Raw genomic sequence first — 105,033 nt, 5'->3', positions numbered from 1 at the left:
TTGTGAACGAATAAAGATACTTCTAGAACGATTCATCTGCGTATCTTCGAACGGATAAAATACGTACCAATCGGCACATCTGTCGGTAGATGTAAAAAGGCATATGTCTTCGGAGTTATGTAGCAGTTTCTTTGTTCAATAGGCTATTTCCAAGTACTTACTTTATTTCCATTAAACGAGCTTCCCATAACGCGATGCAATTCATGCAATATCGAGACAACTGACGATTTCAGTATTATTGAGTAGCTAAGCTGACAACCTAGGCTAGATATAAATAACTATTTACAAATTGTCAAAATGTCTTATGACATCGGGTTGTCGTCAAAAATACCGTTTAAAATGGTCAATCATCGATATTTTGTTGCATATGGTCTAATATTGGCAACCTTACCCTTATCGGCATCGTACTGCCGAAGCCGTGAGAAGGGTCTCTAATGTGTAAAATTAACGCCATCTATCGTATAACCGTATCGTATCGTGTTTCCTTATAGCGCCACCTTGTATGCAGTAGCGTAAATAGTAATCATCGTTGTGGTGGTGTAGGTGGTAAGTTTTCGTTATATTTTTACAAAACTAACGCGTTATCGCGTAAGTGAACGCATTATTTTCGCCTGTCATCATGTCATGTCATGAGTTGTCAATCGATGTCAAATACGTGGCCCTGCCGAACGAAAACAAGCTTATGTTCGCGTTTATTTACTAAAAATATATATTTTTAGTGCAATTATTACAATAAATAAAACACAATGGAGTGCTTAAGAAGATACTTATATGTGGCGACAGTTTTAGTAACCCTTTTATTGAGTACAGCCAACTCTTACACTATTACAGTGGATGCACATGAAGAACAGTGCTTTTTTGAAAATGTTGAAGCCGATACAAAAATGGGCAAGTATTTTATTGCTTTATAAATGCATTCGCAACATATTGTGAAATAAAAAACCATTCGAATGCAGTATATTAACTACATAACCTATAAGTGCCTTATTGGTTCTTTCGAAACACTTTCTATTGGCGTTCTGTATGGTCTAATAAGAACAAACGTATATTCATTCAGTGTAATAACCTTACTTATTTCAGGATTAACATTTGAGATAGCTGAAGGGGGTTTTCTAGACATTGATGTGACAATCACTGGTCCCGATGGCGCGGAGATTTACAAGGGTGAACGCGAGTCCTCCGGCATGTACACATTCTCTGCGCCCACGTCTGGCCGCTACACATACTGCTTCAGCAATAAGATGTCCACAATGACACCTAAGGTATGTCTATATGTATAATAATACTGCCAGATAAATCATGTTGGGTACAAATATGTTACACTTATTTATACCCTTTTTTATTCTAATAAGTCTATATCTAATAACTTTTTAGAGATAAGGTTTAATTATTATGTACTCTACTGTGTAACCTATACCTACTTATACCTAAAATAAATAATTTATATTCCATTCTTACTGCCAAGGTATACTTATAGGTAGTATGTTTGGTTGTTGTCCTTTTAACACATTGGACAAAAATAAGAACTTCTACTCTTATGTTGTGAAACCACTACTGTACAGAGCATCATATTGCTAAAAGTCACTACATTTTTTCTTATAACTTTTAGTTAAGAACTACTACTAAAACATACCTACTAACTACTACCTGGTTTTAGAAATTTAGACTTCAAATCATATTGTAAATAGGTAAATTACTTTGTGGTACCTCTCTTAGGTTGTAATGTTCAACTTGGAAGTGGGAGATGCGCCACACAAGCAGACGGGAGAGAAGGAGGAGGCGGTGGACCACAACAAGCTAGAAGACATGATCAAGGAGCTCGCCACCACTCTCAAGACCGTCAAACATGAACAGGAATACATGCAGGTACGGATATGAGCTATGTTTTTATCTAAGAATTACCTCAATATTTGTGTCTATGAGCCCACTATTTGATAAAGACCTCTTTACCTCTATTTTATATTCACATATTATAAAGTTATTCTGCAATAGCATAACTGTTCAATTTAAACATTAGCTTTTGTGAATATCAATTAAATGAAGTTAATTCGATGAAGTTAATATTGTTGTGATAAAGCATTAAAGGTAAAAATTAACCATCATGGTAACACAATCTAAAAATATAAATAATTTGTATAAACATATAAAGAGAGTGTATTATTGTACTAACAATTTGTAAATAATAATGAAGAATAAAGTTTGTGAAAATATATCACTGTTTAAATATCCACATGTAATATATAAAAATATGTTCAAAAGTAATAACTTTATATTCAAATTGTAATTATTGTTGTTTGTTCAGAATAGACTCTCTCATGGCTTTCCCTCAGGTTCGTGATCGCATCCATCGCTCTATCAACGAGAGCACGAACTCCCGCGTGGTCATGTGGTCCATCTTCGAGGCGTCAGTGTTGCTAGTGATGACTGTCGGCCAGGTCTACTACCTCAAGAGGTTCTTCGAGGTGCAACGCGTTGTCTAACCCACCTCGGTGAAGATTTTTATAATGTCGTACTTTAGTCTACTCTTTCGGTCAAACATTCATTCTACATTATTATTTGTTTCCTTTAGAATACCATCAAATTATTATTTATTTTAAATATATGTACTTTTTTGTTGTTGATCGAATATTCTCATGAACTCTCTAAAAGTATGACATTATTAAAATCATCTGTTCCTTTTTTAGTTTTATATTACAACAGGAATGCCTTTCTGAATACCTGCAATGATGTTATTGGACAAACGGAACAACAAATTGATAAATGATATTGTTAGAAATGTATTCAGAAATGATTCCTGTTTCAAGAGTGAAACATGATCTCGCTCCCAGTTGCGCTCGTTTCGGTTGCCTATATATTTGATCATTACTGTCAATTTTTTGTTATATTCACTGTTTGATTTGTAACAACTGTTTAAACATCAAATTCTTCCAGTGATGTAAACCAAATTGATCATTATTTTAAGTGCTATGATGACTTAAACAAAGCATATATCTAGTATTATTAATTTTACACAACCTAATGTATTCATATTGTAATTAGAACTTTTCACGCTTTTCTTATATTATTTTTCAATTTGCAATTTGTCTTAGTTATGGCTAGTAATTCGAATGTTTACCAACATATCCAAGCATTTATGTAAAATGCGCGCAAATAATATGAAGTGAGTTTGAGTGTAATCATCACAATGGGAGCGGGAGCGATCTGACTGCGTGACGTGACGTTGTAAGTATATAGTTATGTTTCCAAGAGTAAATAAATTAATAAAATTGTTTGTACAATATCGCCTTTCACTTTACTTACATAAATGGCGTCCGTTATTCTTATTGGATTAGACAGAGCCCTAAGTCGTCTGCAATGTCTTGTGATCACGTGCAGATGTTTAAACAAATGGTAACTTATAAATAGTTCATTTGAATACAAAAAGCAGAAGTAACAAAGAAAGTACGGTCGAAAGTTTAATCTTGAAGTTTGAAAGTAAAACAAACAGATTGAAATTCAATTTGTTTATTCCTAAAGACAACAATATTTACGTACTTATAAAATTGTTCACAGTAAATAACAACAATTGAGCTTCTAAGGCCTTTTGTGATACAACTTTCGTAGTGCGACGTATAATAACAAAATTACAAACTAAAATGGATTTATTTTTCAACAATTAAGTATCTAGATTGTTTTTAAAAAGTTAAACTTTTCCGTTAAGTTTAATTCTCAGGATAAAAATATACTATGAGACTCGAAAAATGTCTAAGATCACTCGTATAAGTTACTTTAATAAATTACTTCTAACATGGGAAATAGACCAACAATTTCCTCACAGCTTAAATGAAACATTCTACATCAACTCGGTTACATTTAAAAACACAGTCTAAGAAGCGTAGATTCTTAGTTCGTTATAATTTAACTTCCTCATATTTTTGATTCGACGACCGTTAAGTTGTGCTCGAATAGGGTACGCTTCATTAAGTGTGGGCGCCCGCTTGAACCCATATCTCGTTAGAATATCTTGCTATTTATTCCTATTAAACTGCATTCCTAGATAGGCAAATCAGCGCCGGACGTTGCTATGACAACATATATATCAATGAGGATATTAAACTGCTTATTTCTCACGTCAGCCCCCGCGCATATCGCGCACGTGCGATAAATGAACCAATCCTCGCTTGTGCTCTTCTGTGTGGTCCGATAAATATACCAATTCTACTAGCTTAATTTACAGTTTGCGCGGTATGAGGTTGCCATGTTACGGGTTCAGAGGTCGCCACTGTCGAGTGTCCTTTGCAGTATGTTACAAGGTGGTCATCCGGTCGAGACGGCCGGTGATGAGCGCGGAGACGGAGGTGCCGGGCGGCAGCTGCTTCACGATGGCGGAGGCCGCCGGGAGCTCCAGCAGTACCGTGGCGCCGCACGCGCTCAGGAGACGACTGCTGCACTGTAGGGAAAGTGGTTATTCAAAGCAAATATAAGATACACGAAGAGGGAGAAAAAAATGAAGAAGAAAAATGCAAAGTGTGAAGTGAAGTGCGAGAAGTGTGTCAGAATATCTCTGGTTACCCCTGTGAGATGAGAGCAATAGATGTGAGTTTATGTATATTATATAAAACTAACGATGCAAAAAGTCGCTGTTAAAAAGTTACCTGACTGCCAATAAGGGTAGCTTGGAACCCGTCGGGGCCGATGCTGAGCGTGGCGCGCGCGTACTCGGGCCGCGGGTCCAGAGTCACGGCTGCGGTGAGCCGCGCGCTCAGCCGCGGCCACGCAGCCCCGCCCCCGCCGCCGCCGCGCAGCGCTCGTAGTACGAACAGGTGGCAGCACACGTATGCTGACACTGGGTTGCCTGGACACAAAACGATTTGGATAAAAATACATACGAAACAACTAGGCACTATAATATCTCCGCTCCACAACCGCGGCTGAGCTAAGTTTACCTTAGCTCCGCTCAGTCTTACTTTAGACTTCAAACGTTAGGGCTGCGCGCGAACCATTGTTTTTAATTTATAACAGTAGTAAGTTCGAATTGTGAAATTGGACGCAGTTCTTTCGTCCGATTCGAATTTAGTTACTTATCTTTTTGACTGATTGATGACTAAAAGATTCTCGCGTAAGTTGTACTTAGTACCTACCTAATGTTGGTTAAATTAGGCATGTAGGTGGCAGCCCTCAGACGCCACACACAAAGTTGCGCGCGTACGATAACCTCAAAGTGTAGTGTGTGTAAAGCGAGGTTTTTTTGTGTAAAGCCTCTGGGATATGATAATAATTACTCCTAAAAGATAAATCACTCAGTAGAGAAAATTTCGGCGATGTTATCGGCGGCTACGTGCTAAAATGTGCCTAAACAGTCAAGCGTAGAGTTGTTACCGCCTCGCACTGCCCGGCCTCACAGGGCGGCAGACGGTCCGGTGCTGTCCGAATGCTCATAGGTAAAAAATGAGAATAGGTACATGGAGTGACCACCTGACCACGATGTGTATTGTTTGCGATGCTTACCAGGCAGAGCGAAGATAAATTTAGTCTTTCCATCGAATTGGCAGGTGGCGAACGTGGTCGGTTTGCCAGGCTTCATGCGCACGCGCCCGAAGTGGAGTGTCGCGCCGAAATCCTGCAAGAGACAGCCAGTATGTTACAAAATCCTACTACAGTACGTGAGGTCAAGTTATATGAAAATCTGTGTTTTAATATAATAAGTACGTAATGTATACATGTGTGACTAACATGCCCAAAGTGATAAAAAATTGTCACAGTCATTTTATCGATTCTGACGATATAATTATGTCGATTGGTGCTAATAAATTAACCCAAATAAGTCATGTCGTATGTCAAAATACGAACAAAATCACGTGACACGCATGTTAGGGAAAAGATGTAACTTATCGATTTCGACAAAATTGCTTGAATCGATCGAAAATTTTATCACGTTGCGCATGTTAGCCCTGCTGGTTTCTCAGATCTTGTAGCAGTCATGAAGTACTACATTTGTACCTATTCGGGCGGACAAACTTAACCTAATGTTAATAGTTGCCATCCTTTACTTACAATATATGCAAGAAAGAGACGCAATTGGGATATAGTCGTGAGCTTATGTACGGTCACGAGCATTAATATGTATACACTTTGGTACCATGTCACATTAACTTTTTTGATAAATTGAACTGTAAGTCTCACTAAATGTCAAATATGTTAGTGCAACAGAGTCCTAAAGTGGGTACATTATATTGCTCATGACTAATATAGTAGTTTTTTTTTATGTAAATACCTTGGTGAGTACAGGTTTGAGCAGGTCCCGCTCGCCCATGGACACGCCGCCGGTACACACCAGTACGTCGGCCTGCGCCAGCGCACTGCTCAGCGCCGCCACCAGCGCGCCCGGCTCGTCGCGCGCTATGCCGCAGTCTATTGAGTCGTAGCCGTGCTCTCTAAGGAAATACATATATATGTATACGTAACGTAGTACCTAGCTTTAACGATAAATTGATTTTAAATAGATCAATAATTGTTATCTGCACCTGGTGAGCCCCCTGATATAAAAGCTGGATCCGCTCCTGGTTTTCATAGTACCTCGCCCTACTGCTTTTTCGTGCTTATCCACTCTACAAAACTAGAGTGAATAGAATAAGTAGATATATTCACTTACCATCAGGCGAGAATGTACACAAAAACCTATTTTAAATCAAAAATAGTAAAAATAAGAATGAGACTCACTTAAGAAGCACTCTCAACATGGTTCTGTTAGAGTCGCGGATGTGGGCGGGGCGCAGCTTCAGTTCCGATGGCTCCTGCAACTCGTTGCCCGTCGACAGCAGCGCTATCTGTCGATAAACATCAACAGTAGGGCTATCATGCGCAACGTGATAAAATTTTGTCACGGTCGTTTTATCGATTCTGAATCATGTCGTTTTGTCGATTAGTGCTAATTATGTGAACCCAATAAGTCATGTCGTTTTGTCAAAATACGAACAAAATCACGTAAGACGCATGTTAGGGAAAAAAAACACTTTTATCGATTTCGACAAAATTTATTGAATCAATCGATAATTTTATCACGTTGCGAATATTAGCCCTGCTGGTATAATATACACACGGACGGAGATAGTTCAAGTCCGCAATGCCCACCGGTTCAACAGAACACACGCGCTCCCCTGTAGTCCTTAGCGGTTTTTAGGCCATTTACTTACTTATTACACTAAAGTAAGACCCAGAGGGGGTGAGGTAAATCTAGCTCAGAGATCGAGAGGGCGCCGAGAGTTACCTTTGTACGAGCTGTATTATTCTTTATTCTATAACTGAACGCATTCCACGTTTTTACTTTACTCTTTGTCCAGAGGGGTTAAAAAGGCCACATCGAAGCAATATTGCTATTTGACATTTGCGCATATAATAGTAAGTGCGCAATGCAAACAAATGTCAAATAGCAATATTGCTTTTTTATGTGAATTGCTTCGATGTGGCCTTTTTAACCCCGCAGAAGTCTTTATAATTGTAATTCCAGTCTCAGGCTTCACTTCGACAAAAGAAGGGCTATAATGTACGGTCACGAGTACTAATGTATGTGTACACTTTGATACCATGTCACATTCACTTTTTTGACAAATTAAACCTTAAGTCTCATTAAACGTCAAATATGATAGTGCGACAGGGTTCTAAATCTAAAGTGGGTACATGATATTACTCATGTACTATTTCCACGCGACTCGATTGCAGGTAAAGACATCAAGTAAACATTATCAATAAAAGTTAGTTTCTCCCTCGAGTTCTCGAGTTGCTTAACCGTTCTGTAGAGGTCGACAGAAATAGCTTATTGTCAGTGATACACTTTCTCAGAGGTCAGTTGTGTTTTGTTTACTACATACAATGTTCCATGTAGCGCATATAACGAACTTTTTTAAACTCTGTAATTGTGTGTATTGTTGACTTTGTCCTGTGGGTTATTCCCGTACATGTGGAGCAATGAGGTGGTGCAGATAGGACTTTCCCTTCTGAAAGATGGAGGCGTTTTCTAAGCCTTTAAATATACTTTATACATGGTCTTAGTGTTTTTTCCCGTTTAGGCGCAGAATGTCCAATTCGCAAAATGTCCAGTTCGCAAAACGTCCAATTCGCAGAATGTCCAGTTCGCAAATGGTCCAATTCGCAAAATGTCCAGTTCGCAAATTGTCCAATTCGCAGAATGTCCAATATTCATCGTAACGTGATTAATTTACTAATTAAAAAAGTTGGGTTCTAATGCTAAGTCAAGTTATAAGTATATACATATAAGTGGTCCACTGATTGTAATTTTAAACCTACGGGACTCTCTCCTTTAAATCAACAGGACTTTAAAAGAGTCAAACTTTTTAGGGAACTGTTATACAAACGTGACGTCAAATACAAAGAAACCACGAGACAATTGGAAAATAATTAGGCAGTTTGTTTTTGGAAAATTTGAATTGTATTGACATTTAGATATATATTATAACAGTTCCCTAAAAAGTTTGACACTTTTAAAGTCCTGTTGATTTAAAGGAGACAGTCCTGTAGGTTTAAAATTACAATCAGTGGACCACTTATATGTATATACTTATAACTTAGCATTAGAACCCAACTTTTTTAATTAGTAAATTAATCACGTTACGATGAATATTGGACATTCTGCGAATTGGACAATTTGCGAACTGGACATTTTGCGAATTGGACCATTTGCGAACTGGACATTCTGCGAATTGGACGTTTTGCGAACTGGACATTTTGCGAATTGGACATTCTGCGCCTAAACGTTTTTTCCGTCGCAAAAGTATAGAATTGAAAATAATTTAAAAAAGCACTAAAATTTTCATGAATTTTCCGACCGGAAATTGCACTTGATATCAACTCAGAATCATGGTCTAAATCAGTAATCGTTACAATGTCTATTTACGTAGGTATGTAAATAAGATTGAACACGCATAATATGCCATCTATGAGTCTAAATGCGGAAAATAGGCACCATTATCACAAGCACCTTATAATACGTTTTTCCAGTAAATATATTGTGTGTGCAATAGTATTTTATTATTATTTATGTCTATCGTCCTTTCTACCGGGCGTATGTAGTATGATTATTATTACCTTAGGGTTAGCCCGCACCGTGACATTCTGGTACCCAGCCCCGGCCAGTACACCGATCTGTCCAGCGTCCAGCACGTCACCTGCAAACATTTATCGTAGAAGGGACTTTAAACCTAAAAAGCCAGCAACGATACAACGAAAGTCACCTAAAAGAAATTTCTTCCAGAAAACCACGTAATCATCTCCCTAAATTTATACAGGTCACAGAGTCCGCTTACTTACATACATACATAAACTCACGCCTATTTCCCACCGGGGTAAGCAGAGATTATAGAATTCCATTTGCTTCGATCCTGACACACTTCTCTTGCTTCCTCCACATTCATCAATCGCTTCATACACGCACGCCGGTTCAGAGTAGATCGTATTGAACCTTTTCTAAGGACATCTCCAATTTGATCATCGTAAGTCCTTCTCGGTCTTCCTCCGCCAGCCCTACCATCAACTTTCGCTTTATATACCGCTTTTGCAATTCTATTATCCTTCATCCGCTCAACGTGTCCAAACCAACCTAACATTCCCTTCTCAATCCTAGTCACTAGCCGCTTACTTAAGCTGAAGATTTGATAGGTCCGGTTTTTTTACAGAAGCGACTGCCAATCTGATTTTCCAATACAAAGAGAAGGCTAAATCACAGGTTACTGGTTATGTCACATATCTCCGAAAACACATTTCTCATGTGGATTTCCTCACGTTATCTTCCAGCGTAAAGTAATAACACATAACATAAGCTCACGACTATATCCACTAGTAAATAACTAGTTTAAAACAAATAATATTTTCTATGAAAGGGCTAGTGGACATTTACCTTTATCCGCAAGCACAGCGCCCATGGGTATATCGAAGCCGATGGGGCGCACATCCTGGTTGGGTTGCGGCGCCACCATTATCTCTACTTCTAGCTCCGTCTGACCATCCTCTGACGCCGTTATCAGTTTCGTATCCTCCACCTGGAGTAGTACATGTGTTATTTAAAATACAGCTGGAATTGGAGGATGAAGGAGACTCAGCATTTACTAGGCGGAAATAGAAAGTACATTCGTTCGATAACATCTCACTGGGAAAAAGAACATACATAAACTCACGCCCATGTTCCCCGAAGGGGTAGACAGCGCCACAAATAATCAGAAGACTTTTTGCAGCCACTTTTGACACATAGTCCTAAGATGGATAATGATGAACCGTATGGTGATAGGAGATCAGCCTATCGCCCATATAGATTCATCATTTTGGTAGGACGCAGGGAAAAATAAATTCATGAAAATTCCAGTGTTTTTTATAATTATTTTCAATTCCATACTTTTGCGACGGAAAGTTCCACAACTCAGAATCAGGAGCTGAATCATCCCTCTCAGCATTCGGTATGGGGAAAATATAGGGTCTCAAAGAAGTCACGATCTCAATGTGAACATGTTTGACATCAGCTTAAAGAGTACCTAAAATTGTTAATTGCTCATGGTCAATGATTTATCTTTAAATTCGTAGCGTTACATATGCAAATTGCGTGATGTAAATGACGTCAGAATATACATTGTAATTACATGTGTTCATCTCAAAAAACAACAACTGAATTGTTATATGTAGCGTATAAAAGCAAGGCCGGGCTATTTAAAGGTGACAGAATGTTTATTCTCAGAATTTAAAAGCTATATTTATGCTGGACTTTGGACCAAATGACTACTACTTTCACCAGAAACAAAACAACACACTATTTCAGACGTCACGCCGGCGCCGCCCTCGATACTGAGGTTCATCAACCTAAATCAAATTACTTTCTTGTGGGTAACCTTCAATACTGGATTTGGAGCGAACCTAAAACAGAACGCTATCAGCTGCTTATCTTGCCGGAATTTTCCTTGAAATCGACAGAGGGATCAGTCCTTTTTTAACACGTAAATGGGCAGATCACCTCATACCATACGGTTCAGCATATCCATCTTAGGACTTCGGAACGAAAGTGGTTACAGGTTGTCCACAGCGGCGCTGCCCCTACCATCACCCGCTCTTCGCTGCCATTGAGAACATTTCAATTTGCCTTTATTAGATTTGCCGCAGATGGCATTAACTACTTGGCCGCACAAGTGGGGAGCGCTAAGGGCTGTCATCCGATACAAAAATTAAGACAACAGGCCTGAGGGTGCCCAGTTTGGTGCGTACCTCGGCTCAGGGCGTCGCCTAAGAGGGTAAACATTTCAATACAAATCTAAGCATTTGAACGCGCCGCTTCCGCTCCGCCACTTCCATCGTGACAAGAGCTGCTGCGGGTTCGAATCTGGGGTATGCGCCTCCCCTCTTTCACGCCATTCTTTCCGGTCCCGTGCAAGTCTCATCCACTGCTGTCCGGCATACCTAGCAATGTCATCCGACCATCGGACTGGTGGTATGCCTCATATGCATGTATTACCTGCACGACACAGTCGGCGCCGCTGGGCAGGGCGGCGCCGGTGTTGATGCGCGCGCACTCCCCGCGCGACAGCGGCAGCGTGGGCGCGTCGCCCGCCGTCAGCGCCGCCCGCACGCGCCGCACGCCGGCGCCGTCCGAGCTCAGGCAGGCGTACCCTGGACATGCAATAAACAATAATAGGTATTACGTATACACCAGTAACTCTGCGCCTTCACCAATTCAATACAATAACTCTTTATTGCACACAAAAGCAACACATTACATAAATAAATAGATATAAATAATAGGTACAGTCATGAGCAATATAACGTACCCACTTTAGGACTCTGTCGCACTAACATATTTGACATTTAGTGAGACTTACAGTTCAATTTGTTAAAAAAAGTTAATGTGACATGGTACCAAAGTGTGTACATATTAATGTTCGTGATCGTACAAAAGGCGCAATTCGTATCGGCCGCCGAGCTTGATTTACCTCACCCCCTTGGGGTTTTACTTTGAGTAAGGGGGAGGGCGCGCGCTCAGTCTGTCTCGCTCACTCCTATGTGCATGCAGGTGCTCTGCATCCCATTCTTGAGGACAGGACTTCTATTATGAATCGGAGGTGATATGGAGCATACTCCACCACATTTTATAGCGCACGTTGGCAATATGACGCGCTAAAAAGTTTAGCTTCTTTAGAGAGTTTATATTATAGATAGTTTCCCTTGTGTCGCATCTGCATGTTAATAAAGTCACGAGTAGTCACGACATAGTTGTATAAATGGAAGCTAGCGGAACTAAATAGATACCTACTTTCAAACAGCTATAGTAGTAGAGTAGTAGTTATACACATAGAATGTATTGTTTGTGGAATGTTGTTAACAAATTTATATAATATTATACGTTTTTACGTTTACGTTTTTATTTATAAGTTTATTTATAAGTTACGACACATTATTAATACGACGTCGTCAAACCCCGAAAGGGTTACCCACGACACGTACGTTGCATTGTACAGTGTACTATTTACGATACCATTATCTCAAACTTGGTAGGTATGTTTTTATAAACAACATACTAAACTCTTTTAATAGCCTGTCCTTCGTTTGCTAATTAAAAATAGATAATGAAATAAGTTGATTTTTTAGAAGTAATATCCACGGTCTGGTGCCTTAGGTAGGCTTTGGGATCGAACTTGAATTTAAAAAAGAATTATTAAGCTATGTACTCACCGTCTTTAACAGACGCTGCGAAAGGCGGCATGGGTTCCTTCGCCAACAATTTTTGAGCCACCACTCTGCCAACACCTTCCTCAATCGACACAATCTCCATATGTGCAGTCCATTGCTTCATCACCTCATCCACTATCTTAAACGCCTCAGTCATTTCCATCATTGGATAAGGAGATTCTCTAGGCCTAAATGCTACTTTCGACATGTCAACATTGCTCGTAAGCATATGATGTGGACATACATGACTGAATTGCATTGAATTATGAATAGTTCTGACTTCAGTCAATTCGTTCTTAATTAATGAGATTGCATGAGATAGTACTGGTTTTACAACTTCGATCAATTCTGTTACTGCTTTTTTGCTACCAGGGAAATTTATTATTAATGTTGAGTCTCTCACACCAGCTACGGCTCGTGAAAGCATCGCCATGTGCGTTTTCTTCAAGCTTTCTATAGTAAGAGCTATAGGGATGGCTGGTACTTCTCTATGGATAACAGCTTTCGTTGCTTCAGGAGTAACATCTCGTTGGCTCAAACCGGTACCTCCAGTTGTCAACACTAGATCTACATTAGCCTCATCGCAGAAATATTTTAGTTCTTTTTCAATTATTTCCCTCTCATCTGGGATGATTATTGTATGTAGGTTGGCCTCCGGGAACATTTCTTTGACCACATCGGCTAATGTTGGACCCGATGTGTCTTTCGAATGATCTTTGAAGCAGGTGTCACTGATGGTGACGACGGCTACTGCCTTGACCATCTTGGCTGCTCCTTTAAAGTTATGTTTAAATCAAGCAATAAACTTTATCTTTTGTTAAATCCAAAAAGAATAGAAAGTTTTTATGTAGGTATATGATAAAAGAGGTACAATATAAAAAAATATATATATTAATTTGCATTGATATTATTTATTTAAGTATACAAAGAATTTAACCAGTAACCCAATTACTTTATTATTATTCATGCAATAATAGCACTGGTATGATAAATTAATGAACATTTTACATAAAAAAATATGAAGGTATTTTTTAATTTTTTACTTCCTTGGTTAAAAATGTTTATCTTCTATTTACAGTACACACTTATACTGTTTGCTTTCCAGCTGGTATTTATTATACTATCATTGATGGCTTATGGATAACGATTAAAATATAAGATATGTACTTACAATGTCGCTGTGCAGTGGTCAAGATAATATGATAATTTGTTGACAGTAGTAAAACGGTTATGAATGAACTAATGATTGCCTGCGGAGATACTGTTACATCACACGTGTACGCAATAGACGAGCTTGATAAGAGAATAGAAATACCGGCGCGTGATTGCAATGTTATGTATCCGCTGATTAGGGATCTGTAGTTAGTTGTGTCAAAATACTAAACTTGTCATAATTTGAGGGTATTTTTGTTTAGTAGTATTACAACAACTCAAAAGAAATAATTTGCTTGTAGGTACCTATGTGTAAAGCGCATTAAAACAATACTTTAAATTTATTTGTGCTGCGCTATATTATTTATTACGTAAGCTGTTTAAACTATGGATATTAATTCCATATTTAAATATAACTGGTCCTGAACTTGAAGCAATAATCATGTTATATTAACAAAAAATAATCACGAGAAAATAATTTAGTACGGAACCTTTACAAACTTCACACAACCGACACGCGCTTGGCAATTTTCCTTACGTCAAAATGACATTGACAGAAAAGCACGTGTACCAACAAGACGGGTACAATCGATGCGTTCAATTTTGTGTTTTACCTACAAAAATAAAGTTACAAATAGAAAATACTGTATCAATATATTCAGTCAAATACATAATTAAAATTGTACATTCTTCACAACTTAATAAGGCACTTATTAGTACCAAAATTACATAGTCTCATACAAAATCATTCTTATACTTATTAACTACATGATCTATTGCTTGTTTATCCAAAGGCAGTGGTCTGCAGGCTTCTATTAGCCGCTGCATAGGCATGTATCGTCGTAAAGCGTTTGAGTGTCCAACGACTAGCAGTTTGTGCTTTGCCCGAGTTACGCTTACTGCTAAGCGACGTTGGTCGTTGAGAATCTCGCCTTCCTGAAAAGAAAATACAAATTGCAGTATTCTTATTTACGATTTTTCATATATACTTGTTTCCTCATCATTGTAACACTGTCCAACATATATAAGCTCTAATTTTTAATGTAGATACGTACGGCTGGTACAATGCTATAGCCAACCAGCTCAAGAGAAAGCAACGACATTGGGCCTGAAAGACTTTAAAAAGTTGCGAAAAAGAGGTAAGCCTTTGTTCAGAATTCTATAGAAAACGCAACGAAATTAAGATGATCCTTCGGAAGGTTAAGCCGTTGTTGGTATAGGATACTACTTACTGATGTAAGTACGTAGTCGTTACATGAGCCATGTTACAGTGCCTATAGCGGCTCAATAATAACCGTGACACCAGGGTTGCTGAGGTTGGTCATCCACCTCACAACCCACACGATAGAAGAACACTATTGAATGATCACTGACCTTAACTTTTCTGTCATCCTGACCGTCTTTCTTAGTACAAGAGAACACGATGACAGATTTGTCCCTGCCTTGGAACTGATCGACCGTGCTGCACTCTACACCCCGGTTGGACGTCGCCCGGCGGAGTAGCGACACTTGGTCGCGGTAGGGCGCTATGATCCCAATGTCTGATGGCGTTACCCCGCCCTGAAATTATAAATAAATAATAAACTTTATACGTAGCGTTATAAACAAGATAACGATACTTTTTAATCCATATGTCCTCAGCGGTGAAGGAAAACATCGTGAGGAAACCTACATTCCCGAGAAATGCATTTTCGGAGGTATGTGACCTAACCTGTGTTGGGCTGGTTTTTGCTTCGCGGGTTGGAAGGTCAGACAGACAGTCGCTTCTGTAAAAAACCGGACCTGTCAAATCTTAGGTTAGGTAAAAACGGCATAATTCTAGGAAGAAGATGATGATTAAGAGTATATTTTTACAGGTGTTGCTATTATGAATAACTTTGTTACCGCACATATCGCGGCGGCGTAACCGAGTTCTGACTACTAGTATAACTTTCATATTTATTGTTTTTTACTCTAAATGTCCCTTGTCTCTTTCGCACTAAGCGATGTACTATATCTCTGTTCTGCTGTCATACTAATCATGCTACGTTAAATATTATAGGGTACAATAGGTTCACAAATATTCGCACCTGAATTAAAGCGTCTACTAACGCCATAACAACACAGACTTCTTCATTGTTAGTACAAGTTTTATCACTGTCGGGAGATACGTCCATTGAGACCATGTCTATGAACATTGCGGCGTAAACTAGCTCTCGATTACAAGCCAATTGCAGCCACGACGGTTTATCCAATAGTTTCTGCAACAAAATAAGAGATAAGTTGGTGGTGGTGTCGTATTTATAATCGATGCGGAATAACACAATTGACAGCATGACTATTAACTCAGGCCTATTCGGGGCATGGGCGGATCCAGGAGGGGTCATGACCCCTCCCCCTGGCGACAGGGTGGGTCATGCGTGATCACTGCAATTTTATCTAATTCTCTACGGAGATAGGTTGTCTGCGACCTGGTGAACCCACCTGACGTAGAAGCTGGATCCGCTCCTGAATCGGGGCCGATTCTCTCTAAAGTGGTTCCCTCAAGTCTGCTGACGCTGTTTTAACTACTGTTTCTGGCAATCTGGGCGTCATTTATGAGCATAGAATAAGGAATAATACTACTTATACAATGGCAACTCTCTGAGCTAGGTTTAAACCCCCCCGTCTTCGTCTATGTAAAACGAGATAAATCTACAATAAGTCACGAAGATATCTAAATTGTATAGAGTTTTTTTAAAAAAAGCTAAACAGCCCTGTGGATCGTGTGACACATGTCTGAGAAAGTAAGTTTAATATGAAATATTACCGTGAAGTCGACGTCCACCCTCGCCAGCGCGACCGTGTGGCTAGCACACTTGAGTTTACCATTGTAAGCCACTTTGTTGGCGACATCAGTCAGCGCTTGGTTCATGCGGTATTGTAGGTGCATCGTGGTCGTTGCATTCTCGTTCATGAGGCGGTGGAACAAGCTGTCTTCTATGCCCAGACGTCTGGTGTGAAGACAATAACGTAAAGATTAGATAATAAATAACAACAGAATATACTCATCATCTCCAATTATACCCTTTTTCACAGAGTTCGCTTACCAATTCAATACAGTATTGGAATTTCGAAATTTCAAAGTAATTAGCGAATGAAACGATGCCATAGAATAAAGGATTATACTATGTGTAGAACGGTAATCGACCTCACCCCCTCTGGGTCGTAGTTTACTCTTAAATGGCCGTAAGCCGCTGAGGAGTAAGGGGAAGACTATCTATCTCGCTCGCACTTACAAGTTGGGCTGCACACGGTATATTTTTGTATTTTGGAATACTTCACTACAGGTGGAGTACGCACTAGACCGCGGCTGGAAAGAGGAAGCGGAGGCCTTTGCCCAGCAGTAGGATCTTGTGGGCTAGATTGGATTAGACTATGTCCATAGGCGGGGGTGGCCACTTACCAGCAGGTGGCCCGCCTGCCCGTTTTGCCGGTCATGTTTTATAAAAAAAAACTTTACCTAGCAGCGCGACTCCTGACGACGGGCGGCAGCTGGCGAGGGTCCCCCACCAACACGAACTTGTTAGCAGCCAGCAGCGGCCGCAGCACTGTGCTCTGCAGCACCTGCGTCGCCTCGTCCACGATGCACACGTCGAAGCGGCGTCGGGCGAGCATCCCGTGCGCCGCTCCTAGGCAAGTTACTCCTACTACCTCCTGTTTACAAGGAAATAACATAATTATAAGCTCACTACTACACAGTTGTGGTAGTCAGAGGTACGGTCACGAGTACACTAATATGTATACACTTTGGAACCACGTCACATTAAGTTTTTTGACAAATTTACGGTTTAATTTGTCTCACTAAATGTCAAATATGATAGTGCGACCGGGTTCTAAAGTGGGTACATTATATTGTTCATGACTGTACATCCATAGCAAGATGAACTAAGCGGCCACGCCTTCTATATAAGTAAATACATTTAAGAAAAAAAATTAAGAAAAACACGAAAAAAAAAAAAAAAAGACAAAAAAACTTGACACATTGTCGCACTTATTTGCCTTTATTAAATTTCATACAATTATTATCTTTTTTTTATTGGGTGGAAGGGAACTGGGAAACCACTGCCCTATTTGCCCTACAGAAAAAATAAAACTTCTTTTGTGTCACCTTTAAACCTGTATTTTTTTAGTAATCATAATTTATCTTTGACCTACGAAACTACCCAATTCTTACCATAGAGTCGTACAGTTCTTCGAGTTCCTTCGTATTTTGGCACTTGGCAACCAAGTTCTGCTCGCAACGGTGTAACAAACTCGCTGCCACGCGAGACGCGGAACCGAGCCTTATAACTTTAACTGATTCTGGTAACCTGAGAACGAAATTAAGAAAATATATAGAACCTCGTCTCTTTTTGAAGTCAGTTAAAAACATGGGAATTAACATAGCTGGCGAAGAGTAAGTGTATACTAAACACCACTACCCACTCTTTCGGGGATATAGGCGCGATGATATGGGCTAAAACAATACTGCTAAGAAAATGCTTTCCCTTAGCAACCAATAGAGGCATAGTAGAAAAACCATAGACTTAGATTTTATTCTCTTACTTATATCTGAAACCAAGACTCAGCGAGATTTTTCATATTTGATACAAGAAACAATTTTATTACAGATTTATTTTTATTTAACAGACTTGAAAGTAAAGAACAATCAAGATTATCGTGACGGAGTATACTTCATACCCCCTCTGGTTTGAAGGGAGATTTGTGCATAGTAGGACATATTAAGCTGCTTCTGTTATGATGATATATTCTTGAAATACCTGGAGAGGACTGTGTCGACAGCCGAATGTGTGTGCGCAGTAACAAGGACCCGCTGTTTGAGTCCAACACACAACTGTATCAGCAAGCCTATTGTCTGGGTTTTACCTGCAAAATTGAACCTTATTTCAAACGCTACTTTAAATAGTGAAATACTAGTACCTTGTGGTCGACCATGTTGAAACTTTTTCCGACTAAATAGATGATAAAAATAACAATAAATAAATTCATATGCCAATTCTTGGCTGAATGTGCTGAGACTGATGACAACACTGTAATATCTTGTAACACGCAACATTCACGAATAAATATTTTTGTATTTGTATAACTTCTATTCTTCTAGGCCTTTGCCCAGCAGTGGGACACTTTAGGCTAGATAAGATAAGATAACTTCTATGCTAAAATACGTGCACCTGCTTATCTTCCCGGTGATATTTCTAACATGATGAACCACCAAACGGGAGATAGTCTTATCAACGTCACCGTTCGGCACATGAATATCCATCTTAGGACTTCGTGTCAAAAGTGACTGCAAGTCCTATTCTTATTACCTACGGCTCTACCCCATCTCTACTCACGCATATTTTTTTATTCAACGGCGCTTCGAGCTTGAAGCCAAGCACTATGAAAAGCCCGACCTATACTTATTTAAATGGTGTGTATGCCCGCAATGTGCGAGGATCGTTCCCAACAAGATTGGCTATATAAGCCACATGCGAGCACATGAACGTCGGAATTGAAGCAGTCGCCGTAGCCGAAACCGGGTGGATCACATTATCAAGATATTGCGAGGGTCAGTTTACACATACATGAGTGTGTAGATAAGATAACACAAGTCAGAGGTATATCCATCGCAAGATGAACTAAGTACCCACACCTCACTGAGCTTTCTGTTAGGTGATAGGTGGTTAGCCGTATCGCCGTCTATAATGGTCGAGCCAACTGCTAGTGAAGGCTGCACTGTGGACTGTGTAGTCTGTCATCATAGGCCTTTACATCTTGATCAGATGATTTATACAGCGTTCTTGTGGCAACGTCTTGTATGGCTGAAAAGTCCAATATGGGAGCGGCAATAGCATCCGCACGACTGGCATTTCAGCTGAGGGGAAGTACTATCTGTAGATAAGATAAAAATAAGAATAAATCTAGTTACCAGTGCCAGGCAGTCCTTGCAGTAATGCGTAGTCCGGAGCGGAGAGAGCGTCCAGCACAGCTCTCTGTTGGTCTCTGTTCATAGGTTTCAACAGTTCAAGAACCAGTGGACCTATTTCACGAGGCAATTTACGTCGGCATCCTGGCGGTTCCTTGTCTATTATAAATCTGAAAGAGAAATTATATAAATGAAATTGGAAATGAAATAGGGGATAGTTTATGTAGTTAGTATGTTTTTGTGTGTTCTTTGTATGTTGTTGGATGGAATAATGAAGCATTAGCAACTCACTTTCTAAGTCTCGCTGACCGTTCACTGTCTTCCAACAGAACGCCAAGATTTGTCAGATTGGCGACTGTTGTAGCATACGATTCATACGTATCTATGTGGAATGATGTGTCTTTGCTTAGTCTACGACTGAGATCTCTGGGAAATAAATAAAAACAAGGAGATATTTTTGTTTTTATAGCACTTACCCGTGCTTAGGGAAACTCACAAAGAGAAAATTTTAATCGAAAAATAAATCTGATTCGGACGGGACTTGAACTCGCAGCTCTTGTTAAGACGGGACAAATAAATAAATTACAAAACGAAGACTAAAGATAATACCAGGTTTAAAATATAGAGCGTGTCACGAAAGAAGTCTAGCGGCGCTAGTGTCGCTGATTTTGCATAGAAATATAACAACTTGTCAATTAATTCTAGTAAAAGCTGTGGACTTCGTTCGTGTCTTGGACTTAATTTTAAACCTGGTTTTATCTTAGTCTTCGTTTTGTAATGAGGAAATCATGAGATTGTTTGACTGTGTTTTGTGCCCGCCAAAAAAGCTTTGGCACTGGCTTATTCAATATTATTTCTCCAATAAGATCGATTTAAAGCCGTTTGTCCCAGAAGGAGAGTAAAGTGAGTTATTCTATTCTTATGCGTTACTAAACTCTTATAAAGATATTCAATAATCGTCAAAGCATTTATGAATGAAATATTCCCTACAAAATTGTCGTGTCGTAATATATTGATAACTTACCTCTCCAATATTATGCCGATTTCTCTCTCCTTAGCCACAGCTATGACGCCCGCGGCGATCCACGGTCGACTGTCGATACTTACTATAGAAAATTCACCCTCTTGGGGACCACTTATTGCTTTACTATTACTATTTAAAGTTTCTGAAATAAAGTCCAAAATAACAAATTGGTTTTATGATTTCTTCTTTATTTGTACAGATGATTTTATACATGTTTTTTTTTTTCACTTTATTAGGGTCACCAAACAATTACAGAACAGAAAACTTCTTAAGGTAAGGCCTGGAATGACATATTATAGATTTTCTTACCAATTTCTCTGACTTGTCTATTAAATACATGAAGATATCTATCTCCGGATGCTTCTACTGATTTTAGTTTTAAATTCGCTGAGCATGTGCCTCGTTTTGACCTGAAAATATCATTTGTACAGATGTAATAACATCGGACGAAACTTGGAATCCTTTAAATCCAAGTTAAATGTAATTCTATGTTTAGGCTTTTGCAAAATGTATGTGGATTTCAAACTACAACTAGAAGGGTATATTTATAGTGGCGTCAATGGTGCTGATCCCAGCAGACACCTCCTAATATCGGGTTATACGCCAACAACGTTCCTAAACCATAGCCTAAAATTTACATGTGTTCCATACATTTTTAGCCTATCGATTACCCGTTCTTTTTATATTCTGCGGATTAGAAAAAGACAGGTATAATTTTAAATAACGCCAGGAAGATGATAACTTTATCCTCACCTTTTCTCGACACTGTCAGTCCACAGAGCATGTAAAGGCGCGGATTTCATCTGCTCTCGCTCCTCCATACGAAGCAACGCCGTCCAATGCAGAAAGTACTCTATATGTTGAGGTGTAAGGTGTCCTAACGCTTGCTCCCGTAGTTTAACTAGTGGATGAGAGTCTGAGACACTTGGGCCTTCTGTGTGCCTAGAAAAAATAACGAGTTCCTTGTGGTCTTAATATTAGAGCACATGCTAGACTAGGGTATCAGGCTAAGATTCAAGCAGGACTTCAGGTCTACTCCTAGTCACCTCAAAGAGAACGGAGACAATCGTACGATAAGGCACCAAAACACTGTCTGATGGCTTGTTCCAAACGTTCTAGAGATGATAAACAGCACAAGATCGGAAAGGAAAGTCCAATGCACCAATGATTTTTAATGGATGACGCCTAAAAAGGATCTAAAGGAAACAACATAACTCCGTTCCCAATTTTATTACAAACAATTAAAAAAATCACCAAATATAAACCCTATTTCTTAGGAGCGATCAGTCCATTCATCATATCGAATGTGTTGCCATCGGGTGCAACTGTTATTTCGCCTTGAGGAGTCTTCACTAGCAGCCAACCCGCGGAATCCACCCCCGAAATTATTCCTTGCATTGTATCTGACCTTTCTTCGCTTTTGATTCGTATCTCTTCATTACTATGTAACCAATACCTGTAGTAGTTTTCTAAGAAGAATTCTATCCCACTTTCTGACGTTATATAGTCTAGAATCCGTTCTAGTTCCGAGCAATATTTAGCTAAGAAACTTTCTGTAGAAATCTTCTCAAGACTTTTGTTATGTTTACTATTGTACTCTTCAATAATGCTGTTAACACAATTAGTCGGAACTGTATTAGAGATGTTTACTCCCGTACCTATACTAATTATGACATCATCAAGCATACAACTGGCCGTGGTAACAATACCACCGATTTTGACGTCACGACCGTAGTAAATATCGTTGGGCCATTTGATTCTAATATCCAATTCTGAATACTCTCCCTTTCGTATTGCAAGCACTACTGCTAAGGCGGCAATGTGTTGTACTAAAGGTAAAGTAGGAGATAGCTTTTGCCAGATTTGTATTGTAATGGCTGCTTGGCCGAAAGGTGATATCCAGTTGTTGCAACGTCTACCGCAGCCATTTAATTGTTTGCTCGCTACTATAGCTACCCCATGAGCTAAGGATTCCTTACTTAATTCCATTGTTGACGTCAATACATTGGAATATATAAGCATACGACCAATTTTCTTTGACGTTAGTTTTGCGAAGTATTCTTCGTGGTTGAAATCCTCAGGGTTTTTATTAAAGTAAATAGGTAAAAAGGTTTTCGAAGGTGACTTCAAAAACGTATCTCCTTCAAAGCACCATTGTATCATCAAATCATTTGCTTTTTGAATATGTTTCTCGTTTGGACACCAACCTTTTATTAAAGCCAGTTTTTGATTATTGTCTCCCAAGAAATAACCAGGAGTATATTCTATAGTTTCTTGTAGGTTCTTTGTGTGAAGTTTTAGAACGTCTCTGAAAAGTTTGTGGAGAATTTGTAGTTGGATTTCATCTGATTTCTTTTCACTGATTTCAGATTCTAAATATAATTGAGAGAAAAGTGCAATCCCATTGGTTTTTGAATCTGTCACTTGGATTAACCAAGGGGTATTATGTGCTTCTTCTGAAGAAAGAACTTCATCCTTCAGGTTACATCCTTTGAACTTTTGTTCGGTAGATTCATTTAATATTTCATTGTTTTTTAAAACATTAATAATCATTTCAACCGAGTGCCATTTGTCGTAAGTAAAGGGTAATTTTTCTTCTTTACCTTCAAAAATATATTTAGGTAGTAAAGTTTGTATAAAATCTGAGTGCAAAGCAAAAATTGTGCCTCCTTGTTGGAAATATTCCAGCAGTAAAAGTCCATTTTCTCCAATATTGCCTATGATACACAATAAAGCACATTTTCCTTTCCAAACACCGCTCGTTAATATATCTTTAGATATAGGATATATAGTATATCTATCGTAATCTACAACTTTTTTCAGAGTAACTTCAAACTCTCTAGTTGTTTTTTCATCTTCAGAATATATTAAAATATCTGGCGAACTTTTATGGAATGTCTTTGGAGTGTTTAGTTTGTTTTCAGTCATTTTATCTTCATAAATACGTTTGGTGATACACTTTTGTGAAATTAACGCACAAACATTGCACTTTTTCTTGATCTAAAATACAATTTCAAACTTTAATCAAATTGTTTACTATTTGTTGAAAGTTAACCTCTGCTTAATAATGACGTAATTGAATCTTTTAGCTGCTATAGGCAGCGGTTTGCTAGACGATAACGAGCCAAGTAAGCGGCTGGAAGAGTTAAAATCCTTACGCGGTAACTTTGAACGGAAATATTATGCTGTTTACATTGACCCCGTACATGCTGTTAAATATTTTGTTGGTACCTAGAAAAACCTATCTGTATTTATCTATCATAAGATGTAGTAGTCTTACCAAAGATGTAGGGAGCAAATTGTGAGGTATGGACACTTGGAGCAGGCGTTGTGATGATGCACCGGCTCTGGCAACTTCTGTTGAAGGACGCCCACCGCTTCTTCGATGTCCGTTACTTGTTCTGTAAAGAGATACGTACGACGTTTGTGATTGTTTCGATCGATTTACCAAGAATTAACTTATAATATCAAATATACTTCATTGCGTAATAAACATACAAACATAACACTTACACTGTGTTACGTTTTGTGTTAAAACACTTTTTTAACGTGGTTTTTTTGAAGGTTTACCTCAAATGGCATTAACTACTCACGTCACGACTACAAAAAAGTAACTTAATAGTAAAGTTGCAAGAGTAAAGCCAAACAATCTCTTCGACAGCCTTTGATAGAGTGTACATATTGCAGTGTAGCGCAAATAAATAGGAATTTATCTGTGCGCACAGTGAACTCAGTGAAGCGTGGGTACTCATTTCATCTTGCTGTGCATGTAGTACCTCTGACTAGACCGATTGATAATGTAGTCGTGAGCTTACGTGATGTGTTATACTTAAGTAAGAATAATTGTTCAGAAAAGTTGAAGTTAAGTTGTTGCCGACATTAACCAAACGACGACGTTTTCTGATAAAAAGACATGCAAACAAAAGCCATTAATCAAGAATTTAATTAAATTGACATGATAATCACTTAATCGGTATAACTCACCAGGGTCAATATCCTGCGGTCCAACGGCAAGGTGACGCACGAGTTGGTTCCGTAGCATCAGCAGGTCTCGCCTCTCCGGGTAACCGCAGCTCACTTGGCGGAGGTCCACACGCTCCCTGCACGGAACCCATTAGAAAACTAGGTTTAGACAGAGAGAGAGAGAGAGAGAGAGAGAGAGAGAGAGGGAGAGAGGGAGAGTCACCGCTATTGCGTTTCTATGTAGTGAGTAGAAGATTAATAACATTAACATCCTGTATCTGATAGATGGGGATATCCATCATTTAGCCGCTCCAGAAAAGCAGGTTTAGATAGAGACAGAGAGGGGGTGAGAGGGGGGGGGGGAGAGAGAGAGAGAGAGAGAGAGAGAGAGAGAGTTACCACTATTGCGTGTCAATGTAGAAGATTAATAACATTAATCAGGATGTAGTGTTTATACATTAATTATTTCGCCGCTCCATGGCTATGTAAATAACACTTTAACGTAGACACTTTTATGTACTTTCATGATTTACTGTTATTTTTCTTATTGGCTTGGTCAATAAGAGTTTTATATTGTATTGTAAAGAAGGCGAAACAGTTTAGAAAGTATAAGTTTTGTTTTTGTTTGTGGTGAGACAGAAGGATGCTCACTTCAAGTAGAGTAGCAGGCCGCTCTGTGCCGCTGTGGTTGGGTCCTGCCCTCGTTGCAGGCTCAGCATCATATTGTACAGCACCAGCTGCCCGCGGTGCTCCGCCGACACTGACGCGCGGCCGCTCTTGATTTCTAGCGGGACTGTACTGCGTTCGCGACCTGATCACATCATGAAAATTATATGTAGTAAAGTAAAACTACTTTGACAGTAGAAAAATCCAATACAAATCCAACAGAAAAAATTCGTTTTGGCGTTTCATAAAAAGTATCTCATTTGTCCTATTTGAAACTACAGTAACAAAGTTCATACTGTTTCATAATTTTGTAATAATGGCCTTTGAAGAGAAATATTATCTCTACTGAAGTATGAGGATGACCAATTAATAAAAATAAATTAATCTTTTTTTTGTGTTTTCGTTGCAACAAAAAAAATAACAAAAATATACCTTAGTAACAAGACCAATAAATATAATACATACAGGGTGTTAGTGACATCGTAACGAATGCTCAGGGGGATGATTCAGACCATGATTCTGAGTTAATATCAAGTGGAATTTCCTGTCGGAAAATTTTGTGTTTTCAATTTTTTTTAGTTATTTTCAGTTCCATACTTTTGCGACGGGAAATTCCACTTGATATCAACTCAGAATCATGGTCTGAATCATCCCTCGAAGTTTTCGTTACGATGTCACTAACACCCTACCCCCCAACGCAGCCTTCCCTCAATCAACCGTACGGCGTATGAAGTATACTCCTCTACCGTGCTTCGGAAGGCACTGTTACGCCGTTGGTACCAGGCTACTAGCCCAAACACCACCAATGAAAATAATACCGTTCAAAAATACCTTTGCGGTCGTGTATAGTGACTTGTAAAGTAGCATCAATTTTCCCTTTCAGGCCAAGTTGCGGGCAGCAAATATTTTCTTCAATATCTAACACCTTGTCTATATGGCCATTCCACTGATCTTTCTGTGGTTGCTGAAATAAAAAACCGATGTTGAATCGGAGGATGTCCGATTGTATGTCTCTCTCTCTATAATGTACATTATAACTTCGCCATTTCTTTTTTTACCAAATGAGTAATTTTTCAGTCTCTGTACCGTTTCGATTTTCGAAACCTTTTATCTTCCTTTTCCCTTTCATTTCTTGCCCTTCTTTTCAATATTTTATGAAGGTATGAAAAAAACTCAGTTCTCTCTCTTCCTTACCTTACTAAGAGGAGATTTAGCTACATAAGTCTGCATGAAGTCAGCCAATGGTTGGAGGTATATCTGCATAGTAGAGCTCGCTTCTTCTTCACTAAGTCCCGAGTCGTAGAGCATTTGTACGGAATCCTTTATGATACTGTCTGCTTCTGTGCGTAGTTTTGCATAGTCCATGATGTTTTGTGTGAGAGCTTTTTGCACTAACTCGTGAATTAATATTCCTATTGTCATCTAAAAAGAAAATTTTGAGTTGTTACTGAAATATGATATGCCCAGTTAACAGAGACTTCTGCCTATAAAACCTAATATTTGTATGTATGTATGCTTGTTTCTGTAGGTACGTGTAAATGAAGAGAGCGTAGTAATAGACAGAAGCCCACAAGATCAGAGGGGTGGAAAAAGGCCACATCGAAGCAATTCATCTAAAAAAAGCAATATTGCATTTTAACATTTGTTTGCATGGCTCAGTTACTTTTATATGCGCAAATATCAAATTGCAATATTGCTTTTTTAGATGAATTGTTTCGATATGGCCTTTTTAATCCCCCTGTAGCCAGTAGCAAAAAATATACTATAGGCTGTCGTTTTCAAACTAATCCAGAGAATAAGTATTGTTCACAAACATTTAAGATTAGCATATTCTCACGATATTATATTTTTAAATTAAAATCGAAGCAAATGGAATTTCATACTCTCTGCTTGTGCCCGCTATTTCCCATAAGCGTAAACTATGTGTTTCATAATAAAAAGAAAAAGTAACTAAGTAAATGTTTGTACAATAGTATAATCAATTACTCACAGCATTATTCCCGGCGTCTATTCCCCGCCATCGCTCTTGTAAAACCGCCTTCCTCTTACAAAACACCCCGGCGACGACACTGGTGGACGACATCAGGTGGTCGGGTCGTAAGGAGATCAGCCCTGCAGCGTTGCCCACGTAGAACTGACCAGAGGAGTTGCGAGAGGCGATCACACTGATCACTTCGCCGGGAGATATCGGCGTGTCTAGCCTGAGAAGTACTTAATATTATTAAAGATGGTTACCGTCCTTCACTAGGCAAAGGAAATCAAACCAGGGGGGTCTAAAATGGCCACATTCAAGTAATTCAGCTAAGAACCAATATTGCAATTTAAAAGGGCAATATTGCTATTTGACATTTGTTGACATGGCGCACTTACTTTTACATGCGCAAATATTTGCAATATTGCCTTTTTAGATGAATTGTTTCTATGTTGCCTTTTAAACCTCCAGACATTATTAGACCTAACCTGAGAAGCAATAAATGTTATTAAAAAAATGCTTTTCTTAGGTCACCGTAGGGCGCAGTTTTTCCATGGATGTAGCAAAAAGTTGTTGGAGAAACTGCTTTTCTAATTCCTCATCTTTACACATAACATAACAACTTGAAGATACTTATAATTTACTATATACATCAATGCCTAAAACTGTTTATGTTTAAAAACCTGTTTTTTTATGATATGACATAACATTTTTTTTAATTTTCATTAGCTTTAGTGACTCAATAAAACATCCCATTCCACATACCATACTCCTTCAACATAGCAAGTGCCCCTGTTGCTGCTGGCATTCTTCAGTCTGAGTTCCAGTCTGCCCTGATGCTGTGTCACCGACAGTACTTCACACCTCTGCATGATTGACAGGTCCAAGTCTTCAGCACAATCCTGAAGGAGACCATACTTTTTTGTAGACATTAATTATACAGGGTGTTAGTGACATCGTAACGAAAACTTTGAGGGGTGGTTCAGGCCATGATTCTGAGTTGATATCAAGTAGAAATTTCCGTCGCAAAAGTATGGATTGGAAAATAATTAAAAAGAAAAGAAAAATTTTCATGAATTTTTTGACACGAAATTCCACTTGATATCAACTCAGAATCATGGTCTGAACCATCCCCCTCAGTATTCGTTACGGTGTCACTAACACCCATACCTACTTATATGGCTACCGTATGTACTTGTACGGGGTGTAAGTGTCATCGTAACGAATACTGAGAGGGATGATTCGTCTGAATATTCTGAGTTAATATCAAGTGGAATTTTCCATCGCAAAAGTATAGAATTGAAAATAATTTAAAAAAACTAAAAAAAAATCATGAATTTTGCGACGGAAAATTCCACTTGATTTTAACTCAGAATCATGGTCTGAATCATCCCCCTCAGTATTCGTTACGATGTCACTAACACCCAGTATTATATATTTTTAAGCCTATTGAACATTAAAGCAAATGTTCTAGGGGGTTAAAAAAGCAATATTGCTATTTAACATTTCTTGACATTACGCACTTACTTTTATATACACAAATGTCAAATTGCAATATTGATTTTTAGGTATATTAAACCCTGTTAAAAATGCCACATAGAAGCAATAAATTTAAAAAGCAATTTTCTATCATAAATCAATAAAGTTGTGAATTAAAATAACATTTGCTGCTCACTTGTAAGCTTAATTCGTTTATATTTATTGATAGTTTAGATAGAAAACATATGTCATAACAAAAAAAAAGAACTTTTATAAGACTAAATACAAATGTTCTTTTTTAGTTTTGGAATTGCACCAATTACTTTTAAAACATTTTTTATGATTCCTGACCAGCAACTTAGGTTTCTTTATCCTAAAATGGGTAAGCTTATATCTGAAAGTATCAAATTAGTTATATATGATATTGTACTTGCTATATTTATTTGCATGTTGTATGCAGACAAAAGCAGTATAAAGAAAACAGACTATACAGATGGGCTTAATATAAAATCTAAGATCCTACTATTTTATGGTACTATTTCAAATACAATACCTCAGCAACATCATCAAAATCCCACTGGTCACCAAACCCGTCAAGAGTTCCAGGACTGAACTCGAGGGTTTTAACAGTGGAGCCACTCTTAGATGGAGACAGCTCATTGTGACCAACTTTATCAGGAGTTCTTAAAGAAATTATTCTGGCAGTTTGCAGTTCTCCAACTGTAACATAATAAAGTTTTAGATGAAATAATATTTTTTATATCTATTGAAGTTATGCAGTAAATAATTTAAAGATAATATTAGTATAGGACAACTTTTTCCTATTATTATGATACCACATCAGATTTGGATTCAATAAATTCAAACTTTACCATTATAAAATATATTGAAAATAATATTACCTTTTGCAGGGCTTTTCTTTGGGGTTCTATCATTTTTGATATCTTTATCACAGTCATCAAATTGTAAAATCTTTTTAGGAGTAATTTTTTTTTCAACATGATTGTCTTGTTCTATACAGCTTGATTTATGATCACTGGCACTATTACAGCTTATTTGACTATTATTTCCTTCATCTCTATTTGCTGTAATTTTTATAGGAGTCAGTGGCAATCTATCTTTTACTCCCATTTTACTATTTTGAGAATCTTCACTATTTGCATTAAGATCATCATTTTTCTTAGGAGACAGTTGAATCCTGCCGTGATTTTCCTTCATTGGTGACTTTTTAATCAATCCATTCTTTAAAGGAGACTTTTGTGTACTATCAGCATTACATTTAAGCTTTTTTGAAGTGTATACCCTATTATCCTGTCTAGAATTCGTACTTAAATCATTATCGGTGCAATCATCACCAACAAATTCCATGCTATCTAAGATTACTGGCGAAGATGCCTTTCTTTTGATACATGTTTTCTCCACTCCATTTACTTGGGAAGACTGGCTTTTAGCGGGAACATTTTTCGGATTCTGCGAGGCAGTTGCATTGGCCTGCTTGAAAAACTGCGTAATGGGTTTTTGGTTCTTCGGAGGAGCAGCCTGTTGAGACTGAAAACAGGACAACTGGTAAGTGACATTGTTTGTTAAAAATAAATACTGTACACGAAGGAAACTATACCTTTTTTAGACTCAATATTTTAGGCATCTTGTACTGCACTTTGCATGATCAGAAAGAGTTCACGAATTATAATAAAAGCATAAAACTGTAAGGCAAATCACAAGTGGGTAAAAATCCCGCGCTACATAGCTGTCGTATTTTTAAATTTGACCATGGATTTGACATTCTTTTTTTTTATGACACACATATTCACGCCAGCAAGCCCAGGCAAGAAAAGACTGCAAGTTTGTTAATTATAGCAACACAAATGGCAGCCAGTTAACCCAAAATTATTTGTGTCCAAAGCAGTGAAACCATACACAATAAAAAATATTTATAAACGCAATCTTGCCAATTTTCAGAAAATAAATGTCACTGTTTGTTTTGGTTTGAGGTTATAATATCTCGTGTTTAAAAATATTATTTTTTGGCAGGCAGCTAAGAGAAATAAATTGATTTGGAAAAATGTCCAGACGACCAGAGCATCAAGCGCCACCTGAGCTCGTAAGAATTCAATACAATCTTTAAAGTTTTATAAGAATGCTTCTTCCATGGAACCAAAATAACGATGTTTGTTATTTTTCAGTTTTATAATGAAGAGGAAGCCAGAAAATACACACAAAAGTACGTATATTTACTTCATTTATACTGTGCAAGCCTATCTTTTGAGAAATATTATAATTTACATTTGTTTTCAGTTCTCGTATTATAGACATCCAAGCACAGATGACGGAAAGATGTATCGAATTACTGTTACTGCCTGAGGATGAACCCTGTCTGCTGCTGGATATCGGCTGCGGCTCCGGTCTGTCTGGAGCTGTGCTGGAAGAAAATGGCCATATGTGGATTGGCATGGATATTGCTCCCGCTATGCTCGGTATATTTTTAAATTTCCATTGCAGTCTAAAATAATGTTCTTTTGCTTTTACCGAACGGATATTTATGATATTAAAGTTGATAAATTTTTCTTTCTAAAATACCCAATCTTTCTATAAAAAAAAATGTATTTACCATTTAGATGTAGCAAGAGAACGGGAGTCTGAAGGTGATCTGGTTCTGGCAGATATGGGAGAAGGTGTTCCATTCAGAGCTGGTTGTTTTGATGGAGCTGTCTCAGTGTCAGCCATACAGTGGCTCTTTAATGCTGATAAGAAATCACATCATCCTGTGAAGAGGCTGTACAAATTCTTCAGCACATTATATGCCAGTTTGGTAAGCTGCTATAAAAAAAGCTTGAATGTTTTTAAACCATAATTTAATGCAAATAAAATTAAAAAATGTCTTTTACAGTTCTAATCTACAACTCAAACCAAACATAATTTATTGAAAAATGTTGATCTACTCAACACAATCATCTATAACTATAATCAAATATTTGTCATTTCATGTTTATGTGTTCTTAGGTAAACTTTTTAAATATAAACTATTTTTTTTATTTCTTAACTTGTTATTTTTCAGTCTAGGTCAGCAAGAGCTGTGTTCCAGTTTTACCCAGAGAATGAGAGCCAGTTGGAACTCCTCACCCAACAGGCTATGAAGGCAGGTTTTTACGGAGGTGTGGTCATTGATTACCCTAATTCTGCCAAGGCTAAGAAGTTCTTCCTTGTGCTCATGACAGGTGGTTCTGCACCATTGCCAAAAGCTTTAGGTAAGTTTAGAAATAAACTTTTACTTCTAAAGTTGTAATTCCCTTTTATTTTTGAACCTCAGGTTTTTAGTTTTAGCTTAATACACAGGACATTTTGTATTTCTTTGTTCAGGCACAGATGATGCTGAAGACAGTCTTCAGGTGAAATATGCAAAGAGGGAAGCATCAAGAAATGCTAGAGGCAAACCTCTGAAGAACACAAGAGCTTGGCTTCTAGAGAAAAAAGAAAGAAGGAGAAAGCAAGGGAAGGAAACCAAACCAGACACCAAGTACACTGGCAGGAAGAGAAGTGGACGGTTCTGAAGAAAACTTTTATGGTTAAGCTTTTATTGTATATTATTATATTATAAGAATCTAATAGAATATTATTTAAAAATGCTTTGTTCATTATCTATTCACAACATATTTCCACACAGTATCAACACCATGGCCATGAGTTTCCACAGGTACCATATTTGGAAGAGGGAATCTACATGCAACTACCACAGTGCCTGGGTTAGCTTCTTCAAGCAATTTCTTCTCAAACTGTTTCATCATTTGTTCCACTCCAAATATCACTATGTTCTCATAAGGTTTCATGTCAAATTTCCACAAATCCTTTCTATAGAACTTTGAGCCGCGGCATTGATTGTCTAAGAGAGACGCTATTCTTGCGTAATAGACCAACCAACGGTTCAGTTCTACTCCTTCAGCTTTGAATCCGAGTTTAGCAGCTGTAATTACAATTCTTCCATCCCCTGATCCAACATCTAGCAGTCTACCACTTCGCCCTGCTAACGCCTTTGTAACTCCAAGTATTTGATCTGTAGTAGCAGGCACATAAGGCAAACAAATCTTTCTGAAGGCAGGAGACACGAAAGGAATACAAATGATGCTAACTCCGACTGCTAAGCCGCCTGTTGTATATATTAAAGCTTTTCCAATGGGCGATAGTTTATGTGTACTCGTCGGCTCCGTAGTTTGAAGGTATTCAAGTTCCATGATTTTTTAATACATTCATTTCAGTTCGAGGTTATTTATAAATGAGGATACTTTTTGATAGCTAAATTGACAGAAACAGCTGATAGTTTATTTTTAAAATATCATGTATGGTTTGGATAGGTAACAGATGGGCAATCTACCCGGGGTATTTTGGGTAAAATTCAAATTCCCATCCCTACCGGTTTTTGTTGGTGTGGGACGCCTTTATGAGATTTTTATTTAAAATGAATGGCAACACTGACTGCAAACTGTCAAGTTTGTGATGTCTGCTGTCTATCGATCAGACCGGCTGTATATTACATTTTTGTGAAAATCTCGTAGTATTTTTAAGAAAATGACTGCCTTCGAAGAATTTGGAGTGCTTCCCGAATTGGGAAAAGCAATTGAAGAGATGGATTGGACGTTGCCTACCGACGTTCAAGCTGAGGCTATACCCCTGATTCTCGGTGGAGGAGACGTGTTGATGGCAGCTGAAACCGGCAGTGGGAAGACTGGTGCTTTCTGTTTGCCTATTCTGCAGATTGTATGGGAAACTCTGAAAGACATTCAAGAAGGAAAGACTAGTAAAATTATACAACAGACGTCGTCCGAGTGGACGATGTCTTTTTTTGACCGTACGGATGCGTTGGCAGTGACTCCAGATGGGCTGCGATGTCAGTCCAGGGACCAGCAGGCGTGGCACGGCTGCCGCGCCACTAAGGGCGTGCACACTAAAGGCGCCTATTACTATGAGGCGACAGTTACCGATGAAGGGTTATGTCGTGTTGGGTGGTCCACACAGAGCGTAAGTTCTTTTTAAGTCGTCTTACATTATAAGTTAGTAATATAGGTATAGTTTATAAAAACAATCAGAAGGATTCATGTTCTAAATCTAAATAATAAATTATATTTATTGCATTCAATACAATTTTATCAGCAATTTTAGTTCCACAGCTCAACTATATTGCACAATATTACTGTTTTAAAATTTAGCTTCGATCGCCATCGACTCGCAAAGAAGAAGTAGACTGTTTTATACGAGCTTTAGCCGCGACTTCGTATACATGCCACTTCGGTGGCATATATCTTTTGAAATCTTCAATATTTTGTTACCTGAATATGAATTGGAATAAAATTAGACTTTACATATGTGATTGTTAAAAAATTTCAGGCTAAATTAGACTTAGGAACCTGCAGATTTGGCTATGGATTTGGTGGCACAGGCAAAAAGTCCAATGCTAAACAGTTTGATGATTATGGTACTGCTTTTGGTAAAAATGATGTCATTGGTGAGTAAATAAATCTTATAAAACATATTCTAATGATCCCTATAGACTAAAATATTAGACCAAAATAACAATTACACAGAAAATTATAAAGGCTTTCATTTAAAATTAGTAAGTCTACAGGATAACAGTAACAACTTGAAAAATTGTAATATAAGAACAGGTTTTGACTTTTATGCTTTTCATTATAGGGTGTATGTTAAACTTGAACACTGGTGAGATTCGTTATGCTAAAAATGGTGAAGACCTTGGTGTAGCATTCAAATTAGACCACTCCCGGAAATCTGACTGCTACTTCCCAGCTGTGGTTCTGAAGAATGCCGAGATGAGCTTCAATTTCGGTACCACACCTTTTAAGGTAATCCTGCTCTTTTTGGCTTCTACAACCTATATCATAATATGTGCTTTTTCTCTCTTGTTACCTTCTTTTAGAAATATTTTTAGTACTTTTTATTTAAACTTTTCTCATAACAAATCTGCTTATAGTAAAAAAAAGATACTGATTTCAAATATATATAAAAAAAAATGTCTACTTGATTTATTAGGAATTACTTATTACTTATTTGAAAATATATCTGTCTAGATTTGAATTTAAATTATACTACACATTGATTTATACATTTATTTGAAACTTTCTTGAAAACAGCACACACCGCCAAAGGATTATGTTGCCATCTGTCAAGCCCCAAAGGAGTATGTTAAACAGAATGTAGTAACTGCTGGTGCTGCAACAGACTGTAAACCAGTCAACAATGCTCCACAAGCTATTATTATTGAGGTAACTAAAATACATTTGTATTGTTTTAAAGATAATTGTAGTTATGTGTGAAGACTAGAATGAATTTAGTAAATATTTAGCCTCATTTATAACCCAAAAGGCAAGTAGTTATTATCCTCAAAACATTATTTTGTTATGGCAACTTTACATAGACTGTTACAGTTATTGTTACCAACTTCGTTACAAAGTTCATTACACTTTATCCAACATTAGTCCAGACATAATCTGGAAAATCTGTAAACTTTATGACAATAGTTACCTACTTATTTTTTTATAATGTATTTATCTGTAGCCTTCTCGAGAGTTAGCAGAGCAGACCTTCAAACAGATCACCAAGTTCAAGAAGTACCTAGAGAACCCTCAAATCCGCGAACTGTTGGTAGTAGGAGGCATCAATGTGAAGGATCAGATCAACCAGCTTAATGCCGGCATCGACATCGTTGTCGGGACTCCAGGTCGTTTGGAAGATCTTATTCAAGGAGGTAAAGGTTTCCTATTGATATCAATAACTTTTTGATTATCATTTATCAGAATTATGCGTAAAGTTTCTTTCTACTCTATGGCACCAAGTCTTTGGTAAGTCCAGAAATCGTACACATATATACTAGCGTGCGAGAAGATAAGCGGGCTAAGCAACTGATTTCTATGTCCCAAATTATGAATAGATCACAACCTCATACTTAAACATTGCTCATACTTTGTTACGTCTGTAGGTTACCTAGCTCTCACCCACTGCCGTTTCTTCGTGCTGGACGAGGCTGATGGTCTACTGAAGCAGGGCTACGGCGAGATGATCGAGCGCCTGCACCGACAGATCCCGAAGATCACGTCTGACGGACGTCGTTTGCAGATGGTCGTCTGCTCAGCAACGTTGCATGCGTTCGAAGTCAAGAAAATGGCGGTAAGTCGTTATACTGGTTTAAATGTTAGTGGTTAGATTCCATTTTCTTATTTTTTTAAGGAATGGCATAAAAAGGACGAAAGCTACAACAAGTGGAGGAGAGGAGACCTACATTCAAAGATGGATAGATGAAGGGCCACAAAGATGATGTTATTCATATGTATGATCCATGATTTCCAACTATTGGTTTTAAGAGCTACTTGATTCATCAAGCACCTGGGAATGAGAAAGAAATGTTTTAATTTGATTGCCAAAGTAATTGCTATATTTACTTGTAATTCCCAGGAAAAACTAATGCACTTCCCCACGTGGGTGGACCTTAAAGGCGAGGATGCCGTCCCAGAGACAGTACATCACGTAGTGTGCATCGTTGACCCTCAAAAGGACCGCTCTTGGGAGACTTTGCGCAAGTACGTCACTAATAAAGTACTGGTTACTTTGACAAAAAAATACAAAATGATATTTCTGTGGAAACTTCTAAGTCTATGAGATACAAATTGTATAACAGATGATTTTTTAATAGGCACGTACAAACAGACAGTGTACACGCGAAAGACAACATTCGCAGTGGTAATATGACGCCCGAGACGTTATCTGAAGCCGTGAAGATCCTCAAAGGCGAATACGTCATCAGAGCCATCAGGGAACACAAAATGGACAGGTGAGAATGTCTTTATATTAGGTAGATATTGAATGTACAAGCTTTGGTGCTGTATAATTTTTTTTGTCCAAAATTGGAATTTAAAACATTTTCAATCAAAAAAATAATAACTAGACCAAAGTAAATTGTAATTACGAGTATGATGAGGATGACTACTTAACTGTTAAGTTTAATAAAGCATACCCATTCATTTATTTTTACAGGGCAATAATTTTCTGTCGCACAAAGTTGGACTGCGACAACTTGGAGCGGTATCTGGTGTCGTTCGGCAGCGAGTTCAGCTGCGTCTGCCTCCACGGAGACCGCAAGCCCAAGGAGCGACAAGCCAACCTTGAGAAGTTCAAGCAGGGACATGTCAAGTTCCTTATCTGCACTGACGTTGCCGCACGAGGCATTGATATCAACGGACTACCTTTTAGTGAGTATCTGAGGAATATTAGTAGGGTTATGTTTATGTCGCAACGGGATCGTATAAGGGCTTCGTCAATTCTGCTGCGTGCGATCGCTCTCTCTCGCTCTAGCAAATGACGTTTCTTAATAACAGAAAAGGATAGAGGTATAAGAAAGTGCGATGAGGTGCTGACAAATGTGGTTTGACCCTAATCCGCCATATTACATTACGGCTAGTCGTTTTCCAAGAACATGGCCGTTTTGTACATATAACAATGGAACCACTATTTTGTCAAAAGTGCATGATCTTAATCTCTCATCTTTTTTACGAAGTGTAAATCAGCTGATCTGAGTGTGACCCTCTCCCTTTGTCTATCGACTTATCTACTCGGGCAACACTGGGTACAGCGTTATTAATGGCGTCGCGTATGTTATTATTTAATGATTATCGTGGTAGAAAGGGACAAACACAGTGCCAGAAGCGCAAAGTATAATCTAGGAAAATATGCTGCGTTATGTCTGAGCATACCTCTGGCACTCCACACAAAAATCTTATTCTTACCATGTGCCGTCTAAAGGTGAGTATAGACTACAACATTTACTTGTAACAGAACAACGAGCCGCTCTGTGATATGTTCTAGTGTATCATCCTCTTACGAACTAAACGTCGAGCACGCTGGGCTCTTTGTTACAAACCAACGAGCATATTGGTGTAACATTTCGTCGAGCGTATTGGTGTAAAATTTCGTCGAGCCACGAGTGCGGGCGATGCGCGATTTTAAGTCTAACAATAATTGCACACCTCCAAGAGTTTGTCTTCTACGTAGTCGGTCCCAAAGTTCTGTCATATATGAAAATAGTGATAAAATAAAAAGTACCAATAAATTTATAAAAATTTATATATCAATTTAAAGTATATTTATTAAGAAATGAAAATAACTTAAAATTATTCGAAATGACCTCCCTTGTTTTTAATAACTTCCCTCAAACGCCGCGGCCAGTCATCTATCGCAGCACGCACCATATTCATGTCTATTTCAGCGACGGCTTTAATTATGGCTGACTTCAGGCTCGCCAAATTTTTGTGGGGTTTAGCACAGACCTTGTTCTCTAAGACCTGCCAAATTTTATAATCCAGAGGATTAAGGTCCGGACTGGAGGAAGGCCAATCTTCGTGTCTAATAAAGTCAATTTTTTGATGGTCGAACCAGGCTTGAGTAGTTTTGGCTTTGTGTGCAGGCGCAGAATCCTGCTGGAAAACGAAATGATGTCCTGAAAATAGCGTGTTGGGCAGATCTTTGACAAGCCGATTCAAAACCGTCTCTTGGTACACTTTTGCACTGGTTTTGACACCTTTTTCGCAGAAATGAACCTCCGTTGGCCCATAGTAAGAGACACCTAACCAGACCATCACTGAAGATGGATGATGCCCATGTTGAACCCGCGGAACTTTTTTTCCTGCTTCTTCAGAGTTCTCTGCGTACACTCTATCGTTTTGCTTATTGTACTTTTCTTCTATATCAAAAATTTTTTCGTCTGTAAAAAGTATGTCACGGTGTCGGTTTCTCGCGTACCGTTTTAATAACAACCGGGATCTTTTGAGTCTAATTGCTTTCAGGCGGGCATTAAGTAAGTGTCCACTCTTTTTCTTGTATGCTCGCAACTTAAGGTCTTCGTTTAAAACCTTTTTGACTGTTTTTCTACTGACCCCCATCTGCAAAGCCATCAGTTTCTGTTTTCGGACAGGATTTCTTCGTATGCGCGCCTTTATCGCTTTGATCACTGCTGGTGTTCTTGCGGAGCGAGGCCGGCCAGTTCTTTTCTTGTCCTCAACACTTGAGACTTCATTATACCTATTTATGGTACGATACACAAACCTAAGTGTTATTTTCAAATTTTTGAGCAACTTGAAAATGGTACTCGGCGAGTGTCCACAACGATGCAACGCTAAAATTGCGATTCGGTTTTCTTTCAAGGTCCACTCCATCGTAATAAATCACGGCAAATGATCATTTTTTGTTTTAAAATAATTGTCAAACATTCAAAAATGGAACGCCATAAAATTTTTCTAAAAGCATGTTCGAAATTTAAAAATAATGTGCCTGTGACAGAACTTTGGGACCGACTACGTATTGTAAATGTTCATTTGCCACCATCTTCTATTTCTATTTTTCTTTTTTCTTCTAATATAATTCATCAAGATAAACGCAGCACACGCAGCTTGTAGGTCCGACATTTCAAAAAAGAATGAACGCAAGGTACAACGAAATGTTGGTAAATGCACACTCGCTGTGAGCATTTACCCGTAACATAACGCCGAGCATTCGCAGGAACGTTACATTACATGGAAATGCTTTGGAAACTGAGCTTTTGCCTGTATTGTATCATTCGTAAGAACGTTACATTACACAGAAATGCTCCAGAAAATGTTATAGTCTATACTCACCTTAACACGTAAATGCGAGCGAAACACTAAGACTTAAAGTAACCAGAGGGGGTGAGGTCGTCGGCGCCCGAAACGTATTAGTGCGGGGCGAAGAGTTACCGTTCTATACGTAGTATTCTTTATTCTATGGCAAGAATGTTATAAAATTTATTTATTATTTCTCAGTGATTAACGTCACTCTACCAGACGAGAAATCCAACTACGTGCACCGCATCGGCCGTGTGGGTCGTGCTGAGCGCATGGGACTCGCCATCAGTCTCGTATCTTCTGTTCCTGAGAAGGTAGTATAAATCATTTAACTATCCATTTCTTATACTTATGAAAATTCATCTTATTTGATTTCAATCAGCAATTTATGGCGATTTTGTCCTTTTGTTCTATACCCAAAAAGGTTAAAACGGGACCCTACTACTAAGACTTCGCCTGTCTGTCACCAGGCTGTATCTCAAGAACCGCAATTAGCTAGAGTTGAAATTTTCACAAATTATGTTTCTGTTGCCGCTATAACAAAAAAAAAACAAAAAAAAATAAATACTTAAGGGGGCTCCCATACAATAACGCGATATTTTTTGCCCCTTTTTGCTCGATATCAATAATGGCACCCGGATGACTTTATTAATAATCAATTTTAAATAAAATGTACATTTAAGGGGGCTACCATACAAAAAACGATATTTTTGCGATATTAGTGTACCTACTGTTGTTTACCTAGTCAATGGTACGGAACCCTTCGTGCGCGAGACCGACGCGCACTTGGTCGGTTTTATTTTTTATCCCTTATCCTAAACTTCGCTTTCAACAATCTAATCCCCTGTCTACTTTCACCTTATAATAAACAACGGCATTGCAAAGTTTCTGTGTTAAGGTTTGTCCATGTTGTAGAATTTTTCCTGGGGATAGTAAATGACATGTGGTATTCCAGGTGTGGTACCACGGTGAATGGTGCTCTTCCCGAGGCCGCAACTGTTGGAATACGAATCTCATCGACGACAGGCCCAAAGGATGCTGCATGTGGTATAATGAACCGCAGGTAACGCCACAACATTACTCTGACAACTTAGTAAAGACCTTGCGTTTTTGCTTGAAGATCTTGCGTTTCATATCGATTTCGGCTTTTGTTCTTTTCAAACTCAAGTTTTGTCGTGTTAATTTCGCACTGTAATATGTAGTCACTGTGGTCCAAACAGGGAGCGCCGGTTTGAACCCCAGTACCGAACTTGCATCAATGAGTTATTTATTCATTTATTTTTAGCGCTATAACACAGCTCAACTATTAAAAGGAAATACACCTCGCCACTTATCACGTTGGTCTAGCAGCCCGGTGAGGTGTGGGTACTTAGTTCATCTTGCGATGGATGTACCACTGACTCCCCTAACTCATGCCTATTTCCCACCGGGGTAAACAGAGACTATAGAATTCCATTTGCTTCGATCCTGACACGCTTCTCTCATGTAAAGTAGTAAGTAAGTATGTTATGTAAAGTTATAAGACCGAATGCCCTTTTAAAATTCAAACCCTACTGTTTTACTATTGTGCCTGGAAATCTCGAAGTTACGAGGTTAATGCTAAACTTTTGGTCTATTGCAGTATCTAGCAGACATCGAAGATCATCTGAACATAACCATCCAGCAGGTAGAACCCGACCTGAAAGTGCCCTCCAACGAGTTTGACGGGAAGGTAGTGTACGGTCAGAAGAGGAAGCAAACCGGCTCTGGGTACCAGGTATGTGATCTTTATACTGACTTGACTTTTCGCTGGGTAAAGAGATTACTCAAAACATAATTCCTTTTTTGAACCAAATAGAGCAATCTCTCATGATTTCTAGTTGCGAACATAACGTAGTGTCGTATTCACTGATCGTCAAATCAAAGACCATTCTGTTATAGGGAACAGACAAAAAGTTTGACAACTTATACAACTCAACATGATAGTCTCGATACCCCATATTGAGTTATTTTAGGTCCTTTGTCTTTTAGCTATATTGAGAATATAAATTACTGTTTTACTTTGGACATATTATGTATTTTCGTGTGTCTTCTGTTTCAATACGTAATCTGATATGCTGGTTGCAAATTGCGAGCTACGTTAGATTAGCTGTCTGCACACAACTCTGGACAGCCGAGGTCAAACTAGCTTAGCTAAGGTTGCTGCCTGCAACCTGCATTAATTACCTTTTGCTTTCGTTCTCAGGACCACGTGAGTCAAATGGCGCCAGTGGTGCGATCACTACAGGAACTGGAATCACAAGCGCAACTATACTATCTCAAAATGCACCATAATGTCACCATTGCATAAACATACAACACTATGTATTTGATAAGTTTATTTATACCCTCAATAAATATATGCTGGAAACAGACTGATAAAGTTGTTGTGATTATGCCCTTCATGCTTCGTTAGTTGATTATCATATCAGCCAAATTCAATGTGATTAGTCCATGTCCTAAAGTTGTTTACTTAAAGTAGTTCAAAGGAAAAGCAAAAGTCAAAGTTCATTATTTTAATTTCACTCGATTCTCAATCACTACTGATTATTATTAGGGCAGTGCATGGCGGCCCGAGTTACAAAATAAATTATTAAGTCTCATGACACTGCTATGTAGGAAAATAGCCGTAAATACTGTTACAATTATTATGTTTATCCGTTCGACTGCAATTCCCATTCTGTCTAGTGACCAGGAGTTGAAGCAAATACTACATACAATATACTTCACGAAATAATTATTAGTTTATTATTTGAAATTAAAGTAAATTAAATTCCAGCTTCCGCTCCTGGTATTTCTTTTAATAAACAATATCATTTAATATTTCATTCATTACAAAAATATGTTTATGTAAAATTTGTAGTCTGAGTGATGATTGATGTCTAAAACGAAGGAACTCAATATAGTCGGTACAATTTACAACATTTTAGTCCCTCTTCCTGCAGTATAAACTCCCCAGACTTATGTTTTAGGTACTATATTATCTTTAATTATAAATAGTGGCTTATCCTAGGGAATATTTAACAATAATAAGCAATAAACAAACTTATATTGGCCCATTGCAATAAAACATCAGTTAATTAAATTTCAGTAAAATTTCATTAAACAAATGCACAATATATTAATATCTAACATTCTAGCTTATTGCAAGGACGTTTATGAAATAATTCATTAGTATAAGTTCATCATTTAGGGACAGAAATTCATAGGCATGAGCACCGACTTATGTTCGGACAACGGCAGTTTCAAGCTCAATAATTCTTTGGTCACCAATCGAAACATCTTTTATTTTGTAAATATTTCAAGTCTTTCATGAACCCTGCAATATCCTGATCATTTCATTTTGCAAAAAATATCTACGTTTTCCGTAGTTTATTATAAGATCGGTGCTCAGAGTTACGTCTGTTCTATCAGTGACCAATATACTGAAAATAAGCCATTCGAGGAGTAACATCTTTCACTAAAGTCCCGCCTATTCCAGTAACATTCCAGCATTGGATTCAATCGCTGGACTGGAATAATGTGAATTGGGCGAAGGCGTTATAACTTTATTTAATGGAGTAGGAACTACAGTAAGCAATACTATTTATAGCGCCCTGATATTGCTGGGTTCATAGATTTATTAGAGAAAAAACCTAAGAATGTAATACCTATAAAATAATTAGTCTATCTAGTAGAGAAAAGGCAAATATATATATATATATATATATTGAACAGATTGATATAAAATAGTGAAACATATTAGTCATGATACCAAACCAAGCTATAAAACCAGCAACACCAACCTATTTTATATTAAGTAGAAAGTTAAAAACCAAGTGCACGATCGGTACAATAACATCACTACTCAAGGTTTGTCAGTCGTTAATTTTAAAAAGAATATTATTTTCATCTGCACTATTTTATGGCAGTCGTTGGTGAGGTCCATCATTGACCTCACAACCCACACAGGAGAAGATGGCAGTCATTAATCACATTTTTCACTTGTAATATGCATTGGAGGGAACACACGGTGGAAATATTGAGAACTTGAAAAATTATATTGTTTCAATATTTTGTTTCAACGATTGGCAAACCTTTTATTTATTAATAATTATTATAAGTTAACAACGTCAATAATAAATTAATAATTACTTGGTGAACACGGCTACCCCACCAGCTGTTTGTCTTACTTTAAATTATGCTATGATTTATAAGTATAAAATTTTCTTACATATAAAATCGTCTATGCCGATAAATGTCAAGATACGTTCCCAAAGAAATGGAAAACGAAGAGTGGCTCGACATATTAGCTTTTCATAAGAATAGTATAGGGAATATTGTAATGTTATTAGTCTAGTATAAACCCGGGAACGCATACGAGAATTACTTTATCTTCCACATGAATTGACAAATTACCGAAAGCACGTGAGAAAACAGAGTTTGGCCCAATCTCCATTTATTATTTAGTTCGAGTATTTGTTAGCAAAGTCAGCGCATTTTCTGTTAACTTGTCAACTCTTGTACACTAGGGATGCAGTCTATCACACATACGCTTTTAATCACTATTCCAAGTCCATGAGGACTTACAGTTCAAAGTTTGTTTTTCATTTATAATTTTTACTATATTTTGGAGAAATGCCAAATTTTATTAGGCACATTTTCCAACCCTTTGGATATTCATTTATTTTAATCCAAGTATACCCATATTTATAAGCGTAAACTTATGATTTTTATAATTTGTGTATGTAGAAAGTACTAGAAATAATGTAGGGTACTTATAAGAGAGTTTTTAAATAAATGTTATTAATTGCTCAAAGGCTTGTAGAAAAATTGCGCTAAGCTTGACAGCTCTTAGATATTGCAACCTACGGATGCCGCGCATTAACTACTGAACATTTCGCTATGCGATTTGCCCTAGATGATAATGATTGATGGTTGGGATAGGTTTGATGAACGCGTGGATATTTGTCCGAATTTGGATCCGATATCGGTGGGCAATGTTGGTATTACGGCACTATTACACAATAATATGTTACTGAGAGTATAAGTTGAATTTTAGAACTATAAAATTACAAAACCCATGTCATTATTGCACTGAGCAACTTATTACAACCTCGAGTCTTTCTGTGTTCGTTTGTCGTTAAAAATAAAACTAGATATTAGGGTGGTCCTTATGGTGACTTGAATTATTACCGAGGCACTTAATTATATTCGATTACAAATCTCTAAATGATTTAAATCATTTTTGGATAAGATTTAGGATTTTATATTAAACATTTAGGAAACCTGCTGATCTCCATCGTGCTAGGTAGATGATTAGAGCTCTGGATTGCTTTAAAACTTTCCTACTTAAACATCATTTAATATTTGTTATTGAATAAATATCGAAATGTGAAGCTGATTATGTAGTTGTATGCTTTAATGGAGGATATATACTAAAGAACAACAAGAGTATTCTTAAAATTCAACCATAGTTTCTTGTGGTATAAGTATTAATCACATTGAAATTAAAGAATAACATTATTTTTCTTTGAAATAAGGGCCACCCTAATGATAAATCATAAAACTATTCGAGTTAGTGTCGTGAACTTACTTTATTTGTAGCCAAACTTTTGGATGTGTGGAGTCACCACTGTTTGATATCAGCCATTTTACGTTGCCCCACATTTAGTAGCATCTCATAAGTCAGCATAATGCTAATGAATATTTTATTATTACATGTTAGAACCTCTCAACATACAAAGTGGCCACACACTTCCAGGGTCTCTGGCTTATTCGTCTCATACATTAGTCTCAACAAACAGCTTTTAAACAAGCTAATTTGATGTCATTATAAAAGGCATTTTCCCTCACAGCACTTGTACAACATTACCATTTGCCATGTTAAATATGGGAAATACTGATACACAAAGATAATACTAATATCTCGTATCAAAAGCGTCATCTCGCGTATACCATCACTTTAGGAAACATACATCTCACCATTAACCTTTCTGTAACACCGCCACAGATAACTGATGCATGTCAAAACCCTCAATCCGAGAACTACTAAATAATATCATTGTCGTCACTCACGGCGAACACTCTCGTCTTTACTACGAGTGGCATAAGGCAGTTTTTAATGAACATTCCACCCTGTTCACATACCAAAACCAGTATTAGGCCACTTGTCTCACTACTTAACAATACAGTACAATACGTCCAAACTTGAAACGGAACTTTGATAACAAACAAACTTCATACCAACTAAAATAAGCTAAATTAATAAATAATGCTTAGTCCAATTGAGATTTCAGGAGTCATGCCTGTGAACAAAATAGAGCCATTTCAATTTTGTGTCGGTTTAAAATCTACAAATTGATTTAAGATTGTAAGAAACGAAACCGTACGTAATTTTTTATAATAATAAAACTATTATTTTATTTAAGAAAACACAAGTTCCGTGTCAAATCCATCAAAGATGCTCTCACCGTGTCTTAGGATAGGTTCCACTGAAGCGGAGAGGAGACGAGACAGACGAAGATGTGCAAGAATCATCGCGAGGACGAGAGCACCAAAGCGTTTTCTCTCTCTCGCACGCGGCGATTGGTCGTTGTTCCAGACATTGCCTCCTCTCCCCTCCGCTTCGCTGGTTCTCACCCTTTTTTGATGAGCTCTGCATCTTTGAAGATATATATAAGACACATTTGTACAGCCTACTTACCCAAGTCAGAGCGCCAACCAGGGGTGATGCCGCAGCGACTCTTTGGAGCGATCCCCGTAGTCGTACGTCAGCTCTTCGCCGGGCTGGATGTCGTGTGCGGCCAGCAGTACCAGCCGCGGCCCATCTACCCAGAGGGCTTTGGTCAGCAGGTTGCCATTGCGAGAGTGGTTCACCAGACGACCGAGACGACCCGACTCTGCTGTGGCGTCGATACTGTGAACGAAGAAATTAATCATGTTAGTAGTAGTCGTAACTCATAAGCCCTATTGGGGTGCAAAAGGCCACAAGTCTATATGCAATCAGACAATTATATGTAACTCTAACATTTTAAATGTATTTCGAGAACTTCGCTTCAAAGGATATTGAAAAATCTAGCACATGTTGGCATAGTCCTTTTAAATTACCTGTGAAGCAATGCGTGAGGTAAAGATGCGGATTGTAGCATCCTTGTTTGAATTTTTTATCCTAAACATACCTCTGTAACTCTGTAGAAGTATTTAGACAGTAACATAATTAGGTTCAAAAACATTCTTATCTATAATAATAAAGCGTAACTGCGTAAGAATGCTTGTTTAGCAAAATGATAAAGTCCAGTACAAGGCCAAATTATTACGTGACATACTTCAGCTTTCGTATTTCGCATTCCAAAACAATTATGAGATAAACAAACATAAACGCTAACGACTGTTTCCCAATTGGGGTAGTCGGAGTTACATCCATTGCAAGATGAACAAAGTATGAGATTTCTGTTAGACCGACGTGATAAGTGGTGAGCCGTATCGCCGTCTATAATGGTGGAGATAAACAATGAACGTTATATTATTGTGATTGTTTGTTTCAAGCTCTTACATACAGGGTGTTAGTGACATCGTAACGAAAACTTTGAAACTTCTATACTTTTGCGACGGATATTTCCACTTGATATTAACTCAGAATCATGGTCTAAATCATCCCCCTCAGTATTTGTTACGATGTCACGAACACCCTGTATATTCGGAATACTTGGAACATATTTTAACCAACTTCAAAAAAGGAGGTCATCATTTTGACCCTATGATGATTTAATGTCTATATGGGCTGTTTACTTTGCCTCTTCAACTTGGTCAGGCAAGAAAGCAACGATGGAACTTGCGCAGATGTATATATGCTCTTATTTTAAAAGGACTCAGATTTCCACATCAAATCATATGAAGATACGCAGTTACAATTCGATCGTTTACATTTAGTAAAGTTCACAGACTATTGTTATCTTATCGCACATTATAATATGTACAGGTTATTGTGCTTTGGTTTATTGATGTTTGATTCGCATGGTCGCGTCTTTCTTGTTTGAAGTTGATTATTAGTATCAATATTATGTAAAAAAGTTTGTACATATAAGATGAGAATGATTTATTTTGCGATTTGCAAATAAATGGACAATTGTTATATTATATTTTTAGGATTTTTCTAAAAGCCTATTAAATGGAACAGTTTTTTGAAGTACTTTCAGGGTCCATGACAACCTCATGTGTTTATGTTATTCTTCGGCGAAGTTTTTTTCAAATTTTGGTCAAATTCTCATCCAATATCTTTTTTTATCTCTGATTTGGCTGTTTAAATTTTTTAACTAGTACTCCACTTCCTTAGGGATACATGTGAAGTCAAATTAAAGAATTATTAAGGAAGAAATAGCGACAAAAATAATTATATCTGAAGTAAGGTAGAAAATCGTAAATAATCGCTGAACATACATAGAGGTGTTTCTGGTAGCCAATGAATCCCTCTTATCTAATTTTTCATTATTAACGGGGACTTCTAGGCCACTCTGTATATGATTTGAAGTTTAGTATGATTCCTATAGAAATGCTTTCACTCCATCGGCAAGCGCGCCGGTCGTTGCTATGACGACTCGTAGCAATTAATAAATGCAGACACTCCATCCCTAAAGTAACATAGGTACCTACCTATACATCAATGCTTGTCCACTTTGATAGCTTCGATTCCTCTCAATCTAATGGCCAAGTGACCATATTTTTTGTATTTAATCTTTAATCATATTTTCTTTCTTTCTATCATTCTTTAGTAGTATGGTATATCAAAAGTGTCAAACTGTGTCCTCACCAATACTGTTGGTCCTGCAGCCTGAAGTAGTACATGTAGCAGCCGGCGTTGGGGTCCTGTGCGTATTTGTGTTCCCGCTCTCGAGCCTCCGCCACGCCTACCAGCTCCCCTGAGTACTCCACCACGAACTGGCCGCGTCCGAACGGTCGTGTCGCTATGACGCCACGGCCTTTACCGTCGAAATATGCCACCTGGTAAAAAAAATATAGTTAGTATTTTTAAAGGTCTATCATATGCAACATAACCCCTCAGTCTGTTTGATAAGAGGGGATAATGGCATATAGTTGAGTAGGATTTATGTATGAGGTTACACAATATGAGTACAATCAGTCAAATAGGAAGCAACATAATTCCCTAAAAATGATTTATACTAGTTTCTTGACCTTAACGCCAGTCGGTCGGGGTCCTAGCCGACCTTTCGATGACAAGTCTAGAGTGTCAGGTCTGTGAATTATTAAAAGGTGGCATTTGTGTGAAAGCTGCCATATGCTTGAGAAATGTGTACAAGGTGCTGTGAATCCTATGATTTTAGAACAAAGTCATTAAGAGTCTTGGGCCTCACTCTCCAATATCATTAGGCTAAACATTTTTTTTATTGTTCTAATTACTTGCAACATTGACATAAGAACATTAGAAGCAAATAGAATTCTGGACAAAAACATAGTTTTGAGTTACAAATTTTCTAATGATAAGTGTCATCTTACCTGTAATCCATCCTCCCTCTGCTCTCTGACAGCCCTCTCTAAATCTCTCATCTTCTCTGCCATTACACATTTAGAAGTCTTCCTAACACTACGTCTTACTGGGAAATATTCCGTAAGTTTGTGATTAGTATTTCCGTTCGCAACTTTAGCTTCTACTTTGACAGTCTTTTCCATTGGCGGGGGTGAGGGTGGTGGCTCGATTTTAGGGCTTTTCAGCTCTTCTTTGAAGTATTCTGTGAGCTTGTGACTCTCTGCGGCGCGTGCGGCGGCCCTTGCCGCTCGCGAGCGGAGTGTATGCCCATTCGTCATGTTTGTGAGCCCGTTACTAGACTTCAATGGTTTAGACCTCAATGCTACCTTCGCAGGGGGTTCAACCTTCACAGCATTCTCTGTCTTTGGCTCTGCAGCAGCTATGATCCTACAATAATAAATAAAATTATGCTGGAAAGTCATTTATCTAGTGTGATAAAGTTATGACCTACTTAGTTATCAGTAATTTGTGTACATTAGCTGAACTTTTATAGTTATGTAGTCTAAGTAATACTTGTGTATGAATTCATATAAAAAGTCATATAAGTTCTAAAAGTGGAAGTAAAAAAAGTGGGTTTTAAAGATATTTCTGATAAGAATATAAATATGTTACATATAATTTATATGTCACTATGTAAACGAGAAATGTGTTATGCATGGTTAAATTATAATTAAATAGAATAGAATAATGAATTGATGAAGATATGACATGACATTGAATGAAAAACTTTTGTAGAGCAGTATGTAAGCGTCAGTTACCTGCGCTTCCTATAGTTACGTGTGGGTCGGACAGGCTGGTCCTCACACAGTTCAATGCGGTGTGGGGTCTTCACGCCCTCTTGGCCTGCCATCAAACTATTGGCTGAAACCAGACCCATTTCATAGAATTTGTTTGAAAGAAATACAAAATAACAATAGAACAATTATTGTAACTAGAACTCTACTATGCTGATAAAATTTTATTAAACCCACAGGAATTTTAGGTTATTGCAGCAATTTATAATTTTACTCAGGCTGTGCCATTGTTGTGCCAAACTGTGTGATAGCCTATCTACTAGATAAATTCTGGATAGTAGTTTTGTTATCAGACACTTAAAAAATACATTATAAGTATACTTTGCTTAAAAAAATCACATAGTGCTAAATAAGTATAGTTGATACTTGATACATAAAAAAGTATTTTACAAATAAGATTCACTCATTCAAGCATGGTAGAACTGGCTACTAGACCATGAAGTTTTAGTGCTAGCATTTTTTAATGCAGAAGCTATATTTGTCCTACTTCATAGTGTACTCATAGATATTTTGCATGACCATTGCTCACTCAGTTAAGACATTCACATAAGTACTGAGAAGAAATCATTCAATGTATAAATAATAAATTCCATTTCAGAGATTATGATTTTATAAATGCAATAGATAAATAACCACAACCATTAATATTAATTCACATGATTGCAAATTACAAACTAGAAGTAATTAGTAGGAAAAGGCACCTGTAAGAATTTACGTCATAGTATTTCCCCTATGTAGGTATATGTTATTTATAGGTTATTTTATATTTTTCAAGGTAATAGCAGGGAGATCAATGATAGCCACTTGTTTAATTTATGTTATAACAAATTGATTTAACCAGAAGAATACCCGTGATAATATTTGCACTAAGCAGATAAGTTAGACGTTCCCTCCATTTTCGAGAACTTATGGTGTACCGCGAATTACCGCGAACAAAGGAGAGCTTCGGCGTATCATGAAAATCGTGACATATTCATGTGTAGTTATGTAAATAGAATATACTAACCTCGAACCATTTCCACTTGAACTTGATAATCACTGAAATATAAACACAGGACACCATCGAAGAAGTGGTCTAACCTGACACAAACAAAACCAGATTGACCAGCGACTCGAGTTACCAATGTTTTGTAATAGACCTTGTCATATTAGGTTTGTAGGAAATATCATGTGATTCATCCCGACTATGTCACGAATTTAACTTCATTGCACTGAGATTAATGTCCTATATAGTTTCACGATTCCGATATCACTCACTACATTTATTATTTTAGACAATTAGCTGAAGCATTTCTATGAAAAGTGCCAAGATGAATAAACTTCAGAAAATGGACGCTTGTTTTTCTTTTTTTACAATTCAGTGATCTTTTGTGTGATTGGTCTAAATAGAACATTTAAACCAATCATTTTAAAGTTTTCAGCCATAGACAAAAATATACCGGAGTCCATTTTTTTGGTACAAATTGAACATTAAATATACTTTTATACATGTATTACACCACCACTTCTACTTGAATAGTTTCGTAAGATCGTTTCTTGATAGATGTAGGTATAATTAAAGATGGAGTTTATGTAGTAACTACTAAAACACGCCACGTGTGTGTATTGTCTATGACAGGGCCTGTTCATTTTATCGCTCCAATAGCTACTTTTCTTTACAAAGGAATTCGTTTACTTTGCATTATTTTGTGTCATGACCTTTGTGCGTATGTATAATAGCACCTCTATACGGTGTACTTGAGGTCTAGCGTCCTCTACTCGTCATTATAGCGATTTGTACGAGTGGTGGCATTATAAATGGGCAATTCATCGGTATTCTAAGAAAATTCAGAATAGAATTTAACACTATTATTGGGGATTTTGACAAGTTTTTATTGGCAACACCGGTCCGCTCCCTTCTTGCATACCTGGTCCTTGCCTGAGGTCCTTGCTTCTTGCAGTTAAAAAAAAGTTGCTTCCCGCCATAAATGTAACAGCTGATTGCGACAAAAAAGATTTGTATGTTTGTTAACTAAGTCTGTGCTGATAAAATGAAAGTATTTTACGTTTTGGATGAAAATTTAATAAAACAGTGTGATCGGTTACCCGCAGTATTTGGTCGGGTACGTAAACTTTACATCAAAGTAGGTATTTCAAAAAAAATCTAGTTCAAATTTGTTCCAAAGTTTAAAATGCAATTTGCACCTTTTCAGGCATCTTTAGTGCATAACTTAATAGCTGCATATGAACTCTTAAATCATGTGCAAGTAGTTCGCTCCATACCTGCTACTTACATGGAATTGAAGGGTTTCCATTCAGAGTTATATTTGGATCATTTGAAGACTTTTACCAACGTCGATGATGACTACATGAGCTCTGTACAGGATGAAGAACATGGAATTGGTATTTCTTTACTTTATAAACTTAATTCCATTTTAGTGGGTAGACAGAAGACTGCTTAGTTGACTACTAAATACCTTCGATTGTGTACCTACCAGGTATATAGTAAATAAATACAGTAAAACAAAGGCTTTAAAAAATCTTATAAATTATGAATGGTGGTAGATATTTCTTTTCTTATAAAATAAATAATAACTTGTTCCATATACCTTTTGTTACAGGATATGATTGTCCACCAGTGTCTAACATGTTTGAGCTAGTGTCCACCATAGCTGGAGGCTCAATAACAGCCGCTAAGTCCCTTGTGCTTGGTGTGGCTAATGTTGCCATCAACTGGTGTGGAGGATGGCACCATGCTCAGAGGTACAATACTCTACGTTTAAATATTGCAAATAATGATACATGAGTATGACTGTATTAACATACAATATAAATGGCCTATATACGTCCCACTGCTGGGCACAGGCCTCCTCTCAATCAACCTTTATGGAGCATACTCCACCATGCCACTGCCATGCCATGCATTGGTGGAGGTATTTTTACAGCTAATAGCTGGGACTAACCATTATTATCAGGTTTATTATTATGATCATAACTGCGTAAACCTCAAACAATGAATATAGATGGTGGTGTAGATTTCCCTTTGGTTAACCTTCTAATTTCGTGGATAACAGACATAAATTATGCATCTTTTATCTTTGTTTTTCGGCATATATGTATGATGACTTTTAATTACACCCAGGCACAATTACATCATCCCCCCATTATTATTCTGAACAAAATAAAAAGCAATATTGGTAGCAACATAATTCTACATAATGTGATCCAAATATCAAGCAACAATTATTTTCATATATCCATCTGCCATTACATAGTACCTATTTTTGAATAATTAATGTAGCAAGTGAGAAAATAGGTCATTATCACGTTAAATCTCGACAGCGCCATTTATATTATTTTCGCGGGAACATAGCCTAATGTCCATGGGCTAAATCCCTCATTTTAAAAGAATCTGAACATTTCCTTTCAGGTTTGCAGCTGATGGATTTTGTTATGTGAATGATATTGTATTGGCAATAGAAACACTAAGAACAAAGTTTCCAAAGGTCTTGTACATAGACTTGGATATACATCATGGTGAGGAGGGTATACATAGTTAAAAAGATTTTATTCCATCTTTACAGAGCTTCAAAAGTCACCTCTTGTAATCTAATAGACCATCATAAAAACAGTACTTATTTATAAATTACAAGCCACCATAATTATGTTTCTATTTTTTTGCTAAACAAAATAACTTATATTATCTTTTAGGTAATGGAGTTCAAGATGCATATAACTTAAGCAAGTCAGTATTCACTCTATCCCTCCACAAGTATGAGCCGGGCTTCTACCCTGGTACAGGCAGCCTAGATGATATTGGCACCTTAGCAGGGAAGGGGTACAGTTGCAATGTACCCTTCCAGGGTGCATACTCTGATGATACTTTCAATTATATGTTTGAGAAGTAAGTAAAATAGTGACAAGTTTACAGAGATTTTCGAGCTCCAAAAATAAATTTTCTCAGTGTTGAAAACTGTTGTAATTGTAGAAACTATCTTTATTTTTAATTTAACATAACATAAGCTCACGACTATATCCCAATGGTGTTGTCAGAGATACTTACGCCCTCGTAAGACACAAAGTACTCACACCTCACTGAGCTTTCTGTTGGACCAACTTGATAGGTGAACAGTATCGCCATTTGTAATAAACAGTCGAGCCTACTGTGTTAGTGAAAACTTACTTATTTTTAATTTGTTAAAAAAAATTGGAATCCGTAATTCAATGTCATAAGAGTAAGGAATAATACTCCGTCAATGTTTAACCACTGAAAGTCATTCTTTATTGTTTCAGAGTATTTGAAACAGTGTGGGAACTTTTCGCACCGACTGCAGTAGTAGTGCAGTGCGGCGCTGATGCACTGGCGCACGATCCTCACGGTAAAGGCGGTTTATCGATACAAGGCTACTGCTGCTGTGTGCGCAGGATTCTGGACAAGCGGAAACCTACTATACTACTGGGAGGAGGTATGTATTCTTTATATGAAAATAAATGAGTTATTACTTTATCTTAGTGCCATTAAAGATGGCGATACGGCTCAAAAGCTTGGAGAGGTGTGGGTACTTAGTTCATCTTGCGATGGATGTGTCTCTGACTTCCGCATTGGGATATTGTTTGTGTTGTGGTTAAGATAGCTCCTGTGGTGTACGTAAACATAGGGGTCGGCCGGCACTCACGCACGGTTGGTTGAAGCACGAATAAAGGATTCGGAAATTTGAGTAAGCGTGTTGGTAGAATGAATGAGCGCCGCCAGGTAATAGGAAAGGGTAGGAAACGGGAATGACTGATACTTGGAACAGATATAGTCGTAAGCTTATGTTGTGTAGATGAAATATCCTCCCTTGATCCTTAACATATGATAAACTCTTAGTACCACCAGTTATATAAGTGAAGAGCAGTAGAGATGGTCTGTTTCTCTTCTTGAGCTAGAGCTGTTACCGAACACGCAAAAATTACAATAATAATTGTGTAATGTGTTCTTATTCCTTATGCAGGGGGATACAAGCATCCAAATGTAGCACGACTGTGGACATCTTTAACAGCTTTAGTAACAGGCGTACCTCTAGATGAGAATATTCCAGAACATGCAAATTGGCCGAGTTATGGTCCAGACTACAGGCTGGCTGTTGAGCCAACTCTTGTTAGAGATTCAAATAAGAAGAGTTACTTAGAGAACTGTTTAGCGACTATTTTAAGTAAGTTACATTTTAATTTCAATAGTGTCGCTAACTCTATTATGGTCTAGAAGTATAGCCGTCGACAACTGCATTCGGCATTCAGTCAAACTAAAAAAAAAAATTTGAGATTTTAAAAATCATTTCTGTATTTTGTCCAAATATATTGGCCAGTTTTTTTATTTGAATGTTTTTTAGGTAATTTGAAGAAATACTTGAAAACCGAATCTAAGGATGAAGTTGATGAACCAGAAATAAAGAAGACAAAGACAGATGCTGCCTCTACATCAACAGAAAATCAAGTTAAAAACTTAGGTAGGAAACAAAATAATGTTTGTAAGCTCCCAGAACAGAAATTAGTAGAAAAGGATGAAAATAAGGCAACAAGTTCGAAAAGTAAAAATAATGACATTATAGACGTCTATGCTTTTACAGATGATTGAATTTAATAAATTGAATTAAATTATATATTTGAATTGTATAGGATAAATAACACATTAATATAAATTCGAAAAAAATATATATTTAAAGTTTCTCACTGAACTCTTCAGCACACAGTAAGTTACCAAGTAACACATTGACTTATTTGAGAAATTAAATAATAATACAATCTCTTGCCATCGTCATCACGTCATGTACGCGCGCAAATCCCACGCTATATTTTCATTGTTACACTCAGATGACATGATTCAAATCGCAAAAGCGGCATCACAATAACATTAAACATACCTTCAACCATAAAATGCACATTTTTGTAATTATTATACCATCGCATTATTTGTTCAATTTTTCAAAAACCACCGGTATTTGCTATCCAAACTATTTACATAGCTGTATACAACATTAAGAGATGACCATAACGCACATAATACATAAAAGCAGTTTGAAAACTATACAATACACACAAGATATTTAAATGTCGCGAAGTTTAATTATGCCCTTAAGCTTCTAGAAGTAGTAAATGCTAAAATATGACGCGTATGTATGACCATGAGTTTTCAAACTGGTGCTATGTATTCTTTGCAACACTAGTTTTACAACAGGTAAGTATAAAACACCTCTATTATAGAACACTCCAAGCTAACAAACACATAGCTAGGACACTTATTGTCTATAAGAGCTAGTAACTGCAAACTAAATGTGTTTTCTATGTGTACATACAATATTCCACTTTAGTTAAATAAATGACCTTGACGAATTTTTAAATTCTAATTTTCAATTACCCCAACTTAATAATACAATTCCGAAAGCCTAATTAATAACTAAGTGTTAATTTCAAGCATTCATCTGCCATGTATATTCATATAACTATAACAGTGCATGTTGTATCGCAAGCAATATGGTGATTGATGAGAGGCTAATGTTTCAAAAGATTGGTAAAAATAGGTTGGATCTACAGCAATGAACAAGGTCTAATACAAAACATGAATCTCAATCAATTTCTGTTTTATCTTTTACAACTTATTTTCAGATGATTTTAAAATAAAATGATGTGGAATTTTTTTTTCGATTTTTATGGAGGATAACTGATGAGTACTTTCTCAAATGTCAGCTATTCACATTAACTTAAGATATCCATTGCTGTAGCGCCAACTTAATATTTATTCCTAGTACCGTCCTTTAGTCGGTAGGCCGTTTTTCACTGTGTTTTTTAGTGAACTCCTCTGCATTTTTCAAAAACTTTTTCCTGTCTTTGAGGAACTCTTCAGCGAGCTCCGCGCGTAGTGGGTGCTCCGGCTCAGGGTCGTTGACCAGCGCTACCAGAGCTTGAATAACTGAAAAAAACATGTCACATGTGCAAGTAGGGTAAATTATAGTAAAAAATTATAGACCTTGCATAACAAATGGACAACCAATTTCTGTAAAAAAGTGTCCGCGACGCACCTTGTCACAAGCGACGGCGTGTAACGACACTGTACAACCAATATTGCACTTGATTTGAACAGCCATAACACATTAATTTGAGGGAACGAACTTATACTATCTACATAATATACACATATTTACACGGCACGGACACTTTTTTAGAACAAATTTTAGTCTTGCAATATTTGTGGAAGGCCAGGGAAGGTAAAACAGTGATACAAAGTTCACCAGGTCATCTAGTAAAATAATATATTTCTTACTCCTATAATTTTGTTCTGTAAGATTGTGTATTTCAAATTATATAGATTTGAATAGGTGAAATGGTACCTCGAGTTCACAGGATTTGAGGAAAACCAAATTGTTTTTTGTTCACTTATACACTTTACTATAAAAATAAAATTAAATTCAATTGACATAAATATCATATGTACATAACTCAATATTAAATAATATTGAACTTACATTTATGACTAGTCAGAGATAAGGATTGTGTTATTTTGCAGTTAATGGCAAAGTATGTTGTATTGAGGTAGATGAGTTATTGTGCTGTTGATGCAGTGTAACAAAAAACATGTCCTACCTTGGTCAGTCTTCGTAGCAGGCTTCCAGTTCTCTGCACTGATGATAGGCAGACACACTTGCCCCTTCTCATCAATGTTTGGATGGTAAATCTTTGTTTTGAAGCTTATCTTAGGAGGCTTGAAGGGGTACTCTGCTGGGAAATTGATCTCAATGCGGAAAGCACCTTTGTTGTAGGGGGGATTATCCTGAAAGATATTGTTTTATATATTTTGCTCTTTTATCACGTGTTAGATAAAGATGCAATTTGTATATTGAGCTCAATGAGTATATTATTTTAAAAATGTAATTCTTTTGAGTAAAAAATGTATGGTTATATTAGAGATGTGTCGAATATTAGTTTGGCCAAATATTTAGTTTGATATAATAAATAAATACTATTTGGTAACCAGATAATAATTAGTATTTGCATCTCTAGTTATTATGGTTTATCAAGTAGTACTGCAGGAATTAATAATAATGTGGTGTAATCTAAGTCATTAGTCATCACATAATCTGTGCAGGTGAGTCATTACTAAGTGTTTTATGTGCACTTAAGCTGTGCAACATTGTTGTTTGATACTTTAGTAAAGGTTTATATTATTTTATGTGAAATATTGGATGATTTTTTTTATGATGTCCATTTTTTATAACAAAACAATTATATCACCACTAACTCTGACAAAATATAGTATTATGGTTTTGAAGTATTTCAAAATAAATTATATATTTTAATAAACAAATTGTAATTTTTACATTAAACATACTTTGCTAGTTGAATGTAATCTAGTGTCTTTACTTTTGAATAGAAAATGTTATCAATACTTACGGGCACAATAAGTCCTTGCCAAGTGAGAATGTTTGACTCATCCACCTGAATGTCTCTGAAAGACTTTAATCCAGACTGTCTGATATCATTTAGTTCCTGCAATAAGGATAGGGAAACATGAAGATTCGTAGTTTTAACATACTAAATGAACTTTACTACCAGTAGGGTTAATAAGTACTTTGTGAATTGATACTATCACATCTGCCCAAGCATTTGACTAAGTAGCAAATAAAAACTATATCTACGTTACACCAGAAGATTCTAGTTTTGAACTGCAATAATGAGCTTTAAAGATTTCCAGTCTACTTTCTAAATATCCAAAATAGTAACATTTACAGGTCAAAGGAAACTGATATTTTGTGTTTAGTTATTTCCAGTTTCAAAGGTCATTCTAGAAATTCTTAGGCATAGGGCAGGTTTCGATGAAACTAAAGACTTTCGCGAAAAAAAAACGATGTCTCACCTTTTGAAGTCTTCGTGTTGCAGCCATTGTAATCAAATGTCAGATTCCACCTTACAATATTACGGCTTCAGTTAATGCTTTCTAAGATAATTAAAATAAATTAAATAGAGGTCCACAACAACAACATAATTACTTAGCACAGTCAGAAATAAATAGCTCTTGATAGATGAAAACGTCAGTGATTTGAGCCGTCCGGTGAAGATTCGATGTCCGCCATTACAAATTAGTTACGTTTTATTGTTGCATGCATACCTAAATTAACCATGAATTAACCTAAATAAAACCACTGTATAAATGCAAATTTACGTAAAAGAATGTGTTTTAATTAAATGCAACGATTTATTTAATATTATTATGAAATATTTTGGGGTTTGGGACGGTGTAATCGTCTTCATATAGAAATAGTGCACGGTATTTTTTAACAGAAAATGAAACCAAACGCACCGTTCGTGACGTGTCTCTCACAAGAAGGCGCCATCTAGTGTCTAATAGAGATATTTTTATTATTGGGAAAAATCTGGTCTAACTGGGAAAAAAAATGGTGTATCTTGTAAAGATAAAGAAAAACAAATGTATATTGTGACATTTTTTATTTATTTGTAGATATTATAATTTATAACACTGCGTTTAATTACATACTGATTGAAAGGAAACTACATTTCCTCTAAACAGATGAACTTGCAAAAGAATTAGCCCCAGGGCAGTCATCTTGTACGAAATAAGTTCTGAGAATATATATTTTGATCAAGTAAGTCTGAAATGTAAAACCAATATGTAGTTAGAACTAATCTGCTTATGGTGGATGCCAGTCCTACGAAAGCTGTTTTGAATATAGGTATAGGGCAACTTGATAATGGAATCTTTCTAATAGTTCCTTTTTGAGAAATCTTTCATGGAACTGGCAACCGAGAGTTATTTTCAATCATCATGTGTACGCTCGTCGTCGCGGCGGCGGTTGCGCTGGCGACGGTTCCAGCCCTCGCGGGGTCGCTCGCGCTGCCGGCCCTCCCCGCGGCCGCCACCGCCGCGCTGGAAGAACGAGCCCTGCTTCTCGAAGATACGCTCGTTGGAATCCACCAGGTTGCCAACCTGTGAGATAAAAGTTGTTGTGAAGTTGTGATCAATACACTATTAAATAACAGATGTAATGTATTAAGGACGTTTAAATATTTTTAATAAAGCTACCTTGTCAGCAAGTTGCAACGCCAGGGCTTGCATCCTGGTAGGTTCAGAGCGGTGCAGGATTGCGCATTCACTCGGGTCGTCGAGTGACGCAAGCAGCTCCTCATTGATGATCATCTTGGACACGAGCGAGTGCACGCGTTGCCGCGGCAACTCGAACATATCGGCCAGGGACCGGAGTGACAGTGAAGCATACACGTGGGCGTACGTGAACAGATATGTACGCAGAGACTCTTCGCGGATGAGGCGGCCTAACATCGCGCGTACGTTGTCTGCACCCACCATCAAGTCCCAAACCTAAAAAGTAAAATAAATCCTATAAACATAATATCAAGGTAAATGTTTGATTGATTTGAAATAGAATGAAAAAAAGAACAATGTGAAGGAATTTATATTTTTGAAGAATGTTCTGTAAATACAATACATACCTTAGCATTCATTTTTTCGTTGACAATGAAGTTGAGGCACGCCCTCCAGTCGCCGCGGCGCATGGCCCTGGCGGCGGCCACCGCATGTTCTCGCATGGACTCCGGCGGTCCCACCAGCGCCTGGCGCTCGCTCGCGCGCAGGTTCTGGTAGAAAGTCTTACTGATCATTCGGCGGCGAGCGTCGAATTCATGAGCCGCCATGTACGGAATCTCAATCAGCATCGCTGACACTAAATACACGCACTCCAACAACTCCAGGTTTATATGCATGTGGAATGGCATTTGACGCTGCTTCTCAATCTTTTCCTGTTCTTTGGAACGCTCGTGTTGCCGCTGAGGCAACAGTCCCTGAGCGAGCAGCTCTTTAGGCTTGCCGGTCATCATCAACTCGGCGAGGCAGCCGTGAGCTTCCTTCACGTTCCCGCGGCGGAAGGCGCAGAGACCCAAATTGGCCATGGTGCGGTTGTACAAGATCTGAGTGCTGGGGTCTGAGTGCTGCACCGTCTCCTGGAGATGAGACATGAGCAGGAGGTCGCGGGCCTGGAACCAGTTGTCATGCAAGGCGTGGTGGTAGATGTGGCACAGAATGGCGCGGGTCCTCAGACGGTCGGTCTCGTCGTGAGCATAGATATACTTGCAGAGTCGCTCCATCTTCTTGATGCTGGTTTCTTCACCCGGCGGTAGATCCTTCCTTACCGCACGGGGATCAAACTTGTAATACAAATGGTCTATTTTACGCAGATACGCGCGGCAAATCTCTTGCGGGCTGCCATCACGCTCGACGACCTGGCACACGCGATCAATCAGTGCAGAAACTCGAACTTCATCCTTCAACCTCTCAACATATTCATTGGAGTGAGGATCACACTCCTTCAACAGTTTAGTGAACTCGTCATCCAGCCGCTCCAGGGCCGTGAGCACGCAGCCGCGAACTTTGAACGGTGCAGTCACAAGCTGTTCATTTTCTTCAGTGAAGCTTTCGCTCAGCACCATGTCTTCGTGGGCCAGAAGGATGGTGACCATTTGGTCTACATTCTCAACAAGTCTGGACCAGTATTCTGGCTTCATGGCATCGGAGACTTTAGGATTGTAGTCGAAGAGAGCGGCGACGGTGGCGGCGCGGAGCTTGAGTTGCAGCGCCTCGCCGAGGTTGTGCTGCGCGGCCACGGTGCGCAGCTCGTGCAGCAGCTCTAGCTGCGCACGTCGGTCCGTGCGCTTGCGGCCACGCGCTGCGCTGATCTCGCCCAGCTTTTTCACTACCAGAGCCGCGTCGATGTCGCTATCCTGTAAACCACATATACCATAAGAAAATGCTGTCCATATGTATTTCTGTATAATATAGTAAAAGGATTTTAGGTTTAAAATAACAGATTAATAATTATTCATAAATATTATAGGAGAAAATTACATCACAATGTTTAAATGTTTATTTCAATGTTTTGTATGTTTAATTTATTTAAAAAGCTTTCAATGTAGCTTACCTTAGCAAACATCTTGGGTTTGTCAGAAGTAGCTGCACCCTTCCTGACAGTCTCCCACTCACCGCCATCATCAGCCTGGTCCTTCTTACTGATCTTGCCGGTCCTCTCACGGCGTTCAGCCCTCCTGGCTTTTCGCCTGTCCGCCTTCTCTTCATCCTCTTCCTTCTCAGTGGTCCTCTTCAAGAACCGTTCACGAAGGTTGGTCACTCCACGGGCCTCGTCATCTGAGCTTGAACTAGAGTCTGAGGATGAGGATCCCCAGTCCATAGAGTCAGAGGAGTCGTCTTCCTGGGGCGGAGGCCTACGAGGCGGTTCAGGCGAGCGCCGCACGCGCGGTTTCTCCTTGACTTTGTCTTCGTCATCTGACTCATCTGATGATGAAGTATCTGAAATTTATATGAGAAATATGAGTTTATTTAATTGAATAATCACATTGCAAATTTGCAACATAATTATTCAGAATGTAATCTACTTATAATATTAATTTGTGATTGTTAATCTAATGCTAATTATCAAAAACAAAGCAAGTAATTTCTAACCTTTTCTCTCATCATCCTCATCAGGCAGGTCTGGGTTTTCACGGAATTTAGAAATCTCTGCTTCAAATTCCTTAGTGTACTTCCTCAACTTCTGTCTTAAGGATGTCAGAGCTTTGCTGTTTCCCTTTGAAAGGGTCTTCCTACTATCACGGTCCTGCCAAGCATTGACCACCCAGTCATCAAGTTCTACTAGAGCTCTGACAAAGAACCGTGGTGCAATGCCATTCTCTTCCTTCTGAACAACAGGGGCAGCTCTAGTATAAGCTTTTTGTAACTCTTCAAATGATGCTAGGGCTGATGAGAAATCCTTGATCTTGCGGTGGTTGCGCAAAGAGTGGATGATGCCCTCTAGCTCTTCATAGCGTTTCTCTTTATTGGAGCGGACTATACGCTTTGTTTCCTCCTCATCATCACTGAACTGTAGAGGAAGTATAATCTCATATGATTATTTCATATTATAATTGATTCAAATATGACAAGCAAAGTAGTAGTAGGAGAAAAATGGTAATTATAGATCAGATTATTCTGATTAGAAAAAATCCACTTTATGCAATATTTCATTGGGTTCTGTGTTTTACTTAGTGTTAATTTGCAGGCATATCATAAGTTGCAGTAGTGGAGTACATAAAAACAACAACCAACTTCTATATAGGATCTTGATGAAAGACCAGATCAAAAAGATATTAACAGAAGAATTTAAATTCAAATTCCTGGAAAATCATATCAAATATCCTTTATTGCACAGAAACAAAATATACCAATATAAATCATTCTTGCTGTGAAGCAATTTTAAAAGGGTTTTTGTCATGAAAAAGCAGAACCAAGAAGAAAGAAGGTTGCCTGGAAGAGATTGCTACTTAGCAATAAGGCCGCCTATTGTACTAATTCTATTTCTCTTTTGTTTTGTATTTTGTTTTTTCCTGTTTGTGCAATAAAGTATTTGTTATGTTAACCACTGTGGCAATTAACTTCAAGGGAAAGAGACATGTGGAAGATGCTAGAGGAGGCCTTTGTATCTAAGGAACAAGCTATAAAAAGAACCACTGTGCAACCATACTTTGTATATTATTAGAATATTTACGTTTAAATATGTATAAAATATTTAGTACATTGAAAAACAACATTCTATGTCGAAAGTGTTATATAGTTTTAGTCCGAAATGTACTTACCGTGTAGACGGGTGCTGCGGGGCGCACTACCTGCTCCTCCTCGCTGGAGCTTTCAGACTCGGAGTCTGTCCCGGTGGCGAAAAACCGACTCATGATTGCTACGTCTCTCTAGATTACCTGCAACGCCAAACAATGTCACTCACACTGCACTATACAATATTTTCAAAGTAATAACAAGGGTAATGTGCAAATTGTATGCCAAAATGTAGAAAAAAATCACAAAATAAGGGTTGTTTCAACCTTTTGAGGTTAGAACTTTCACTGTCATTACAACTATGTTCTATTGTAAATAATACCTTCTGTAATGAAAAATATGCGTAGATATATTCTGAACAACAAGAACAAGTGATAAATTCATGAAAATATCTCAGAGTAGAGATAAAAACACATAAAATCCAGTGCGCCCACGACGCACTCCACACGTCAAAAGAATTTGTCTCTGAGCATTTATTTTTTTAATATTTTATTTTCGTTTGGGATATAAGATATTTTGGTCTTACTGATTCACTCACTTTTTTTCTGATATACTGAAAGTCTGAACTCACTGAACGAGTAATTCAATTCAGCAATCACCTGCCCCTTAAATGGTGAAAAGGAAAAAAGATAATTTAATCTATGCTTAAGTTTTGACATTTATTGTTGACAATTGAAATTTTACGAAATGGAGATCGTGCGACCTAATAATATTTCTTTAATTTCTAATGTTTTTTCTTGAAGAAGTTCTTTAGTTGAAAATGGAGTTCACAAGTTTAATTTTTCCATTCACTAAAAACATCTGCCGGACATGCCTCGTAGAATCTGACACAAATATGTTTATGAACATACAAGATGTGATTGAACACGAGATGCATAAAATTAAAATAATTGATATTTTGGTATTTTTAAATTGTTTAGAGGTAATATTTCGTAAAAGTTTTTTAGAATTTTCGTTTTTGCTTCTTACAATTGTAATGATTAATATTTTCGATTTGCAGAATAATGATGAAGAGAATTCTGTACCGTCGGTGAAAAGTAATACAAGTCCAAAATTCAAGTTTTGAGAAAATCGAGTTTAAAGTTAAAAAAATTATAGCTCGCGACTTATAAGGAATAATAGAACAAAAGTTAGATGTGTCGATAGGTGATGATGGAAGGTTTCTTTTCTAATATTTAGTTATATTTAGAACCTAAACAGTAATGGTAGAGGATCAAAATAAATTACATGTATCAGTTGACACAAACTTTTATACTGTGTAAATTGATACAAGTCTACATATAGCTTTTTACACACATAACTATACAAAAGTCATTATTGATATATCATATTTCAATTAATAATTTTACAGTCTTATTGCACAAAAAAACAAAAGTCTTCGAAGAAAGTTTATTTTATAAAGTTGTACAAAGGCAAAATTCTATTTATTTTCTTTAAAAAGTAAAGAAACGTAACTTATATCAATTGACACAAACGATAAACTACAACGAATTTGTGTCAAGTGGTATAACTTGATTTATTTTTTCGGTTTTATTGTGTAAAATGATACATGTTTTTACAAATTTCTAGTAATAAATACATATAAAGATGGTACACGTATATATAGTGTAAGGTGGCGATAATAAAATATTTTTGTTATTATTTTACTCTCAAAACTCGAAAATAACAGGTCAAAACCACCACTGCTGCCCGCTACAAACACATTTTGTCCACCACACTACGCCCCTAATCAAAACCACTGTTGGTTCATTTTTGCAGTCAAAATCTTACAAATTCAATTATGATAATATTTCCACCCCTAACAAATGAAAGTAAGAGGAATCATATTAAGACTGGTCATTAGGAATGTTTCGGGCTAGCCTGGCAGCACGGCCTGGAGATAAAAGTGATGTACCTACGTACTTTTAAACCAAAATCACACAAACTGGTTAGTGTTACTTCTTTCCTGCTGAAACTATTTAAAAGATTACAACTCATTCCACAATCGAAATTCCCTAAAGTATTAAGTAAAGGCGATCGAAGGGGACATTTCCACAGAGGTTTTGATAATTCAATACTTCGAATTATCAAAATTCCCGGTCTAATGGTAGCCCGCAACATTGACAGAACTATAAACAGAGTCGAATCATTGTTGATGATAATAATAGGTACTTAGTGAAAATGAAGATCACTGGTGTACCTTCAAACCTATAGGTTACACAGGGCTATCCTCAGGGTAGGTCTTATCACCTTTACCATGGTCTGTTATGGTTAAGCTAAATGAGTTCGTTTCCGCAAAACTTTACACGTAAGCACACGTTCCGCGTATCCTCGCGTATGGACCACTATTGTGAAGTGGGCAAACTTCCCACTATGTCATCATCATCCTCCTGCCTTTACTCTAGGTGGGGTCGGCACAACATGTATGGGCAAATGTCCCATATCTAATGTTACTTTATTGGGCTCAGTTTTCCGCATAAACACAAGTGGTCCATTATGCGTGCTTTTGTTGACTATGTAAGCCAACTAACTCCTTTCAGAAGCTCAAATACCTCCTGGGATTTTTACAAACTTTGTGACCTGGTTTAATTAAGGGGTTGTGCCCGTGGTGTTGCCAATTATTTCATCACCAGCCCATTAACGTTCCCACTGCTGGGGCACGGGCCTTCCCTATGGATGGATAGGGAGATCGGGCCTTAAACCACCACGCGTGCCCAGTGCGGATTGGTGGTTATTAACGACTGCTAATGCAGCCGGGACCAACGGCTTAACGTGCCTTCCGAAGCACGGAGGAGCTCGAGATGAAAACTTTTTTTTGTGGTCACCCATCCTATAACCGGCCTTTGCGAAAGTTGCTTAAATTCAACCATCGCAGACCGAGCGCGTTTACCGCTGCGCCACCGAGCTTCTCAATTATTGCCAATTATTTATTCTAATCTAATTTATCCCGCAAGATCCCACTGCTGGGCAAAGGCCTCCCCTTCCTCTTTCCATTTTTCAGAGTCCTGTGCGTAATTCTCTCTTATGTAATCAAAATACAGAAAAAAAAATTAACGGTGGTGCTCAGAGTTCAGAGTAGTTATTCCCTTTATAAAGACGAGAAAGCTCGACAAATTTACACCATTCAACGTGTTTGAGAAACTGGTAATCTTCTCTTGAGAAGATGTGGCAGATCCCGATGCTGCCGATGCCGAGCTGGATCCCAGTGGGACCTTAAACCCAAAAGTATGTACGATCATCTACAGCTGTATAGGTTCAAAAATACCACTACCGGCGCTAGCATCAAAGATCTAACCAGCGTGTATTGAAAGCAGCGTTCAATCTGCCACCGCTTAACCTGCATGTTATCATGAAAACTATGTAAAACAGCTATGCTTCGAGCTATGGGAAGGAGACTAATGACAGTTATGACAAATCTCAAATACCTCTTGACTAACCCTGCCATGGTGATAACGACGCCATGATCAGGACCCACAACTTATTGAGGTACTACAAGGTGGTTATAGCAGAAAGAGAAAAAACACGGTTTGGTCTGAAATACTAACGTAATCTATACCCATTCGCAATGCGGATCAGATATGGTTTGTTGTGGCTCTAGACAAAATGGCTTCCCATAGACAGATTTATGCGGAGGTCACCCTAAGATACACACTGGTGGCGCATGGAATCGAACTTGTATGTATCATTATACACGAAATGTTATTGATATCCAAGATCGTATTTTCTGAAATATTTTGATATATATTAATTTATATTACTTTTCACGAAAAAATAAATTTAGTGTTTGATGTTACAACTAAAATTATATCATTATACACGGACCGTGAGAATTCAAGGATGGCGTGTATTTTAATATATGTTGAGTTGCATTTACTTACACCATAATATTTAATGAAAATCTTCATTTCACTTTGATGCAAGTTAAGATGAATTATGTTACACGTGTTATAACAGCATGAATCCTTCACAAACAGTACTTATATCACTGAACACAAAAATTATCTCCGTATTTATAATAGCTACAGTTACGAGAATTAGACAGAAAGAAAGAGAATTTTTTGAACATGAAGTGTGTGCTAATAACTCAAAAGTGATACAACTCGAGTTGTATTACTTTTCACCGACGGTACAGAATTGGCCTCAGGGTATGTGCGCAACGTGCGTGTCGACCGCTCTTCTGGCGTACAACTTCAAGCTTAATTGTCTTAAAGTTAACTCTACTCTTTCACAACTGACTACTGAAACTTCACCCAACTTGCAGAGGTCTGACATTGATTCAATTGATATAAATGTGGTTTACCAGGATCATGAATATGATGTGCCACTGTTTAACCATTCCTCTCTGGACATTGAATCTAATCTTCCTGAGAATAAAGAATTGACTCCTCTACCACCAGTCTCTGAAATCACAGCAGCAGAGCAGCCACCCAGGAAGGAAGGAGATAAAAGATATGCCTGTACTTTGTGCTCAAAATCCTTCACAAGGATCTATGGGCTGCGGTATCATATGGCTAAACATTCTGATGTTCGTAAATACTTGTGTTCTAAATGTGGCAAAGCATTTCACACTGCTAATGGACTCAGGCAGCATTTGATTTCGCACAAAGAGATTGCACAGTTTAAATGTGGCTTCTGCAATAAGACTTACAAGTCAAGACAATCTCTGAAGGAGCATTTCCGGTTGGCACACTCCAGCAACCATAGACATTTTGTGTGTGTAACTTGTGGTAAGCGTTATACAGCAAAGTCAACCTTGATGATGCACATGAATACCCACAGTGGAGAGAAAAAGTTTGCTTGTCCACATTGCCCTAAGACTTACACTAGAGCTTCATACTTGAGGGCTCACACCCTGGTGCATACTGGTCAGGCGAGACCTAGGCCATTCCTCTGCAATTACATAAACTGTGATAGAAGTTTTTCTACAAAACATTCACTCTTGGTACATATTGCACACACACATAAGACCGAGAGACCTCATAAATGTGATACATGTTTGAAAGGCTTTGCTACTGCCTCTGGTCTGAAGGATCACATGGATTCCCACAACAACACAGAGTTGTACTGCAATTATTGCTCCAAGAAATTTGCTAATAAAAGAGTTCTACAGAAACACATTAAAATTCATGATGTGGATGCAAAAGACATGATACTGGAAGTTGTGGTTGATAATGTATTCTTTGATCAGGCGTACTAACAGCACTGAAATTGTGATATGTTAATTATAAGTTTAGTTGTAATAGCTGCACAAAAGATCCCACCATTATTGTAATTTAGTAATAATTTGGAAAATTAAAATGATTAGTTGGTTCTCTTTAATTATTTTGTTTCCTTCTAGGTATGCATAAATTCTTTGTAATAATAGCAATGACAGTTGCTTGTTGCTGTATGTTACATACAGCTTCATAGAATGAAAAGAGGAAAACCACTGCCCTATTTTTCCCTAAAAAGTAGCATGGAAAGTGTTGCTCTTAAATTGATGATGATGAGAATGAAAAGAAGAAATACTGTACCCTATAGATTATTTTTTTAATTTACAAGTAAGTGGGTCTTTTAGACTAATCAGTAAACACATGTCAAGTAAACCCTATCTTATATTTTACTTATTCTTATTTACAACATACACGAACAATATTTTAAACAAATACAAAATTGATAAATTACTGGAATTTCCAGTCCTCTTGATAAGGATACATTCACCCAATCACTGCCCAAAAGTAATAAAAGTAGCAAGGTCATTTTAAAATGTTTATTAATATACAAAAGGAATTAATTACAGTGGGGCACATTTGTTGAATGTACTTATAATAATTATATTTTTTCACTGATAACAATAGTGTGCCAACATTGTTTATGAGTAATCAGATTGTTCACAGAATACGCAAACATGGTATTTACATGACATCAGAGAATGCAGCTCTGATTAATAACAAAAGTATTTGTATTAAAACAACAATCTCAGAAAATTATCTGTTTACAAAAAAAACATGATTTCATCTCTTTGTTGGTAAAAAAGAAAAACATTTCTAATTACATCTACATGCTAGGACCACCACATTTGGGAAGCTTTACAAATACTGAAAATATAATTTTAATCATATCTCTAAAATAATGAAGCTACAAAATAATAAATGTATTAAAAATAAAATTTCACTAATAGGTATCCTTTTTACTAAATCCTTCTGGTTATTGCTTACAGGAATGTTCTTAGAACAATATAATTATTATCATAACCATAACAATGCACTGTACACAACTAGTTTATTTAAATTCATTTTCACCAGTAGAATAATCTTTGCACACTTGAAATGCCAATAAATATGAGACTATTTGCCCAGAAGCTTATTCATCTGCTTGTTCTGTTTGCCAATTTTGAGATCTGCCCCCTCTGCCTTGTCCTGTATTGTGTCTATAAGCTCATTCTGTGTATCAATTTCTTTGCCAAGCTCACATCCAAGATCTTTCAGTCTGTGTATAGCCTGCACCATCTCATCCAGGTTGTCATCTAACAGTTTATTGATGCGCTGGCTGTCCGAGACAGGCTCTGCCATGGACTGCTCGTCAATGCCGCGCAGACGGGCTGAAGGATGGGCATTAAAACGATCATCGCTGGTGATGCCACGGGAGTAGTTGTCTATACTGTCCTGCAACCTGCTACCACTTGGGCCCCCCGACGTGCTGCGCGTGTCAGGCGACGCCTGGCTGCGAGAAGGCGGCGTTTGGTCTGATTTTCCCGAAATGTAATTTTTCAGTCCATAAAACACAGACTTTATCCCATTTAGATGTTTTTGACTGTAATTGAGATTTGTGTTTATTTCATCAAGTCTTTTGTTTGTGTTTTCTAACTGTTCTCGCTGACGTGAGAGTTCCTCGGCCGTGGCAATTCCGATCTGCTCAGACTCGCGTAGCAAACCGACACTTCTTGCGGATGAATCCAAAGTTCGTTGTTCTATTTCGCGTTGTCTTTGCAGCATCTGTTGTTTTTGTCTTTCTAGTTCCCCTATGTGTCCGCCATAGGCTGGGGCGCTGGGTCTGGGCTGTGGTGGAGGAATTCTCGATCTGTAACTATTGACGAAAGTATCGTCGTCGACATCGTCATCCTCGAATAAGTTGCTCGGGTTGCTAATGTACTTATGTCCTGACATGGTGCACTTTGCTTATATGAACACAACACCTGGTACTACGTAGAATAAAGAATATACCTTGACCTCGATAAGACGTGTGATTTTTTGTAGAATAAAATAGAAAAACTTCCTCTTTGTCCGCCCCACTTTTGATGATAATTGATAATTAACTGACTTTGACGTTATAGAAAACACTCAAAAACAAGATACACAACACAACTATATATATTTGAAAGAAACAAAAATAAATAATTTTCCGGTATTTCCTGTAAATATAAAGAACACGAGTGTCTAATTTAGATTAGTATTATATTTTAGTAGTTTAAAATCGTAAAAAATAGCATAAAAATATTATGTTAGAAAAACATGAGTTGATTCGAATCACGATTGAATCATGTAATTTTTTTATTACAATAATAGTTGAGCAATCTTTAGTGTTTTTTAGGTAAGTTCCCATTTATTTTATACCTATTTATATAATTTAAATGAGATGGGAATTTTCCCGTAATGCACCTCCAATGTCATTTCTTGTTTCTGGTATATTTTTGAACGAAACTCTAGTTGTCAAATGATAAATGACAAAATTGTTAATTGTGCCAATATTAATTAGCAGTCAGCGGAATCAATTGTAAAGGTCTTTGATTGTAAATCATTGAACGAATAATCAGTTTTTATAAGTGGACAATTATCTAGAACAAAACAGTGTCCAGGATGATGGCCGCAAAAGGTAACGCGAAATTGATTCTTAAAATCGAGATTAATTATCCAGTTAAAACTTATTGTTGGAACTTGTTTTTTCACATACTACATTTTTCAGTTATGCCGGAGACGGAGGAGCAGAATAGAATAAGATTTCAAGTGGAATTGGAATTTGTTCAGTGTTTAGCTAATCCCAATTATATACATTGTAAGTATTTTGAGGTTAGTTTCTCACATTCCATTTTTGTTTATTATTCGTTGTGTAGCCTAAATAAAAACGTGTAAATTAGTATAAATAGATACGTCCCACTCCGCTATAGTTAGTTAGCAATAACTTACTATATAATATAATTTCATACAAATATACAACAAAAAGTTGTTTATAATACAACTATGTGTTACTTAAGATAGATAGATAGATAGATAAAATACTTTATTGAGCACAATGGACACAGAAACTATGTATTCATATGTGTAGTGACAATATCCGTATGACTAGTTCTAGCACAGCGCGGCTACCTGAAGGAGCAGACGGTGGTTAACTACCTCAAGTACCTGCAGTACTGGCGCGAGCCGGAGTATGCGCGCTACCTCAAGTATCCCATGTGTCTGCACTTCCTTGAGCTGTTGCAACACGAAGCTTTCAGAAGAGAATGTGTCTCTGCACAGGTTAGACTCTACTTCATAGTTTGAGCAAAACTAGTCATCTAAGTATCATCAATCAATTCTACAACAAAATAAAACTATGAACATTTTGTGCTAGATTATCTTTTAACACTATCTTAGAATTTCAATAATGAGTTTAAATGCAAGTTACCTTATTATGAGTTGTGACTGCCCATCTAACAGGGATTATGGGCATGAATTATATGCTTGTTTAGTACAATAAAGTTATGGACCCAATATTGACTTTTATTCCAGGTTTGCAAATTCATGGATGACCAGGCAATTTTACTGTGGCAACACTACACGAGGCGTCGCACGCGCACGCTGCAGCCGCCGGATGCGCCCGCGCCGGCCGCTCCCAACGCGCCGCCGACGCAGGGACCGCCGCGCCACCAGACATAGGTAGTATCTAGATACTTTACATTAGAGCTGGTTCTACATATTCCTAAATATTAGGTGGAATTTTACATTACATTCGGTAGGATTTATAAAGGATTTTTACTTCATAGTAACCCACTGTATTTCAATGTTTATTAAAGTTACATAAACATAAACTGCCTATATACGTCCCACTGCTGGGCACAGGCCTCCACTCAATCAACCGGAGGGGGTATGCTCAGCATGTTGGAGTATGCTCCATACCCCCTCCGGTTGATTATTAAAGTTAAATAAAGTGAAATTTCAATATTTGGGAATGAGTAGTGTAATTTTTAGTACATCATCGAAATATAATGATATTTTTTCAAAGGGAAAGTAGTTGTGATGGGTTGGTTACTGGTGTTTTCTATCGATATTTATTTTAGTTTGGTAGTTTAGTTCTTAATGCTTATAAAAATTACTAAATTAGCAGTAGAATTGTGTATCTGCAGAGAGTGTACTTAAAACATATAATTTAGACAGACAACTATCACTCATACTCCTTGTGTGAGTGGGCAGAGCCATAATGCCTTACCGAGTAAGAGTGAGACAGAGAGTACGCGTGCGCTGCTCTTTACTCTAGAGTAAGGACCAGTCTAGACTAAAGTAACGCTCAGAGTGGGCGAGGTAAATCGAATTCGGCGCCCAATACGAATTGGGGCAGCATGGAGAGCTACCTTTCTATACGCAGCATTATTCTTTATTTAATGCTATCGGCCAATGTATTTTTATTAAAATATAAGGTCCATTTTCAAAAGCATTTTTACTCTGTATTTATTATATTTCGATGGCGTTAATGTAGTCATAAGTTGATTATGTTTAAGAATGAAAATGATAAAGTCATTTAAATTACAAAAACTCAAAAATAACACATTGTATCCACGCAATGTAATAAAACCACATAAAACTAATTCGTAAATGTAAAATCTTAAACAGACATTGAATGTAATTCATCACTTGTATATTAGGTGATAGATAATCATCTCTCATAAGCATAAGCATTTGTATAGAGACTGAGTATGATTAAGTATTTTCTATCTACAACATTGTAAATATATTGATTAAGGTAAATTGTGATAAATAAAAATATTTTTTAAAGTTGATCAGTATTTTATAACCATATTTTTCCATACAACACCTTGCGGATTTATTTAATAAACATTTTCTCTATAATTGTATTCCAAATTTGAATGGTACTTACTTATTAATTTATAACAATGAAATAGATAACTACAAACATACATACATAAACAGCCTATATACGTCCCACTGCTGGGCAAATAGATAACTATGAATAATTTAAAAGAAATTCCAATTCTCACTACTACTAATACTTATAAACCAGTTTTTAAATTTTAATCTTAAAATAATAACACAAAGAGAAGCCATTGATATCTCTAGCAACGGCTTATTATTAAGTACCTTCCGGACCGCGACTATACAGATCAAATAGGTAGGAAATAAGTAGAAATGGAAGAAAGAGGATGGATAGGCCGTAACGCGCATTTTGTATGGGAACCGCTGACGCCGACTCAACCCCGCTCTCTTTTACTACTACTCCTGCAAACAGATAACTACTATAGCTCTACTGCTTCTCAAATTCCATAGCTACTTTACCGGCAATGTATATTTTATGTGATAGGCTGCAATTTTATCATTACTTTTCGCAAGATACTGCATACAAAAGTATTTTTTTGATAAATAGCCGATCATACTAAGATTTTTAGCTTTCCTGTTATAGGAGGGATTTCCTTGTATGATAGTCGACATTTGAATTTTTGCACTGTAAGTTATACTGATTAAGACGTCCTTTTAATATCGTAAAGTAAGTGTTTTCGTGTGTCGTAAAGTTTGTGGCCGAGTGAAGTGCAAAGTTGAAGTAAATATTTGCTTATATTTGTATCTAATACGTGATACAGACAGACACTCGCGCTTTATAATATTAGTATTGATTACATGATTAGTTAGTACTATAGTTGAATAATAATAAAACACTTTATTACACACATGTTTCCAAGTCATTTACAGGAGAAACTTATTCTAAGTACTACTTATTCGTTTCTTGTTAACGAAGTTTCTTATTTCTTAATTGTGGGAAAGTTATTTAGTAAAGGGTCGTGGTCGCCGTCGGCTCGCCAGACAAAGCGCCCGCAGGGTACAGAAGTAGAGCAGCTCCACCGCACTCATCACGCTGAAGCCCATGCATAGCCCTAGCAAGCCTCCCGTGTTAGCTAGGACAATAGTAATATTAAATATTATAATTATTTGTGCAGCATAAAACGAAGCGAATATTATATATTTTTTTAAAGCAGTATATAAAGCGAAGGTTGGTGGTAGGGCTGGCAGAGGAAGCTCTAAAAGGACGTATTGATCAAATTGGAGATGCCCTTAGAAAAGGTTCAGTAAGATCTAATCTGAACCGGCGTGCGTATATGAAACGATTGATTAATGTGGAGGAAGCAAGAGAAGTATGTTAGGATCGAAGCAAATGGAATTCCATTGTCTCTGCTTACGCCGGTGGGAAATAGGCGTGAGTTATATAGTGAGTTGGTGGTATATAATTGTTTGTGAATAATGCGCGCTGGCTTATAATCGTATCCCCATACCGTTCCTATCACCTTCACAGTATTATCGTATTTTTCAACGTCTTATGCAGACAAGAGTGCAGCGTCTCGCTAGTGATCATGGTACGAATATGGAGATTCGGTGATCGCCTCGAGAAATTAATAAAACCTTTTCCTGCTTAAAAGTCAGTCAAAAGTGGTTTTTGACTGAAAACGTGTACTACACCGGTTTAGCAACACTCGAAAACATAATTTCGTGGAATAAAATAGGTATTGGGTACTTCATAAAAATATACCTACATATAAAAAGACAGATAAAAAGCTCATGTGTAAGCAAGGATACTCACAAAGAAACTCCGTGAGTCCAAAAATCTCTCCCTTGGTGAATCTCTGGAATTTACCATCTTCGAAGTAGAAATGTACGACTAACATGTTTTTTCTGAAATAAACACACGAAGAGAGATGTAAAAGACTGATTAACAGATCGAGTGTTTATTTAACTACACATTACAGAAAAATAAGTTTTTGGAAAGATTATAATGAAATATATTTACTAGGGAAATATACAGTGTTCAAAAAAGATAAATACTCTAAACCGATGAGCACCTATGAAGACCTCATAAGGGCCTGATCTATGTACGCAAAACACGTTTTATCCGAAGGTCCTAATCTTTTAGAATTTTGTGGTATATTACTTGAAATAGTCAGCAGTCCGATGGTTGAGCTGCTTGGCCAACTGCTCCACGAGCCGCTCGCTGAGCGCCGCGCTGCTGATACGCTCCGTGTAGGACAACTCCGAGCATGACGGCATGCAGTCCTCGCACAGGCGATCTTGTGCTGAGAGAAATATGTCATTATTCACATACATGGATTTCCACCATATTGCGTCGTGGATTTCCAGCAAAATACATTATTTATATAAAAAAAGCTACAGCCGGTAGTGTCCTAATGCCAGTTCGTCTCGATTATTTGTTGTAAAAACAATAAATAAACAAGTACTTAAAGGTTTTGTAGAAATAGAGTAGTTGAAGTACCCAGGCTAGTATTTTTCCATACGCTAGAGTAGCACTTTGCATCTGCTTTGCCACAAACACGCGTGGTTCTATTTTCTGCAAGAAAAATGAAAATTAAGTAAACAGAAAAGTGTGTTTCTTATTTATCAACATAGAAACTAATTACTTACTGGGCATATAATACAGAACGCATTCGCAAAGTTCCAACATCTGTTTGGCTTCGCATTCCATTTCACAGTTCCGCATAGTGTAAGTCCTGTAATATAGTATTTATTATATTGGTGTATTATGACCTTACTATGACGTATAAAAACTCACAAAATCACTTCCATTGAAACTTTATAATCTTTATCACTTCATTCAATTAGCGGGCAGATCGAAAGTGTCTAAGAAAAGCCGTTTAGATTCTTTGATTGCCTCGCACAACTGATACTGATCACTCACCTGAAAAACGCCAATGTCTTTTCACTAGAGAACCAACACAGCCTCTTCCTTATATCAATTGTATTTAGAGCAGATTGAGCGTCCAAAATACGAGGTTGTATGGCCACGCGAGCTTCTATGCCTGCTCCGTATATCTCTCCTAGATTTGCTATTTTCGGTGTTTCTGTTGGATTATGAAGCAGGATCTGCGAAAAACCAATTAAGAGCTGAAAGGATGGTTTTAACAAAATATTATCTTCGTACATCGTCGTACCTCATCTTATAATCTTTTGTACGGCTGGATCTATAAGTCAATGAGAAAATTAAGAGGTGAAATAAAATAAAGCCAAATCAAAAAATATAATCGAATCTACACACAAACATGAAACATTATAGGAAAATGATACATAAGAAAGATAACAGCACGATTGGCGGCCTTAGCCCTGACCAGAGACAGGAAGTATGACGGATAGGTAAGGTGAGAATCCTTATTAATCTTTAAGATTGATGTGATTTACCTTAAATCCTGCACTCTTTGTTGAAGCACAGTAGTATTCAGCCACGTTGGCGTCCACTACCAATGATAACCCGTGGTGAGTACCAACCCCTGAAAAATAAATACCAGCATATTCCTGAGTTTGTTACGAATCCGGTAACGGTATGTTGGACATTGGGTGCAAGTATTGTGATTGACTTAAAGATAATCTTTGTAATTATGTTGGTCATGAGTCAATTGTACACTTTGCAGCATAATACTGGCTGGATAGTGACTGACTGTACCTTTTGGTCTCCAGGGAAATCCATCCGGTGGTGAATCAGGTGGATATCCCCCTTCGGGCGTCCAATCCACAGAGGGCGAAGGAAAAGTGATGTTCATGTCATTTATGTTTTTTCTGAAAATATATGTTAAAGGTCTTAAATGAAATTAGTATTGAGTTTTGAGAGAAATAATATTGAAATGAAAATTATTTTAGCTGGGGAGATTGTCTAACTCTTTTTTTCTGCTCAAGATGATTCGAAAGCACGAGTCTAATTGGTAAAGTGGAAAGTGATATAGGACCCGAAAGCGAGTTAGAAGGTATGGGAGTACACAGGAAAAACAATATAGGACACAAACATAACCTAAAGAAAGAAGGAAAGAAAAGATTATGAAGATGTCGTAAGTTGACATGATGGTATAGGATTTAAATTCAAAACCGAAATCCTCGAACTCTGATGCAAAAGATTAATTGAAGGGGATAAACGATTGAATGTTTGATTTAAAAAGGATTTTGTTAGACATTTAACCCCAAGTGATTGGAGTCTTACGGGTCCCTGAACATGTAGTCCCTGTGCACAGCGTTGAAGGTGCAGCACAATCCTTCGTCAGTCAGTTGCGCGTTGAACAGGTCCTGGCAGCTCATTGACTTCGAGTTCCACGTACAGTCTAGCAGCATCTCGTTGCACGGTTGGGTTACCTATTGATTTAGGTGAAACTTGTTAAATAACATGTTTAAAGAATTGACCTACTTTTCAGTGTAGTTTTATTTAGTTTCAACGTAGGTTAGGTTCATTGGTTTCTCTATACTTGGTGTCTTCGCTATCTTTTCGTAATAGGTATTTTTAGAATTCCACTTCTTATCTCCAACTTTTGCTTACATTTATCAGAAATTGTCGTGTGTGGTCCCAGTCGGCGGACCCTGCGACGTCATCTTCGAAGATGTCTGCAGCCTGATCTTCATCAACACACAGGCTTTCTAGGAGCTTTATATCCACAAGATCTCTGAAAATATTATAAATCTTGTGTTATTGGAGGAGGGCTTAGTATATTTTGGTGATCGAAATATATATGATCTTGCATAAGAAGATTCAATCATCAATTCTTTTCAACCCACTCTAGAAAATAAACCTTTTCTACTTCTCTAAGGCATATTGGCCTTACCTATATTGAAAATTATCTGTTCCAAAGTCAAAACAAGATCAAATCTTACGCCTAAACGCACCTATCAACATAAGATATTACCCAAAGTGTTTATAACGTTCAGCAACGGTCTTCTTCGCTTGGTTGACGTTGCAGATGGTGATGGCTGGGAATGGCAAGCTGGTCAGAGGAATGTTCTCAGGGTTGACGCTCACTATCATCGGCGATAACCGCCATTTGTTGTAGATGTTCAGGATGAAGAAGGCAGCGCATACCAGTGAGCAACAGAATGCCGTTAGCCAGAAAAATCTACAATAGATTTAATTATATAGTCAGATATTTTGGAAGACTATAATATCTAAACGAGGACAGTTGCCGATAACAAAATTCAAACTATATTTGACTCTGCGATTGGACTAGTTCGGATTAGCTGCATCGTGTCTTAAGCATGTTTGGCATTTTAGATGATTATTGATGCATCAGTAGCAGTAGAAAAGTAGGACTAAGAGTTTAAGTAAGTTTTGAGGTGTTTATACGCGTTCACCTTTCGAACCACGTGAGCTTTTTCTCTCCAATGTACCGGAGTCCATGCAAAGTGGACGTCATCAGATATTCTCGCAGGTCTTTACGGAACTCTTCCGTGGTGTATATCGGGATTGTTTGTGATTTCACGCCCATCATGTTTGACTACAAGAGAATATACAGATTATAGGTACTGTATACAGGTATACTGTATATACGTACGAAAACTAAAAATATGATAACCGCCGTGTAGCGTAAACCGAGGTAAGATCAGTCACTCATATATACATACATACATACATACCTACTACGGGACATGCAGAAACTATGGAATTTAATTTGCTTCGATCCTGAAATACTTCTCTTGCTTCATCCACTCTTACCAATCGTTTCATACATGCACGCCGGTTCAGAATAGATCGTACTAAACATTTTGTTAAGGACATCTCTCTCTCTCTATTTAAGAGCTGCGCTCTTGTCGGTGGAGTAACCGCCATTCCTCTCTTCTTCCCGCCAAAACCTTCACCTCCCGATACGACACGACCTGCACCTTCTCTTTTATTTGTTTCATAAATGTCTACCCCTTCCTCTCTTCCCTTCAATTTTTCCTTCTATAATGTTTGTTATAAATGAATCGTGTCGTATCAGGTGGCCAATCATATTTCCTCTCCGGTTCTCTACAGTCTTCAATATGGTTCTCTTTTCTTCAACTCTTTCCAGCACTTTAAGGACATCTACAGTTTCGTAAATGTCTTCCTAGATCTTCCTCTGCCAGCTCTACCAACAACCTTCGCTGCTTTCGTACCTAATCTTACTATCCTCCATCCGTTCTACAATCAATCATTCATGTATTGTACTATTTCTTATTTTATGTCTTCTTTCTTAACACATTAGGTACTGCACATATGTGTTCAAAGGTACAAACCTCACTACGACTCCTGGTCATAGGTAACTTGTGGTCCCAGACATACCACGGCGGCGGGTCTGGTTTCACTTGGGTATTCCAGTAGTTTTGCTGTTGGAATTAATTACATATAGGTACGTTTCTAGGGATAGGTAAAAGGTGAGTACTTAGACTTAGGAAGTTAAGCGAGTAAATTAGAATTAGTTTTGTTTTTAGGGATCGTTGGTTCGCAAGTACTATAAATCAATAAGTACCATAAGTTAAAAACACCTACCGTATTCGTGTGGCGTAAAAGTACACAGCCAGTACCGCGAGGGTTGCAGGCCAGAGACTGGAGTTTTAATTTCTGTGTAAACCCGTGCGTACAAATTCGAACAATACAAAAAGACACTCTAACATCTTACCGCCGCTATGTGCTGTGCAACGTGTTGTATAGTATAGCTAAAGTCACATGTTCAGCGGGACAACATGATTAATCCTATAAGCAAGACCCGGTTGAGCCATGAGGCCTCCCCGTTTGTCCGGCCACTTACCTAAAAAAAAAACAAATTTTTCGAAGTTCATGATTATTTACCTTTCTAAAAGTATCAGCAGGGTTCTTTCGAGGTCGTATTCCCTCTGTATTTGGGTAAGACATTTTTTTGTACTTGAACTCTACAAGAGTTATTGTAGTATACAAGCCAAGAGTGCCCAAACAGTCACAATGAAAACCAAATTTTGTTTCATTAAATCCTTCTACTTCGTTACTGTCCAGGTTTACGATGTAGAGGGTGTTCTTTTTTGAAAATGATTTCACGAAGGTAAGTTACCGTGTCCTAAAATAGATGACGCATACCTAATGATCATGGGTACCTAAATCACTCCAGTCTCCAGGGCTAATCGGTTCATGACATCCATTTTAGGGTTTCGTATCAAAAGTGGCTACAAGTTGTCATTTTAGATTACTAACTTGTGGCTCTGCGCACTCATTAGCGGTGTGAGTTTATGTATGCATGTTCCATGGAGGAGGTACACTATAAAATGTCTTTTTTCCCATTTGTAACATCCTCTTACTGTTACTCTGTTACTGGTTGGGAAACATATTCGTGTAATGAATAATTATATCACTACCCAGATCCCTCTCCCAGCATGACTTCATGTTTATTCTGTGGTTAACTTGCTTTGCGTTTATTTTTAGAAAAGCAAGTCAGCCGACCTTCTGTCAGTTTCCCAACTTTGCATAAAATGTAGCCGATTACCGCAGTACGGCCGAAGTGCGTTTGCTTTATTGAATTGGATAGTGACTATGTCAGTATTGCAAATACGGAGTTTGTAGTTAGTTACTATCTGCCTCATAATGTATTTGTTGGATGGATGGATGATCGCTGTTGCAACGACCGTTGAGCGAGATATATTTGGTCTCCCATCATCCGAACAATTGTAATTAATTCGATGCTCTTTTGTAAAGTGCTTATTTGAGAGCATTTTCATTTTTCGTTCTTATATATAATCTTTAAAGCTAGACTACTGCGCCATGATCTGTGAACGTTTCTTTGTTCTATAACTATCCTTCTAATAAGATCCCGTTATCGCCTTTAGGATAATTAGCCTTTAACTTTCGCAAAGGCATTTTATCTAACTATAGTTTGTTTGGTGTAAAAGAAAGCTCGGTGAGGTGCAGCTACTCAGTTCATCTTGCGATGGATGTACCTCTGATTACTCAGATTACGAGATCTGAATAATATACGGTCGTGAGCTTATTTATTGCTAGTGTTCTGATTTAATCCTACTTACAGGCGGCATGTTAGCTTATATGGTTATCATCTCCCTAGCATTATCCTGTTTTTCACAGGGTTCCCTTACCTAACCTGAAGATTTGACAAGTCCGGTTTTTTACAGAAGAGACTGTCTGTCTGACCTTCCAACCGCGATGGGTAAACCTAATATAGGTTTGGTCACCTCCGAAAATGAAAATGTATTTCTTGGGAATGTGAGTTTCCCCACGATGTTTTTCTTCACCACTGAGCACGTGATAATCATTTGATCTAAACATGAATTTGAAAACAAATTCGACAATCATTGGTTTAGGACTGTGCTGGATTCAAACCAATTAGCTTAACTGTATTAGTTTATATGGTTATAAACCTCTTAAATTACGGCCTATGACATGATATTTACCGGCTGATTACAAGAAACCCCCTGTGTATTGATCTAATTTGATACCAAATGTTTGCGGTTTAATCGTCGTGTTGCGTCAACCGAATGATAGATCGGCCTTGCACCGCCTCCCTTGCTGGTTCGATGGCAAAATTATACATTTTCCGCTTATTCCTCCGCCATGTAATTAGTCGTGTGCTTTACGATCGTAAATTATACCAAGAACCGTTCATTTACACGGAGTAATTCTCCCAATTTAGTGGACCTATTGAGGACATGCAACCTATGCTTTTGATGGTTTCTTTGTTTTAACTGTAATTGTATCGCTTTCGATTTTTTTTGGGTAAGTTTGTATCTATAACAATATTAATTCATATATGTTTTGATAAGATAGTTTTGTTACTTTTCGTAAGCTTTATTATTTTCGGTTTAAAGTTTAAAATGGGCCATTTTAAAATTACATTAGTTTTCGCACTTCTTTTTTGTCTATGCCATATTTAGCTAAATATCAGTCTTTATCTCTTCTCTGTTTTCGTAATGGGTTACGTAGACGATTTTATTATGTCCCAGAACTTACCATAAGATATAGTTGTACTAGTGTCGGCTGTGGCATGTCACCGGCGTTGTTTTTACAGCAAATATTTCAACACTGTGCCGTATCTACTATCAACGCGATCAATGCACTTTCATAACACTAGTCACGTTATGGTTCCCATTTGCAATTTATTTTTACTTCTGTACCAATTGCTTTTTACAACTGTTTGACACGCGAAAGTATAGTTAAATAGTTTTTTTTTTGCATTTAAGTTATTGGAAGTAGTAGGTAGTACTTTCCCTCGGAATATTCTATTCTTAGAATTTTCAATTGTCCCATAATATATACGTAAATTGTTTGAATACGTGTTGTTTGATATCACTGTAATTAAGGGCCATCGATGTTCAAACAGACATCGAGTTGATGTTTGCTGTTTTTCGTTATCAACTAATCACTTGTGGGATCTATTAGCCTGCTAGCCTTGTAGGGATGAATTACCCGTCTATTGGTAGTTGGATGAGGTTCAAGGTGATGATTACACAAACCAAAGGTTTCGAATTATTTTCGGTTTCATAAATTCGTTTATTACGCATACATATAATTATTATGTACAAAAGTTCGTTCAATAGAAATTTGTTTATAAAAGTAACAAAAAGCCACAAGGATAGAATAGGCTGACGCACTTGCACTTTACAATAGTTCCTAAATGAAGAAGAGATCGAAGGAAAGAAAGATGGCGGCTGGGTGGAGAACTAGCGCGGGGTCACCGGGACATGCGGGTTAGTGCTGCACCCAGCGGCGGAGGGGAGGGAGGAGGGTTCACCAGTGCTGCTGGGGGTGTGCGGGGGGCGCGTTGTGTGCGACCTGCTGGTGCGCCGCGAGGTGAGCCGCGCGCGCCGCCGCTACTTCAGGTGTGTCGAGGATGCCGGAGCCGTCACGCGCCAGCTGGATGTTGGCCGCCTGGTGGGCGCCGTTGCTCTGCCACGAGGGAGCGCCGTTCCACTGGGGAGCGGGGGCGTTCCACTGCTGCTGGGGAGCGTTCCACTGTTGAGGAGCGGGGGCGTTCCATTGCTGGGAAGCAGGCGCGTTCCACTGCTGCTGGGCGGGGGCGGCGGACTTGGCGGCGCTCAAGGCGGCGAGGTGAGCGGCGCGGGCCTGAGCGACCTCAGGGGTCTCGGCGACGGGGGGGGGGGCGGGGCCGGCGGCGTTCCACGCGGGGGCGGGGGCGTTCCAGGACTGAGCGGGGGCGGCGTTCCAGGACTGAGCGGGAGCAGCGTTCCACTGGGGAGCGGGCGCGTTCCACTTGTTCTGGTCGGCGCGCTGCCAGTACTCCTCGTTGTCCCAAGCGGGGTTGTAGGAGCCGTCGTCGTTGGGGTTGGGGTTGTTCTGTGAGGCGCGCTGCAGGGCTGAGATGTGTGCGGCGCGGGCCTGCGCCACCTCGGGTGTGTCGAGGATGTTGCGGCCGTCCTGTGACAGGGCGATGTTGGCCGGAGGGCCGGTCCAGCCACCGTTAGCGTGGGCTCCGCACGCCAGCGCCAAGCAAGCTGCAACAATCTGTGGACAAAGAAACACCTTTCAAACCAAACTGTCTAGGTCTCTAAATGTAGCGTGTCAGTCGGTTTCCTTTGCAGGTTTCTAGCCTGCTATCGCATATTGTCCTCGGCACTATCTGATCGCTATGCGACCCGCGTCCAATTTTGCATATCCTTTACAAACGAGATAATATTGCGAGTTATTACTGCGACGGTGTTCTAATTGCTGGGACCGGCTCCCTCTCATTATGCCTCGCTGGTCAATACAATATTTATAATCTGTAGCTGGTTCTTGGTGATAAGTCGGCCTCGTTTCGGTGTAGAGTCGCCAACATCTAAATTGGCACTAAGGGAATAGTTCTAAAAATCTAGTTTAAACAAGATTCGATTACTGATAATGATACCAACTGATTGTTGTATAACTAGAAAATAAAGTCGATTTTGCGATTAAAGCTTGCTTGCGTGTTTCCATTAGATTAAACCACTAAATAACTTCACTTTAAGCTTATGATTTTCAGTTGCGTTAAAAGTGTAATGTTACGTGCGTTTCTATATATTCCTGTACGGGTCAACCCTATTCTAGCCATTTAGAGCCATAACTAAAGTTGACTTCATGTCTCTATGAGTGGCTCGATCACGACCACTGCACCGCACGCGAATTCTAAACTAGATTACAAGGTACTTAAAAAATTACCAACTTCACTTAAGACACGGTATATCGTTATGCCGTAAAACTTTGTGTATTACTTTGTTTGAACACGCTTCTTTTCTCGATGTATAATCTAGGATTCATAGGTCTCAAAATGTTCTTTACTGCTTATCATCCTGGACCAAGTGTCTAAAGTAATAGATGCTAGAGGCTCTGGGCTATCAAAAACAACTGGCGTATCGTGTTATTAAAACTAAAATTACAGAAAGTGCAAGTTGTTTTCTTAAAATGTGTGTCTGTCTATCATAGTAAGGTAATTTATTGTGGGATATCAGTATTATAGACGGCGATACGGATTGGCACCTATGACGTTAGTCTAATAGAAAGTTACTTGGTTGATCTTACGATGGATGTAACACTGACTGGCCCATTGGTATATAGTCGTGAGCTTATGAAGTGTTTATGTTATGATATCAGCAATATATATGTTTCTATATGTTAGGCACCTATACAATATTTTTAGAATACCATAATGTTAACATGTAGCGGTAAGGAAATTATCATGTACTAACGATGACCGATTGTTATAAGATTAAAATCCGTCACTCGAAACGATTTATACGACAGTTGGTTTTATCTGTTTGGTAAACGATATTCAAATGATCTTTGATCATTCGGGACCAGGTTACAAATCATACTTATGTCAAATTCACTATTTGTAGGACTTAGCTCATTAGATTGGAACTTTACTACGTAAATTATGTCAAAAGTTTTAATTGGGTAAATTAGGTAGGTTCCTAGGTCAAAGACAAATGAAAGTCTGTTTACTGAATAAAGACAGATAGATTTAAAGGAGACAATAAATAAGTTAATTTTCTTTTTGTATTTAATTTATTTATGAATTTTAATAAAGAAAAATGTAATAATAAGTGCGACATTTAATCACGTTTATCTATGACGTTACAGGTTGCATAGTAATTTCGTGTTTTGACGTTTAGTAAAAAGTAACTGATTTGACTAGTTGGAAACTACCCTATACGTGTATAAGTACGGTCACGAGCATTAATAATATGTATACACTTTGGTACCATGTCACATTCACTTTTTTGACAAATTGAACTGTAAGTCTCACTAAATGTGAAATATGTTAGTGCGACAGAGTCCTAAAGTGGGTACATTATATTGCTCATGACTGTACAAGTGTGTTGTATCTTTCTTTTGTGTAATAAAGTATTGTGAATTGTATAATTCAAAAGACATTTATTTTTTATGTATAAAATAAAGTTACAGATGTACACCCACGTACATTAAAAAGGTATATTATATTCTCACATTCAACTAAGTAGTTAAACGTCTGAACTTATATGTTACTAATGTAATAAATTGCATAGAGAATATCGTTTACGCCCATTTGAGGTTGAAGTACGTAGGCGGGTTAAGGTTCAATACCTATTGTCACAGACAATATTATGATAATCAGTTGCTCTGTAGGCTTGCGAGGCTTTGTACGGTGAGCTTTCGAACTAGTTTCAGATAAGACTGACAATATTAAGATTGGCTAGTTGTGGGTACAATCTTATCAATGAGAAAGGTGATTTTGTTATAGGAAGTCGGTATTGTTATTTGTGGGCCATCATGATTGCGGGCTACGTATATTACGCTAGTTTCCAACTAGTCAAATCATAATTAAAGCACATAATAACGGGTTCTTACCGCGTTTAAATGGGGATAGTCAAATCAGTTACTTTTTACTAAACGTCAAAACACGAAATTACTATGGAATTTGTGCGAAAAAGCGCACTGTGACGTCATGTGACAAAATGTCGGACTTATTTTTACGTTTTTCTTGATAAAAAATCCATAAATAATTTAAATAGAAGAAAGAAAATGTTTTTCGTTAGTTTTAGATCTGTCTTTATTTAGTAAAAATCAGAATTTCATAATTTATTTTGAACCTAGTACACGACCCATTTCACTTAACATACATATAAAAAAGTTAAATAAGGGATATACGACTTATTTCTTGTACAAGTATGTTTGATTGTTTCTTTGTTGTGGGCGGTATAAGTACAAAAACGGTTCCGTGAAAATATTCTGGGAAGCTTTCGTAACAAGCGTTTGCGTAAGCATAACAGATTGTAAGGTGTGATAGTAGAGGTAAAAATCTCTTTCTTGGGAAAAAAAAGCGATACATTCAAATTATAAGATCATTCGCCCTTTGAGTTCTAAGTCCAGCTGTGGTCTAAAGAACCTGTTACGACGGTGATGTCAAAATCTCCATGCCTGTTTCCGAGGCCCGCGGCTATAAAAGGACGGATAATCGCCTAGTGACTGCATTACCCGAGAATGTCAATGCAATTGACTTTTCATTGTCATTGAGATTTTATTCAACTTTATTATATAAACTGTTTATAAATGACCACTTTAAAAGGTAAATCTGCCTGCAGGTTATTCGGAACACGAAAATAATGGGGCAATTACTTATGTTTAAGTGAAGAAGTTCTTACTGAAAGGACGTCCAATTATTTATTTCGACCACCCTGGAAAGACTCGATGTAATTGTTTTAAAAGACTAGTATTTTTTCAACGAGCACTTAAATATCAATGTAGCTGTAAAAATATTGTAACTTAAAGAAATATTTCTTTTTTATGAATTTGATTATGGTTATCAACGCGACATTCAGTAAAGTCTATATGAATTCTTAAGAACTTTTCAGTCGCAAGGTACGTTTTGAATGAATTTATTGATCACGTTTTAATGAATTTATTGGATAGAAATTTAAATTTCATCTCAATAATTATGTTAAATATATTTAAACGTATATTCAATACAGATTTACTGCACAGCTGCTGATAATCAAATACCAATATTTTAATTGTAATTGTAAATACAGTTTTAATATTACAACTGTAATTTGTGGTTGTTATGATAAATAGTATTGCGTAGAAGTTGTTAAATAAATGTACTTGTATCCAAGTATTAAACACTTAATAAAATTTATCGTAAAATCGATCAATATGTGTATACTAACTAGAATTAGAATAACAACATTACATTGTTATAATGTATATTATTGTGGCCCTGGAGCGATCTTTCATGCTTGACCGGTCAAATGGGGAGTGGTCAAATTGTCAAGATGGCTAGTATTAAACTTTATGCGTGACTGGTCACTGTGGGCCAAGTTGTCTCATCGTATATTCTCATAATAAACGGTGAGAATGAGATTATAGGTAAGGAATTTGCGGCCAGCCCAGTGCTCAGTATCACGTAATAATGTCAGGGCTTGTGGTCACAGATACTAACTTAGGGCGTGACGTGGACTGTAAGTACCATCTGATGTTTATGAGCCACATTATGGAAAAGCTAAGTGAAGAGCAAAGTTCTGATGTACCTAAGCTAGGTTGGGTAGAGGTTGTTTATCCGCTTGTGGATGAATAAATAATCCTGTTATCTAAATATTTCAATTTCTTATTTTATAATTATATACGTGTTTGTTTTGTATTCTATATAGTAACAAATAAAGACCATATAGGTAGCAATTGAAATCCATGATAAATAAAAGTGGTATTTTGAAAGGAAACATTACTTTTGTAAGTTTATTACTTATACTTCCTTTAAATAAATAATGCAGGAAGAAGGAAAATTTCAAGCAATTTTTATAATTTAACTATAATTCATTTTATTCGAGCATGATATTATATTGCAAATTGGAAGCGACGATGGTGATTGTCGGTGTACGGACAAACCAAAGTTGGTTTTTGTTGCACCGTCAATTGTAAAAAAATTATTAAGTACTGTACTTATTTTTAATAATAACAATAATAATATTGCTTCATTACATTTGTAAATTTACTTTTGAAATACAGTTTACACTATGTTCGATGTGAAGTTAAAAAGGTTTTTAACCTGCCTAACCGAGTGTGATAAATAGGTTTTGTTGATTAAGTAGAGTAAGATGATAATTATTTTTGTATAGGTATTTTTGTCACTGTCTGTTTTAGATAAATTGTTCGTCTCTGTCATCTGATCTCGTTCCATACTCAGGTCAGGCGACATAATCTTGTTGTAGATTTAGATATCCGATTCTAATCTATATGCAATTGCGCTATTATTGCGTTTCCGAATGTGCTTTGACATATTAAACTGCACATTGTAAATATTTACTCGTTATGAAATGTTTCAACGTATTTTATAGCAAGCTTAATGTTGAATTGGAATATTGTAATTTAGTTTTGATATTTTCTCACGCGTATTATCCAAATACCTAACCAGTATTTGGTAATGTTTTATAATCTAAGTGGGTTGTAAAATTGCATTAGGTTATAGATATAATCAGCTTTAGAAAACAATAATATCTAATTTAATTAGTAACAGGAAACATGTTTTATTGATTATTATCTTGCGTGCTAATTTTAGTGTCGAGATAAAATAAAGATGTCTATTGCTTTAGTTTCGCACATTTGTGAATGCACGTCCGCTCTTCGCGTCGGTTGCGGTCCGTTACGAAACTGATAGATAAAAATCGTGTCTGTTTACTTTTGACAGAAACTTTTGCCCGTATATTGCGAATACGTCGTATACTGTGTACTTTCCGTTATAAGTAAGATTGTTTTTAACGGTTTCTTTAGGTTTTAGATGAAAGTGTTTCACGACCTTTTTATACATGTGTTTTTATTGAAAACCATTCCTAAGTGTCTTGCCTTGGTCGGTTTACAATAAAAAACTTTAATTGTCATGGCTTTTGCTGGTTTTCCACTTATTCGTAGAAACTGTTGTAGGGTCAGGATCTGCGTCTAGTTAGATATATTTTTTGCTTATGATCTAATTATTGAAACAAAGAAAGAAAACGATTGATTTCTGAATTCGTATCTGCTAGCAAGGAATGCAAATCAAATTTTTCACTACCGTGTAGTTAAATATAAATTGAATTAGTTTAAAAATAATTTAGTTTTGTTGTATCGAATGCGTATTATTGCTTTTAGGAAGTACTCAAATAGATTGGACAAAAAATAAGTAGTTGTTCTATGCCGTGACCCAATGGGAACATGGAATTTGGACACATTATAAAGGTGAATGTATTAATGTATTATATAAATTAATATTAATACATATGTATCAAGAGCAATCAAGAAAAAGTATTGATTTATATATTAGCTTTTACTTTGGAATTAAAATAGCTTTTCGCGTTTATGTCTAAAAGAACAAAAATATTCTAAGTTCAAATAGACTTGTGTTACAATTTTCCCTACGATTCAGAATTACAGTTTTCCCGAGAAAGAGTACGCCAGGTACGCTATCGCGACCGCTTTTGCTCGCACCTTACTCCATCAATACGAGGCAGCATTGAGTGAATGGCGCCAAGGTCCCAAGGCCAGCCGAAGGTCGCAGAGCAGGAAGCCTGCCTTCCGGACCTGCCCACTGTCACATGCAGACTGGTTACCCTCGCTTGTCACACTGACATTTCATTTTTCCACTTTTTTACATTTTTTTTGCGATCGCGGACGAGTTTTGACGCCCTTTCGATAGTTTGATATATCAAATTGTGAGCGCGTGCGGGAACCGTGCTTTGTTTTTCATGTCCGGTTAAAAATACCCCCGATTATTCTCCGAGGAAAATAATTTGATCTCGGAAAGTTTAATAGTAACATTATAATTCCACTTTTATAAGTACTGAATGCAGTTGTGTTTCAAATATTTAGCTAGTGAACTCGACTATGCGAAACACTACAAAGATTTATAAATAAGTAAAACCTTTTTGTCACAGTGGTCGACAAATTAGATAAACACCTCAACGTGATAGAATGCACGCGCAATGTCTTTTTATGCTTTTTATCTCAAGCTTTCCGTTCAGTGTTAATTGCGCATTAAATCATATTTGCTGGACAGCTACCTCTACTTTTTATTGATTTTTTTAAACAACAACACTTACTCGTCCATATTTTAACTCGGAATAAAGGCTGCTTTAATGATCTGAAGTACACTTATCGACCTTCTGAAGTTGTTCGCATTTAAAACCATGGCTGATGCAAGTCCAGTATGTCGCGCGTAAGGAACTGTCCTCCCAGCCAGTATTTTATGATAATAAAGAAATATCTGTCGGCCATAAGTGAAAATCATTCATGTTTCACGCTATGTAAATGTATGACCATTTCGGAGCTTGAAATTGCGGCGATGAAAAATTGCTTTTTTAATGAAGGGAATAAAGGATCTATTGTAGGATACGATGGAATTTAATGGTGAAAAATCTTTGATTTTCTTTAGCGAGAAATACGTTCATATTATAATGACCCTAGTGACAATGGGTGACCTATTGCATCAGTGCAGTTGACCGTTAGAGGTGGGCGTTATATAATTATAATTAGGGTATCGATTAAAGTGCTTCGGGCGGCGCGTGGGCCTGCCCTTCTAAATCGGCGCGCGGTGGAATGCAGACAAAAAGCCCGGGTGAGCGGCGAGGCTAGCGACACCCGTGGACACGCGGTAGGTGTGCCTTCCACTGACTAACGCCTAGGGATGTGTCTCTATCCAACAATGTATCGATAAATCACAAATATGACCAGTTTTAAAAAGGAAAATCCTGTTATTTGAACCGATTCGCACTAGAGGAAATTATCAAACATTCCTAGCTGTCTTTGTAAATACATTAGGATATCCGGAGGAAATTGCGTTAAACATCCTTCGCTTCATAAAAGTCGATAAGCTGCCACTTCTCTACGAGGAACTGAACTAATAACTCGTGTATAATGACTATGCTGAGCGATTTCAACTTCATTGCATATTGGCATAAGGTGCTGCAATGGAACAAGGTGGATACAGTTGTTGACATTGCTTCGTAAATGGAGCATGAACCGACAGGACGACCTATACATGTATATAGTCATGAGTGCCAGCCATGTTTGGCGTAGGAGGCTTTGTTTATTTGCAACAGCGTTTACACAGACAAAAGTGACGAGTTGACAAGTATGTTTTTGTGGCGACATGATAAGCGTTTGACAATACGCCCCCTGATTGAGACTGAAAGTGGTAAGGTATGAATGAATTGAAGGTGGTCAGAAATGTATAACAGAGAGCAGTTGTGGTAGAGCTGTAATAATAAGATATTAATTTGTAGAGTAAAAAGCAACGGTCATTGAAGTTGACAAAAAAAACATATAAAGTTATCAAGCTTTTATGATTTATTGAATGATATTTTTTGGGAAATAATTGACGCTGTTTATTTGGGAAATAAGCGGAAATACCAGCTGAGTATTAGAAGTAGTGCCCAATAGTTCGAGACATATTGCAGGAATGTTCTCACGTTTTAAGCAAATTAAGCGAGGTTTACATTGCATCGATTACAAAGATAATTAAGGTTTAGGTCGTAAGATATTTTCAGCCTAAACATTGATTAACACCGGGCTTGTAGTAGTTTGCATTAGAAAATCGTTAGTCCGATAAAGTTTATTATTAATATGAAATTATAGCGTTGAAACCTGGATAAGGTGTTATTAATCAGGTCTTTACAAGGGCACGATCGCTCTTAAGAATTATGTCATTTTGTACGCTGATTATAGGTTTGCAGTTCTGACACGTAACATATCATAAGTCGCAACGGCCTCTGTGGTCCAGTGGTTGAGCGTTGGACTCACGATCCGGAGGCCCCGGGTTCGAATCCTGGTGAGGAGATATCACAAAAATCACTTTATGATACCTAGTTTGGACATTACAGGCTGATTACCTGATTGTCACAGGCACGAAGGCACGTTAAGCCGTTGGTCCCGGTTACTATTTACAGATGTAAGTGAGTAATCGGTAACCTTGACACCAGGGTTGATAAGGCTGGTTATCCATTTCACAACCCACACGATAAGAAGAGAGAAGATAAGTCGGAAAAGACTTGTGCTCTCGGACTGATAAACTATTTTAACAATTTTTTTGGATAGGTTAAGGATTTCGACTAGGTATATTGTAGTGAATACGAGTCTTAAATATGATGAAATATTGTGGCAATATTTCTTATTATTATAGTTATTTTAGTTATAAATGAAATAATTTTCTTAGAGTCAAACGATCGAAAGCTTTATGAGGAGTTAAAGGAACTGATGAACAGTTTTATTGGCCAATTATATTGGCCGTACCTAGGACGGACGCCGGTTGATTGAGGGGAGGCCTGTGCCCAGCAGTGGGACGTATATAGGCTATTTATGTTATGTTATACGTAAAACCTATACTAAGATATATCAAATAAGCTCAGATATACACGTAGCTTGAAATAACACAATAGAAATCAATTAAGCATAATAAATATTAGCTAAGTATGTAATACCAACTAAATAAGTGCAAAGATTACTATCAGCATTCAACTTTCAGTGACATTGACCAGCCACCATTTGTGCTCTGATTCTCTTTACTACCGCCCCAGCCTTAACCGCATTGGTTTATTGTTAAGTATTATTTAAAAAAATATTTCACATTTTATTTTGCAACCGGCCTTAGTAGTTACTCAACGTTTTTGCACCAGTGGTAATTCTTCAATTTGAGGAAATAAAAACTCATGACACGACTTCATGGAACTATTTGCGGATTGTGGTAAAAGTATTGACAATGAGCAATGGCGACTTATTTGACTTGCGCTTGCGCTTTTGACAATGAAACAATTGTGAAGGTTCACAGATATTTAAAAAAAAAATACTTTAAAGCTTTTCGAGCATAATCATATTTAAGTTTATGCATTTATTTTTTAAGATTATAATAAACTATTATTGTTTTTGTACATATTTTAGTTGCAAACTTGCTACTTTGTGTAAGTATGAAATATAATGCCTTAATTGCGAGTATTGGTAACAGCATCTACTGTTATAATAATTCAAAACCAGCTTCACTTGAATATGGAAAAAATGCAGCTGTAATTGATCATAATTTGCCTATTAATAACTCCATCGAGGTTTGCATAACCGTCCGTAACATAAACGTGTCTGCGCAAGAGTCGGTAAATCAACACTGGACGTACATCCACGTGTTTACGTAAAATTGAGACAATTTATGTGTGCTTGAGTGGTATGTGCTAAATAGAGCGAATGAAGTTCACACCAATGAGAGAGTATAATTAGGAAGTCAGTTAAGTTGGATATGGAATACGTTCGTTGTAGGCAATTAACTCCGGCCAAGTAGTTAATGCCATCTGCGGCAAATCTACAATATGTCACGTCAAAAAATAATAATTATAATAGTATGGAAACAGATAAGTAAAAAAAGTACAGGTCAGTCTGTTTAGTGCTTTGTCACAGTGTAGGTAGTATAAACTCGCTTTATATCGCCCAGCTTTATTTTGCATATGCTTATTTTAATCTGGAACGCGCAAAGTAGAGTAAACACGAGGCACTCTGCACAGAGATCAATAGTTTTTCATTTTGAAACTCAAATAATACTATGAAGATTTCGTGGTTGGGTGACAAATTGAAATAAGTCTAGGGGGAGCGAGTAACTAGTACAATGAAAACTTTTACAAACATAAAACGTGAGCTCACAACTATATCCCAATTGGGGTAGTCAGAGGTACGTCCATCGCAAGATGAACTAAATACCCACACCTCACAGAGCTTAAAACTTTTAAGTTCAATTAAATCAGAATGATACTTTTGTATGTGAAAATAAGTACGTAATTTAAAGGATCAAGACTTCCAAGAATACCCCCAAAATGTGCTATGACTCCAAAATTTACCAAATTTACGTAAATGGTGTGGTATGCGTGAAATAGAGCGGACACTATACTGACAGTGACCGCACGAGCATGCAAACAGTCACGTGCCGCCTCGCTGCGTTCATAACACTTTACTAATAGGCGATGTTGAAAAAACAATGTAACTAGGGATTTACTTTTGAAATGATGTGTCATGTTGGAAAGAGGTCCGGAAAATATGGCGTAAGAAGGGAAAGACTTTGGTTGGTGATGAATATGATGCTAGTGATGATGGCGAGGGATTTAATAGACGTCTACGGTAGGGTTTACAATAGCTTGTAATATAATCTGGATTAGTATCAGACCAGAAAACATCAATAAAATTTCTAACGAATTCAATGGTTTTGAAGTATAAAGAATCACTCGTGTGATTGATGAAATTGTTCATCAATACACTTGTGTGATTCACGTTTAGGATAGGATGAATAAGAACTATTACGAGTAATTGTGATTTAAACAAGAGTGAAATGAAAGATTTGTTTTGGTAACCAAAGCTTGCAGGGCAAGGCACGGTAAGTTAGGATTCGGGATAGTGTGGTCTGAAAGTATATTAAGTGAACACAGTTACGTCCAAACTTAAGGAAAAAGAGAAAAGGTACATAATTTTTCCTCATTAGGAGGGGGTGGATTGTCAAAGTTTGTTTTAAACATCCCCATTTTGCAACGTACGTCGTTTCCGTTGCTATTTGTTAATGACATTCGTAATACTAATGCTTCTAACATCAGCTCATTAGCAAGAAATTGCCAAAACAAACCAAATTGTTTATGCTTCGTTTAACGTGAAGTGCAATGGCTAATTTGACGGCAAACTTAATTATGAACTTGTTACTAATAATTAATGAGGACAAAAGATAGGAAGATAGAAAGTTATTATTGGAAAATGACTCTATGTAAGTTTGTACGTGCAGAAGTGAAATGAGATGTGTCGAGAAAGAAGCATTTTATCTCTTCTGTCTACTTTTGAAAGTATAAGGCGTTGAAAACCTTTTTAGGATTAGTACGTCTTCATCACAGTCACTGTGATCCTCTGTGTTACGGGCTTGCTTTTGAATTTATTTTGAGTGCAATTTTCACTAATATAGTTGACCATTATAGGCGGCAATTCGGCCCACCACCTATTACCTTGTTTTAACAGAAAGCCCAGATGGGTACTCTGACTCCAACTAGCCCAATTTTGGAAATATTTAATAATCGTTAGCGTTATGTTATATTTGAATCGAATGAAAAGTGGACATTATTGTTACTCTACGTTGCCTTAAAAATGTTTTTCGCTCAATATCCTGGGCAGGTAGGACAAAATGTAATTATTTCGCGACATGATAATAGAATGTTAATTACAGAGAGACATAACATAATCGAGATTTGTGTCACAAACAGTCTAAAGATTTCAATAAATAAACGTCTGTAAGGAGAACAAGCGCTATTTGCATTCAAAGCTGTTTAAATCGTATCTCAGTGTAACTTATTTAAATGTTATAATCCAATTTGTAAGCACTATTGTTAGGCTTATTGATATCTAAGTGCTTGTGAAAGATACATCTTGTTGTCTTGTGGAAATTAGGTCGGAGTCGGCTAGACTTGTACATAAGGTCAGATATCCTGCGGTGTCGAGCACCGGGCTGGTTGCTGGTTGTGCAACCACTGTTTGAAAACACACAGCGCCAACGCAACTGGTTCCCTATCAGATCTAACAACAATAAATTGAGTTATAGAAGCCGAAACCGACAACCGACCGCCGTTAATCACTACAGCAGAACTGCATTTGCATAAGTGATCTACGACACATCATTAGATCGATATAGATCACTCTTAACCGAACTGTCGATGATATTATCCGAAGCCCCCGGCTACATGGCTGATAAAGTTGTATTCGTCACACATGTCACTTTTATTAATACAATTTTGATAGCGTTGATATAAAAAAGTACTCACCATGAATTTCATTTTTGATAAGAGGTTTAGCACAGGTGTGAAAGAGAAAGATAAGAGTTTGATAGTTTTGTTTTGATTAATAGCGCTGATGGAAGACTAGAATCTTCCAGGAATCGCTATGTCGAAGTGCAACTTGCGTCTGGTTGAAATGAGGGCGGGAGCGTGCTTTTATACGGCGGCGTGAGGGTAGAGGGGGTGCGCGCACGCAGCGGCGGCCGGCGCGGCTGCGCGCTCGCCCCGTGAAAGTATCGGGCGCGCGCCATTGATAATAGCTGAATATCACACATTTCAATGGCAAGCGCCGGTGTGTTTGGTGCACGACGTGTGTGAAGCGGTGCTCATGACTTTTTTGGATATTCTTAATTTATCTTTAGTTAGTTGGTCTATTGTGATTAGGACGAATAAGAGTAGGTAGGCAGTTCAGTGAAAGCATTTCTGAAAAAGCTACGTGGTTGCCGGAGCTTTTCTTTTCTTTTTAAAGTATGAAGAGATAGCGTTTGAGGTTTTAACGATAATACAGGTAATATATTGGACTTTATAAAATTGTGTTTGATATTGTAATTTAAGACTGTGCGTGGAGTACTTAGGTATTCAGCCCTGTTGTAGTTACTCTACGTGGAATACATACACTAAAATTGGATGGTTTTAATAGTTTTCTTCATAGATGCTTCGGTCTTGACCTGGGAAGGCACTTGTGTGAACATTACGAGTTTTCTAAAGTGTCAAATTCGATGTGTATAAAACATTATTTGGATTGTTAAAAAATAAGCGACTGTATTTCCACTGTATTATTCTCATTTTAAATTAATATTCACATAATATCTAAACTCTTTTATTGGATAAAGAATAACCAATCACAGGCGCAATAAATCACGTTATCTTACGAAGGTGTGTGATAGAATCGATAAAATCGACTAGTATAGTACAAGTTGATTCGTTAAACATACTAATGTGACATTGGTCACATAATATTGCAATAGTAATATGCAAATGGACCAAAGGTGGTTATTGGGTGTGAACTATCTATAAATTTGTGTTTATTGTTCTGGGGTGAATATTCAAAGTTTTGCAAATACGTTTGATAAATGTTTTCAATTTGCATGTATTAGCATGTGATAGTTATTAACAGGTTCTTGTAGAGTTTATTAATGAATATAAACGTTAATAGAAACGTAACACTCAGGATGTGAAGGATTCTGAGCATGAGTTTTAGTTCTACACTCTGCATTTTTTTAATGAGGTTATTATATCTTAAAATGTCAATACTGAAAGCGGCTTTGAATCGACTTATTGATGAGTGTGGTCCCACAATCTTTAATTTGGTTAGAACATTACAGTGAGTGCTTTGGAAGGCATGTTAAGCTGTTGGTCCCGGTTACTACTTCCTGTAGTTTCTAAGTGTGTAGTCGTTGCATCCTTTTGCGATATATTGTTTAATATGGTTGGTCATATTGTTAACTAGACTACCTGAGAAAAATCTCCCATTCCGTAAGTCTCTTCTTCTATCGTGTGGGTTGTTAGGAGGATGACCAACTTTATCAACCCTTGGTGTCAGGGTTATTTTTGAGCCGCCAAAGTACATGACTCATGTAACCAGCGTTTACAGTAACTAGTAACCAGCGTTAGTTTATGGCAAGTATGTATGTAAAGCAGAATTCATCAACACGAAGTGGAGCAGCGTGGTAGAGCTGGTTTTATGTATCTTTCGTCTGATGTCATGCAACGTACGATCACGAGTACTAATATGTATACACTTTTTAAACCATGTCACATTAACTTTTTGGACAAATTAAACCGTAAGTCTTATTAAATGTCAAATATGATAGTGCGAAAGGGTTCTAAAGTGGGTACATGATATTGCTCATGATTGTACAATAATGCAATAGAGATGTCAATTTTGGTACATTAGACACGAAAAGAGTACAAGAGATAGTACGAGTATGATACTGACAGTATTATTTTTCCATTAACTCTTTGTTCAGCAAAGTCATGCCCTGCTTGTATTGCATATTTTTATCCAGGAATTTCAGCTCACCTGCTTGCTAAGACATTCTGGATGACTTCGAAAATAGACATTCTGTAGCTGGTTATAGCAAACCATCCAAGATCATATCTCGGATTATAGGCAATCAGGTGATTAGAACCGTGGCATCCCAGTTGGTAGAACGTTTGCCTCTCACTTTGAGGTCGCAGGTTCGAATCCAGCACACGCCTAAACTGTCGAATTTGTTTTAGAATTCATGTTTGGATCATAAATGATTATCATGTGCTCAGCGGTAAAGGAAACCATCGTGAGGAAACCCACATTCCCGAGAAAAGCATTTTCGGAGGTATGTGACTTAACCTATATTGGGCTGGTTTTCCTTTCGCGGGTTGGAAGGTCAGACAGGCAGTCGCTTCTGTAAAAAACCGGACCTGTCAAATCTCCAGGTTAGGTAAGCGGACCGGTGGTGATTACTCAGATTCCTAAAGTGAGCGCAACTGCTTTCTAACGTTTTGAGCCTAGCTTATCTCAGCGATTATAGCTCGAAGTATGTACACGTGGACATCGTGTCTAGTACCTACTTATTAATGAACATCTATAAACACAAACCCATAGCTCAATGAACATTGCGTGCAGATAAAATACGCCTATTTGTATACTGATAAGATCTCATATTTTTTACTTTTACTTTATCGTCGTCGCCCTCCGATGCTTAAAGAAATAGGTGTGAAGCAATGAATAGGTATTCCGGTCAAACGTGCTAATAACTACAAGATCTTTATTTGATTAGCCGGTAAATTGCTATTAAATTGTTTTTCTGTTAGGTAGTTTTTTAATTCATTGCAAATCAAGATTATTTATCGATAGTACGCCGACATGTTTTTTTATTGGCGGTATTTGGCATTGCAGTACAAAATGGTTTTATTACATAATTAATTACCGAATTATTTTAATTACGCGTCTATACTGTTTTTGGTGTGTCGAGGTTTTTTGCGAATCTGTAGGAGAGACGGTGTTGCTATTTAATTCCAATATTTTTTCTATAAATATTATTATAAATTAGGTAAACTTGATGGTAGTATAAAATATAGAGTTGAGAAAACCGTCATAAAATTGTTACTATTTTAAAAATCAGGTAATAATAATCGATATACTAATTCATCAAGAAAAACATTCTGCTGGACTATCTTTTAATAAAATGATAAATATAAAAAAAGCACATAATAATAAATACACATTACTGATTTATTAAAGGGCATGACAGTAAAAAAAGTAATTGAAATCAAGACTTCTTTATTTTTATCTACCCAGCCATCATTGTTTACAAAAACATTTTATCATATTTAAGGCTATTTTTACCAAAACTGGTGAGTAATCAATAAAGTTCATCTTTCGACAGCCGATGAATCATGATGAAGTTACAATGTACCCACATGTCTTTCAGTGTTGACTTGTGTTGCAACTTCTGTATATAAAGATAAAGAAGTTGATACAAAATGATTGATTTGACTCCTTATAGGTATGTCAAGGGCTACCACGGATTTATCATTTTAGTTTTCACAGAGTAGTAAACAATTTGAGGGCAGCAGTAACTGTCAGTACCATTCAGAGGCGGAGGACAGAAGTGTACGGCTTCGAAATAGACCACTCTGGGCGCCATCCCACTCGCGTCAGACTGAGTACTGCGGGGCAGAAGGCAAGAGGGAAACCACTGCTCTATTTTTCCCTAAAAAGTGGCATGAAGAATGCTACACCGATGAGAACGTGGCTCTTAAATGAGTGATGATGAGTAAACAATACAGACCCACAAGGATCAAATCAATCGTTTTTGCAGTAACAAGTTGGGAGAACGCGTGAATTAGTAGCGGTGCGGGTTCGAATCCCGTGGGTGGGAAGATGTGTTGTGCCTGGAAGCAATAATAAGGGTTATCATCATTATCAGCCGTACGACGCCCACTGCTGGGCATAGGCCTCCCCCAAGGATCTCCACGACGATCGATCCTGCGCTACCCGCATCCAGCGGCTTCCCGCGAATAGGGGTTATCATTTATATCCAAAAGCAAAGATAAAAGATGCATATGGCTATTATCCATGGTACTAGCAGGTTAAACGAAGGCAACATTGTACAGAGCCTACTATATTTTTTTGGGGGAACGTAGCTTGAAAGCCCCTCGTTGATATTGTTTAGATATTTTTTTTGTCAACCTTTTATTTAAATTGCAACGTAGCATAAGTAGGGTTAGTATAGATACATTATATTTGTACTTAAGAATGGTCAATGCCGCTTATCATCCAGGTGTATTCGACATAATTATCGACGATCACACTTTTTAAAATTAAATATATTTCTGCCTACATACTTGTAGCTATTGCTACCAAAATAGGGATAAATGGACGTGATGAATTTACTTACCTATAATTATGTATGAAAAACAAACATACTGACAATTATTTTCAATAAGTAGTTTAAACGAGATGACACCTTAAAAGTTATATCCTATAATTACGTGCCCAGGCGTAATGTTGACGCTTCCAAACCAAATTATCCTCGAATTATCCTTGTATTACTACGTGTATGCTGTGACCGACCAGGGGCGCAAATGTACCTTATATGAGGTCCCTGCCATTTGAGAATCTGTCTATATGAGAAAAAGGAATTTTCAGGCCTTAGATTCCGAAACCGATCGTCACGCTAGCACTGGTTTTAAAACTAATTTCACTCATTTACATTCCTTCCTGTTACTTATACAGGGTGTTAGTGACATCGTAACGAATACTGAAGGGGATGAGTCAGACCATGATTCTGAGTAGAAGTGGAATTTCTTGTCGGGAAATTCATGGAAATTTTAGTGTTTTTTTTTTTAATATTTTCAGTTTCTTACTTTTGCGACGGAAAATTCCACTTGATATTCACTCAGAATCATGGTCTCAATTATCCCTCAAAGTTTTCGTTACGATGTCACTGACACCCTGTATAATTATATATCTGAGTTTGATTATATTTGATAATGGCGTATATATTGTCATTCACACTATACAATTACAGTTCAATGAAGTAAGAAAATATGAAAATAATGTACGGAATTAAAATAAAGTTTTTCAGGTATATAGAGACAAACGTTCAATATGATGAATTTTGATGGCTCACTTGTGTCCTCTGTGTATTCGGGCTAATTTCAGGAACCGAATAAGGGGATAAAAAAAATGTTTATTGTCATAGAAAAAGATCGACACAACATTGTGTACTACAGCTAGGACACACAAATGCTACAGAAGTATAACCCTGCTACCTGAACTAGGAGACCTGTATCTCAGGAAGCAGTCTTCAGCAATTACATCTTTTATAACGTCGGTTTTGGCAGACCATTGTTAAACTGAATTTATTTGACAATAAGCTGTATCCAATGTGATCAAATGTGATTGTTAAAATTATATTCCCGTCAAATGTTCATGGCCTGGGACCCCCAACACACTGCCAGTCCCGCCCAGAACGATACTGCTGAGGATGCTACTGACAGAGGACATAACGACACGCTCCTTACCGAAAATTGAAAAATGATTATAGTAAATAAAAGTTAACGACTTGCGTGAAAAGGTATTTCGGTAGTTATCTCTGCGGGCGATGGACCAGGCTCGTTCGGGTACAGGGTTGGCGAACCAAAGAATCAAACGACAAAATAATCTGGGCTCGGTATTAGTTGCAGAAAAGTAAAGTGAAAAACTTCTATTTAGTTTTTTTTTCACGACGGCACACATACTACTTAGGGTGCACTAAAAAGGCCACATCAAAGCAATTCATCTAAAAAAGCAATATTGAAATTTGACATTTGCGTACATAAAAGTAAATGAGCAATGCAAACAAACGTCAAATAGCAATATTGTTTTTTTTAGGTGAATTGCTTTGCTGTGGCCTTTGTAACCCCCCTGATCATTTGAGTGACACTTTATTCGTTCCTTTTTATTTAAATTGTACGAAACATTCATCAGTAATAAAGGCCGATGTCTCCAAGTAGGTACGTTTGTTGTTTGTTGACGCGTCATAGCTATTGAACATTTCTTTGGAAATAATGGCATGTAGATGTATAGAAAGAAACATTTATTATTTTAGGACACCATAGACACGGATTACAAATACATTACAATAACATCACTTCACAAGACAGAGGATATACCTAAAAAAAAGGTTCGCCACCCCTGATATAACGCCTTGAGCTGCCACTTGACAACGGATGGCTTCATGTTCGTCGGTGAACGTGTTAAAATGCGTGAAATATATTGCTTGTGCTTCGTTTGTAATGACTACTGTGGTCTGTCTGAAACTGTTTTATTTTTTATTTATGTAAAGTTGTGTTAATCAGTCGGAAGTACGATCGAGGCATGATCTACGATATAATACTCGTCGATTGGCGAAGTTAAAATGTTAAATCTTCTGGAATCATCTTATGGTAGAAAGCTTCAGTCTTGAGAAGACCATGAAGTTCATGTAAACTTTATTAGAAAGTTTTACCTGTAATTGAGTCTATGTCCCTAAGCCTATGTAACATAACTAAGCCTATGTAACATAATGGATATGTCTACTTTGTATAGTATAAAGATAATTATTATCTGACATACTTCATCATACTTTGCATAAAAAGTATGATGCTTTAGTTTTTAGAAGTTAGAAGAAATTTTGCTTTAGTTTTGTTGATTATTTAAATGCGTAGCTGCGTATTTGCTTTAGTTTTGTTGATTATAGCGCGTAACAAAATAAAAACAAAAAGTGCAAAAAATATTTCTTTCAACTAATTTGCGTACGTTCTACATTCAAATCAGATTAGTCACTTGAAGAATATAATTTCAAAATGTAGTACGAAATTAAACAATATAATATTTTAAATATTATTATTATTAAATGGAATGCCAACAACGCATGCTTACTACGGAAAATTATAGAACTGCTCCGGTTACTAACCTTACGATTTCACAAAAAACTTTACTCGTGAATATTTTTATTACTACTTACCAACTCATAACATGTCTAAAATGTATTACTTATATTCATTCATGACACAAGGAACTCAGCAATGTATTGTGTCCAAATCGTAATTTACGATCGATTGCGAGTTCCTAGAGAAATAAGCATACAATTCGACCTTGGGTGCATTTTTCGCTTGCATAGCTCACGCTTCCGTTTAGCAACCACATTTTTATAGTTTTTTTTATTTCACCCTATATAAGCAGTTCTCAGCCAGCAAAAATCTGGTATAAGTCAGGTGATGACTATTTTTTTTAAATTGTATCTGGTTTGCCTCCAATATTGAAGTCCAATTAATTTCGCTGCCCACGCTATTCTTTTCATTGATTTTCTGATGCAATAAGGTTCTCTTCTTTGTAATGTACTTGAACTTGGTTTCGATTTAAAAAAGCCGGTCAAGTCCGAGTTCGAGCGCACTGGTGGGTCTGAATTGCTGTAAATTAAAAAAAAAGAACCCCGACATAATAAACGTGGCTTTAAAACGCGAAAAATAATTGTTGCCTAAGTCGGGTAGTAAGTGGAATTCCGTGGGCTCTGTCTATTCCAACAGGAAATTGGCGTGATCTTATGTACGTATGCATAAAGATTAAATTGCTAACGATTTAGGTTCTTTCTAAGAGAGCTTGTCTCACTATAAACGTTATCGTCACTCCTTCTCTTATCATCATCTTCTTCTATGATGTGGGTTGTGAGGTGGATTACCAACCCCATCAACCCTGGGTTACTATTAAGCCGCCAAAGGCCCGTGACATGGCTCATGTATCGACTACTTACTTACATCAGTAAGTAGTAACCGGGACCAACAGCTTAACGTGCCTTCCGAAGCACGGATCAACTTACTTTCGGACAATCATGTGATCAGTCTGTAATGTCGTAACCAAACTGGGGATCACAAAGTGATTTTTGTGATATGTTCCCACCGGGATTTGAACCCGGGATCCTCTGATCGTCCAACGCTCAAAACACTGGACCACGGAGGCCGTTAAATGATTAATTATCATCATCTGAGGGTGTGGTAAAATGCAGGTACCTTGTTCTAACTTAAAAAGTTTCGTTGCGCAGTAAAGATCCGTCCAGTTTGTGTAGTGATTGATGTAATCTATTACTGTCTATCAAAATAAGTGTATAGAAGAATAAAGTGAGTCAATGCCAGTCAACAGTTCCACCTACAAGTTATCAACCTGTTGTCCGTTGTGTCCGGTGTTCGTTGATATCAAGTGGAAGTCTATGGCATTGAGTGCTGATTAGCAACTGTGATATTTATTTTAGAAATACAGGGTATTAGTCACATCGTAACGAAAACTGTGAGGGATTCAGACCATGATTCTGAGTTGATATCAAGTGAATTTTTCCACCGCAAAAGTATAGACTTGAAAAAAAATTTCATAAGCTGAATCATCCCCTTCAGTTTTCGTTACAATGTCACTAACACCCTGTATAGTATATTTAATGGCATTATTACTGATGTCAATGTTGAAATTATTTTTAATCTTTCAAGTTTTCTGTTCTTTGAAATATATTATGTCTAGGAAAGTGCCGTGTTTGAGAGGTATACGATCGTTTGAAAGATTTATAAATTATAGTTTTTCCGCCGTTATTTTAAGCGACACGGCTTTAGAAATTACACTTTGTATATACATACTACGTATAGTTTATTCTGTATATAACCAGACCTGAAAAACCTGACCCAAACCTGTGAAAAACGGGATAATGCTGGGGAGATGATGATATACATACTACATAAGATCACGCCTATTTTCCACTGGGGTAGGTAGAGGCCACTGAATTCCACTGACTACGATCATGACGCACCTCTTTCAATTCCT

At 37.5% G+C, this 105,033-nt stretch overlaps 15 protein-coding genes across 16 annotated transcripts; 6 read left to right on the top strand and 9 right to left on the bottom strand.

The window, feature by feature from the left end:
* Positions 1 to 639: 639 nt before the first annotated feature.
* On the top strand, positions 640 to 3,278 carry LOC126376065 (transmembrane emp24 domain-containing protein 2). Of its 2 annotated transcripts, none has more exons than XM_050023230.1 (4): positions 640 to 888; positions 1,081 to 1,262; positions 1,717 to 1,866; positions 2,331 to 3,278. In XM_050023230.1, the coding sequence occupies exons 1-4, from the start codon at positions 747 to 749 to the stop codon at positions 2,478 to 2,480; spliced, it is 624 nt and encodes a 207-aa protein (XP_049879187.1). In that variant the 5' UTR covers positions 640 to 746; the 3' UTR covers positions 2,481 to 3,278. The 2 variants fall into 2 exon arrangements, with proteins under 2 accessions (XP_049879187.1, XP_049879188.1); XM_050023231.1 differs by lacking the exon at positions 2,331 to 3,278 and adding an exon at positions 2,150 to 2,210.
* Positions 3,279 to 3,488: 210 nt separating this feature from the next.
* LOC126375999 (gephyrin) lies at positions 3,489 to 14,386 on the bottom strand. The gene is made up of 10 exons (XM_050023144.1): positions 13,868 to 14,386; positions 12,700 to 13,470; positions 11,486 to 11,640; positions 9,890 to 10,031; positions 9,082 to 9,161; positions 6,700 to 6,806; positions 6,254 to 6,413; positions 5,488 to 5,599; positions 4,635 to 4,834; positions 3,489 to 4,429 (listed from the first exon to the last, which is right to left on the bottom strand). Exons 2-10 carry the CDS (start codon positions 13,457 to 13,459, stop codon positions 4,286 to 4,288), a joined length of 1,860 nt encoding a protein of 619 aa, XP_049879101.1. The 5' UTR covers positions 13,460 to 13,470; positions 13,868 to 14,386; the 3' UTR covers positions 3,489 to 4,285.
* Positions 14,387 to 14,483: 97 nt separating this feature from the next.
* Positions 14,484 to 30,652, bottom strand: LOC126375977 (DNA replication ATP-dependent helicase/nuclease DNA2). The gene is made up of 22 exons (XM_050023105.1): positions 30,500 to 30,652; positions 29,784 to 30,429; positions 29,435 to 29,601; positions 28,168 to 28,304; positions 27,421 to 27,631; positions 26,625 to 26,852; positions 26,262 to 26,394; positions 25,416 to 25,575; positions 24,786 to 24,901; positions 24,082 to 24,202; positions 21,555 to 21,743; positions 21,111 to 21,211; positions 20,802 to 20,943; positions 20,069 to 20,203; positions 19,781 to 19,947; positions 18,630 to 18,735; positions 18,044 to 18,179; positions 17,330 to 17,523; positions 16,637 to 16,820; positions 15,918 to 16,088; positions 15,223 to 15,408; positions 14,484 to 14,784 (listed from the first exon to the last, which is right to left on the bottom strand). Exons 1-22 carry the CDS (start codon positions 30,524 to 30,526, stop codon positions 14,584 to 14,586), a joined length of 3,858 nt encoding a protein of 1,285 aa, XP_049879062.1. The 5' UTR covers positions 30,527 to 30,652; the 3' UTR covers positions 14,484 to 14,583.
* Positions 30,653 to 30,824: 172 nt separating this feature from the next.
* On the top strand, positions 30,825 to 32,504 carry LOC126376050 (probable 18S rRNA (guanine-N(7))-methyltransferase). Its single transcript, XM_050023215.1, has 6 exons — positions 30,825 to 30,982; positions 31,065 to 31,102; positions 31,177 to 31,355; positions 31,497 to 31,690; positions 31,937 to 32,126; positions 32,239 to 32,504. The coding sequence occupies exons 1-6, from the start codon at positions 30,944 to 30,946 to the stop codon at positions 32,427 to 32,429; spliced, it is 831 nt and encodes a 276-aa protein (XP_049879172.1). The 5' UTR covers positions 30,825 to 30,943; the 3' UTR covers positions 32,430 to 32,504.
* LOC126376069 (ATP synthase subunit C lysine N-methyltransferase) lies at positions 32,445 to 33,200 on the bottom strand. Its single transcript, XM_050023236.1, has one exon. The coding sequence runs from the start codon at positions 33,105 to 33,107 to the stop codon at positions 32,514 to 32,516; it is 594 nt and encodes a 197-aa protein (XP_049879193.1). The 5' UTR covers positions 33,108 to 33,200; the 3' UTR covers positions 32,445 to 32,513.
* Positions 33,201 to 33,350: 150 nt separating this feature from the next.
* LOC126375994 (ATP-dependent RNA helicase Ddx1) lies at positions 33,351 to 41,908 on the top strand. The gene is made up of 13 exons (XM_050023134.1): positions 33,351 to 33,891; positions 34,258 to 34,375; positions 34,564 to 34,730; positions 35,019 to 35,150; positions 35,443 to 35,632; positions 35,864 to 36,051; positions 36,337 to 36,461; positions 36,575 to 36,712; positions 36,916 to 37,130; positions 39,714 to 39,829; positions 40,471 to 40,578; positions 41,137 to 41,271; positions 41,740 to 41,908. The coding sequence occupies exons 1-13, from the start codon at positions 33,442 to 33,444 to the stop codon at positions 41,842 to 41,844; spliced, it is 2,187 nt and encodes a 728-aa protein (XP_049879091.1). The 5' UTR covers positions 33,351 to 33,441; the 3' UTR covers positions 41,845 to 41,908.
* Positions 41,909 to 42,034: 126 nt separating this feature from the next.
* On the bottom strand, positions 42,035 to 51,189 carry LOC126376040 (histone-lysine N-methyltransferase PR-Set7). The gene is made up of 6 exons (XM_050023200.1): positions 50,857 to 51,189; positions 49,815 to 49,917; positions 49,026 to 49,443; positions 48,322 to 48,512; positions 46,219 to 46,431; positions 42,035 to 45,820 (listed from the first exon to the last, which is right to left on the bottom strand). The coding sequence occupies exons 1-5, from the start codon at positions 50,864 to 50,866 to the stop codon at positions 46,224 to 46,226; spliced, it is 930 nt and encodes a 309-aa protein (XP_049879157.1). The 5' UTR covers positions 50,867 to 51,189; the 3' UTR covers positions 42,035 to 45,820; positions 46,219 to 46,223.
* Positions 51,190 to 51,540: 351 nt separating this feature from the next.
* LOC126376018 (histone deacetylase 8-like) lies at positions 51,541 to 56,209 on the top strand. The gene is made up of 9 exons (XM_050023171.1): positions 51,541 to 51,686; positions 51,781 to 51,952; positions 52,043 to 52,232; positions 52,451 to 52,592; positions 53,260 to 53,366; positions 53,541 to 53,733; positions 54,123 to 54,295; positions 54,824 to 55,024; positions 55,202 to 56,209. Exons 2-9 carry the CDS (start codon positions 51,881 to 51,883, stop codon positions 55,444 to 55,446), a joined length of 1,323 nt encoding a protein of 440 aa, XP_049879128.1. The 5' UTR covers positions 51,541 to 51,686; positions 51,781 to 51,880; the 3' UTR covers positions 55,447 to 56,209.
* On the bottom strand, positions 55,507 to 58,953 carry LOC126376077 (ubiquitin-conjugating enzyme E2 L3). The gene is made up of 4 exons (XM_050023246.1): positions 58,720 to 58,953; positions 58,257 to 58,352; positions 57,450 to 57,636; positions 55,507 to 56,778 (listed from the first exon to the last, which is right to left on the bottom strand). The coding sequence occupies exons 1-4, from the start codon at positions 58,744 to 58,746 to the stop codon at positions 56,624 to 56,626; spliced, it is 465 nt and encodes a 154-aa protein (XP_049879203.1). The 5' UTR covers positions 58,747 to 58,953; the 3' UTR covers positions 55,507 to 56,623.
* Positions 58,954 to 59,294: 341 nt separating this feature from the next.
* On the bottom strand, positions 59,295 to 63,950 carry LOC126375992 (eukaryotic translation initiation factor 3 subunit C). Its single transcript, XM_050023132.1, has 7 exons — positions 63,815 to 63,950; positions 63,519 to 63,635; positions 62,350 to 62,767; positions 61,811 to 62,196; positions 60,330 to 61,613; positions 59,905 to 60,198; positions 59,295 to 59,808 (listed from the first exon to the last, which is right to left on the bottom strand). Exons 2-7 carry the CDS (start codon positions 63,609 to 63,611, stop codon positions 59,638 to 59,640), a joined length of 2,646 nt encoding a protein of 881 aa, XP_049879089.1. The 5' UTR covers positions 63,612 to 63,635; positions 63,815 to 63,950; the 3' UTR covers positions 59,295 to 59,637.
* A 196-nt stretch (positions 63,951 to 64,146) lies between these two features.
* LOC126376022 (zinc finger protein 782-like) lies at positions 64,147 to 68,790 on the top strand. Its single transcript, XM_050023175.1, has 3 exons — positions 64,147 to 64,414; positions 64,493 to 64,511; positions 67,608 to 68,790. Exons 1-3 carry the CDS (start codon positions 64,253 to 64,255, stop codon positions 68,666 to 68,668), a joined length of 1,242 nt encoding a protein of 413 aa, XP_049879132.1. The 5' UTR covers positions 64,147 to 64,252; the 3' UTR covers positions 68,669 to 68,790.
* Positions 68,791 to 69,205: 415 nt separating this feature from the next.
* LOC126376053 (synaptosomal-associated protein 29) lies at positions 69,206 to 70,774 on the bottom strand. The gene has a single exon (XM_050023218.1). It carries the CDS (start codon positions 70,614 to 70,616, stop codon positions 69,798 to 69,800), a length of 819 nt encoding a protein of 272 aa, XP_049879175.1. The 5' UTR covers positions 70,617 to 70,774; the 3' UTR covers positions 69,206 to 69,797.
* Positions 70,775 to 71,158: 384 nt separating this feature from the next.
* Positions 71,159 to 73,478, top strand: LOC126376079 (mediator of RNA polymerase II transcription subunit 31). Its single transcript, XM_050023248.1, has 4 exons — positions 71,159 to 71,322; positions 71,413 to 71,502; positions 71,794 to 71,963; positions 72,216 to 73,478. The coding sequence occupies exons 1-4, from the start codon at positions 71,307 to 71,309 to the stop codon at positions 72,360 to 72,362; spliced, it is 423 nt and encodes a 140-aa protein (XP_049879205.1). The 5' UTR covers positions 71,159 to 71,306; the 3' UTR covers positions 72,363 to 73,478.
* Positions 73,479 to 74,477: 999 nt separating this feature from the next.
* LOC126376392 (pickpocket protein 28-like) lies at positions 74,478 to 80,340 on the bottom strand. The gene is made up of 14 exons (XM_050023717.1): positions 80,278 to 80,340; positions 79,725 to 79,814; positions 78,822 to 78,964; positions 78,380 to 78,586; positions 78,016 to 78,139; positions 77,686 to 77,834; positions 77,158 to 77,270; positions 76,896 to 76,984; positions 76,399 to 76,583; positions 76,125 to 76,210; positions 75,976 to 76,050; positions 75,637 to 75,778; positions 75,289 to 75,380; positions 74,478 to 74,608 (listed from the first exon to the last, which is right to left on the bottom strand). The coding sequence occupies exons 1-14, from the start codon at positions 80,338 to 80,340 to the stop codon at positions 74,478 to 74,480; spliced, it is 1,689 nt and encodes a 562-aa protein (XP_049879674.1).
* A 2,585-nt stretch (positions 80,341 to 82,925) lies between these two features.
* LOC126376056 (pupal cuticle protein-like) lies at positions 82,926 to 96,349 on the bottom strand. Its single transcript, XM_050023222.1, has 2 exons — positions 96,207 to 96,349; positions 82,926 to 83,928 (listed from the first exon to the last, which is right to left on the bottom strand). The coding sequence occupies exons 1-2, from the start codon at positions 96,216 to 96,218 to the stop codon at positions 83,194 to 83,196; spliced, it is 747 nt and encodes a 248-aa protein (XP_049879179.1). The 5' UTR covers positions 96,219 to 96,349; the 3' UTR covers positions 82,926 to 83,193.
* Between the last annotated feature and the right edge of the window lie 8,684 nt (positions 96,350 to 105,033).

The sequence above is a fragment of the Pectinophora gossypiella genome, chromosome 20, assembly GCF_024362695.1.
Source record: "Pectinophora gossypiella chromosome 20, ilPecGoss1.1, whole genome shotgun sequence".
Lineage (NCBI taxonomy): Eukaryota > Metazoa > Arthropoda > Insecta > Lepidoptera > Gelechiidae > Pectinophora > Pectinophora gossypiella.
This window is presented reverse-complemented; position numbering and strand designations above follow the sequence as displayed.

What these genes read in the sequence shown, in the direction of transcription:
- LOC126376065 (XM_050023230.1), top strand. Translation starts at nt 747, where the DNA reads ATGGAGTGCTTAAGAAGATACTTATATGTGGCGACAGTTTTAGTAACC. An exon ending in TGTCCACAATGACACCTAAG is followed by an intron (nt 1,263 to 1,716) that starts GTATGTCTATAT and finishes TACCTCTCTTAG; the next exon opens with GTTGTAATGTTCAACTTGGA. An exon ending in ATGAACAGGAATACATGCAG is followed by an intron (nt 1,867 to 2,330) that starts GTACGGATATGA and finishes GCTTTCCCTCAG; the next exon opens with GTTCGTGATCGCATCCATCG.
- LOC126375999 (XM_050023144.1), bottom strand. Translation starts at nt 13,459, where the DNA reads ATGGTCAAGGCAGTAGCCGTCGTCACCATCAGTGACACCTGCTTCAAA. An exon ending in CGGTGCGGGCTAACCCTAAG is followed by an intron (nt 6,807 to 9,081) that starts GTAATAATAATC and finishes GTTTATCGACAG; the next exon opens with ATAGCGCTGCTGTCGACGGG. An exon ending in ATTTATCTTCGCTCTGCCTG is followed by an intron (nt 4,835 to 5,487) that starts GTAAGCATCGCA and finishes TTTTGTGTCCAG; the next exon opens with GCAACCCAGTGTCAGCATAC.
- LOC126375977 (XM_050023105.1), bottom strand. Translation starts at nt 30,526, where the DNA reads ATGCCTAAAATATTGAGTCTAAAAAAG. An exon ending in AAAGAAAAGCCCTGCAAAAG is followed by an intron (nt 29,602 to 29,783) that starts GTAATATTATTT and finishes ATTATGTTACAG; the next exon opens with TTGGAGAACTGCAAACTGCC. An exon ending in ATTTTGATGATGTTGCTGAG is followed by an intron (nt 28,305 to 29,434) that starts GTATTGTATTTG and finishes GGTCTCCTTCAG; the next exon opens with GATTGTGCTGAAGACTTGGA.
- LOC126376050 (XM_050023215.1), top strand. Translation starts at nt 30,944, where the DNA reads ATGTCCAGACGACCAGAGCATCAAGCGCCACCTGAGCTC. An exon ending in ATCAAGCGCCACCTGAGCTC is followed by an intron (nt 30,983 to 31,064) that starts GTAAGAATTCAA and finishes GTTATTTTTCAG; the next exon opens with TTTTATAATGAAGAGGAAGC. An exon ending in GCACATTATATGCCAGTTTG is followed by an intron (nt 31,691 to 31,936) that starts GTAAGCTGCTAT and finishes GTTATTTTTCAG; the next exon opens with TCTAGGTCAGCAAGAGCTGT.
- LOC126376069 (XM_050023236.1), bottom strand. Translation starts at nt 33,107, where the DNA reads ATGGAACTTGAATACCTTCAAACTACGGAGCCGACGAGTACACATAAA.
- LOC126375994 (XM_050023134.1), top strand. Translation starts at nt 33,442, where the DNA reads ATGACTGCCTTCGAAGAATTTGGAGTGCTTCCCGAATTGGGAAAAGCA. An exon ending in TCTTGGGAGACTTTGCGCAA is followed by an intron (nt 36,462 to 36,574) that starts GTACGTCACTAA and finishes ATTTTTTAATAG; the next exon opens with GCACGTACAAACAGACAGTG. An exon ending in TATCTTCTGTTCCTGAGAAG is followed by an intron (nt 39,830 to 40,470) that starts GTAGTATAAATC and finishes GTGGTATTCCAG; the next exon opens with GTGTGGTACCACGGTGAATG.
- LOC126376040 (XM_050023200.1), bottom strand. An exon ending in CGTAACTATAGGAAGCGCAG is followed by an intron (nt 49,444 to 49,814) that starts GTAACTGACGCT and finishes TTATTATTGTAG; the next exon opens with GATCATAGCTGCTGCAGAGC. An exon ending in CTGCAGGACCAACAGTATTG is followed by an intron (nt 46,432 to 48,321) that starts GTGAGGACACAG and finishes CTTCGTTCACAG; the next exon opens with TATCGACGCCACAGCAGAGT.
- LOC126376018 (XM_050023171.1), top strand. Translation starts at nt 51,881, where the DNA reads ATGAAAGTATTTTACGTTTTGGATGAAAATTTAATAAAACAGTGTGAT. An exon ending in TACCCGCAGTATTTGGTCGG is followed by an intron (nt 51,953 to 52,042) that starts GTACGTAAACTT and finishes GCACCTTTTCAG; the next exon opens with GCATCTTTAGTGCATAACTT. An exon ending in TTCAATTATATGTTTGAGAA is followed by an intron (nt 53,734 to 54,122) that starts GTAAGTAAAATA and finishes TTATTGTTTCAG; the next exon opens with AGTATTTGAAACAGTGTGGG.
- LOC126376077 (XM_050023246.1), bottom strand. Translation starts at nt 58,746, where the DNA reads ATGGCTGCAACACGAAGACTTCAAAAG. An exon ending in GGCAAGGACTTATTGTGCCC is followed by an intron (nt 57,637 to 58,256) that starts GTAAGTATTGAT and finishes AATATCTTTCAG; the next exon opens with GATAATCCCCCCTACAACAA. An exon ending in TGCTACGAAGACTGACCAAG is followed by an intron (nt 56,779 to 57,449) that starts GTAGGACATGTT and finishes TGTTTTTTTCAG; the next exon opens with TTATTCAAGCTCTGGTAGCG.
- LOC126375992 (XM_050023132.1), bottom strand. Translation starts at nt 63,611, where the DNA reads ATGAGTCGGTTTTTCGCCACCGGGACAGACTCCGAGTCTGAAAGCTCC. An exon ending in TGAGGATGATGAGAGAAAAG is followed by an intron (nt 62,197 to 62,349) that starts GTTAGAAATTAC and finishes TATAAATTTCAG; the next exon opens with ATACTTCATCATCAGATGAG. An exon ending in CGTTGCAACTTGCTGACAAG is followed by an intron (nt 59,809 to 59,904) that starts GTAGCTTTATTA and finishes TTTATCTCACAG; the next exon opens with GTTGGCAACCTGGTGGATTC.
- LOC126376022 (XM_050023175.1), top strand. Translation starts at nt 64,253, where the DNA reads ATGGAGTTCACAAGTTTAATTTTTCCATTCACTAAAAACATCTGCCGG.
- LOC126376053 (XM_050023218.1), bottom strand. Translation starts at nt 70,616, where the DNA reads ATGTCAGGACATAAGTACATTAGCAACCCGAGCAACTTATTCGAGGAT.
- LOC126376079 (XM_050023248.1), top strand. An exon ending in TAATCCCAATTATATACATT is followed by an intron (nt 71,503 to 71,793) that starts GTAAGTATTTTG and finishes CCGTATGACTAG; the next exon opens with TTCTAGCACAGCGCGGCTAC. An exon ending in GAGAATGTGTCTCTGCACAG is followed by an intron (nt 71,964 to 72,215) that starts GTTAGACTCTAC and finishes CTTTTATTCCAG; the next exon opens with GTTTGCAAATTCATGGATGA.
- LOC126376392 (XM_050023717.1), bottom strand. Translation starts at nt 80,340, where the DNA reads ATGTCTTACCCAAATACAGAGGGAATACGACCTCGAAAGAACCCTGCT. An exon ending in TGACCAGGAGTCGTAGTGAG is followed by an intron (nt 78,965 to 79,724) that starts GTTTGTACCTTT and finishes ATTCTCTTGTAG; the next exon opens with TCAAACATGATGGGCGTGAA. An exon ending in CACGACAATTTCTGATAAAT is followed by an intron (nt 77,835 to 78,015) that starts GTAAGCAAAAGT and finishes CTAAATCAATAG; the next exon opens with GTAACCCAACCGTGCAACGA.